At 46.4% G+C, this 143,736-nt stretch overlaps 5 protein-coding genes, 2 long non-coding RNA genes and 1 pseudogene across 38 annotated transcripts; 2 read left to right on the top strand and 6 right to left on the bottom strand.

Annotated features, from left to right (window-relative positions):
• Window positions 1–4,738: 4,738 nt before the first annotated feature.
• On the bottom strand, window positions 4,739–14,947 carry LOC120665976 (annotated as a pseudogene).
• A 22,294-nt stretch (window positions 14,948–37,241) lies between these two features.
• LOC120665972 lies at window positions 37,242–101,467 on the bottom strand. Of its 27 annotated transcripts, none has more exons than XM_039945716.1 (16): window positions 101,120–101,447; window positions 99,155–99,282; window positions 98,936–99,068; window positions 88,535–88,691; window positions 88,365–88,443; window positions 88,091–88,131; window positions 87,815–87,931; window positions 87,612–87,692; window positions 84,123–84,185; window positions 83,952–84,003; window positions 83,675–83,755; window positions 83,149–83,196; window positions 82,342–82,361; window positions 81,801–81,875; window positions 43,841–43,891; window positions 43,546–43,726 (listed from the first exon to the last, which is right to left on the bottom strand). In XM_039945716.1, exons 1-16 carry the CDS (start codon window positions 101,277–101,279, stop codon window positions 43,561–43,563), a joined length of 1,452 nt encoding a protein of 483 aa, XP_039801650.1. In that variant the 5' UTR covers window positions 101,280–101,447; the 3' UTR covers window positions 43,546–43,560. The 27 variants fall into 27 exon arrangements, 21 of the variants coding, with proteins under 21 accessions (XP_039801663.1, XP_039801666.1, XP_039801650.1 ...); XR_005671489.1 differs by lacking the exons at window positions 43,546–43,726; window positions 43,841–43,891 and adding exons at window positions 71,519–71,883; window positions 72,516–76,606 and having other exon boundaries at window positions 101,120–101,451; XM_039945729.1 differs by lacking the exons at window positions 43,546–43,726; window positions 43,841–43,891 and adding an exon at window positions 37,242–37,546 and having other exon boundaries at window positions 101,120–101,444.
• On the bottom strand, window positions 88,737–98,928 carry LOC120665975 (nascent polypeptide-associated complex subunit alpha, muscle-specific form-like). Its single transcript, XM_039945737.1, has 2 exons — window positions 98,073–98,928; window positions 88,737–92,121 (listed from the first exon to the last, which is right to left on the bottom strand). Exon 2 carries the CDS (start codon window positions 90,650–90,652, stop codon window positions 89,615–89,617), a length of 1,038 nt encoding a protein of 345 aa, XP_039801671.1. The 5' UTR covers window positions 90,653–92,121; window positions 98,073–98,928; the 3' UTR covers window positions 88,737–89,614.
• A 183-nt stretch (window positions 101,468–101,650) lies between the features above and the next one.
• LOC120665971 lies at window positions 101,651–103,890 on the top strand. 3 transcript variants are annotated; one of them, XR_005671488.1, is made up of 3 exons: window positions 101,655–102,638; window positions 102,706–103,006; window positions 103,430–103,890. It is a non-coding gene; the product is annotated as an uncharacterized LOC120665971 (long non-coding RNA). The 3 variants fall into 3 exon arrangements; XR_005671487.1 differs by having other exon boundaries at window positions 101,659–102,052; window positions 102,293–102,638; window positions 102,706–103,890; XR_005671486.1 differs by having other exon boundaries at window positions 101,651–102,638; window positions 102,706–103,890.
• Window positions 103,891–111,101: 7,211 nt separating this feature from the next.
• On the bottom strand, window positions 111,102–111,937 carry LOC120665970. The gene has a single exon (XM_039945713.1). It carries the CDS (start codon window positions 111,890–111,892, stop codon window positions 111,344–111,346), a length of 549 nt encoding a protein of 182 aa, XP_039801647.1. The 5' UTR covers window positions 111,893–111,937; the 3' UTR covers window positions 111,102–111,343.
• A 1,098-nt stretch (window positions 111,938–113,035) lies between these two features.
• LOC120667817 (COPII coat assembly protein sec16-like) lies at window positions 113,036–116,554 on the bottom strand. Its single transcript, XM_039947812.1, has 4 exons — window positions 116,524–116,554; window positions 115,821–116,381; window positions 115,158–115,216; window positions 113,036–113,334 (listed from the first exon to the last, which is right to left on the bottom strand). The coding sequence occupies exons 1-4, from the start codon at window positions 116,552–116,554 to the stop codon at window positions 113,284–113,286; spliced, it is 702 nt and encodes a 233-aa protein (XP_039803746.1). The 3' UTR covers window positions 113,036–113,283.
• Window positions 116,555–128,157: 11,603 nt separating this feature from the next.
• LOC120665969 lies at window positions 128,158–132,059 on the bottom strand. 4 transcript variants are annotated; one of them, XR_005671483.1, is made up of 7 exons: window positions 131,785–132,059; window positions 130,254–131,192; window positions 129,549–130,178; window positions 129,303–129,484; window positions 129,052–129,223; window positions 128,842–128,972; window positions 128,158–128,688 (listed from the first exon to the last, which is right to left on the bottom strand). It is a non-coding gene; the product is annotated as an uncharacterized LOC120665969 (long non-coding RNA). The 4 variants fall into 4 exon arrangements; XR_005671485.1 differs by having other exon boundaries at window positions 129,549–130,024; window positions 131,078–131,192; XR_005671482.1 differs by having other exon boundaries at window positions 130,254–132,059.
• A 4,150-nt stretch (window positions 132,060–136,209) lies between these two features.
• Window positions 136,210–139,144, top strand: LOC120663307 (receptor-like protein kinase ANXUR1). Its single transcript, XM_039942121.1, has one exon. It carries the CDS (start codon window positions 136,272–136,274, stop codon window positions 138,882–138,884), a length of 2,613 nt encoding a protein of 870 aa, XP_039798055.1. The 5' UTR covers window positions 136,210–136,271; the 3' UTR covers window positions 138,885–139,144.
• Window positions 139,145–143,736: the final 4,592 nt, after the last annotated feature.

The following is a 143,736-nucleotide window of genomic DNA, read 5'->3' as shown; positions in this document are numbered from 1 at the left end:
ACAGCCACAGAAACCTCAAAGAGGACTTTGTCAAAATCTGATTTCAATAATCAAATTATGGAAGGCAATAGTGTTGATTGAATAACTTAAATGTGTCCAGTGAAAAAACTCCTGTCATGATTCAATATCACAGGAGGGACTTAAAAACTTTCTATCATCAGTTTGGAAAACCTTCCATCTAAAAAATTTCTAGAGATGTATTGCATTATTGCAAATGAATCTGTTTAAAAAATGTTTTATTGTCAACATCAAAGACAATCTCATTTAACACCGTCACTACTGGACTTCCATTCTGTGCCGAGTGCCAGATACATTCGGCAAAGGTCTGTTTACACTCGGCAAAGGCCCCTGACGGCAAAGGAAGCTTTGTCGAGTGTCACTTTTCGAGCACTCGGCAAAGAGTTTGCCGAGTGCCTCGGCACTCGGCAAATCTGCCACTTGGGGTGACTGATGCCGGCGGTTTTGCCAAGTGCCTAACGGCAACTTTGCCGAGTGTCGGGCCTGGCACTCGGCAAAGCCGCCGCCCACAGTTGCCCCACGTGGCAGTTTTGCCGAGTGCCAGTTGTCAGCACTCGGCAAACTGTCAAGATTTTGCCGAGTGCCAGGGGTTTAGCACTCGGCAAAGTGACTTTTCTGCTAACCCTGTGAAAGCCACTTTGCCAAGTGTTTTTCCCTATGCACTCGGCAAAGTGGCCAATTTTTTATTGTTTTATTTTTTTTCTGTTTTTTGATACAAATACAACAAAAATATATCTAAATACATGGATATTACAGGCAGTTATTATAACAAATATATAATTAACAAATACGACAATAACACCGATACAAATACGACTGATTCTGCAAATAGAAACATATAAATTGAGTAAGAATAACAAAGATATAAATAGAAACACATAAACTAATTCTGCATACTCACAGGAGTGCTAGAAGGTCCTTGAGGAAGGTAAGGCTAAGCTCGAAGGGCGAAGGGAGAAGGCGGCATCGCATAGTTCAACGACGCGCCAAGTCCTTGCATCCAGGTGACTGCTCCTCTCTTAGCTTCCACTCCTCCTCCAGCTTCCTCTCCATCTCCAATCAGCACATCCTCTCCTCAGCCCACTTTGCCTCCATCTCGGTCTACAAGAATTTAACATCCATGTTACAATACGAAGAAAAGTTGCGTAAAAATCATAGAACGACAACTAAATCTGAACTAACATGTCTCTGGTACACGCTGGCCATAGAAGTCTCAGGCCGTGGGCATATGGGCGGGGTCGAGTCGGTGGTATTTGTCCTAAGCTGCGTGAGGCTAGGCGTACTCGCCATGTCGACCAAGCTGTTGGCGATCGAGTACCGCCCGTGCTTCCTCCCGCCTACCGCCCTCATGATGGCTTCTCCGGAGAGTGGCGCGGTCGCCGGATCCCAACTCTCCCCGTGGAGCGCCCTTCCCACCTCCGTGTACGCAGTGAGGCGCGCCGAGATGCTAGGGTTTGTGTAGGCCTCTGGTGGAGCCGCCGGGTTGTAGGCCACGTCCGACGTCGCCCTGTCCATGTGAGACATGGCGTACGCCGTGAAGTCGTTGCAAGGCTGGCCTGAATGAGACTCCAACTGCCAAGAAATCAACAAGATCATTAGTAAGAATTCAAAATATAGTTTTAGAAAGAATGAAGAAATTAGTGAACTTACCCAAGTTTCCTTGTACTCGGCAAGGCTACGGCTCCCGTGATGATGTGCCAGACCCGGCATCATCAAGCGGCGCTCCCGGCATAAGGCATGCTGGCGGGCCGAGTCCTCGCTGATCCACTTGTCCACCATCATGGACCAGCACTCGGCCTTATTTGCGCACCAGTTCGGAGGCACCTAAACGTAATGAAGTGCATGACATATTGTAATATGAAATACACAATAAATGAGTAGAGATGGCATTTATTTACCCTTAAGTACTGGTCTCGCGTGAGGAAGATGTCCCTTGCGGCTGGTTTCTTGACACTCCTCTTCTCGAACTCAGTGCAGTACACAACAACGGCCTGGACACGCGCCTCGTAGTGCATGTCCTTCACCAGCTTGTAGCAAGCCTGGTGAGCCAGCTCGTTCGCCCGGGCCTCATAGCCTTCCTCGCACCTGTAGAAATTCTGCATATATACCCACAAGATAATTGCAATCATCATTCCAAAAATTGAAACAGAATGCGATATTTCGACCATTTTAGTTCGAGAATGACTTACCCACAACTCCCCGACCACCCGCCTCGCTTTGGTGGTGAAGTTTCTTCCTTCGCGGTCTGTAGCGTCCGGGCTAGCCATGTAGTGGTCCCACGTGTATGCCGGCTCCAGGACCCCAGCATGCATCATGAGCCCGGAGAAGTGCTGCCTGCACAAAAGACCCAAGATATCATTGGGCTTCCTTTTGTGCTCACCGGGCTGCATAAAAAACCAACCCCTGCAAGAGTGTTTAAGGTAAAATTTTAGTTAGTATTGTGATTTGAAACAAAGTAATGCATAATAAAAAAGTACTAACATACTTACTTAGACTCTAGTGGCCGAATCATCGGGCGTCTCATTAATAAACCACCCTCATTCATTGATTTCGAAATTTCCACCCACTTCTAATTTTAAATTAACTTTGACCGATTATTCCCCGCAAACAAAATAATTAACAGAATATAGTAAACCAATCAATAAAAGTATTTTATGTTACTAGGGATTAAATTGTCAAATTTAAGTAGAGAAAAAAAAATTAAGGCCAAAAAAAACATTTTTAACCAAGTTTGCCAAGTGCTGGAGCCTAGGCACTCGGTGAAAAAAACTTTGCCGAGTGCCATCTGTACGCACTAGATGGAGGGATTACAATGTGAAAATAATTAACAAATTTTATATACTTGTAAAGGAAACTTCTATGCTCCAATTTCTAATCAAGGCTTTGTTGGGACTGAAGCATGCTAGCGAATACTTTTACACCTACCGCTGGATCCGCCCCTGCATACACACACGCTTGGCCTTCTTCTTCCTGAAGAATATCAAGTTACCAACTCATCAATTCTTCATATCCGTGCCGGTGAAATAAAAGTGTGTTAGAGGAGTCAAGGGATTATTGGGCCTTAGCCCATTAGAGTTAATTAGTCGCTTGCTTAGGGGTTAAGTAAACCTCTCTATATAAGGAGAGGAGATGTATCAATCTAATCAAGCAAGGGATTAGAAGGAAAACCCTTCCCTCTTGCCGGCCGTGGGCGAAGCCCCGCGGCCGGCGTTCCCGGCGCCCAAAACCCTAGCCGCCGCTCTCTCGCCTCCTCTTGTGAACAGTTCCCGTGGTACTGTAGTACCGCGGTACTGTAGCGCACCATCGCCGCTTCCTCACGATCTCAATTCCAATCGCATTCATAACAATCTGGTTTCAGAGATGCTAGGCGACGACAAGTTTAAGCCACCACCGCCGCCGCCAACCATGGAGGGTCTGGCCGCCCTGATGACCAAGCTGCTGAGAAGAATGGGCAACATGGAGGCGCGCATGGAGGCCCGCCTGACCTTGTTGGAGTCAAGGTTCGCGGCCGCCTTCCCATCGTTCACCGCCCCTAGCCCCGTGCCTCCAAAGCAGCACAGCGAGGGCATCTTCTACGGGGGCGTAGATGGCATCCAGGCAGCGGCGCCGCCGCTGCCGGTTGCAGCGTGCTGCTGGCGTCCAGTCGTCCCTGCAGCAGTAGCCTTGCCACAGCTCGGGAAGAAGAAGGCGTTTGCGTGGGAGGATGCCTGCCATGTGTTTGCAGCGGTGCGGCTGCAGGCTGCAGCACGCGGCCTCCTAGCGCGGCGTCGGCTGCAGGAGATACGCCGACAGATGCATGAGGCGACCTTGACGGCGGTCAACCTCGGCAAAGGGGGGGCGTATCCACGTCCCGTCAGACGGCCACCAGCAATCACGCCGGTTTGCTGCTATCTTCACACGCGAGCAAGGTGTTGTTTCCGAGGTCGGCGACCTCCAACTCTGCGGCAGCGGTGGTAGGGGAGGCGGTTTCATCTTTGTCATCGGCGGGGACGCAGTGCCTAGCGCCACCGCTTTACGCTACCAGCCAACGCGAGAACGTCTCCGCTGGTCGAAGTCCCGATTAATTCCAGGTGGCCGTACCCGCGCACCCCTCTCATTCCGATGGTCTCCATGGGATCCAGGCGGTGACATACGTGCAGATCCAGCACGCGGAGGGTGTCCGCCTTATCTTCAGGAGTCAAAAATAAAGAGTCGCATTTTATTTAAAATAAGCCGAGATGTAAAAGGCTTGTTCTTAAGTTTTCGGTTTGCGTAATTGTTAGGTTGCAGCTCGAGGACGAGCTGCATGTCCAGGTGGGGTGTAGTGTTAGAGGAGTCAGGGTCTATTGGGCCTTAGCCCATTAAGGTTAATTAGTCGCTTGCTTAGGAGTTAAGTAAATCTCTCTATATAAGGAGAGGAGATGTATCAATCTAATCAAGTAAGAGATTAGAAGGAAAACCCTTCCCTCTTGCCGGCCATGGGCGAAGCCCCGCGGCCGGCATTCCCGGCGCCCAAAACCCTAGCCGCCGCTCCCTCGCCTCCTCCTGTGAACAGTTCCCGCGGTACTGTAGCTCCGCGGGTACTGTAGCGCGCCACCACCGCTCCCTCACAATCTCAATTCCAATCGCGTTCATAACAAAGTGCCTTTGGAAGAATTATTCATTGGACGATAGTTTTTGAAATAGAGAAATATCCATGTTTGCACATGCATTTCTCTCTCATTCTCTTCGAATCCAGAAGAAAAGAAAAACAATAACATCTATCTCGTGTGCTTGTTCTTGTCCCTTCATTTATTGTTTGTGTACAACCGACATACATTTGAAAGCATAACTCTCGACTGCTAAATACACGACACAAATATGCTTACTATGATATATCGCCCTATTTGTGCCAACACGAATAAACAATGCTTCTAATTATGAAGTGGTTCCATTTTTCGGCATGGCCTTCCCCTGCAAGAAGTGCTGAAACAATATGAATGCCTGTCGCGGTCTGTGGAGAGGGACCTCATGCCCTGCACCACGAATGGTCACCAAGGTCAGGCCCTTGTACACTTGACTCCATCCGCCAACCTATTCAAAACCAACCAGAACAAAAGAAACATTAAACACAACGTCAGTTGTTGCCTTTTAGCAAATATACGAATATATATAGTTGAACGATCGATTTGGATAGGCAGTCTTCTAATTATACAGTTCAAAAAAGTCTGTCATGACTCATGAGGTTCACATGAGGAATGTGTTGACACATAATCGCGCCAACACACTCAAATACGCTAGAACGCGCGGATCGTCGACACGATCTTCACCAACGGGCTACCTGCGCACAGACCGATCAGACCGGTTCTACAGAGAACGCCGCGAAAACCTAAAACCTCGAGCTCGGGAGGGACCCTGTCGGAGCTCGTGGATCTAGGGTTGCTCTGAGGTCGGCAGGCCACTCAAAACATCCTCGAACGCCGTAGAGACGAGCGAAGAACAGCAGATGAGATTGGAAAAATTAGGGTTTGGAGGTAAAAAGTAAAGGATAAGTGTGTGAATCGATTGGGATTACCCTCAATCGGCCGTGGCCCTTCATATATATAGAGTGGGGAGGTCTGTACCCATTAGAAGTCAGAACCCTATCAAATCCCGTGTCAAAATATAACTCCTAACTCGGATTGGGCATTTCGGACCGGTCTGACCGGTCTCTGGACCGGTCTGACCGGGGTGCAGGTCTTCCGGGAGGCATAACTCCCTCATCCGGACTCCAAATTGGACGTTCTATATATGGATTTCGATCGTCTCAACGAGATCTACGTAATGGTGCAGTCCAATTTGCAATTTGACAAACTTGTCTAGACCGGTCTGACCGGTTTATAGGAGAGGTCTGACCGGTCTGTCCAGATTGCCCAGAAAACCTTCATCATGTCAAATTTGGGTGTCAACATATACCCCCCTGTTTCTTGGTAAAGCTTGCGTACCAAGAAACATTTCTCCATGCCCAAAAATATACTTGAACAACGAGAAGCACCTACGCACCAATCACGTATTGCATTCAAGGACGATATCACATATCGGTCATGTCATCTTGTGTAAGTGAGACAAGCCTGAGTATATACAACTTCGGCTGTGAATCATGTCCTTCAAAGGAACTGCTTCGGTCCATCTAGTAAAATAATATGTAGCAACTAACACAAAGCAATGTCTCTTTGAAGATGGATGATTAATTTAAACAATGAAATCTAATCCTCAACCTTGGAACGGCCATGATTTGATAATAGGATGTATCAACACAGCGAGCAACCCACTGACATTCTTCACACCACTTACACTGCTTGAAAGAATCAGACATCATGGCATGCTAGTACAAATCGGCTCTTTTAAACAACTACTTCATCTTGGGAGCCGATTGATGTGTACCACAAATGTCTTCATGAACGTTCCTCATGGCAACTTTGGTCTGGTCTGAGCTCGAACATTTAAGAAATAAATACTCGGCTATTCAAAGATAGAGCTTAGCGTCGACTAAAATATTTTTGAGTGTTATCCGCCGAATATCCCTTTCTGCACCGCGACCAAAATCTTTAGATAGGAGATTACAGGAACCCTCTAGTCCTGATCTTCGGCTTTAGTGATGAATCACCTTTCATAGCTGAATTGGTGTCTCCAGTAGTTTGGGCGGTCAGACCGGTCTAGGCGGTCAGACCGGTTGCATCGACCGGTCGGACCGGTTCGTCCAGAACCTGTAACTTGGCTTTTGCTTGCATCGGCTTTCGAATATGAAAATATTTCCTCACAATTATTTAGCCAGATGCTTGCTTAGCCAGAGCAATAGCCTGTCCATTCTCTTCTCTTGGTATATATCTTATAACGAATTCATCAAAAGAAAAAATAATATCGAGGCACTTGTCAAGATATGCATTAAATATCCATTATATCATTAGCATACTTTGAATACTTGCTGCACCACCAAAAGTGAATCACTAAAGGCTTCAACACGTTTCACGCCCACAGATTGCAGAAATTCCAAGCCAAATAAGAGCGCTTCATACTCAACTTGATTATTTGTGCAATCCTCTTTCGTTCGGTTTGAGAACTCAAAAAAGCACCATTCAGAGAAATAAGAGCAGCACTAATTCCTTGACCATCATCACAAACCGATCCATCGAAATATAATTTCCATGGCGTGCAAGTAACATAGCCGACTTCCAAACCATGCTTATCATTAATCCGATGCTCAACAATGAAATCCACTACAATTTGGCCTCTCATAAATTTCAAGGGTTCACAAGCCAAATCATACTCAACATATGCTTGAGCACATCGGTCTGACTTACTACTATGCTAGTACTAGATAGTAGATGATGCCTCAATTTGGTACAAGTATAATAGAGAGACAATATAACTTCTTAGTAAAAGTATACCTTGCCTTCGCATTAATAATTCATCGGCTTATATAAGTGATGACATACTCCTTGTCTTCGGTTTCTTGAGTCAAAATAGTCCCAATGACTTGTCTTCAACGGCCACATAAAGTCTAAAAGAAACCTTGATCTTTTCAATGGCCTCTTGCTATTTTGCTCCCCAAGTAAGTTAGTTTCATTCTTTAACCGAAGAATAGAAGAAAGAGCATCAATATGCCTCATTACAAACAGTTTGCCAATTTTCTAGCTCGAATTGAAAAACTTCTAATTCGACTTTTATCTGCTGATGTTGCAATTTTCAACCAGCTCAAGACCTCAAATACATAATCAAAGTCTTGAGAGCCCCTTGCAAACTGATCTGTTGCATAGAAACTTCATGAGGTAAATTATCATGTGCCAATATTTTGCCCCCCGAGCACTTAAATGTCGTTGAGCTCCATATTGCTGCGCCTTTGGTGTAGCCTCATGATCCACTAGCTCCTCATCGCCCTGTACCGAGAATGCTAGCGATGTTTCTCCATCGCAAGGAACCGAAACAGGTGTTGCCAATTCGGCTTTCTGTCCTGCCGCAACCTCAACCGGTCTAACCGGTTGCTCTGGGCGGTCAGACCGGTCGCTTGAGTTAGTTCAACCGGTCATACTGGCTGGTCAACTGCTTTGACGCTCCATACCTTGCCCTGAGGGACCACTGATCTGTAGTGATTGAATTGTTTGTCCCTCAGCCTCTTGAACTCCTGCTCCTTCTTTTCCTGAGCACGTAGGCGCTGCAACTTCCTTCTTTGAGTACGAGTCAACCCTGGAGGAGACCATCTAGGATGAAAGTACTTTGATGTTGAACTATTGCTGCTGACCTCATGATCATTAGCCACAATCGGCCTTTCGGTAGAAGGATTGACCTATTTACCAAAAACTATCGGTCTTGTACCCGCATCACTGGCAGCCACTTTGGTATTGCCGACCTGCACATCATCATCGGCTTTAGCTTTCTCTAGGTCAATAGTGAGTTGTACCTCTTCTTTCTTCCCCTTGACATGGTAAACCTGTCTTGGAGAATGAGCTTTGTCCGGCCTCTGATGAGACCGGTCTGACCGGTCAGTGGTGAACGGTCTGACCGGTGCAGGCTGTCGTCTCTAACCTGATCGGTGGGGTCCCAATCGGTCGTGCACTGGTCATGAAACCTTGCTGAACACAGGCCTTCTGTGATCGTCCTCCCTGTAGTGAGATGGTGGGCATAGCATCGGATAACAATACATCCAGATTCCTTCATGCCCCCATGTAGGACAAGAAAAACCCGATGACGGTGACGCCCATGATGTAGTAGCATACACCTTCTGAAGAGGGAACACTATAGTACCATCACCCCTACGCTTGCTGGATTCCCTCCTAGGAGCAGAATGCTTGCCTTGACGCGGAGGTGAACTTGGTTCTTTTTTTAGTGGCCGATCTTTTGGAACGCCCTTCGTGTACTTGTTTAGTAGCTGAGTAAAGGTGAGCTTCTTCTTTGTAAAACAATAATACACCTTTGACTCATTAACCTTACTAGTACCTCCTTCCGGGCGCTTAGGCTTGAAAGGTCTGGGCCGGCCTTTTGTCTGACCGGTCTGACCGGTTGAGGCGACCGGTCTGACCGGTCGTGCCTGAGTTGCAGGCCGACTCGTCTTTTGAGAGCAACTTTCTTGCCCCCCGGGTCTTGAAGTTTTGACAGTGATCTTCAATGACTCCTTTCCATCAGGAGTCTTCTCCATCGTCACTTCCCTAGCCTGAATCTTGTCATTGATATTTTTCGGCCTTGGCTCACCAATGATAACATTTTTTTCCTTTTGCTCCTTCGGCTTGTTCCGGCCGAATGAGTACCTTGACATCATCCAAATTAATCGTATGGACAGGGAATGACACCTTGTCATCTTTCACCTCATGCATTGCCAATCGTCCTTTATTAACGGCCGATTGGATTTTTCGACAAAAGATATTGCAATCATTAGTTGCATGAGAAAAAGTATAATGCCACTTGTAATATGCATGCCGTTTTAGTTCCTCAAGTGACGGTATGGCATGAGACAACTTGATATTCCCGCTTCTAAGCAATTCATCAAATATACGATCACACTTAGAAACATCAAATGTGAAACAAACTTGTTCTTGCCAATTCTTTGAAATCAGCTTAAGCGATGAACAAGAACATGGCTTAGCTTCTGATGGCCATATGAATTCAGCAACTTCCTTTTTCTCATCGTCTGAATCAGATTTACAATCGACATGTATGAACCGATGAGTATTATGAGCATCTTTTGCATTCTGGAGTCTAAATTCTAAACCCAAGACTTTTATGTGCAAATAATTAACAGTGTAGTACTCAAAGCCTTCGAGTTCTTTTTTCAAATAAGAACGCAAACCATCAAAATATAAATCAGCCAATTCCTTTTCAGAAACTGTTAAATTGAAGCATCGGTTTTTTATATCTTTAAACCTTCGGAAGTAATCCGAAGTAGGCTCATCTTGGCCTTGTCTAACCGATGCCAAATCCGACAGTTTAGGTTCATTGTCCCCATTATAAAAACGATCATGAAACTTACGTTCCAACTGATTCCAAGATTGAATAGAAATTGGGGCTATTGAAGAAAACCAAGAAAAAATGGTTCTACTCAAAGATAATGAAAATAAGCGAATACGCAAAGCTTCATGGAAACTAGCTTTTTCCAGTTGTAAGATATATTGGTCAACGTATTCCCAAGGTGCTCTATTATCATCACCACTTAATTTCACAAAATTAGGAACACACCAACCAGCAGGAAAAGAAACTAAATCAAATTCAGCAGGATATGGCTTTTGGTATAATGTAGAATTACCTATATCCACACCGAATTTAGTTTTCATCGCACTAGCCGGATCCTCTTTTAACCTAGCTGGATCGGCTTTGCATCTACCACTTGTGGATGCTTGTGCTATAGAAGTAAAATGATGTTCTATAGGATTATCTTGTACCATCATCTGATCCAAACTTATCGGTGCATGCCCCACAGAATTTCCATGTACACTATCAAAAATCGGTTCATGTGGAGAACCAGATTCTTGTGAAGGAGAAGGCTGCACACAATTTGTCATCTCATTGGTTCGGCTAAGGGTGGCCGAGCAAGGAGTAGACGTGTTTAGTGTAGATGTTACTGGGCTGACCGCTGATGCAACGGTCTGACCGGTCTGTTGGACTGGTCCGACTGGTCCTGCCATGTTTGGTTGTGATGCTCACGGTGGTAGTGTTTGCCCTTTATAGTAGTTCATCGGCATGGCATATGATGCTTCTTGGGCAGATGCTGGCGTAGCCGATGAATTAATAATTTGAAAAGCACAATTATCATCTACAGATTTGCCTTTTTTCATAATGTCTAATTGACCCTTTAAATCATTCATGGGCTTATATATACCAGCAATCTTTTGATCCATAATAGATGATAATTGGCAAAACAAGTCGGAAGATAAAGTGCATACATCGCTTATTACCTCGACTTGCTTATTCTTGAGCGTGAAGGAGGACATCACAAAGTCTTGAACCCTCGTGACCTGGCCTTGCTGATTTTTCTTGAATCCCTTCAAGAATTGTGCTTTGAAGTGCTCCCTGATCGCCAAGTACTCTTGGCGCTCCTCCACACTTAGTTCCTCGATAGATGTGGAGATGTTGCCTTCGTCGAGGTCGGTGTTTTCGCCCATCTATTCTAGGGAGTAGATTAGATCGGTTTTGAATAACCAGATTAATCGTTCCCCAGCGGAGTCGCCAAAAAGTGTGTTGACACAGAATCACGCCAACACACTCGAATGTGCTAGAACGCGCGGATCGTCGACACAATCTTCACCAACAGGCTCCCTGCGCACAGACCGGTCAGACCGGTTCTACAGAGAACGCCGCGAAAACCTAAAACCTCGAGCTCGGGAGGGACCCTGTCGGAACTCATGGATCTAGGGTTGCTCTGAGGTCGGCAGGACACTCAAAACATCTTCGAACGCCGTAGAGACGAGCGAAGAACAGCAGATGAGATTGGAAAAGTTAGGGTTTCGAGGTAAAAAGTAAAGGATAAGTGTGTGAATCGATTGGGATTACCCTCAATCGGCCGTGTCCTTTCATATATATAGAGTGGGGAGGTCTGTACCTGTTAGGAGTCGGAACCCTATCAAATCCCGTGTAAAAATACAACTCCTAACTCGAATTGGGCGTTTTAGACCAGTCTGACCGGTCTCTGGACCGGCCGGTCAGACCGGGGTGCAGGTTTTCCGGAAGGCATAACTCTCTCATCCGGACTCCAAATTGGATGTTCTATATATGGATTTCGATCGTCTCGACGAGATCTACGCAATGGTGCAGTTCAATTTACAATTTGACAAACTTGTTTAGACCGGTCTGGCCAGTTTATAGGAGAGGTCTGACCGGTCTGTCCAGATTGCCCAGAAAGCCTTCATTGTGCCAAATTTGGGTGTCAACAGAATGCAAGTTGAGTGGAATGAACCTGACCTGTTTGTGATCATACCACGGGACCAACTCGTGGCAGTTGGAAGGCCCAGAGCATCGATGGAGTATCTTGTTGATGTCAAGGGGATCACTGCGTCAGTATCTCCGCTGCGAAATAAATGGAGGACCAAATCATTCTCTTGGTTTTTGTAGCAAAAGGAGGCAAATGTAAATTCAGCATAATTGTGCCCTTTCGAGTGCAGATGATGACAGATCGTTACATTTTTCTGCCCACCCCTGTCGTTCCAAAATCAACATACATGCGAGTGTGCAATACCTACTGGACTAGAGCCTATCCACGCATCCAAGGGGAAAAGAATTGGTTCGAGTAGTTGAATTCAAAAGCAGTTCTGTTTCACTTTCGAACATGATTTTCTCGCCATAATCTTCTTGATGACAAGTTGACAGTGACGCTCAATTCAACCAGAGATGAGATGATGCCGAAATTTTCCGCATAGATGACAATAATGATTTCGCAAATGTGTCCACAACGGCGCGGACAAGGAGCCGTGCAGCAAAAAACAACGAGTGGTCCATTTGTGACCTCATGGTACTCAGGAAAACGAAGGGTCAACAATGGAATCTTCTGCGGATGACACAATGCACGAACTACATCACCTTCTAACGTGATTATTCGTTCCAATCATTCCTGCTGATGCATGATGGGCACAATCTATGCTGTTAAATATTCTGTCTGTTCTTACGTATATATGTTTATCTCACAAAAAGTAAAATATATGATGTTTATAACAAGCAAATTTGTTCAATTTGTTGTATGTCGTACACATCATATTTAAAGGTTGAGCTAGTGTATGCACGCAATTTATAACTATATATATAGAAAATTTTTAAATTTCGGTAAGGATTGCAAGAAAAAATTGATCCAAATCCAAACTTAGTATGCAAGCTCTAAATAAAATCTCGATAATAAACAGGAAATAGCGCAGCTACCTAGATTTAATCAAACCAAGTTGCAGGGAACTGACCTGAAGACCCATATCCTAAGGCCAGCTGCAATAAGCTCCTTGTAGATAGGAAGCATGGATCTTGGTGAATCTCCCCAGTGATCATACAAGGGGTCGCTGCGGATCATATGGAACAAGACGAATAAGCAGCGACCATACATGCATGAACCCAATGTGGCACTACTTAGGCCGCACATGTAACTTCCATGTCGATCAGAATAATCAAATCTATCACAATCTGGACTTAAACACTTTGCCCGGCCCGTCATGCATGTGTGCATTAACTTGGCCATCAAAGTAGGAACGAACCTGCAGGTGACCCAAGTGTAGTTTATGCCGGTGACGTTGGCGTGGCGGGCCCTTTGCACGTCCGGCCGGTTGTAGTAGACCGTTGAGTGGCTTTCGGTGCACGGGTCATAGGATCCCTTCATCCATGCCTGAAAGAGCACGCACCCGGCCGGCCACATCATATGCGTAGACGGTCAAGGTTGATCAGTGAACACGAAGGAAAGGGGGGAGAGGAACGACGAAAAATAAGCAACTCCAAGCGTTTGTTACAAATTTCAGACTGAAATACAACTTTTTGAGCATGGGAAGATCGATCGATCTCCTCGCGTTACTCACGTGTCGGCGCATCGGCCTCCGGCTCTAGCTCGCCGCCGCCACTGACGTCTGGTTGCACAGGGGCGTGTAGATGCTGTACACGTCGATGTCGCCCTGCTCTGGGGCGGCAGCATTCTGGGAGGCGTTGTACGCCGGCGAGGGGTGCATGAGGGAGTCGTTCAGGCAGGTGGCCCGGAGGAGTTGGTATGTGGCGTCGGAGATGAGCCCGTGGTTCCACCACGACTCGAACATGCTGGCGTAGTCGGTGTGGTCGTTGGTCACCGCATTCCCGACCTGCAAAGGATTTCATGTGGGTGTGGCTCGATCTTCTTCCAGACAGAAAGGCACGCGTCGGATTGATGAGGCGTTGAGGCCGGGCAAAGTACCATGAAGCCTTTGAAGTTTATGATGGGTTTCGCAATGCCGATGTTGTTCCGGTGCACAAGTTGGGACAGCTGCGAAGTGTAGTGCCCTGCCGATTTTATTCAATTCTTGCGATGATAGTTTCATGACTGAAAGTACTTGGTAGCAAAGCATACACGACACGACACAGGGTAGAATTAATGAAGAGAGCAAGCAACCTGCGTAGCTCTCCCCGGCGATGTAGAAATCCCGGTACTAATACTGCGGGAACCTCTCGAACCATTTCACCAGGAAAGCATAGGAATCATGAGCTGTGACGACATTTTCGCATAGTGAGCTGAAGGCTCAAGCCGCGGATCGAGCAACAGAATATTGTGGAAGTGAAGGCACCGTCAGGTGCGTGAAAGCGTACCTGTTCTGTTGTCGCCGGAGGTGGTGTTGGTGTACGAGAACCCCACGCCGGCCGGCGAGTCAAGGAACAGGATGTTCGCCGCTGCAGCCATTCACAGTTCAATCTCAGCACCGTCAGTTCATTACCTGTAAGGCAAGTTTAGTTTTCAGATGGCTGCAAGATAACAGACCTCTGTTCCATCGGTACTCGTTGTCTCGTTGAGGAAGAGCGTCGCGCCGTACGGCCGGATGCGGAACGCGCCGAGCTCCTCCGACGCGCCGTACGCCACCGACGAACACCCTGGCCCGCCGTTCAGCCACAGCACCAGCGGCGCCGGCTGGGCCTCAGGGGGCACCTCCTGCAGCCAATAGAACAGCGCCCGTCCGGCGACCTCATCGACCGTGACGTACCCCGAGTACATCGGGAAGTCCACGGCCGGTTGCCCGGGCAGCCGGTCGATGCGGTCGGCAGCCATACTGCTCGCCGCGGCCGCTCGCCATGCCGATGCCAGAAGCACGGCAAGGAGTACAGGAGTTACAGGGAAACTACGGGCCATAGGGGGCCCAGTATCGGATAAGAGACTAAGAATTTCTGAAGTGCAAATTTGTAACACTTCGCCGTAGTAGAAGTGTGGAAGTACAGTGAGTATAAATAGAGGAGCTTCATGTCATTGTTTGGTTTGGACCGCACGCTCTCTTCTGATGTTATCTTTTTTCCTACTACTAAATTTCAGTTTATTGGTCAAATTTGACTAGGACAAAAAAAAACTAAAGAGTAAGATTGCTACCTCTTGTATGTAGTAGTTACAGGATCGTCGTCAGAGAAATCCACCAAAGAAAAGAAAAAGAAATGTGTAGCGATGCTTGCCAAGTTGGAGACCTTGATATCCAGCTACTAGTTTTTCTGCAGCACTAGGCTAGTGTTAGGGGTCAAAAAAAGAGATCCTAGGCTTAAGTAAGTGTAAAGTAGAAGGTTCTCTGCTCCAAATCTTGAGCTGAATATGAACTTGTTTTTCTTGCAGGTGTTCTTCTCTCCGCAAAATCGTAGCACATAACTTTGACTAGGACAACAAAAAACTGAAGAGTGATCGAGATTGCGACCCCATGTAGTAGTTATAGCATCGTCGTCAGACAAATCCACCAAAGAACAGAAAAAGAAATGTGTAGCGATGCTTGGCAAGTTGGAAACCCTGTTATCCAGCTAGTTTTTCTGCAGCACCAGGCTAGTGTTAGGGGATCAAAAAGAGAACGTAGGCTTAAGTAAGTAGAAGGTTCTCTGCTCCAAATCTTGAGCAGAATATGAATGAACTTGTGTTTCTTGCAGGTGTTCTCTCCGCAAAATTCGTCGCACATAACTTTGTGAGGTCAGCCTGTATTCTACTTTCAGTAATTTCGCCCGTACCAAGTGCTTACAGATTACATTTTTTCCCTTTCTAGGACTTTAGTAAATAATACATTTTTTTCCTTCAGAGACTTTGTTTTCTTTCAATAGTTTTACAATTTACAATCTAATCATCACTTAATATATACACATGTGAGATGTGTATACCACATCGATAATATCAAGATACTTGAGAAAGACATACTGACATAGTACATGTTCTTGAGAAGGAAACAACAACCATGTGGGGATTTTCATGTTTTGATCTCAACGGTTGTAATTTGATCCAAAAAGATAGATGGTTATATCTTTTTATTTTTCTCTAATTAACTTGATAATTTCTTAAGTGTCTAATATTATTATAAAAATATAGACTATAATTTATTTATGCATCCAAGGATTTCATAAATTTAACAACCCTACAAAAGGGTACAATTTTTCCTATGAATTGTTAGCAGCTCATAGGGTAAAAAACAGGCTAGAAAGCGTGATATAGGCATGCAAATTCTAGCGAACATCCCCTTGTGCAGTTTTGAAACCATAATCTCTTTGCCCAAATATGGATCACACTCAATTGGTTGGTCAAATTTAGTTGTGTCTATCTTAGTATTGGTGCTAGTATATTTTTGTTAATTGTTCTTTAAGAAGGGGACACTGTCGGTGTTTACCGCCAAATCTGCTCAGGGATACCTTTAGCAGTAAGTTTTGTAGATAGGGATCGACTGCTCTGGAACTCGATGGTACAAGGAACACAAAGATTTAGACAGGTTCGAGCCGCGAGTTATGTAATACCCTACGTCCTGTGTGGTTGTTTGTATTGCCTTAGGTGTTGATTATGTTTTGAGGGGGTCCCTGCCCGCCCTTATATATCCGGGGGGACAGGGTTACATGGAAAGTCCTAACCGAATACAGTTGGAGTCCTATTACAACACAATCGGATAGTTTTCTTTGTACTGTAGCTAGTTCTATGTCTATTCGGGTAGTTTATAAGAGAGGTAAGGTACATCCATAAGCTATTTCTTAATCTAGAATATTCTATGCCTATAAACAGTCCCGCTATCCCGGGTCTGACAAGCCCCCGAGCTCTTCGTAGCCGAGTCCTGCAGGCGTTGAGTACTTGGCTGGGCGTATTCAAGTACTTCAAGTAGTCAGAACATCCTTCTGATAGCTTCTGGGTCTTCGTTCAAGTACGTCGAGTAGTCCTCCAAGTATTTCCGGTTGCTTTGAGACTGTGAGGTGCTCAAGCCCCGAAATCTTGATCATATACGGTGCACGAAGTACTCGCGCTCCATATGGAGTAGCCCCCGAGCCTTAGGTTGAATCGCAGAATCAGACTGAGGGTCACTTCAGTCTTTTTCTTTCATTATTTTCCAAAAATAATTGAAAAATAAATCTCTGATGCACATATCCCGCAGCCCCCGAGCCTTAAATCAAAATCCCTTAAACTGCGGGGAGCCCCCGAGCAAAGATTTGGAATTAAGGATTTAAGACGTGGCATCAGATTTTATTCTTCAGAATATCTGCAGGATTCATTAGATCCGGTATCCGAAAAGACCTCTTTTTCGGGTAAAAAATCCAAGAAAAATTATTCGATTGGATACGCCACACTGATTGCACCCGAAATATCCTCAGAAATAAAACCCGGGATGTATATCTCTTTCCTGTTTGCTCACGTGGGACTGTACTGTGTGGAGAATCTGTATTATTGTGACCGTGAATGCTGCCACTGTGGCTTCATGTGTTCTCCTCTAGCAGGATCCCTTTGTGGCTATAAAAGGTGGGTGAGAAGCTGTTGCCAGAAGCACCGTTGTTCAGAAGCTATGTCTTGCTTCTGGTGTTCTTGCGTAGTCCTTTCCAGCAAAAGATGCTAGAAGAGAACTTGGAGTGACAAGAGAAGTCCCTGCTACCTCATCCTGCAACCCCAATGCTCTCATCCATCGGATCCATTTTGGACATCATGTCCTTGCATATTCCAATGAGGCAGGTTCTTTGTGGATGGGTTGAGTCTTGTTGTGTCACATCCTTGGGGTTGCCTGTTTCCAGGGATTTAATCTTGTCACAACGTATTAAGGGAGAAGGAAAAATTTCACCACAAGATTGTAACGACCCGACCCGGGAAAACGGCTAAGATCTACTCTACATGTTGAGTAAACCACACCTGTTAAATAATTCTCTTGTGTTTTCGTCCTCGCTTCGCGCAAAAAGAGTTAACCCGGAGTTACTATCCTTCTGCCTCAGCATCGGTAACCGATATGGGACTAATCCTTGGGTGAACAGTGTTCCGCGCAGCTACAGTAACCAACATGGTGCAGTACCGACATTAGGACGGCCAATTCGGCTACAGTACCCGAGCTACAGTAATCTTGTCTACTACAGTACCGCAGCCCAACACTATTTATCTTGGCCCACTGAACAAGGCTGGGATGTCACAAAGATGCTACAAGAGATCTTGCGAGGCGATTACTATAATCTGCCTCCAAACTCTTGAAACTTTTCTCCCAGAATACAAGTATCATTATTCTATTAATGGGAATAACAAGTTTGTACTTTGTCATGGCCTCAGGCCGATCTAGCTGCAGCAGGCGTCGACTAGAAGCTCCAAGAGATCCAGGCATTTGTGCATGCAGATCCGAGGCATTGTAAAGTTAATAAAGAAGTACTCGAGTTGTAATATCGAGTAGTTGTACTGTGTCGAGTATTTTTCCTTGTACTGGAATGTATTCCTAGTTGAAGGAAGTAAAATCGAGTAGTTGTACTCTGTCGAGTACTTTTCCTTTATACTGGGATGTAATCTTAGAAAAAGGAAAGTATATCTCGGAAAATCCCGTGTTTTGCGCGATTGGCAATGGACTGTTGGCTTTTTGAGTGTTTTACCATGTTGCCACCGCCATTATAAAATGAAACGGTTACTAGGTTTTTACCCCACTTGCTGTCATTTGATGTTACTGTTTACATCTGTTCTTGTCTTGGAGCCCACAGATCTAAATCTTCCTGCTCTCTCTTGCTCCCCAATCCGCCTAGGGTTTAGCCAGTGTATGCGCGTGAAGCGCTCCGTTGATTTCCGGATGGCCCCCAAGAAGTCGAGCAAGAGCAAGGGAGAGGTTGTGGAACCAACCCACGAAGAGGGATGGATCGCAAGTAAGTGCTCTGAATCTGACCTAGAAATCTTAGTTTCTGCTGGTCTTTTGCTGGAGAAGTCAGTCATCCAATGGCGTCCTGCCTTGGGTGAGGATCATCTGTATGAGAATACAGACGAAATCATTGCTTCTCTGGGCTCCTACGCTATTACAGGATCTAGCTTTATCACTTAACCCCCAATTCGTTTGTTCATATTTCTATCTTCGTGCATTTGTGCGAAGCTTTTCTGGGCATCGAGCCCCATTTTGAGCTCTTTCGATTCCTTTTCAACCTTAAACCGCAGCCAGATTCCTACGTTTTAGATGTAGTAGGAGGTGCGGGTCTTCAGCTTAGACAGAGAAAGGATAGAGTTTATATCCCTTATAGTCTTAATAATAAAGTAATCGAATGGAAACCCAAGTGGTTCTATTCAGTGGCCCTTTGATTCAGTGGCCTGAGTGAAACATGAAACCAGTCGACGAGAGTCAAGTTCCTGAGCTACTCGAACGGATTGCCGATCTTAGGCAAAAGAATGTGAATGGAGAAGCTGTCATGTTCGACTAGATGAAAAGAAGGATTCAGCCGTTACAGACCCGAGAAACATTTGGTTTCCAATATCAGGGAACAACTGACTCATCAAGGTACTCGGAGGAAGAGATCTCGGATGAAGAAATTTTTAGTCGAGTCTAGCGACTGTTGAGGGATGTAAAGAAAATTCCCATTGTTCCTGATACTTTTTCTACTGCAAGTCCTCCGAAGCAGGTACTGATAAGAGTAGTCGAATTGTAGTTATCGAGTACTCTACCTTAGTATAATTCTAATAGAATTTGCTTTCTGTAGGAAGATGTGGAGCATTTTAAAAGTAGTCCTCCACTGCCAGGCACTTATTTGACCTTTTTACTTTTCCATGCACTCCTATGTTGTCAACAAAGTCATAGCATGTTCATATTTTTATATAAATAGTACTGATGTCGAACCTTGGTTGTGCAGATGAGGAAGCGGCTGGGAGAAGGAGTGACAGGGAGCCAAGCCCCACTCCAAGCGCAGATACCCAGACCGGGCATCCGAAGGGTGCGCGGTCAGTGGTGAGGAAGCGCTACAGCTCGCAAACTTCTAGTGACAGGTAAGTAGCTAATTATTTGCAATCGAGTACTTTCGTCTTCGATTTACTGGTTTTCATTTGATTTTTTGCTTTTTCAAGTCCGGCGGCTAAGATGCCTCGGACTTCAGCATCTGGGAATGATGCTATGGTGGGACAAACCGTCCCTTCCACCACAGCGGACCCATCAAAGGGAACTAGGACTACTCTACTGGCGAGTAGTTCCAATGTAGATAATGCCGGTGATGCGGGTAGGCCGTCATCATAAGGCCTACCCGGAAATTTGGCATCAAGACGCTTGCCTTCAAAAGGGCTCCTACGTAAGTTTCTTAAAAACTTGTAATTGTAGGATTATGTCTTTGTATCGAGTATTTTTCACCTGCTTTGTCTTGACAGAGACGCTCCCTTGGAAGCAAAAGGGCATACTGAAGACAACTCAGCCCCCAAGTCAATAGTGGGGAAGAAACTGAGTACTCTTGAGATGAGTGCTCGTGATGCAGAAGACATGGCCGATGCCATGCTTCTAGACTCTCCACTTCCTAATGCTGAGAGGAGCGATGAAGGGCTCCCTAGGGGCAATGGAAGCGACGAGCTTCTGGAGGAGGAGAAGGGCGAGAAGCTTCCTGAGGGAGATGGCTCGAAGCTGCCTGAAGACACTCCTACAGGTAAACTTATGAAGCCTCGTACTGATGGAGTACTTTTTCTTTGCTCTTAATTTGATTAAGTAGCTCTTTTTTCCTCTAGATTTCCAAAATCCAGGGAATACTGTGAGGACGATTGAAGATGCGCCGAAAAAGGCAATTTCTGAGGTACGGACGAGTACTTCCCAGATCTCATCGGGAAGTGTCTTGCCACAGGAGAAATTGAAGCTTGTGTTCAAGCTGCTGGGGGTAAGTAGTCGAATATTTCAAGTACTTAAGTAAAGATCGAGTGGTGCATACTGATCTTTTTATTATTTGCTTCATGGCAGGAAGTGTTGGAGGAGGAGGGTAGCCAGCCCAAGGACAATTCGGAGCTAAATGCTCTAAGAGAGCGAGTGAAAACACTCTCGTTCGAGAAGGCTGCCCTTCAGGAGAAGCTTAAGAAGCTCTCCAAGGCCAAGAAAGCTTAGTCTTTAGCATACACGATGTAGTCGACTAGATTATTCTGCTTACACAAAATCTTTAAAGAATGAGGAAAGCTTGGTACTGGATCTAAAGATTCTTATGTACCGAAACACAGATGAAACTGAAAAGCTCAAGAGGATCAAGGAAGACTCTGACCAGGAGATGGTGACAGTTCTTAAACAATTCAAGGACATGTCAGAGTCTCGAGACTCAATGCAACAAGAGCTTGTAGAGCTAAGGCAAGTGAGGGATGCCTCTCAAGAAGTGGCAGAGATTGTGGAGATCACGGAAGGGAATGAAGATGAACCGCTCACTTTGGCGGGGAAGCTTCAAAAAGTACCCGAAAATTTCGAAAGGTACGTCTCCACAACCACCCGACAGTACATGGGACATGTACTCGGGTTGGTAAAGTCCTACTGCCAAAACACTGATTGTACTGACACACAGTTCAATCAGTGTTTGCAAGAAACCTCCATGGTGGCTGACCAGATAGTGGAGTCCCTGAACAAGCCTGAGTCCCCTTGAACTTGTTTGTAGTTTAATTTGGAGTGTGGGCCTCAAGTACTTTGGAACAAATGTTGAATATTTGTATAATGTCAAGTACTTATTTTTATGGTTGGATTGTACAATCCTTTGTTGTGTCGAGTAAATGTACTCGAAGGTCATGAGTTTTGGCAGCATCGCGCCTACTCAATCGTGATAGTAGATACGAAGGGTTGTATCCGTAGGTGCCTTAGGAGGCAAAGTATTCTCGAATAGGATCGAGTTGTATGGTTCTGAATCAGAACTCTAGTGCTGACCGGTTAGGATTGAATCCCGCAGAATTAATCAAGTGGGAAAAGCACTAGAAGAGTATCGTAAGCCGTAGCTTAGTCCGAATTTCTTTGTGGAAAGAAATGTATTGTTAGAGCGGTGCTCTTGTGGGCTATATTGTCCTACAAAGGAAAAACTCTTTATCGAGTATTTGGAAAGTTAGGAGCTTAAGATGTTCTTAGATAGATAGGTGAATAGGAGGCTCTCGACAACTACTCAGATTACTAAGGGAAAACAAAACTGTTTTTGCATCTCGTGCAAGCGAGTAGCACCCGTCAAGTACTCGAGGCAAAAAAAAGCACCGTAGTTGGAACTCCCTTGGTAGTCTTAAGCAAGCAGGAGACACATCAACCTATTTTAGAGTATCAAGAACTTATTTCTGCTTCTTGGGGAATTTTCACAGTTGACCAGTTAGGATAGACCTCGATTGGTCACCTAGATAGCATACAACTTTTATGTAGATACCCCAGACTACTCAATTCAACTTGTAGCATGTCTTATACCAGTGCTGGATTGATTTCTAAAATAGAACTGTTAGGATGAACTCCGTCAAGTTAACCAAGACGTAAATATTTTAGAAATATCCCGAACGTACTCGAGCAAGGTGAATAAGGTGTCCTACCCAAGGACTGGAGTAGTTTAGTCGACAAGTCTGTTAGGGTGAACCTCGTCAGGTTACCCAAGATGAAAATGTCGAAAAAAACATCCAAAACCTACTCGAGCTAGCGAGTAGCGTGTCCTTAACCAAGGACTGGAGTAATCCTTAAGACAAGTCTGTTAAGTATGAACCCCGTCGGGTTATCCAAGACAAAAATGTCGAAAGGATATCCAAAACCTACTCAAGCTAGCGAGTAGGGTGTCCTACCCGAGGACTGGAGTAACTCTTAAGACAAGTCTGTTAGGTATGAACCCCGTCAGGTTATCCAAGACAAAAATGTCGAAAGAGTATCCAAAACCTACTCAATCCAGTGAGTAGGGTGTCCTTAAACCAAGGACTGGAGTAATCCTTATGACAAGTCTGTTAGGTATGAACCCCGTTGAGTTATCCAAGAAGAAAATGTCGAAAGGATATCCAAAATCTACTCGAGCTAGCGAGTAGGGTGTCCTTAAACCAAGGACTGGAGTAACTCTTAAGACAAGTCTGTTAGGTATGAACCCCGTTGGGTTATCCAAAACGAAAATGTCGAAATAGTATCCAAAACTTACTCGAGCGAGGCGAGTAAGGTGTCCTCAACCGAGGACGAGTAATTCTTAGGACAGGTCTGTTAGGATGAACCCCGTCGGGTTACCCAAGACGAAAATGTTGTAAGAACGCTCGAAGTAAACCATAAAACTACTCAATTGCTGCTGTAATGCTGAGCATAGCTTTTAGAGTGTCGTTTATGATGGGGTATTGATCAGATGAGCGAGAGCCAAGTAGTCGATTTGGGACTGAATCAACTTTATTGATAATTTGTCGAGATTACAGGGATTGTAAAATGACAGACTCTTACTCTTAAGACCTACCCCTTGCTCATAGACATGAGCAATGGTTTACATAACTGAATAAAATTCTTCAGGGGAAAAACTAGTCGGTACAACAGTCGACTAGATTATTGGTAAAGTCTCCTTTAGGAGTGGTGCCCAAAGGGCCTTGCGTAGTGAGTTGCACTCGAAGATCGTATGAGAGCTCTTTGTGTGCATGAAGCACTTGCGTAGGAGCGTCTTATTGATCTTGTCTCCGCCGAGAGATGTTTCTCCATGATGTGGGGTGCGTGGTTTACCCTGGGGACGGGTACTTGCCGGCTTGTGCTTCTTGAAGGCTGCGGAAGCCTTAGCTGGGATGCGGTAGTTGGAAGAAGGGTTGTAGGCCTCTATTTCCTCACGCTCCTTTCTCCTTGAGACGATGACATTGCGTGCATCGCGACCAATGTTGATCACGTTGCGGAGGTCGCAGTTGGAGTAGTCGTAGTTGTCGCCTTGCTGTTCCTGCTAGTTGTAGCCCTCTTCTGGTTAAGCAGGCGACGACGCTCGTAGAGATGTTCTGCTGGGTGTTGCTCTTCCAATTGCATAGTGACCGTCACTGCTGGAGGGGGTGCAGGAGGATCTTGCTTGGTAGTAGCTTGGGCTTCTGTGATCGTGGGGGGAGTAGTTTCCATGTGGTCGGAAAGATACTCGTCGAAATCATCAGAATTGTAGTCGTCGAGATTGAGACACTCCGTGGACTCATCCTTAGGTTTCTAGATCTCGAAGATGCGAACCATGGGGATTTCACGGCAAAGGTCTTGAATCTCTTGGTTTTTCTTGCTTGAGGACGGGTCTAGTGGAGTGCTCTGCTGGAAGGGTAGATCTGTTGGCTGAGAGCCGAAGGCGTTAGGATCTTGTGTCTCCTTCAGGTGCACTGTCCATCCTTGTGGTGTTGCATATATAACCAAGTTTGGGAGGGAGTCCTGGTCGGACTTGGAGTTCTTAGTTGAGTTGGACTCGACTTCCTTGCTGTACTGGATTAAGTCATCCAGTTCGTCCTCCGAGTTGGAAGACTACTCGGAGTCGGAATCGGTTAGTCCACCGATTTTAGAATATGTATGCTATGGGTGAACAAGAAGCGGGATGCCCATCTCCACGCGGAGGGCGTTCTCGTTCATCCAATGTAGCCAGGATTGAGTGGGAGTAAGCCCTTCAGGCTCCTTGATCCAGGGTTTGTCGAAAATCAACTTGCTGGATTGTTCTGGAGCTTTAGCTTTTCCCTTTTTTAGTTTGGCCAGTTCCCAAAGGGCGTCAGCATGCTGGGGTGGGTTGGCCATAGCGCTCATGAACAAGTCGACGTTGTCGGACCAGTCTTCGAGATCATCGAATGGTTCAAAGTTGTCGAGGCTGTTCATGAATTGATCAAAATCCTGATCGAACGGGGACTCGGCTGGTTCGGGAGTCCGAATGTGAGCAGGTTTCGGTGAAGGGTTCTGAGGTCTCCTGGAGAAAGACGGTCCCATCCGAACAAGCCGGGGGTTTGTCTTTCCGGATCCCCCCCGCAGATTCCTCCTCCCGATTTCTGCTTCGTATTTTGCAGAGTGCCTTCAGTCATCTTAATGCAGTCGGCGAGCTTTGAATCTACTAGATCGATCCCTGAGAGTATATCACCCGACCATTGCTGTGGTGGGTTCAATGCTTCTGGGTTCTGATGTACTTTAGATGAGCCAAGGGTGGATTCTGCAAGTTTGATGCATCCCTCTATTGATCGTGAAACTCGATCTACTCCGTCGAGTAGTTCTGAGTTGTTGATCTTTGGGCGTTTGATAGATTTGAGATAAGTCACGTATTTTTTGAGGGTTTCGGAAAAGTGAGGTTTTTCGAAATCAGAGTTTGCACCGAACTCCACTGACCCGAGAGTTCGGGTCGGAGATGACACATTTTCTGCATTGTCCGAACTGAGTTCGGGTAGAACTCTGTTTTCATCAAGATCCACGGTCTCGTGGATGTTGACGAGTTGGGTAGCTTTCGGTTCAGACGAGTTGGGCGTGACAAGGTGGCTAGAGAAGCCTCCCGATCCATCAGCCGTGCATGCCCAGGAACCAAAAACAAGGGTTGTGCCCTCAGGCACGTTGTTGGCGTCGCTTGATCCGGCCATCGAACTCGTCGAATCCACTACCTGGCACGCCAGCTGTCGGTGCTTACCACCAAGCCTGCTCAGGGATACCCTTAGCAGTAAGGTTTGTAGGTAGGGATCGACTGCTCTGGCACTCGATGGTACAAGGAACACAAAGATTTAGATAGGTTCGGGCCGCGAGTTGCGTAATACCCTACATCCTGTGTGGTTGTTTGTATTGCCTTAGGTGTTGATTATGTTTTGAGGGGATCCCTGCCCGCCCTTATATATCCGGGGGGACAGGGTTACATGGAAAGTCCTAGCCGAGTACAGTTGGAGTCCTACTACAACACAATCGGGTAGTTTTCTTTGTACTGCAGCTAGTTCTATGCCTATTCGGGTAGTTTACAAGAGAGGTAAGGTACATCCATAAGTTATCCCTTACTCTAGAATGTTCTATACCTATAAGCAGTCCCGCTACCCCGGGTCTGACAGACACCTAACGAGAGTTAGTCACACTCCATATCTATGTAGGGTCCTTCTAAATAATGAGAGTGAGAAGGAGTGAAAGGCCCTTGTTTGATTTTGGTAATTGAGTGACAACTTAAATGGACTAATAAGTATTTATGTTGAGATATTAGTCCACACAAAGACACTAGTATGAGCAACATGTATGTGTCATGGAGGAGAAATGGCTAACGGTTGATGCTATGTTCATATAGTGTGATGAAGAAACTTATTGCATATAAGACATGACATGGAGTCTTGTGGCTAGATGGAGAAGATCAAGACAAGATTTTTCATTGATGGACCGGTTGCAAGTGGAAAGGGCAAGTTGGAGGCTTTGAAGCGACAAACCGCATGTGGCGGGGAGCTTGAGCAAGGACTTGGCACCGATGGACAAGGCAACTGTGAAGAGCAAGTTAAGTTGAGATCGATGAAACAATAAGATCACATGATGATATGAAGTGGAACATATCATTCAAGAAAGATCAAGCCAAGTGTTGACTCATGATGATGATCAGAAGGTTTGATGGAGGTTGGTGCTTGTGTGGCATCAACATCAGAGAAAATAAAATGGAATTCACAAGGCAAAGGTATAACTTGTAGGGCATTTCATTCACCGGTCATAGGTGTGTGGAGAAGTACATGACTGGATTTATGATAGATGATCGTACTATCCAGAGGGGTGAACTTGTTTGCATATCATTCATGTAGTGACACTTGAGTGAGCTAACTTTGCTTACGTTGCTAGGATCGAGCGGCGTTGAAAGTTTTACAAAAATGATTTGAAAATGCTAATTAGGGTTTAAAGGTGTTGATCATCCCGTGGGAGATCATTTGGAGTTGGCATGCCTTGAAAAAATGATTTTTGTTTGCTCCTAACTATGGGTTAGATCTTGGAATGGATTTCTGGGTTGATCCATTTTATTTTTGATCCTTTATTCATTTGGGTTGTGCAGTCCTCTGAATAAGTTTTCCATAGAATCCAAGATCACTTAATTTGGTCGTGGAAATGGACCAGCGGACCGTCCTCTACTGGGGATAAACAGTCCGCTGGTTTCGTGTTTGAGCTTGAACAAATTGTTCTTGGCTCTGGATGGCGTTCCAAAATAAACTGCAGACTGTCTGGCCATGGAAAGCGGACAATTCGCCTCCTGACTCCGATTTCTGGACAGGAACAATATGGTTTATGTGTGTGCTCATATTTTGAACCGCGGACGGTCTGCCCTGAGGCGCGGACAGTCCGCCCGGGCTCTAACCATCGACTTTGACACACAATCTTTGCAGTTCTAGCCATTGGTTTGAAATGGCGAACGGTTCGGTCTTTGTGAGGCGGACAGTCCACGATAACTCTATTTTGACATGTTTTGACTGTAACGGCTAGTTTGGGATTTCCCTCTATAAATAGATGTGGTGGCTGGCCTTTTGAGAGGTTAAGCACCTTGGGGACTTGGTGTCCTTTTGTGAGAGTGCTTGAGAGCCCTCCAACTCACTTGTGATTAGAGCAAATCATAACCGCTAAGTGAGAGAGCAATTCTAGTGCGTTGCATTGAGAGATTGCAAAGGATTGGCACTAGGTGATCAAGTTGCAAGGCGGTGGTGCTTGTTACTCCTAGAGGTTGCCACCTCCTAGGCGGCTTGGTGATGTGTCTCCGCCGTGATGCCTGCAAGAAGATTGTGCAGTGATCCGAAGAAGTGATTGTGATGGGTATTGTGCTCACCCGCGAGAGCCGCCGAGAACAACTCTAGTTGAGCGAGACTCGAAGAGCAACAAGTGGTTCGGTCGGGTCAAGTGCTAGAGCACTCCACGTGGGAGAGTGTGACTTGAGAGTCACCACTAGCAAAATGACCGGCGACAACCTTGGAGCTTGTCTCAACGGGGACTGGCTTGGTGGCAACCACTCGGGATAAAATCATTGTGTCAACATTTGTCTTCCCGTTCCCCGATACACAAGTTTGTATTTATTTACTCATATATTGTGCTTGTGTAGTTGCTATTATAATTAGTTAGCTTGTGTAGTTTGCTAGTTTCCTTTCTTGCATGTATAGCATAGAAGTAGCTCTCTTGCATGACTAATTAGCTTGAGTAGCCTTATTAGTCACTTCGCTTAGTTTGTGTAGCTAAGTAATTTTGAGCTCTCTAGTTTAGCTTGTGTAGCCTTGCTCTTGAGAACTACTAGTTGTGCTTAGATTTTGTGTGTTTTGCATATTACTATGTTTAGGAGCTCCCCAGTTGTTGGAGTACTAGTTGCATAGGCTTGTGTGATCTTGCAAACTAGAATTATGTAGGTGAGCTCTACCTAGCCCGGCACCTTAGTTGCTCAATTAGGATCCTTTTGTAAGGTGCAAAATTTAGATAGAGGGATGTAGTCTTGGCTAGACTGATTAGTTTAATTATGTATTTGTTTTGGTTTGCCGGCAACGCTTTAAGTTTTAGAAAGGACTATTCACACCCTTTAGTCTGCCATCTCGATCCTACAAGGAGTCCAACGATGAATGTAGCGAGGGCCCGTGCATTTGTGTCATCATGGTGGAGACTGCGAGGCAGTCTGTGAGAGGTTCGGATCTGGTGGTATCACTCTATCGGGTGGAGTGTGATGATGCATCGGCACTGCGGCGAAGGGTCCCGTATAGCGGTGGCCTTCTTGGTGTGGTGCCATTTGTTCCTCTCAGTTCCCTATCTTTGCTGGTGGATGTTGCATTTGGGCGTAGATTTAGCTACCGTTGTCGAGTGGAGCAATGCGGCCGCGTTAATGTCCGACTCCAACCGGTCGGGTGTGGCTTTTTCAAGCAGAGTGTTGTCCCAATCCAATCAAGCGATTCCTTTTTGTTTTTATACTTTTCTTTTCCTGCCTATAGCCTCCCAGGGTCGTAGTTTTGTGTTTTCTGCTATATCAATAGAAACCCGCATTATTTTGTGCGATTCATTTTAAAACATATTACGCATGGGTATTCAATTTCAAATATTTAGACTCTGTTTGGTAGGGTTTCTACTTGGCTCTGGCTCCAGCTCATCCTCAGGAGTTTTACCAAATATTTTGTACAAAAAGTCTTTTTTTTGGTGAAAAATAGAAGAGTCCGAGCTGTTTTGGAGGCAGATTCCATAGGAGCCCTTCAGGAGTACTTTTTTTTCGAGAGGAAGGGTTGGATTTCATTATCACAGTACTTTTACATACATTCCCCTAAATGCACCCCTAACAAAACAAATAATTACACAAAACTCTAGAGCAGGAACACCCAGCGATCCTCACCGTCGCCGACTGTTGCTGCGCAGGCTGAGCCTTCTTCATCTCCCGCAATGAAGATGAACCTAGGATGAAACTCACGGTCGGAACCTGAATTGATGAAAAGATCTTCAAAGCCCATCATTAGTGCTAGAATCATGTCATTTATCCGTTAAATGTCCTGGGTGGTCCTTCCATTCACCAGGCGCAGATGTCGATCGCCTCACCAGCACGGTTGTGTGGGGAGTTCCAACAATTGGCATCAGAGCGTAGGTTCGTCATGGGATTCGTTCCCGTCGCCGGTGGCGCGCTGCTGTTGGCCGGCGTGATGGCGTTGGTGGAGGTGCGGCGGGCTGTGTGTCGGCCTGTGCGTGGTCGCCGGTGGAGGCGCTCGGCAGCGAATCGTGTGTCGATCTTGCCGGGCAAGATGTGATCAGCGGCGTGTGTGTCACGCCGGGGCCGAAGAATATGACGTATGTCTCTGGAGACGGAGACGATGGCGTGCTGCTCCGCGGAGTTTGTCGCCAGGGGTAGGGCGTTTGTCGCCCGAACCGTGCAATGGTCTGCAAGTCATGGTGCGTGGCTCCACCGCAAGAAATTGTGCGCCAATCACTACGTGATGAGGAGGCATCAGTCAATTCGCGTGGCTCCACCGCAAGAAATTGTGCGCCAATCACTACGTGATGAGGAGGCATCAGTCAATTCGCGTTCGTGTGCGACGGTGTCGCCGGCGTGCATGGAGCTTGGCATGTGTCGCTGAGGACGAAGATGGTGGTTGCAGCGCGTATGGCGCTGTCCATGGCCACAAGTCGCTGGAGAAGAAGCTCGGCGTGTGCCGCTGGAGCCGGTACGGAGGAGAAGCTACGCGGTTCACGTCGAATCTGGAGACCGTAGCGGCGGCTGTGGCGACGACGATGAGAGCAGCATCATCTACTCCTGCAGCGACAATCTGGCGGCGTTCACTTGGAGATGGGGCATGCTGCGGGGCCGCGTCTGGTCAGGAGGTCACACCGGTGTGGTGACGCGAGACGCGAGCTGCAGGAACTCTGGCAACGGATGTCATGATTAGGGGGAGTTTGTTAGGATAATTATAACTTGAGTTTGTTTCGAGTCAGTTGGATAGTTAGTGTGTGCGTGCGTTGCATGGTTTAGTCCGTAGATTAGTGCGTGTGTAGGCATGCAGCTAGCTGCGGTGTTTGCGTGAGGTATTTGCAAAGCGTCCAGGCATGCACTCACGATCAGTTTGGAGGGCGTCCAGGTCATGCAGTTGAAGCAGTGGCTCACGTACGAGAAGACTGGATCGCTAGGAGCCCTTCCATACGTGCGCATGCGTGATCGCAGGAGTTAGTTGCCAGGAGCTGCGGCTATAAAACAACCATGTATGCACTTCGTTCGGTTTGAGCCGAGCAGAGATGAGTGAATAATAGGCCAAGATACAAGCATTCGTTGCCGCGACATTCGTTGCCGCGGCATTCGTCGCCGGAAATCCTTGTGTGTGTTCCTCGTGTTCTTGTGATCGTTCGTCGATCCTTGGTTCCAACAATTGGTGTCATAGCTGCATCCGCAATCTCTTGTGCCCGTGCACACTCGAGTGGTGTAGGCCCGTGTGTGCTCATGTGTCGAGCCAGTCAGTGGTCGACCTGCAGGTATGAGGTCCGTATGTGCTCGTGTGTGGAGCCGGTCACTGGTGGACTGTGGTGTGGGCCCGGTCAGTGCTAAGGGACACCAATGTGTGACGAGAGAGATTGTTGGGATTAATCCCACATTGGTTGTGTGGGGGGAGAGTTGAACCAACATAAAAGTGGGGGAGTCTCTCACCTCTTGAGCTAGCTTTTGGGATATAGCAGGATTTCCTCCGGATGTGCGCCCGGTTGGGCCAACTCTCCTGGTTTTGGGCTGACAAGCACCACCCAGTCGACAAGCAGCAATCCCGCAAGGGGAACTGAAGAACACCAGCTCGAACACACGAGCAGGTGGAGAACAAACCTCACAAAGGAGTCATAGACGACAACGAGGCCATCTGAACGACTTCAGAGGGTCAAAACAATACCCCAACCTCTAGCAGCTATATCAGTGGTGGCAAGCTCGACAATACTGCACACACCTTGGACATATCCGACACAAATAAGCTCATGGTGGATTCGAGCACCGACTCAGAAGAAAACATCAAAGAAAGCATCATCAATGCTGAACCATCCACATAAAACACCTTCATACCCAAGAAGCCCCACATCCACCGCCAAACTTCGATCACCACCAACATAGACACCATAAAAAACATGGAGGAAATAAAAGATTCCCGACGATATCCGCACTGGGAAGAAATCCAACCCAAATCCTAGGGCAACTAACCTTGCGAACTTACCGAACGCCGTGGAAGATATCACAATAGGTAGAAACCAAACTATCCCTAAATCTACTCTACTAGGTAGTATATACAATCGGTAGTCGATTCCCCAGCTTCCCTTCATCTCCGACGCCGAAGGTCACCGGAGAAGAAGGAAACCGATGGAATCGGCCCCAGGCTCGAAATTGCTCTGAAGTCGCCGCTGTTCTTTCCTGTAGCAAAGGAACGGGATGCTTCTTCGCCCTTCAGGAGTACTGTCTAACAGCCTCCAACTCAGACCCCCAGTAACGGACGGAGCTTCTAAGAGCACCTCCAGTGTAGGGGAAAAAGCGAATCCTGAACAGCAAGCACCGAACCATACACACTACAGATAATGAACCAATGGTGTCAGATTCAAAAGCGGATGTTGCAGATGAGCCGCACCAAAGAGAATAAAATAATATATGTGCACAAACAGGAGTTGGGGAGGATGTCCGTCTGCTGGTGCGAGGGTGAGAGGGATAGATTTTTTTTATTTCACGTGGGGCCCACAAAGACCCACAAAACAGATGCCTACACTGCAGCAATCAAACCATACTTCCGACTCGCTGTCTCCGAACCATTCGGTGCGCTTGTACACTAGAGGTGCCCTAATGGGCTGAATAGGCCTTGCCAGGTACTCTCTACTGGGCTTTTTTTTATTTTTATATTTTTGGAAAACATTTTTTACAGAAATATATTTTCAATATCACAATTTACAGTTTTGTACCCCTACCGCCCGGCAGGGGGGGCGGCAGGGGTTCTGCCGCCCGTCAGGAGGGCGGCAGGGATTTATATGTAAATTAAAAAAATTTATTTGCGCGGAAGCCCTTGGCGGGAGCCTGCCGCCCGGCAGGGGGGCGGCAGGCTCCCCCATACTGTATAAAAGGTTTCTCTCCCCCCTCCCCCCTCATTTGCTTCCCACGACATCCAGAGAGCGGGAGGGAGAGAGGAGGGGTGAGGGAGGGAGTTGTAACGGCGAAGCCCTGCCGGATTTTGGATCCTAACCACAGGTAATAAATATTTCTCAACTTTCTCGATCTAAATTTTTTGTATGTTTAATTCTATAATTAGTGTATGCAGTAGTAATGATATTTTAGCGATTTAGGTAATATTTTTAATATAATTTAGGTAGAATTAAGATTAGTTTTTAGAAAAACCAATTAGGTTTACCAACAAATTTTGTGGTATTGAATAGTTGTTTAATACGAGAAAAAATTTCGAGAAATAGTCAAAAATTGTAGAAAATGTTAGAAAAGTATATGAAACATTCAGATAAATTGTAGAAAATGTAGAAAAATTTAGAAAATGTTAGAAGAATATATTTAAAAAAATATATTTAAAAAATTGTAGGAAATGCACGAAAATGTTAGAAAAGTTTATGAAAATTTAAGATAAATTGTAGAAAATGCAGAAAAAATTAGAAAATGTTAGAAAAATATATTTATAAAAATATATTGTACAAAAATTGTAGGAAATGCACGAAAATGTTAGAAAAGTTTATGAAAATTTAAGATAAATTGTAGAAAAATGCATAAAAATTGTAGAAAATGTAGAAAACTTATATTTTTTTGTGTTAGGTATGGCCGAAGATACGCCAGCTCTACTTGACGGAGTCATAGACTCGTCGCACCGGTCCTTCCTTGCAGTGGTTCAGCGCGTGAAACTTAACGTGTTGCGTCCACGTCCACCAGCGGAGTTTATTCCTGTTGACCCACGATGGGTGCCCAGGTGATATGTTTTTAAGATTACGTTTGTTTCGTATACGTTTCGTACATAATGTACTTACCTTTGATCGTTCTATTTTTCAGGTTGAGTGAGGCTGGTCTTCTTACTATAGGTCGTATTGCTGAGAGTGGTTCAGTACAGCTGGACAGGTCCCTACTGACGGCTCTGGTTGATAGATGGAGGCCTGAGACAAATACCTTCCACCTCCCTTGTGGGGAGATGACACCGACCCTACAGGACGTTGCGATGCTGCTGGGTCTTCCTATCAGTGGGGATGCCGTAGGGCCTCGTGTCGTCCCGCCTACGTGGTTGGACGATCTAGAAGAGCGTTTTGCAAATATTGACATCGCGATTGATGTAGAAGAGCACCCAAAAGCAACAGGCCCTGCCAAAGCATGGATCCTCCAGTTCCAGGTACATACCTTGTTTTGTTACGATTAATGTTAGAGTTATGCTTTTGACAAGTGCAGTTATGGTTTTATTTTATAATTGATCTCGTACTCATAAATGTTCATCTTTTCTATGCAGCCCGACAATTTGGCACATGATGCTGATGATGATAGCGTCACTCGATCCCTTGAGGCATACCTGTTGTGGTTGTTTGGATACATAATGTTCAACAACTCACACAGGGCCTATGTGGATATGGTGCTTGTGCCTTACGCACTGGAGATCGCAGAGGCAGCTGTGGAGGAAATACCTCAATACAGTTGGGGTGCAGCGGTACTTGCAGCCACGTACCGTGGCCTCTGCAAGGCATCGGTGCAAAATAAGCACAATGCAATTCTTACAGGATGTCCAATTCTGCTACAGCTTTGGTCGTACGAGAGGATAGCAATTGGTCGCCCGCTTGTCGACCACTCACCGTATGAGCTGGATATGTACGGTGACACCGAGGACGATAGGCCCACCATGGGGACTCTCTGGTACTCTCGTCAGGTACGGAAATGACTGCTACTCGTACTATTCTGTTGGCAATTCTGTTGCTTTGTTTTACCCTCTTTGTATTTCTTATTTGTACATATTATTATTAAATTTGTGCAGAAGAGGTGGGCCCACGTACAGTCTCGTCGAGCCTATCCTGAATTTGTGGCTGAGTTTGATCGGTTGACACCTGAAGACGTCGTGTGGGAGCCCTACTCCGAGTTGGCTATAAACACTCGTGCACCGATCGGGATATCTTCGGTTTGCTTTCAGGACCAGGCCTTTTGGATGACAACTATAGCAGTTGGTGTACGACGTTTACATTGAGGCTCACTGCCCGGACAGAGTCAGGAGACAGTTCGGTCAAAGGCAGTTGTATCCTGTGCCGTCAGCATTGGATCGGGTCGAACGCCATGACCACAGGTAACAATTCATATACTATTTCAGTGACTATGCATTGTATAGTTAACTAATCATATTTGACTAAATTGTTTTCAATATTTAGTTTATCGAGGACTGGGCAACCATTCTCCAACATGTGGGTGACAAGAGTGCAGCCTTGGGTCGATGGCTGGGACCAGCCAGAGGAGAACGTGGCGCTTGCGACCCCTGCACACACGGAGGATTCGTACAGGGCGTACCTGAGCTGGTACCAGCCTCAGACTCGTTGCCGCTTGATATATGCTGACATGCAACCACAGCCGCATGTTGCGACAGCACAGGATGGGTACGCACGACATAGGGATGAGGCATTAGCTGGGGCGGTGAGTTAAAGTTATCATCGCTTTTCAAATACTTTAGATTACAGTGTTAATGCCTTTCTTTTTCTTGCTTGCAGTTTGAAATGTGTAGGTTGATGGACTTAGATGCCAGGGCGAATTTGATGAGGATTCGAGGGGGATCTATGATGGATAGGAATGAGCAAGAGTCGGCCTGGACCCGAGTTTCACAAAGAGCCCATTCCATGCTTGAAGCCTTTGGTAGCCGGACATCGTACGATGACTCGTACGGTTCGTCTCAAGCCTCGACCTCGTTTCCTTGTGGTCCCACACAGTAGCAGTCTGCCCAAGCACCTTATTGGTCTCAGCAGCATTATCCAGATACGTGAGGATACTTACTAACTTTCTACTTTGAAGCCAACAATTAATTGTTAGTCTATACAGGTAATGCACACCCACCTTACCAACCTCACGGAGGGACTCAGTTTAGTACCATGACACCAGCTGCAGGGATGTCATTTCAACCAACACAGGCACCACCACGACCTTTCGGTAGACATATAGTCCATATCTTAATTTTAATTAATTGTGGTATGAAGTCTAATTCCTTTTGTATTTACATATAGGATCACAACAGTTATATGATGCTGGACCTTCTTCGTATTACCCTACGGCGACAGCAGAAGGAACGCAAGGTAAATACCTAATCTGTAGCCCGAATTTATCATGTGCTTCTTATTTCTATAAATATTTTAAATAATTCGAACGGTTTACAGGATCGCACCACCAGCTTCCTGATATGGGTCATTCCTCATATCCACCACCACCAGGTACGTATGATGAATATATACCAAAATATATGACTTATAAGACGATGATTAAGATATCTTAATTGCTACTGTATAGGGCCCACACAGGATACCTTTGAGGCGAACTTCGAAGATTGGAGTCGGTTATTTTCTACACCTAACCAGCAGGCCGATCCTACCTTCCAGACACCTATGGCCACCGGACGTCCAGGTAGAGACGTAGGGCCTCCAGAGCGGTACACCTACTCTACAGACCACGTCCACGCTCAGCGTAAAAGAGGTCGACATGGCCGGGGTGGCCGGGGTGGCTAGGAGGTGGTTCTAGCTGTTTCCGTATTTTTGTTATGGACATGTCGTCATGTTATACTTATTTCGTTCTCAGGCATCATCTATTTCGTTCTCATTTGCATATGTGTATGAATTGCTAACTTATACTTTTCATATTCATATACTTTACTAATGCTTTTTATTTCTATCCAAAATATCTAAAACCACATCTAATGGCCCAATTTGCGGGGAGCCTGCCGCCCCCTGCCGCCGAGTGGCGGCAGGGGCCTGCCGCCCGGCAGGGGGGCGGCAGTCTCCCGCCGAGGGTTTCCGCGCAAATAATTTTTTTTAATTTACATATAAGTCCCTGCCGCCCCCCTGCCGGGCGGCAGGGGTACAAAATGTAAAATGGGATATTGAAAATATATTTCTATAGAAAATGTTTTCCAAAAATATAAAAATAAAAAAGACGCCTCTCTACTGCGCTTCAGGCCTTCCTCCTATCCTGTTGGCCCACGATTCTCGAAACGATTCCCCAGCGACGGCCGGTCGCCAATAATATGTTGCACAGTTTCCCCCTCCATAGCAGAGCACTAACGGCCCTCTCGGGTGGGTCACTCGCTGATGCGACGAGGCGGATGAATGAACTTGGGTGGCGTCCGTCGTCGATGGTGGTTGGTTTGGTGACTGATTGCGTCGGGCACCGAGTGTTCGTCGTGGTGCTGACATGTGAACAGATCAATAAAAAATCTGGGACACGAACCAGAGGAATATAATTCAGTAAGAAAGAAGCCTACCCGTTTCAACTAAATTTCTTTGCGCAAATCTTCTCTCACGTGCTAATTTTGATTCCCATTTCCCAATATATTTAATCACTTCGATGTAAACCAAAAATGAAATTCTAGTCAATTGAGGAGGTCAACTTTTAACCAACAACTTTTGAACAGGTCGGATCCCTTACTCTGAACTCTGAACTTTGAAAGGTTAGGTGCTGGAGTGATCCCCTTACTTGCAGTGAGACACCATTCCAGTGGAGCAAACATATTCAAGCCTTAAAAAATCTTGGATTTATTTGGTACCATATTTCCCGCACCATCCGTTGGTGTTTGAATCTCCAGTCTTATTCAAACAAGGTAAACATATGTATGCATGTCTACAAATACAACCAATCTGTGGGGGTGTAAACTCTTTTCTTATCAGGAGGCTGCAGCTCTCATGCAGGATGTTTTCACAACGACGAGGGCAATAGACAGACCGAAACAAAAGCATGTTTACAAGATGTACTTCCATTTCATACAAATTTCAATCAGCCAAGGTTTCCTGAATTTTAAGAAGGAAGAATTACAATAGCCACTTTCGGCAAAAAAAAAATGCAATCAGTAAATTAATTTTAAAATTGTGGGCTGACCATAAACAGTCAATGCAATCCTTTAGTCCTAAAAAATCCAATATCTCAGCCCACAAACATAAAAACAACAAAATCCAATCCTTCTGTTTTTGAGCAATATCCAGTAATTAGGCAAAAGCCCAAAGCTCCCAAAAATTCTAGTGAATGAAAAAAAAAAGGTCAAGCCAGAGCACGGCACACAATAGTGCCAAGAGCAAAAAGGAAAAGAAAACTCAAGCCTTGAGAAGTATTGTCGATAGCAGAACGGGATGAGCTTTAAATATCTGAAGTTTTAGTGGACCTAATGCTTCCCTGACGACCTCTGAAAATCCACAAAGAAAATTTGCAATATATTAGGATTAGTCACCGAGAACATGTGATGTGGATGAACTGGAAGATGAGGAAATAAATTATGGTACTGAAGTACAGTTAAATGTATGGGTTTCTTACTAGTCAACCGCCTTACTACAACCAACTAAAAATGTAGGCTGAGAAATGGAAAGGACAATGTGAGATGAGGTGAGCCAGTAAAATAGATTAAAGTTGCAGTAATTGGTTCGTCAGCTGTCAACATATCCTGCAATAATCACCCATGTTGAAAAGCGTACTAAACTTTGTTCAAACATGTGCCATATTTTTTTCGAAAGTTTACATAGGTGCCATATGACTTTAGAAAATATTCTCATTACTAAATTGAAGGTGACTACCATGTCAGTTTCAAACCCCATAACAAAGGTTGGAATAACAGAACATCATATACGAATTATGAAGTGTGGCTAATGTTACTTGGCTTTAATTTGGATTTCTGGGAGCAGCATGACATTGAGAAAGCCATAACTGAATTTGGAAAGCTCTTGGCCTGGCAGGAAGACCCTAATCACCATGCTAGAGTCATTATTAAAGCTAGAGTTGTGGACTTAGCAGAATTCCCTTGGTTCATTGTCTGTTCAGAAGGAGAAAAATTTGAAGGTGACTCTTGGACATGTCAGTGCGAAATTTTGCAGGCCGATCTCTTGGGTGGAGGCCCTCCTGATGAATCTCCTCCCCCAAATGCACCAGATGACATTCAACCCAAATTTTTTGAGTTCTTTGGTTTTGGCCAGCCAGCTGGGCCACATGGTGGACCCAATGATAATGCAGATGTTCAGGCCCAAAATGATCAAGATGGATTTCAAACCCAAGGACAGGCCCAACATGCTCCCCAGCCCATGGAAAATGCCTGGGATCCCTGGCCAGATCAATTGCCCAATAACCCTGGTGGTAACAATGTGGTCAATAATGGTGGATTTGGTGCTTCCTAATCTGGGGAACAATAATTTAATAGAAGTGCCAGTTGTTCAGGCAATGCCTGCTATCCCTCAGTGAAAGTGATCGAGTGCTCTAGTTAGGGGGAAGGGGTGAATTAGGAAACTTAAAACCTTAACCTATGGCTCCAACTAGTTTGCACAAAACTTAAACTAAAACTTGCTATCTAAATGTGCAACTACGGTTCTTCTAGTGTAAACTCCCTCCCAAAAAGAGTTTAGCAACTTATGGCCAATCCTATCAAGATACCACTATATGAAAGTAAAGGCACACAAAGATTGCTAGTATGAAATGCGGAAACGTAAAGGCGGGATGAGAGGAAGCAAACTCTCGACACGAGGATTTATCCCATGGTTTGATTAGCCACAAATGCACACCTACATCCACGTTGTTGAAGCACTCACGAAGAGTATTGCTTCACGGCAATCAAGTCTCTTCCGTGAACACAATCACAGTCACCTTGATCCCGTTTTCCACTAAGGAGTTTCACCAAGAAGGGTGGGGGTCTCCATGTCCCCCGCACAAAGTTGTCGACGCCGCTCCACACCAAGTCGGAGGGTCGTTGACGTTGCCGACGAGCCAACAAGACTCCAAGGGGTCGGCGCACCAAGCTCTTCTTTTGGTTCACTCTAGAACCAGCTCACAAAACACAACACATTGCTATCTCACTCACTAAAGAGCTAACCTAGCACTAACACTCTCAAGTATGTGCTAAGGACTAAAGATATGATCACTAAGCTCTTGGATGGCTTGGATGTGTTTCTGGATGTGGGTGTGATGTTTCTGAACTACAGCAACCTTGAAATGCCCTAGGGAGCCCATATATATAGGCCACCAAGTCCATAGAACCATTTGTAGTCGTTGGACCTTATCTGCGTAGGGCTCCGGTTGAACCGGTGATAGGGCACCTGTGTAACGGGTCACTCACGGCTTTGAATTAGCCCTTGGCCTTCTGACACTGTACTCCAGAAGCCACCGGTTAGACTATGTGTTGCATCGCTGGTGCACCAGTTCAACTGGTCCTGAAGCATCTGCTCTCCCTTGCTTGACATCGTCTCTGAACAATACTATGGTGCTTGCACCGATGCATCTTTTGCACACTGTCGGTTCAACCGTTGCTACTTGGGCTTCTTCACCTAGCTTGGCATTGCATGGCCCATTGCACCGGTGCCCTTGCATCGGTTTATTCGAAGCCTACCGGTTAGACCGGTGCTTGGTCACTGGTTAAACCGATGCTACTGATTTTTGCAAGCCTTGTCCAAAACATCGATGCGGTCATTTGGACACTTCAAATATATTCTATCTCTGCTTTTTCACTATGCTTTGGCATCCTGATGGTGAGTTGGACATCTCAACAGTGAATTGGACGTCTTGGAGATGGTTTGGACATCATCCATGGGACCTAATAAATCCTACAAATATAATCTCACAAACTTGTTAGTCCCATTGATTGCGTTGTCATACAATCACCAAAATCACAAACAATGGCCTAATGGGGCCATGTTCCTTACACTCAGCCAGGAGAGGCTTGTTGACGCGAGATGATATGTGTTGACGCGAGATGATCACACACCAAGCCCGAGAGCCCCGTACGCCAAGCTCAGACTGCACTTGATTCAAACCAAAGTGTGCCAGTCAATTTGACCTATAAATTAACAAGGAAACAGCAAACTGTCAAATACAAGAGTGTATCGGCTGGATTTCCGAATCACCCTTACGCAGCGTATCGGCAAGGCTCTGCCGATACAGAAAATAACAGCAGATCGGGTATGAAGAACGTGTATTAAAAGCGATCTACATGGAATCGGCAAGGAGCTGCCCATACCGATATGCAACTAGACGGCTAGATCTAGAGCCGATACGTGCCAGGATAACAATGCACAAACCCACGAATGTATGGATCTGAACAAAGCTAAGCTTGTTACCGATCTAATCAGCTTTACAAGGTTTGTCGTGATAAACAAGAAGCTTACAGCCGATTAAATTGATTACTAAGCTGGGTAAATTGTGAATAGATCTAAACGAGAAAATAGTGATGCGCCCGAGATCAAAGCTTAGATAAATTCGATAAATTTTGAATAGATCTGAACGAAGCCATAGCAATACACCAGGAAGCTAAAGCTCAGATTTACTCGATAAACGAAAACTTACCAGCAAACCAAGTCGCTTGAATGTGAGTCATCCTTGAAGCTTGAAAGAACTCGCAAAAAAAAAAAAGATGGCGAAGCCGCCGACGAAAAAGTAAATTGCAAGTAGAGTAAAGTTTTGTTGTTGGATGTGTATCAATCTTTTACAATGGCCGGGGACTTATATTTATATCCCACGCTAATACAATCCTAGCCGATCACGGCAAAGCACGATTCTATTCTAGAAAATATAAACTAATTCTAAAACAAGATAACTCCTTCCAAACTGATGCCAAAATATCTGGTCAATTCCACCTCCTTCGGTCAATAGGATTTCCACCAGTGACGCACGATCACCCCTCCAAACCCACCGTTCGCGCTATACAGACCCTTTTCTCCTTTGCAACACTCTTCCTTGACACGTGTCAAAATCCGATGTCAGCAAGGCTTTCATTGAGATCAATGATATTTTGCAAAATCCTGGATTGGACATTGACCTGAATCAGACAGTGGATGAAGACCTAGGGGGCATAGGGACTTGATTCAAGCTGCACAGAACATGGAGGCTGAAGATAACCTGCTTGCTCAGCCTTTGGAAGATGTAGCACCTGCAGATATAATTGATGAAGGTTTGTTCATGGAGGAAGAACATGAACAAGTTAATATCCTTCATGTCATGGATAATTAGGTGGAAGTTTTCATCCGTAACTTTCAGGTGAATCCTGATGAAATACAGGAAGCTGACCTCATGGATGACCATCCTATCAAAGAAATGCAAGTAGAAGAGGTTCCTGTAGAAAATAATCATATTCAGCTTGGATTTGTTGAAATCCAGGAACCAGACTATGATCCTGTTTTTGTTGAGCGAAGCACACATTTCAGGAATAATGCTGATGTTGTTAGAATGTGGGCTCAATTTTTTGCACCTGGGACTTCAGACCCTACCGTCTCTGTCACCAATATCTGGGCTGATTTCTTCACATCTATGCTCATCAACGCCAATAGCTTTCCTTGGGCCAGGCAAATGCTCTCCTCTTTAGCATGGAAACTTTTCACTAAAAATGACTTTGACTGGGTTCATTTTGCTCTGCCTGATAAGTGCTCCAACATCACTGCCCCTTGCATGAAAAACCTACCCACTCCAGACAGTTTGATCAATGTTTTTTAGACTGAGGTCTTGAATCAGCAAACAGTGTCTCCCGACAAAAAGGGTAAGGGACTTGCCTCTGCCGAAAATAACTCACCTGGCACACCTCTTGAATGTTTGCAGGAAAAAGTCGATGCCTCTCCAGGACCTTGGTCCAAGACCCTATTGGAAAATGCAAAGAACTTTGGTGTCTCAGACCTGTTGAAAGACACATCTCTAAGAAGGAGTAAAAGAATGGAAAAGCAGAAAAATGGTTTTAAGGACAAGCATTGCTCCAGAAAAGACTGTCTTGGTTGCACAGTGGTGCCACCAACAATATCTCCTTCAGTTATCAATAACTTGGGCACTACTTTTTGTAATCTGGATGAAGACAGTCTCACTGTTCCTGCCCTTAGTAAGAAAAAGATGGCTATTGCACCTGTGGGTAAGAAGCCACCTAAGAAGAAACCTCCCACCAAAGATGATGCTGATGACAAACTTAGCAAGAAGAAGCCTAAGAAGTGATCACTTCTTTTCAGCACCATGTCTTTTTCAGCTCCCTTTCTCTTTTAACCTATCTCTTCTCTTAAGACTCCTTTTCTCTAGGGCTGTAATAATGTCAAAACTTGGTTTCCTTTATTTTGTATGATGCTCGGTGTCTGTGCATCTTGTCTTGATGTATCTATCTGGTTTGCTTTATGGATAGTAATTTAAACTCCAAATCATGGAAAGTGCTTTGTTGGAATGTGCATGGCATTAACTTTGCTTGAGTGGAACTTAAAGCCATTTTGGAGTAGAAACTGATTCCCTTCTAAAGCAGCAAAAGATCTATTGGAAGCAAAGAGGGACCATAAGATGGGTAACTAGGGGAGATGCAGGAACTAAATTCTTTCATGTTAATGCCACCATAAAGCATAGAAAGAATCTGATCACTTGTCTTGAGAACTCTGCAGGAGTCACTTTCACCTCCCATCAGGATAACGCTCAAATCCTTTTAGAAGCCTATAAAGAAAGATTAGGCTAGTCAGAAAGTATCTCTATGCAGTTAAATCTGGATGAAATTCTCTCTTCACATCCTGATCTGTCTTCCTTAGAAGAACCTTTCACATTTGAGGAGATAGATCAAGTGGTGGCATCTTTGCCAACAGACAAGTCACCTGGCCTAGATGGTTTTAATACAGATTTTATTAAGAAAGGCTGGCGTATCATTAAATACGATTTTTACGAGCTATGTCATGACTTTTATGATAGGAATATTTGCCTTCAAAGCTTGAATGGATCATATATTACTCTCATTCCTAAAGTGGATGGTCCAACCAAGGTAAATGAATTTAGGCCAATTTCACTTTTGAATATCTCCATGAAGATCATCACCAAATTATTGGCAAATAGACTACAAAAGTTAATCCAACAGATCATACACAAGAACCAATATGGCTTTATTCAAAGTAGAACAATACAGGACTATTTAGCTTGGGCCCTAGAATATTTACATATGTGCCACCACTCTAGAAAGGAACTTATTATTCTCAAAATGGATTTTGAAAAGGCTTTTGATTAAGTGGAACATCAGGCAATGTTATCCATCATGCAGCACAAGGGCTTTGGTGTCAAATGGTTATCCTGGATGAAACTCGTCTTTTCATCGGGAACATCATCAATCCTCTTAAATGGAGTTCCTGGAAAAGTCTTTCATTGAAAAAGAGGAGTAAGACAAGGAGACCCTTTATCCCCACTCCTGTATGTGTTAACCTCAGATCTGCTACAAAGTATGGTGAATCATGCTCGATCACAGAACCTGCTCTCACTCCCAATTCCACTACAATATAGTGATGATTTCCCAATCCTACAATATGCAGATGACACTCTTGTGATTATGGAAGCCTTCCCTTCACAAATTGCCGCTCTCAAAAATATCTTGCATGTTTTCTCCACATCAACAGGTCTAAAAGTAAATTATGCCAAGTCAATGTTAGTGCCAATTAATGTGGATGAAGCTAGAACAAATATGTTAGCTCAACTCTTTGGATGTGCAATAGGATCCCTGCCTTTTACATACTTGGGTTTACCTCTGGGCTTGACCAAGCCTAAAGCCATTGATTTCTTGCCTCTGGTAAACAAATGTGAAAGACGATTAGCCTACACATCAGCTTTTCTATCTCAGGCTGGTAGACTGGATGTGACAAATTCAATTTTCACTTCTTTTCCAATGTTTTTCATGAGCACTTTTAGTCTCCATAAAACAGTCATTAAACAAGTGGACAAATATAGGAAGCATAGCCTATGGAGACGTGCTGACATCACTAATAAAACACCATCAAAGGCTGCCTGGGAACTAGTATGTCTACCAAAGCATGAAGGTGGGCTTGGTGTACATAATCTTCAGACCCAAAATGATGCATTGCTGTTGAAAAATTTGCACAAATTTTTTAATAGACATGATATACCATGGGTCAACTTGATATGGGAAAGGCACTATAGCTTTGGAGGGTTGCCTTCAACAGATAAAAAAGTCGGATCCTTTTGGTGGAAGGACGTCATAAATTTTTTTTTATAGGAAAACTCCAAGGGAAGCCCTCGGAGCATAAAGGTGCGGCACCCATGATTTGAACCCTGGATGGGAGCACTCCAACCAGTGGCCTTTGCCACTGCGCTGTGAACCCCTTTGTCGGACGTCATAAAATTGCTAGACTCATACAAAGGGTTAGCTATGGTTCACATTCATGATGGTACATCCTGTCTCTTTTGGGATTATTTATGGTTAAATAAAGTGCCAAGGATCCACTACCCACAACTATTCTCTTTCGCTAAGACCAAAGCTATTTCTCTTTATGTGGTTATAAACACAGAAAGCTATGAGGATTTTTACAGCTTCCATTGTCTCCTATAGCTGCTGATCAGTTAATTGAAATTGCTCATAGCTTGACTACCTTGTGTTGACACAGAATTGCGCCAACACACTCGAGTGTGCCAGAACGCGTGAATGATCGTCAAAACGATCAACACCAGCGAGCCTCTAGGCGAACCGGTCTGACCAGTTGCGCCGACCGGTCTGACTGGTCTGGTGTAGAGAACCGAAACGTGAACTCAGGAGGGACCCTGTCGGAGCTAGCACTGCTAGGGTTGCTCTGAGATTGGCAGGCCACTCAGAACGCCTTCAAACGCCGCCGAGACGTAGGAAGAACATCAATTAGAGTTGGAAAAGGCTAGGGTTTGAGAGAACAAAAGTAGATGTAAATTATGTTGATTCGATTGGGAATAACCTCAATCGACCTTGGCCTTTATATTCATAGGCCGGGGAAGTCGTACCCCTTTCCAAGTCGATTTACAAAAGGATTCCAAACAAAAAACGAAATCTAATCGGATTACAAAGGACTGACCGGTCTGACCGGTCGGCCTCTGAGCCTGCCAAATTTGGCTGTCAATATATGCCCTCCTGCTTTTTGGTGAGTTTCACAAGCTAAAAATCAAGAACTAATCTGATATACATGTTTTACACAGAACATACCAGCCTAAAAATAAAGCTAAGGGCGATATCCAATACCGGCCATCTTCGTCTTCACGCACTTTGCCACACGCTTGGGTAGTATTTCTTCAAGTATCTCCCATTGATAGCTCTTGGTAGATGCTCACCTTGCACCATCTCCATCATATATGAATTCCTAGAGATAACCTTGATGATCTTGTACGGTCCTTCCCAACTTGGTGACCATTTGCCAAACTTGTTGCTTTTCATCCCAAGAGGCAAAATTGTCTTCCAAACCAGATCTCCAACCTGAAAAGATTTAATTTTTACCTTCTTGTTGTAAGCTCTGGTTACCCGAAGCTTCTCCTTCTCAATATCCTTTAAAGCCTTCAACCGCTTATCGGTCACCTCATCAATGTTCTCAATCATCAAGGCATGGTAATCAACAACGGAGATGTCATTTTGTCTTGCTAATCTATACGCGTCTAGATTTACCTCAACAGGTAAAATGGTTTCTTGACCACACACAAGCTCAAAAGGAGTAACCTCAGTAGCACAATACCGAGATATACGATGAGCCCATAATACTTCGGATAACACTTCATGGCACCTCCTAGGATTTTCTTCTATATTTTTCTTGACAAGTTTGATCAAAATCTTATTACTAGACTCGGCCTATCCTTTGGCCTGAGTATAGTACGGAGATGAATTGAGCACGCACTTCCTTTGATAAGAATGAAGAACCTTGATCCATTGTCAAAGTCTGTGGAATGCCGAATCTATGAATAATATCCTCAGTAACGAACTCAATTGCCTCCTTATGTGTCATATTTTTTAAAGGAATTGCTTCGGTCCACTTAGTGAAATAATCCGTAGCAACCAATACGAAGCGATGCCCCTTTGAAGATGGAGGATTAATTTGTCAAATGAAGTCCAACCCCCAACATCGAAACGGCCATGGTTTAATAATTGGATGTATCAATGCAGCAAGCACAAATTGCATATCACCAAACCGCTAACATTCTTCACACCCCTTATAATACTTGAAACAATCAGACATCATGGTAGGCCAATAGAAACCGGCTCGTCTAAGCAACCACTTCATCTTGGGAGCCGATTGATGAGTACCACAAATGCATTCATGAACCTCACTGTTGGCTGTCGATATCGGTGATTTTCGCCGCCAACGCTCCACCTGATTTCATGAAATAAAGTCCATAATCATGCCAAATTCACATATATTAACAAGTTCCACAAGTTACAAAACCAAGCCAATTCAACTTGATTTCACTCAAGATTCCTATCCTAAGATCGAAAGGATTGAGTCAAGGATAGACGGATCCACATGCAGAGATAATCTGATCTTCTAGTTGGATATCATCTTAAGGAATAACAAGCAACCGTCGATGGACGAGTCGGTGCAACGGAGGGCCGAGAGGGGACAAGCCCAGGCCGGCCGGCCTAGGACAGGCCGCCTAGCCCCCAACTACCTTGCTTCGGACCAATGCCACTGCAACTGACATCTTCAGAAGATCAGAGCCGTCAGCAAGGAAGGTGGTGACACGTGGATGGCAACCCCAGACCGGCCGGCTTAGGGGAGGCCGGCCGGCCTGGCCTTTTTGTGCCACGTGTGTAGCCTTCTAGAGTGAGTTACAACCGTCATATGTGCAGCCCACAAGTGGAAGTTACAACTGCCATGCATGCGTGAACAGCTTTGCTTTAAAGCCAAGCCCATGAATCGAATTTTTCCCTTGGAGAAGAGAAGAGTCCCAAGCAAGATGTAGTCCCACTTAGTAGAATAGGGAGAGTGTGAGGTGAGAGTCCTGGTGAAAGCCAAAGTAAAGGAGCGGTGCCGAGTTCTCTCGGCCTTACTCCACTTTTGTAAGCCACCTCAGAGGAATGAAGCATCTTCGGAGTGAAGTTCCTTGTCTCTCATCGGTATCTCGCTAGTCTTTCTCTTTACTTCAGTTAATTGTTTACTTTCTGTCTTTGATCTGCGGGATCCCTAGTCTGCGTAAGTAGCAAGTTCTACTTATTTGAGAGTGCTTTCTGTCTTGCCGGTAGGAAGGAGTACGTAACTCGATAGTGTTAGGCGTGGAGCCTAGACTTGGTTAGTTACATAGGGTTGTGTTCCACCCCACGGCACCGCAGTGGTAGGCGGCAGGTGGTGACAGCCCTGTCCGTCGTTTGTAGTCCACTACATTCGGGTGTTTTCATAGCAGTAGTTGCCAAAAGTATGTTGGGCCCCTTCTCACCCCTATCTGAGCCCTTCGCTTAAGGCCACCGAAGCAGATCAGGATAGTTTAGTTGCAAGTCTTCTGCGTAATAAGTTGGCTAACCAACGTTGGACCCTTTACCCACTTATCTCTCTTCCCCTGGTGGGTCCGGTTGAACTAGTTCTGGGTCTGGTCGCGCTTTATCGTTCCTCGTGGATTCGATACCCTGGAATACTCCAAGGTGAAAGCTACATCGGTCTCTGTGCGCTTGCGGAGTAATTCATTTAGGCTAAGGAGTGCCAACAAGCTTTCTGGCGCCGTTGCCGGGGAACAATAGCAACACCAGTCTAGAATTCGTTCAGTTGTACACCTTTCCACCCATCCACATGGAGTTCTACTCCTAGTTATCCAGCAGTTCCATCCCGCGAGTATTTGGAACGGCCACCATCCTATGGTTACGGGACCAGTCTAGCAACCATGGTTCGCGCATAGTCCTTCTCTATGAGAAAGGACTAGTATCCCTATCCTCACCTGCTAGAATTCAACCATACCCGGTTCGAACCAAAACACCCTACGGTGAAGCTCCCCCCGTTCTCTCTGATGGGCGAAGCAAAAGTTTGGTACGACCAGACGGCAGGGAGAGTCGGAGGAGATTGGATCAAGTTGAACGATGAAATTTTGCTTCCCTGCTACCAAAGTGCTTGCAGTTGGAACAGCGTGGGAAAGATCTTTGCTAATGGCAAAATCTGGGATACCTCATCGTATTCCGGAAGATGCTAAAGAAACATTTCATTGGTTTTTGGAGCCACTCTTCCACCCAAACCAACTGACCACTCTATCAGCTGCATCCTCTCACCTCCACCACACATAGTGGAAAGTACCGAACCAATCATGTCCGCAGATCATGAGCCACTCTTTGATGATATGCCAATGCTCATCACGATCTCGGCTATGTTTCTAACATGCCGAAGGAGCATAAGTGCATATGCTCAAGATCTGAGTCATTCATTTCAAATGCTACATCACATATTGAGGGTCTTACTATGATCACTAGCAAGGAATGGATAGAGGGAGCGGAATTTAATTCCTGAAAACTCCTCTGTGCTATGGGGATGCTGCACCACAAGATAACTTCTACGATCCGAAGGAACTCGTGTCCTCCTGTAAGCACCCGAAGTGGATCGACGGCCAGATGATGGAGACCAATAGGGCCACTTGTCAACTCTAGTGGATTCCAAGCTACTCTTCATAGCTCGAGGTTGACAAAGGATCCCGGTCAGTCTAGTCCATTCAGGCAATACAATTGCAAAAGGCTAGACCGGAGAAAGACCCAACGGAGAAGGCAATGAGCATCTCTGAAGAAGATGCCATACACTTCACCTAGGAAACAGATCTAGGCGGCCACCTCAAGCTCAACGAAGAACAAAATCCGCAACATCTTCTTCTTGAGCTGAAACCGCTGCCTCCTAGGATGAAGAACGCCTTCCTCTAACAACAACAGTAGCATGCCAGTCTTCATCAGTGACAAGCTGACAGAGAGTGAGACTCGGCGGCTCGTTGCAGTCCTAGAGAAAGTTCCGGTCCGTCATCGGGTATTCTCTCCATGACTAGAAAGGGGATCAGCCCTGACTTGTGCACCCATCGCATTTTTATGGAACCGGACCATAAGTCATCCTGAGAGCACTAGTGATGGCTGAACAATGCGATGAGGAAGCTAGTGAACCAAGAGATATTCAGACTACTGCACGCGGGCATCATCAACCCGGTGTAAGACGGTGTTTTGGTCAGCCTAGTTCAAGTGGTCCCAAAGAAGAGAGCACTCACCTTTGAGAGTAGAGATACCACACCTCAGAGGGAAGTCATCAAGGACATGTATCAATAGTCAACAAGACTATCCGAAATGACCACTATCCTCTCCGCTTCTTTGACGAGATGCTTAAACGGCTGGCTAAACACTCATTCTTACAATACCTTGATAGATATTCTGGTCATCACCAAGTTCGTATGACCAAGTAAGACTACCTTCACATGTCCCTTGGCACATTCGCCTACCGGTGAATGTTGTTGGTCTTTGCAACGCACCAGCTTTACTTCAGAGGTGTAAAATGGCGACTTTCTCTGACCAAATTGAGAGCATTCATGGATGATTTCTCAGTCTCTAGCAATTGCCAAGAAACACACCTTGACCTTAATTAGGACAAGTGTCACTTTATGGTCAGAGAAAATATTGTCCTCGGACATTGAGTGCCATGAGGCACTCGTTTCTTCACCCATCGTACATCCTCCCGATTGGAAATTTCCTTTCGAGGCCACGGTCGTTGCAAATGATTACGCCGTCGGAGCAGTGCCAGGTCAATGCAAGGACAAGCAGCATTATGCCAAATCCTATGCAAGTAAGATATTGACCTCATCTCAGATATGCAACAACGTAGAAGGAACTTCTGGCATGGGTATTTGCCTTAGGTTCAGCTCCTTCTTGGATGGTGCCAAGGTGATAGTATACACGGATCATGCTACACTAAAGCACCTATTGATCAAGGAGGAAGTCATGCCACGACTCATCCATTGGATCCTGCTCCAACAAGAATTCGAAATCAGAGATAGGGAAGGAGCAGAAAATTGTGTGGTTGCTCATCTCTCAGGGATTCAAGTAACCGATTGACTTCTCAACAGATGATACTCTTCTAGAGGTCACTATATCCAGGCCAAGGTATGAGTATTAAGTGAATTTTATGGAGACTGGATATATATCTCTAGACGAAGATAAGAAGAAGCTAAATTCACCTTAGCAAATACCACCCTTGGGAGAACCCCTATCCATTCAAAGTCGGTGTTACTGGTTTACTCCACCGCTGCATCCCGCTATGTTAGACCCGCAAGATTCTTGAGCATGCCACTCCTTACCATAAGGATGATACTATAAGTATTCCGAATCCATGCTTAGGTTTGGCAGAATGTACAATTCTAGCCAACCAAGTTTTGAGACGCTAAAGAATCTGTGCGGTTCCCAAGATGTCAGAAACACGGGAATTTCAATTCCCTGATGCTTTGCCACTGAAGAGCAACCTTCAGTTGGAAGTAATCGACATATGGGGAGTTCACTTCGCGAGTCTTTTCCTATGTCTGAGCAAGTACATTTTGGAGGCGATGGACTATTTGTCCAAATGGATGAAGCACTTCATGTGTTGCGGCCGACTCAAAGAATTCAAAGAAGATGGTTCAGGAAATCACATTTCCTTGCTTTGAATTTCCAAGAGTCGTGTCTGGTGGTGAAGGCACACACTTCACAAGACAAGACCAATACGAAGTGTCTCAGCGAGTTGAGAGTAAAACCACCGGGCTGCTACTCCATACCATCCCTAGACCAATGGCTAGGTAGAAACATCTAACAAGAAGATCAGAAACATTCTGTAGATGCCATGGCGAAATGATGGAATAGCATGATACCCAAGGCACTTTGGGCATATCGAACAGTCTTCAAGACACCGATAGGACAAACACCGCACCAGCTGATCTATGGCAAAACTTGTCGTATACCAGTTGATCTTGAGTTCAGATCCCATGGGGCAATAAAGAGGTGGAAAATAGATCTCCAATCAGCCGGGGTTAAAAGGAAAATCCAATGGGCTGAATTGGATGAATGGAGGAAGAAAGCCTTCCACAGCTCCAAGCTCTACAAGGAGCAAATGAAAAGATGACACGATAAGCAGGTCAAGATCAAGCATTTCAAGTTGGGGACTAAGGTACTACTCTTTAATTCCCACCTTTGTTTGTTTGGTCGTGGCAAGCTTAGAAGTAGGTGGAAAGAGCCTGGTTCAATAGACCCTCCAGGACAATGACGGGAATATCTTCAATCACTGGAATATATTCCTCGAGCCCGAACCACCAGAACTCAAAGAAATAGACGTCTATAAGTTATCTGAGCTAGAGCCCCGGTCTATGGTCATCGCCAGACCTTAAACGTTCCTTACCCTAGTCTAGGATAATGGGCGCAAGTTTATTCCTCAAGTTTTATTTCAACAGCGCCAAATATGTTTGAAAAAAACTAAATCAAAATAAAATAAAATAAAATGCTTCATGCTTGTTCTTTAGTCGGTTGGTACACATTCGTGTACCAACTAACCCCCCTATTCTAATATTTTCATCAAGTGAGCAGATGAACATCATGAACATCACTGAGATGAACTCCTTGGCGAAGTTGACCAAACTTTGATGTAACTCAGAGTCAGCCAGCCTAGACCCGTGCCTAGCCAAAAACATCGATATGACAACTTGTCACGGAGGTTTGCGATCCCATCTTTATTTTCCTACCTGAATTTTTGTTCAAATTAGTTCTAAATGAAACAAATTAAAATTTGAATGAAACTCATGGAAGAGATGAATTCACACATGGCTTCCAAAGGTGCTTAGGTATTATTTCTTATGTGAGTACTTGTTACCTTTGGAACTTGCATGATAGGATCACTTGAGCTTTTGTTTATTGACCCTCATGATATAATGAAATGAGAGACATGTTCTTTTTAATTCGAAGTCTTGGAGTTTTTCTTTAAAAAGCTAAAATGAGGCAACTCTCATTCACTTTCAACCATACAAAGTCCTATGCAGAGCCATACATGAATAGAATTGAACCCACATAGCTATCTTTTGACATTTTGAGCTTGATCAAACATCGTTGCCTTTCGAGAAATGTCATGATCATCGAGTACTTTGGTCATCCACTGTGCACGTTCATTAATAAAGTCCATCAAAAGTGGTTCACCAAAAGCTCTCCATCTCCCTGGAAAAAAAGAGTGAGCAACAATCTTACTCGTGTAAAAAAAAGACAAAAGGGAAAGATGGAGAAGCCAAAGTCAAACACCACTCAAAAGGACATTCATCCCTCACACACACATGCACATGACCAAGTTCTAAAGGTGACATGATCTCTCAAAGACAAGATATTTGATCTAGCAAAATAAATGAGGAAGATATTCAAGTTTATCCCTACCTTGAACTGCACAAAAGCCTTCTTAAACTTAGGAGAGGTTTTCTCTAAAAACCATAGTGAGGTTCAAACACAAACAGAGAGACTAAGAGTGAGTTGAAAGAAATGAGAGCATGCCTCCTGTTTTGAAAACCTTGCAAAAACCTCCAAGTACAGAGAAAAGGAAGTGAATCATGTTCTCCATCGAGTTGTTCTGGGGATTAATATTTGAAGGTGAAGGTGATAGCCACCCGGAATCCAAGGTATGAGGAAACCTTAGAAATAAATCCTATGCATTCTTTGAGTTCATGAAACCAGACTTCGCTCTTTTCGACCTTATTGCTCGGGGCGAGCAAAGTCTGGCTGTGGGAGTGTGTTGGCGGTCGATATCGGTGATTTTCGCTGCCAACGCTCCGCCTGATTTCATGAAATAAAGTCCATAATCATGCCAAATTCACTTATATTAACAAGTTCCACAAGTTTTGTTGAATATTTGAATGCGGGAACTCAATGTGCAAAAACTGGGGAAATTCCCAAGCGGACCGGCCTACCCAGTGTGGAGTCTCGTGTCCATCTTTAGCCAGTGTGTCTCAAATCACAAAATCAAGCCAATTCAACTTGATTTTAGCTCAAGATTCCTATCCTAAGATCGAAAGGCTTGAGTCAATGATTGACGGACCCACATGCAGAGAGAATTTGATCTTCTAGTTGAATAACATGCAACCGTCGATGGACGAGTCGGTGCAACAGAGGGCCGAGAGGGGACAAGCCTAGGCCGGCCGGCCTAGGCCAGGCCGCCAGGCCCCCAACTACCTCGCTTCGGACCAATGCCACTGCATCCGACATCTTCAGAAGATCAGAGCCGTCAGCATGGAAGGCAGTGACACGTGGATGGCAATCCCAGGCCGGCCGGCCTATGGGAGGCCGGCCGGCCTGGCCTTTTTGCGCCATGTGTGCAGCCTTCTAGAGGGAGTTACAACCGTCATATGTGCAGCCCACAAGTGGAAGTTACAACCGCCATGCATGCGTGAACAGCTTTGCTTTTAAGCCAAGCTAACCATAGCTTAGCCTACGAGCTAAGCAACCTTAGCCTTGCTTACAAGCTAAGCAACCCACATTGGAGGCCTATAAAAGGGAGCCCCCACCCCTCATTTCAGCACACACCACTTGGAGATGAGAAGAGTCCCAAGCAAGATGTAGTCCCACTTAGTAGAATAGGGAGAGTGTGAGGTGAGAGTCCTGGCGAAAGCCAAAGTAAAGGAGTGGTGCCGAGTTCTCTCGGCCTTACTCCACTTTTGTAAGCCACCTCAGAGGAATGAAGCATCTTTGGAGCAAAGTTCCTCGTCTCTTGTCGGTATCTTGCTAGTCTTTCTCTTTACTTCAGTTACTTGTTTACTTTCTGTCTTTGATCTGCGGGATCCCTAGTCTGCGTAAGTAGCAAGTTCTACTAATTTGAGAGTGCTTTCTGTCTTGCCGGTAGGCAGGAGTACGTAACTCGATAGTGTTAGGCGTGGTGCCTAGACTTGGTTAGTTACATAGGGTTGTGTTCCACCCCACAGCACCGCAGTGGTAGGAGGCAGGGCGACAGCCCTGTCCGTCGTTTGTAGTCCACCACGTTCGGGTGTTTTCATAGCAGTAGTTGCCGAAAGTATGTTGGGCCCCTTCTCACCCCTGTCTGAGCCCTTCGCTTAAGGCCGCCAAAGCAGATCAGGATAGTTTAGTTGCAAGTCTTCTGGGTAATAAGTTGGCTAACCAACATTGGACCCTCTACCCACTTACCTCTCTTCCCCTGGTGGAGGTTGAACTAGTTTTGGGTCTGGTCGCGCTTTATCGTTCCCCGTGGATTCGATACCCTGGAATACTCCAAGGTGAAAACTACATCGGTCTCTGTGCGCTTGCGGAGTAATTCATTTAGGCTAAGGAGTGCCAACACTCACCCATAGCAACTTTGGCCTGATCCGAGTTTAAACACTTGAGAAGCAAATCTTCGGCAGTTTGACGATAAAGCTCATCGTCAATCAAGGTATATTTGAAAGCCAAATGCCGAATATTTCTCTCTACACCACGACCAGGATCTCTTAAATAAGATATAAGAGGAATCCTCCAGTCCTAGTCTTCGGCCTCGACGATTAAATCATCTTTCTTGGATTAATTGGAAGCTTCAGTAGCGTCACCGGTCAGATCGGTCTCTGGACCGGTCAGATCGGTACCGGTGTCATTGACCGGTCGGACCGGTGCGTCCAGAACCAAAAACTCAGCTTTCGTTTGCATCGGCTTGCGAATGTTGAAATATTTTTTCGTAACATTATACCCAGATGCCTGCTGAGCCATTTGCCTTTCCATTTTCTTCCCTTACAATATATTTTATAATGAATTCATCGAAGAAAGAAATAATATCAAGGTATTTATCAATATATGCATTTAGAGAACCATTGTAGCATTGGCATACCTTGGATACTTGTTGCACCACCAGAAGAGAATCTCCAAAGGCTTCAACATGTTTCACGCCCATGGATTGCAAGAATTCCAAGCCAAATAGAAGTGATTCATACTCAACTTGGTTATTTGTGCATTCTTCTTCCAATCCGTTTGAAAACTCAAAAACGGCACCATTCGGGGAAATAAGAACAGCACCAATCCCTTGACCATCATTACAAACCGATCCATCAAAGTACAACTTTCATGGTGTGCAAGTAATATAGCCGACTTCTAAATTATGCTTGTCACTAATCCGATGCTCAACAATAAAGTCCGCTACAATTTGGCCTCTCATAGATTTCAAAGGTTCACAAGCCAAATCATATTCAACCAAAGTATAAGCCCACTTGCCAATTTGACCACTCAAAATCGGTTTTTGCAACATATGCTTGATCACATCGGTTTGACACACCACTATGCAAGTACTAGATAGTAGATAATACCTCAATTTGGTGCAAGTATAATAAAGAGACAAACACAACTTCTCAATGAAGGTATACCTTATCTCCGCATCAATAAGTCATCAGCTTAAGTAGGTAATAATATACTCCTTGCCTTCGGTTTCTTGAGTCAAAACAGCCCCAATAACTTTGTCTTCAGCAGCCACATAAAGTCTAAAAGGTACTCCCCTTCTAGGCGCCTTGAGCACAGGTGGTGAAGATAAATAAATCTTGATTTTCTCAAATGCTTCTTGCCGTTTTGCCCCCCAAGTAAATTCAGTTTCATCTTTTAACCGAAGAATAGGAGTAAAAGCATCGATCTTCCTGGACAAGTTAGATATAATTCTTCTCAAGAAATTTACCTTGCCCAAGAACTTCTGCAAGTCCTTCTTACATGTAGGAGCTTCAACTTTCTTCATGGCTTCAATTCTCTTAGAATCAATCTCTATACCCTTCTCATGAATAATGAAGCCAAGGAACTTCCCAGTCGATACACCAAAAGCACATTTGAGTGGATTCATCTTCAAACCATACCGGCGCATTCTTTCAAGAGCAAGTCTCAAATCGGACAAATGATAATCCAAACTAGTCGATTTAACGACAATATCATCAATGTACACTTCCAAGATGACACCAATCGAATCATGGAAGATCAAATTCATAGCTCTTTGATAAGTTGCACCCGCATTCTTTAAACCAAAAGTCATAACAACTCACTCAAACAAGACGACAAATCCAGGATACCTAAAGGCCGTTTTAGACGCATCTTCTTCGGCCATAAATATTTGATTGTAACCAGCGTTACCATCAAGAAAGCTAATAACATGATGTCCGGAAGCTTCATTAATTAACATATCGGCTATGGGCATAGGATATTCATCTTTGGGAGTAGCCTTATTAAGATCTCTAAAATCAATGCACACTCTAATCTTCCCCGAATCTTTTTTCTCAACGGCACCGAATAAATCCAGCATCAAGTAAACGATTAATCTCAGCTTTAATTCGGTCATACATAACGGGATTGAAACGCCTAGCCGGCTGTTTATAAGGTCTAAAATCATCCTTGATCAGTAAATGATGCTCAACAAGATCACGACTTAAACCAGACATTTGATGATACTCCCAAGCAAAGCAATCAACATATTCTTTCAATAAATTAATCAAATCGGTTTTATATTCAGTCGATAAATTCTTGTTTACAAATGTCGGCCTAGGAATAGATCCATCACCAATGTCTACCTTTTCTAAAGGATCGGCTGAAGTAAACCATTGGCCCAGCTTGTCCAGATCATCAAAATCTTCAATGGCTTCACACATATCGTTCGCACGCGTCCGATAGTGATCTAGCCTCTGCTGCAGCCATTATGAGTTGGACCGGTCTAACCGGTCGGGGTATCCGGTCTGATCGGTCGGCTCTGTGCGCCGGACTGGATTATACTAGTCTGACCGGTCGCTTCTGGAGTTTCTGTTGAACTCATCTGATTGACATTAAATGATTTAGCCGATTGTCCATCGGCTTCAGTATAGCAAAAACAAAACCATCCTTAGTGCAACTGATCAAATCATAATCGGATAGATCCACGCTCGATAAACACTTGACGTTGTCATTGACACTAATAGAATCAGAATCGGCCAAAGCAACAAAAGATGAAGTGTCTCCATGGACTACCTCAACCTCATCGCCGATCCACTGAACAAGAAACTGATGCAAGGTAGAGGGAACGCACTGATTTGCATGGATCCAATCCCTCCCAAGAATCAAATTGTAATTACCTTGCACCTCCAAGATGAAGAAGGCCGTAACAAGTGTCTTACTCCCAATGGTAAGCTCCATGGACGCAACTCCTTTAGCGCTAATGGGCTCGCTCCCACCAACACCACTGACCGTCATGTTCGTCTTGATCAAGTCTTCGTCTTGACCACCGAGCTTCTTGTACAAAAAGTAGGGCATAAGATTTACAATGGCCCCACCATCCACTAGCATGCGAGTCACTGGCTTCCCATTGTTGTGTCCCCTCATATAAAGAGCCTTTAGATGGTTGTCTTTCTCGCTTGGCTTCTGGATCACAGCTTCACGGGGCCCAAACTAGAGATGAGCCATATCCTCATCTGGAACCACAAAGTAATACGAAGACAAATGCACCACATTGATGTCCAAGTTAGTATGCTCCGAAGACGCTTCATATTCCACCAATTCCTCTTCTTCTGGTACCAGAGGAACTGCTGGGGCTTCATCCACAGAAGAAACCGAAACAGGCGCTGCTGATTCGGCTGATAGGCTCTGTACTGGGCTCGACCGGTCTGACCGGTTGGTCAGAGCGGTCAGACCGGTCTAGCTCACTGGTCTGACTGGTCGGAGGCGGCGGTCCGACCGGTCCTGCTGGCTGATCAGCTGTCTTGATTTGCCAAACCTTGCCTTGAGGGATCATGGGTCTGTACTTGTTGAATTGCTCATCCCTCATCTTCTCTGCCTGCTGTTCTTTGTTCTCCTTGTTACGAAGGTGCTGCAACTTCCTCTTTTGTGTATGAGTCAGGCCTGAGGGGCACCACCTAGGCTGATGGTACTTATCTACTGTGCTCATGCGGCTATCGGCTTCATGATCATTGGCCATGATCGGCTTTTGAACAGGAACATCAACCGATTTCTCAATGTCCATCGGCTCTTTGCACGCATCTTTTATGGGCACCTTGATTTCATTGATCTGAACAACAGCATCGGTTTTAAGCTTCTCTGGATCATTAACAGGATTTTGCTCCTCCTTCTTTTTAATGCGGTATTCGAACCTCGAAATAGGAGCTTTACCCGGCCTCTGATGAGACCGGTTTGACCAGTCAGTAAGGACCAGTCTGACCGGTGCAGCTTGCTGCACTGGACCCGATTGGTATGGCCCCAATCGGTCATGCACGGGTCCTCTGGAACTTTCCCCCTGATAATGTGGAGGATAAGGCATTGGGAAACATTGCATCCAAATCCCCTCATGCTCCCACGCCGGATTTGTAGCATTTGACGCCGGCGGCACCCATGACATGGTAGCGTACATCTTCTGGAGAGGAAACAATGTAACGACATCACCCCTACGCCTGCTGGATTCCCTTCTTGGGGATACTGGAGGATCTTGGTGCGGCGGTGAGCATGGTCTCTTTTTTAGCGGCTGATCCCTTTGAACGGCCTTTGTGTAATTGTTCAACAACTGGTTGAAGGTGGGCTTTTGATTAGCAGCTCTTCCATGCACCTTAACCTCGTTGGTCTTCCTAAGTACCCAGTTCTGGACGCTTCGGCTTGAAAGTCCGTGGACGGTCACCAAACCGGTCTGACCGGTTGGAGGGACCAGTCTGACCGGTCGGAGATACCGGTCTGACCGCAGACTAATTTTCTGGTGGAGAGCTTCCTTGCCCCATGAGTCTTGGATTTCTGATGGTGATCTTCAGAGTATCTTTCCCATCATCACTTTTCTTCTTGATAACCTCTCTGGCCAGAATCTTGTCACTAGCATTCATCAGCCTTGGATCACCAATGACAACATTCTTCCCCTTAGCTCCTTCAGCTTGATCCGGCCGAATGAGTACCTTTGAATTGTTCAATTCCAGCATATGCACAGGGAAAGGAGCTTTGTCAATTTGCATCTTAGAAAGTACCAATCGTCCTTCATTAATGGCCGATTGTACCTGTCGACGGAAAACATTACAATCATTAGTCGCATGAGATGTAGATTTATGCCACTTACAATATGTATGTCGTTTAAGCTCCTCCGGCGATGGTATAGCATGTGATAATCGGATGTTACCATTTTAAGCAATTAGTCAAAAATCCGATCATACTTAAAGACATCAAAGGTAAATTTCAGCTCCTCCTGCAGATTATTTTGAATCGGCTTGAGAGAAGGAACTGAACCGGGTTTGGCCTCTGATGGCCAAACAAATTCAGCAGCGTACACTTCTTTGCTCTCATCGTCCGAACCATCCGAATCATTATCAAGAATATGAGATTGGACCGATGAGGCTTGTAAGTGTCTTTAGCATTTTTAAACTTGAACTCCAAACCGATGACTTTAGTTTGCAAATAATTCACCGTATGATATTCAAAGCCCTCAAGTTTTTCTTTCAAATAAGAACGCAAGCCAATAAACATCAAATCCGCCAAATCTTCTCGAAAATTGTCAAACTAAAATATCGTTTTTTAATTTCTTTAAATCTCTTGAAATAATCAGAAGCAGGCTCATCACGGCCTTTCTTAATCCATGTCAAATCCAACAACTTCGCTTCAGTTTTCCAACTAAAGAAGTGATCATGAAATTTATGCTCCAACTGACTCCAATTGCGAATAGAATTTGGAGCAAGCGAGGAAAACCAAGAGAAAGTCATTCCAATCAAAGACAAAGAAAACAAATGTACACATAAAGCATCATTGAAACTACCTTCTCCCAATTGCAAAATATATTGACTCACATGTTCCCAAGTCGTACGAGAATCATCACTATTAAATTTAGTGAACTTGGGAACACGCCAACTAGTAGGAAAATAAATAAAATCAAACTCAAGAGGATAAGGCTTTTGATACAAACACGAAGTACCCATATCCAACCCAAGTTTACTCTTAATTACATTAGCCAGATCTTCTTTGAACTTAAGGAGATCGGCCTGATAGTGCTGGCTAGTATAAAACTTAGAAAATTGACGATGTGCACTAGAATTTCCATGTGTCATCATCTTTGTAGAAGTTGGGATCGGTCCTTGGCTAGGTCCAGATCCTCTTGATCCACCTGCTACAGCAGTAGTGCGAGGTGGTGTGTACATCGACAACTCATTGGTTCGGCCAGGGGCAGCCGAACTTGGAATCATCTCAAGGGGCGTCGGTGACGGCACCGTCCCCGAGTAACCAGTCTGACCGGCTGCATAACCGGTTTGACCGGTCGGTGAGACCGGTCCGGCTGGTGCTGTGTACACGGACGACGGTGGCGGGGTTTGCCCTGGAAATGAGTTCGTCGGCATACCATAGAATTGTTCAGACATGAACTCAGGAGTAGCCAAACTCGGATCCGATGAGTTAGGATCTATCATAGGTTTCTTCCCCTTAAGGTTGTTTCCAGCAGGCCCCCTATCAGCATTAGCATGCGGAAAATTCGCTTTCTTGGCAACTGTAGCGGCGTCCAGCAGACTGCGGGTGCGAGCGCGCAAGAAACGGATCGGTCCAGCGTGTACCCCATTTTCATTCATTCTCTCTCATCCCCATATCCAAGAAAATCAACTGCTTCCTTCCCCAGCCCGCGACTCTTCCGCCCGAGCCTTCCCAGCCCCGGACTCTTCCGCCTGAACACGAAGGTCGCCTCCCCCGACTACCACAAGCCTGGACCTGGAGTTGAAGGCCAGATCTCGGAGCACACAGCAGGGGGAAAGCAGAGAAGCAGGTCAAGAAAGGCAGAAGCAGGGACAACGCACGAAATCCCTAGGCTCCTCTTCACCTAGGAGTGCCAGTTCTTCATCGGCTCCGGCGACTACAGCTGATACAAGGTGAGTTCTTGGATCTCCCATGTTCTGGATTGGTGGTATAGGGCTCGATCTGGAGGTGGATGAAATGCATAGGCCGGTTTATTTTCCACCCGTGTCAGGAACGTGCAGGGATTTGGGGGCGCCGTGATATTTTCCACCTTGTGGGGAACGCGTACATCTAGGGATTTGGGTGCCGAGAAGAACATCTATTCCTACGTCGAGAAGGGTCAAAGGAGTTCGCGAGATTTCTTGATTTCTAGGTCACAAATGAATCTCCTTTCTTTTTGAAATCTTGGGTTTTGGTAGAGGCAGATTATCATGTAGGTTTGAATTAAGAGGTTGACACACTTTGCCTTCCAACGATTGCCATTGTGTAGCAGAAATTATAAAAAACATGAAGAACCTGTTAGACAAAACTTGATTTTATCCACCTTTGGCATGTGCTATGTGCTGATTATGTTGTGTATGCATGTATAATTGTTAAAGTTTATACGGTAACCTCTTTGTTTGTGCTCAAGTGATGGCAATAGTATGGTATTTTTATCCTCGGCTACGCTCTAGTCTTCACCATAGCGAATATTGCATATATGAAAGGGGATCAATGGAGAACGTGTGGCAAGGAATGGGTAATGCCTCTCAACCAATTGGCGAGGTTAATTACACCCCTAGCATCGACATAGGTGAAGCCTACATGCCCACTGAACAGCAACTTAACAACCTCCCTCCAGATGTATGGCATTGAAATTGTGTTTCCCTTTTCTTTTAGCAAAACATTATTTAATGTGTTAGCACTGACTATTTTCTTATATGCATTTAAAGGGGTCCGAGAACATGAACACTGCCGTGCCAGCTCAACCTAGCGCCCCCGAAGCACGCAGGAAAGGAACTTCCAAATGTTTGAAGAACTTCTCAACAAAGGAGGATGAATCCTTATGCTTAGCGTACATTAATGTGAGCAAGGATCCTATTGTGGGAACCAACCAGCCAATCCGTGTAACACCCGGTTTATAAAAGAACATAAACCGAGCAATCATATACGTGCCAGGATCAAGTCACACGTATATACAACAGAATGAACAGTATATCATAGCACATATCACGAATAAGATATAATAAATCGAAATACGAATGTTATTTATTACAATAATGACATAAATGTCTGATACAGCGGAAGCGAAGTACAAAATACGATAAAAGCTCTCCGAAGCTGAAGCAGGGCGCCACAGGGACGTCGACTGGGAGACGAAGCACCTAGAAGTCCTCGTAGTCCTGGTAGCGCTGGACGAACTCCCTCGTGTCGGCAGGAACTGAGCAGCAGTAGCGTAGCCAAGAGGAAAAAGTAGAGAAGAGGCAAGAGTGAGTACACAACTTGTACTCAACAAGTATAACACAAACTATGAGGCTCTAGGCTGGCTGACTCACTGCATTAGCTTTTAAGTGTTGGCAAGATTTTATTAAAGCTATTTACTACGAGTTGATGAATTACCATTGACCCAGTTATATAGTAATTAATCAGGTTTAATTATGATACTACTGAGAAACCAAACCAAAACCAAGCCACCAAGGTAAACCCCGAGAAGCACCTCCCTCGTCGGAAGGAGATAACTTCACTAATCAAAAGGAGGATCTGGGCCGCTCATAACCGTGAGCACGGCTAGTATACCAGTTTTACATTCTGCAGAGGTTGCACATCTTTACCCACAAGTCGTGAGCTACGCCAGTTGTTCATCACACTTCCTTAGGTGAGATGGCCAGCGACTCACTACGAGGCCTTTAAAAAGAATCTCGTTGGTAAGGCGTAACCGCGAGAGTTAGGTCGGCGACGATGGGGCCCACCTCCGGGAGTACAAGCACAGGAGCGCAATCCAAGCACAGACCAAGCCGGAGGAGCAGGGACCATTGAAGCTTACTACTCTTGCCCCACAGGTAAGTTACTCCAAACCAAAAAGGTCTAATTATTACGCCAAGTCTATCCCATTCTAGCCTTGTGGTAGCGCTGTTGTCCCAGGTTGTCGCTCTATGAACCGGTCCTTATGGAGAGTGGCCAACCAAGCACTAAGCACCGTGCTGGCCCCCTAAACCATGTTTCTAACAAAAGCCAATTTTAACGAGACGTGAGCCACTCAAGCCACACAGAGTGCCACTCTCAGAATTAAGTTCAAGTAAACCATTAATCAAATTAATTAAAAAAAAAGGACCAGAGTGTGTTATAGCGCAGCAACCTAGCGCAACTAACCTAAATGCGACCCAAGGATATACATAAAGGATATAAAGTGGCTAGGAAATCCTTAAAGGCATACAGTATTAAAATGCAGTATGAAATTGTAATTAAAGGTGATAGGTTGTTCATGTTATACTTGCCTTCCTCGTACTGCTCTGGCTGCTGCTCAAAGTGCTCGGAAGACGGCTGCTCCGGGTACTGGTACTGGGGCTCCTCAACTGGATCAGCGTCTACTCACGAACACATGGCCAAAACAATGCACAACAATAAGCATACAAGCAAACTCTAACAAAAAGCTAAAGAACAGTACATCAATACATAAAAACAGCGCACTAAACTACTCTAATACTGTTCTACGCGTTACAACGATCGTGTGGATATAAAGAACGCTAAAAACGGAGCTAAAACGCGTTTTCTAGGCTAAAAACAAGTTCTAGGGGCTTATTTGTAAGAAAACTGAAGTTCCAGGGACTTTTCTGCTAAAACCGAGGGCTAAAACATAATTAAACTAAAGATCTAGGGTCCAACGTGCAAAAAGGCAGGCCTGGACGGCGGGTTCTAATAGGGAAAAGCTCAGGGGCCAAAACGAATAAATCAGGGGCGGATTTGGAAACACTTTTGAACTACCAGGGACGGCGGGTTTATTCAGTGATAGTTGGAGGGCTCTTAAGCAAAAGGTACAGGCCGAAGGGGTACGTTTGATTTTCGGCCGTCGGATCTGGATCGAGTGGTTTGGATCTAACCGGGGGGGGTGATCTAATCTCGAGCGCCCGTTCCTGATCGGACGGCGCAGGGCAGTTGGGCGCGCGGGCGGCGGCGGGGCACGCCGGAGTTCAGTTTTCCGCGGCGGCGGCTCGCCGGAGACGCCCAATCCGGCGCTCCGGGGGTCAAAACCGAGCGGGCTTGGGTCGGGGAGGATCTACGCGTTATGCGTGATCCACCCGTGGCCCTTACTGGGCTCGGGGAGGTCTGTGGCGGAGGGCGCACCGGCGATGGCGGGTCAGCGCGGCGGAGGCTCGCCGGCGCGAGTGCGCTGGGCGACGCCAGGGGCTACAGGCTACGGCAAAAGGCGCAAAAGGGAGCAGGGGATCAAAACGTGCTCACCTAAGCCCGGGATTGAGCAGCGAAGGCGCGCAGAGGCATCGACGTCGGGGCTCGGCGGCGGCGATGGCGTGGTGGTCGCGGACGGGGTGGACGCGGGGGCGCTCCGGCTTCTGGGATCCACGGGCAGCTTCGGGGAGTTCCTGCGGGGGCCTCACGGGGGTCAAGGCGGTCGGGGAACCACTGGAGGCAGGGAAACGCCGCGGCGCAGAGGCTCACCGGCGGCGAGGTCGGATCGAAATCCCGGCGCAGGGCGTGGCGCAAACTCGGAGCTGAGGCTTCCAGGAGTGCCACGGGGTCTTGGCGATGCTGCGGCGCAGTTAGCAGGGGACCGGGGTATGGCGGGGCGGCGAGGCCACGGCGGAGCAGGGGCTCTGCACGGCGGAGCTGCGCGAGCGGGCGGAGCTAGGGCTTCGTGCGGCTGCGGCAGGGCGAGGTGGGGTGCGGGAGAGGGCCAGGGCGCGTTTAAGAAGGGTTGGCCGGGGATCTCGGCGTGCGCGCGGGGGAAAAAGATCCCCGGTGATCTCGCCGGCCGTTTCGGCGCGGTTGCGTGGAGCCGGGAAGGGAAGGAGAGAGGAGGTGCTGACGGGTGGGGCCGCTCGGTCAGTGGCGGGAGGCGACGCGCGGGGCGAGTCGCTGGGCTGGGCGAGTGGGGGTGACGCGGGCGCAGGCCGGGATGGAACCGGGCCGAGTGAGAGCGGGCGACGCGGGCCGTGCGGGGTGCGGGCTGAGCGCTGGGCCGCGCGCTTGGGCCGAGCGAACTGGGCCGCGGGGAAAGTGGGCCGGGGAGATGGTTGGACTGGGCTGAGGTGGGTTTGGGGTTTGCTGGGTTTGGGTTTGGGCTGGGTTAAGGGTTTGGGTTTTCTTTTTCCTACTCTTCTCCTTTCTAAATCTAATTCAAACAAAGTTTGAATTCAAATTTGAATTTGAATTCAAACCACACTCAAATAAAATTATGCACCAGCATGAATGCAACAAAAATTTAAACCTATGATAAATTTTAATTAATTAAGGAACAAAAATTAGATTAAATGCCAACTAAACACAATAAACCTTAGAAAATTTAACTAAAGCCAATTAATTTATTAATAAATACTGAAATTTAAAATTAGGGTGTTACAATCCGATCCTATTGGGGAAGGATAAAAGCTTACTTTGAAGAAGATAGTGAATGTACCAGGTCCCAGTCTTCCCTGCAGCATAGGTGGGCTGATATCCAGAAGGATACTTCAAGATTTTGTGGGTTTTACTCTAAGATTGAACGGAAAAACCAGAGTGGCAAGAGCGATGGTGACAAGGTAAGGAAACACTCATAGATAAAATAGAACTCTTGTCTGGAGTATAGAAGGGTTGAATCATTTAACTTCAGTCTATAAAACATCTCTTATTCCTTTTAGAATATAGTTGGACTAGCACAAAGGAAATTAGTAATTGAAGAACACTAAATCATATTCCTTTTAGATTATAGTTGGACTACCATTTAACTTCAGTCTGTAAAACATCTCTTATTCCTTTTAGAATATAGTTGGACTAGCACAAAGGAAATCAGTAATTGAAGAACAGTAAATCATATTCCTTTTAGATTATAGTTGGACTACCATTTAACTTCAGTCCATGGTTGTATGTGCAGGTGAAAGAAGCTCTCCATATGTATGAGGGAATTGTCGGTACCACTTTCAAGTTCATTCATTGTTGGTTTATATTACGCAATGAGATGAAGTGGAACGAGTGGCTCGTTACAGCCTCTGCAAGCAATGAGGAGCCGGCTGTCCAACCTGTGGAGGAAAATGTAGACCCAACGCTTCCTCCTCGAATTGATAGGCCAAATGGAAGAGACAAGGCCAAGAAGGCGCACAACAGCACCTCTTCCTCATCTTCAGCTTGCATGGAAGTCCTGCAAAAGATGTCCATTGATCGGAGCGCTTATGAAGAACAGGTTCAGGCTACAAGCGAAGAGGAGGCTAAAGAAATCGCTTCTCGCTCTGAACGCAAACTCGCTATACAGGAAGAGCAACTACAAATCCAGAAAGCCCAAGTGGAGGTACAAAAAGAGATACTCCAACTGCAGAAGGAAGATCGGGAAGAACGGATCATGACCATGGATGTCGAGAAGATGCAACCATGGGTCCGCGATTACTACATCAACAAACAGAAGAAGATATCTGCTATGAGCTTCAGAGATGATGGTTCCAATGGCCCTGGTGGGCAGTAGATGCGATTTTATCAGCTTCTTTATCGAATTATGTGTTGAACTATGCATGACCGGGATGTTCCCTGAACTAGTACAATTATGGAATTATGTGTTGAACTATGCATGACCTAAAGATCAGCCTAGCACTTAACTTCATTACATTAACTGTCCAAAATACACACAGCATGGTACACCATAGTATACATACTGGTTTTACAGAACATACACTGCATGGTGACTTCTACAGGTGCTAAACAAACCTAAAGATCAGCCTAGCACTTAACTTCATTCCATTAACTGTCCAAAATACACACAGCAGGCTACCCCATGGAACACCTTCCACTCCAAAGATCTCTGATGATGGTGGTCCTACACAAAAGATTTTAGTCATACATATAAGCGTTGATAAAAAATTTCAAACAAATATTAGAGAATAGGTTCATGCAATTCGATATTTCAAACTGACCTACTGAGCCCCGAACTTGTTCCAAACATGCTCCATCAGATCGGCTTTTAGCTGTTCATTAGCCGATCGGCTTTGGATTTGGCGGTGTCGTGCAATCAATCGATGAATTTCAGGAATGTTTCGATTAGGAGCTAACGTTGGCCTTGTCACGTCGTCATAATCTTCAATTCTCAATTCCTCCATTCCTTTCTCATATTCAATACCCATATTGTGTAGGATGATTACACAATCAACTATATACTTGAGTGCCACTGGACTGAACCTCCTAGCTGGTCCCTTCATGATTGCATACTTTGCTTGCAGCACACCAAATGCACGCTCCACATCCTTCCGGTACTCCGCTTGTTTAAGTGTAAAGTACTTGTGCTTATTGCTTTGAGGACTAGAGATGCCATTGATCAAAGTAGCCCAAGGAGGGTAGATACCATCAGCAAGATAATATCCCATATTGTAATCCCTCCCATTGACATTGAAATTCACTGCAGGTCCAATGCCTCTAGCAAGGTTGTCAAACACCGGAGATCGATGTAAGACATTAATATCATTGCAAGATCCTGGCATGCCAAAGAAGGCATGCCAAATCCTAAGATCATAACTTGCTACAGCCTCAAGGATAATTGTAGGTTTCTTGTAATGGCCCCTATATTGACCGTGCCAACTTGTAGGGCACTTCTCCCACTCCCAATGCATACAATTGATACTACCAATCATGCCGGGAAATCCTCTTTCTTCTGCTTTCCGAAGGAGCCTAGCAATATCTTTAGCATTGGGTGGTCTAAGATACGACTGTCCATAGAGATCAATCACAGTCCTAGTGAAGTGATCCAGGCTCTCAAGGATGGTGGTCTCCCCCAAACGAATGTACTCAACAAGGCGGTTCACACACCCTCCATATGCTAGCAAACGCAAGGCAACGGTTACCTTCTGTACCGTGGTGAACCCCGGCAGACCTGCGGCATTGGGTTTCCTCTTGAAGTAGTCATTCCGCGCCGCAACAGCATGACAAATGTCAATAAACATAGCTTTGCACATTCGAAAGCTGCACATAGACGTATATGTCATCCAATAGAGATTTTCACACTCAAGCTACAGAGAAAAATCCATGGATCGAAACTAACTGGTGACAGAAGTGATTATCGTCGAAGACTGGAGGATCGAGGAAATAATCTTGCATCAACCTCCAATAGCCGTTGAACCTGTCCCTGGGCACCATTTTCCTGCCAACTATAGAGCCGCGGCGAGGACGTTCTTCTTCTTCTTCAATAATTTGAACAATGGTTGTCATGGTCAGAAGCTCTTGGTGGGCGTGGAACTGCTGCAACTCGTGCTGGCGCTTTCTTGCCCTTCTCCAGGCCATCTTCAGCTACAACAATTAAGCAAAGATACAAAATTGCCCCTAAACATTTAAGGTTCTTGCTAAAACAGTATGTTCCTTTGAACAATCCGTCGATTTGAACAAGCGAACAAGTAATCAAATTGATTAGCAAATACATGGCTGATGTATTCCGTTGATTTGAACAAAGGAGCAAGCATTCAGATCGATTATGCAAATACATGGGGGTTGTACACCTATACCTCACTCTGATGCTCACTTGGTCTGTAATCCAACGTCCTCTGCCCGCTACCTCAATGCTTGGAGGACCGAAGGCCGTACCGCTGTGGACGCGTGAGGATGGACGTCGACCTTCAGCTCGCCGACCTCATCGCCGGTCGCCTCCGCTGGGCATGCGCTCTCTACCCCCCCCCCCCCCCCCCCCCCCCCCCCGCCTCGCCCTGCCTGCACGCACCTCCGGCCGCCGCCGCCACCGCCACCGGCTCCTTCTCCCGATGCGGGCAGTCGCCCGCGCCGCGTCGCCGTTGCGCTGCGCAGCCGGAGCCCGGCGTGGGGCCGAGCCTCGCCAAGGTCCGGATCCTCCCTCCGCTCCCGCTCGCCGTTTCTGGCGGGAAGAAACCGACTCTCGCGCCCGTAGGACTATTTTCGCGCCCGCATTCGCATTTTGCTGGAACGGAGTCCGTCTCCCGCGACGATAGTGCTGGGTCCGGTTGCGCATTGATGATGTTATCCTTATCCGCGACTGGAGTGCTGCTGGAAGTAGCCTAAGTGCATCAATATCACTACTCATCTTGGTTAAAACATCACCTGCAACAGTTTGTGCAGCAATATTTTTTTGATCCATCATGTGTGACATCTTATCAAACATATCAGAGGGAGAGAGGCTTACATTGGGAATCTCTTCAACCTTATCTTTGTTAAGCTTGAGAGACGACAGTACGATCTCCTCCACCCTCTTGCTGAGGCCACCACGATCCTTCTTGAAGCCTTTCAAGAATTGAGCCCTGACGTGTTACTCAACCAGAAGGTAGGCCTTGCGCTCCTCTTTGGTGAGCTCCTCCAGCGTAGTCGTGATGATGTTTTCATTTTTAATCTCCGCAGAGCTCATCTTCTTCGAGGACTAGATTAGATCGGTTTTAAAACCAGATTAATCTGATTCCCCAGCGGAGTCACCAAAAAATATATTGACACAGAATTGCGCCAACACACTTGAGTGCGCTAGAATGTGCGAACGATCGTCAAAACGATGAACACCAGTGAGCCTTTGGGTGAACCGGTCTGACCGGTTGTGCCGACCGATCTGACCGATCTGGTGCAGAGAACCGCGACGAACCTAGAAACGTGAACTCGGGAGGGACCCCATCGAAGCTCGCGTAGCTAGGGTTGCTCTGAGATCGGCAGGCCACTCAGAATGCCTTCAAACGCCGTCGAGACGTAGGAAGAACAGCAATTAGGGTTGGGAGAGGCTAGGGTTTGAGAGAACAAAAGTAGATTTAAATTATGTTGATTCGATTGGGAATAACCTCAATCGGCCTTGGCCTTCATATTTATAGGCCAGGGAAGTCGTACCCCTTTCCAAGTCGATTTATAAAAGGATTCCAAACTAAAAACAAAATCTACTCAGATTACACAGGACAGACCGGTCAAACCGGTCGGCCTCTGAGCCTGTCAAATTTGGCTGTCAACACCTTGCCAATAATAGAGGATGTAGATGTTTGGTCTTACATTTGGGGCTCTCCTTTCTTCTCCACATCTAAAGCCTATGCTCACCTAACTGGACATCATATCTTCAGATGACTTTGGAAGTCATCATGTCAAAACAAACACAAAGTCTTCTTTTGGCTGCTTCTTCACAATAGACTCAGTACCAGAGAAATCCTCCGATGATGACATATGATCTTACCCACATATGAATGTGTCTGTTGCCATCTGAGAATGGAAGAGACCCTTTCTCATCTCTTTTTCGATTGTCCTTTTGCTTTAGCCTACTAGTCCAAGTTAAACATTATGATCATAGGCAATTCAACTTGGCAAATTTTGGAGGCAGTCAAGGAACAAATCAACCTCCCTTTTTTCATGGAAATCATTGTCACTTTTTGCTAGAGCCTATGGATGCAAAGAAATGACTTCATTTTCAGAGGAATTCATCCATCGCCACAGCGATGTCTTCAGTCCTTCAAGAAAGATTTTGCTCTGGTTATTCTTAGAGAAAGGACACGGCATAAGGATCACATGTGAGAATGGCTAGAAGCCCTTGTGTAATCTGCTTGATTTTCTTTTTGACTTCCTTTGTCTCCAAACTCCAGAACTTTTTGTACTGCTTTGACCTTTTTTCCTTTTAATTTCTATATAATCAGTAGGGTATTTCCCCTCCTATTTCTTCAAAAAAAGGACTTACCTTGGTGGTAGAATGTGTTGCCCAATTGTATTCAAACTCCACATGAGGCAAACATTCTTCCCACACCTTTAAATTTTTTTTCAAAATAGCCCTCAACATGGTGCCCAATGCGCGGTTCACCACCTCTGTTTGTCCATCAGTTTGTGGGTGACATGTTGTAAAGAACAATAGCTTTGTCCCCAACTTGTTCCACAAAGTGCGCCAAAAGTGACTCAAGAATTTAGCATCGCTATTTGAAACAATAGTTGAAAGCATACCATGCAAACAATCTCTTTGAAAAAGAGGTCAGCAATATAAATAACATCATCACTCTTATGACATGGTATGAAGTGTGCCATCTTAGAAAAATGATCCACCACCACAAAAATGGTATCCCTCCCCCTTTTAGTCCGAGGCAATCCTAAAACAAAGTCCATCGAAATGTTTGTCCAAGGAATAGAAAGAATGGGAAGAGGCATGTATAAACCATGAGGATTCAAGCGTGATACATGTGGTGTAGCACGCCATGAAACGTTCAACATCTCTCCTCATCTTTGGCAAAAACAAATGTAAGGTAAAAACATCCTCCATCTTCTTAGCACCGAAATGTCCCATCAGCCCTCCTCCATGCGCTTCCTGTAACAAAGAGACAAACAGAACCAACTGGAATGCATAGGCGGTTAGCTCTAAACAATAACCCATCATTGATCACAAACTTGTTCCATGTACGTCCCTCTCTACAATTCAGCAACACATCTTTAAAATCAAGATCAAGCGCATATTGTTCTTTTATCGATTCAAGTCCAAAAATACGACAATCAAATTGGGACAGCAATGTATAGCGCCTAGACAAAGCATCCGCAATCACATTATCCTTTCCTTTCTTGTGTTTGATAACATAAGAGAAACATTCAATTAGCTCAACCCACTTAGCATGCCAACAGTTCAAATTATTTTGTGAGCGAAGATACCTAAGAGATTCATGATCGGAGTGGATAACAAACTCTTTGGGCCACAAATAATGACACCACATCTCTAAAGAACGTACAAGAGCATACAATTCCTTATCATACATGGAGTAATTTAAAATAGGACTATGCAGTTTTTCGCTAAAGTAAGCAATGGGTTTACCATCTTGCATTAAAACAACCCCAACGCCAACTCCGCTAGCATCTCATTCAAGCTCAAAAGTCTTACCCAAAGTTTGGAAGTTGTAGCAATGGTGTATGTGTAAGCTTGCCCATCAAAGCATCAAAGGACTCATCATGTGCCTTTCCCCAATGGAACACCACCCCTTTCTTTGTCAACTCATGCAAGGAAGCTGCAATGGTGCTGAAATCTTTGACGAAACGACGGTAGAATCCTACAAGACCAAGAAAACTACTCACCTGTGTGATGGTTTGGGGAATCGGCTAGCTCTTTATGGCATCAATCTTTGTCTCATCCACCTCAATTCCCTGTGGAGTAACAACATAGCCAAGAAAAGAGACTCGATCTGTGCAAAAGATGCACTTCTCAAGGTTACCAAACAAACGTGCATCACGTAAAGCATCAAAAACAGCACGCAAATGATTCATGTGTTCTTCCAAAGACTTGCTATAAATCAAGATATCATCAAAGTAAACTACCACAAGTCGTCCAATGAAAGCCCTCAAAACCTCATTCATCAAGCGAATGAAAGTGCTAGGTGCATTAGTCAAACCAAAATGCATTACTAACCACTCATACAATCCAAATTTGTTTTTAAAAGCTGTTTTCCATTCATCTCCAAGTTTCATTCTAATCTGGTGGTAGCCAGTTCACAAGTCAATCTTTGTGAAAATTATAGAACCACACAACTCATCAACCATATCATCAAGCCTAGGAAAAGGATGACGGTATTGAATGGTAATGTTATTGATGGCTCTACAATCAACACACATACGCCAAGTACCATCTTTCTTTGGAACCAAAAGCACAGGAACAGCATAAGGACTAAGGCTCTCACGTACATACCCGCGGTCCAAAAGTTCTTGGACTTGTCGCTGAATTTTCTTAGTTTCATCGGGGTTGGTTCGGTAGGCTGCTCGGTTGGGCAAAGTTGCTCCAGGAATCAAGTCGATTTGATGCTCTATCCCTCTCACAGGTGGCAGCCCCTGTGGTACCTCAGCTGGAAAAACATCCGCTTACTCCTGCAAAATGTTAGTGAAAGCAGGAGGTATCGAGCTAGCAATATCATCAAGTGAAAACAAGGCTTGTTTGCAAAGTAAGGATTAGTAGATTTCTTCTTCAGAAATTTCAGAAAGTTCACATTTTGTTGCAAGCATGACTCCACCCTTCAATTTAATGCCCTCGGCCTTAGAATTAGGTGCAGGTCTATCCTTTATATGTGGAAAAATAGATTTTGCTACTTGCTGATTTTCAGATTTTGTGTCATTCAAACTAGCAGCTCGCTCTTTCTCAGCTTGTACAATTTCAGCAAGGGTCAAAGGTAGCAAAGTATATTCCTTTCCTTTGTGCACAAAGGTGTATTTATTACTTATACCATGGTGTGTGGCATTATTATCATGTTCCCAAGGCCTACCCAACAAAAGTGAACAAGTTTGCATAGGTACCACATCACAATCAACCGAATCTGAATATGACCCAATGGAAAAAGAAACTATGCAAGTTTGTGTTACCTTAGCCATTCCCGAATCATTTAGCCACTGAATATGGTATGGATGTTGGTGTGGCCGTGTGGTCAAGCCAAGCTTCATGACCAACTCAGAACTTACCAAATTGTTGCAGCTACATCCATCAATAATGACTTGCACACGTCGGTTATTGATGACGAAGAAAATCTGAAATAGATTGTGACGTTGCAGCTGGTCGGGTTGTTGCACTTGTGTGTTGAGCACCCGCTGAACAATGGCGCTCATATAGGTCATTGTGTCCTCTCCGCCAAGGATCTCTTCTTCACCATCAACATTTTCTTTCTCTTCTTCATCTTCAATGTTAGAGGTGCTGATGTAGCCATCCTCTGTAGCAATGTATGCCCACTGACTTGGGCAGCCCTTCTGCACATGGCCAATCCCATGGCAACGGTGGCATTGGATGCCAGAGGTGCACCCCGTTGATGCAACAGATGATGAACTCTTTGCGGGTACCTGTGCAGAATTTTTACCTGAATTGAAGGACCGTGTGGGCGCTGCAGCAACTCCCGAAGCTGCTGGTCGCTTGCTAGCTGGTGGTGGTGGCATCCGAAAAGTTGTAGACTTGTTCAGCTACGTTGATGTCGTTGTACGTTGTGTGTAAGAGGTGGTGGACTTGCCCTTGCCTTGCTGCTCACGTCCCTGCAATTCCTTCTCTGCAAGCATAGCAAACTGAAACAACTGGTGGCAGTGTTACATTCCTTATAATCAACAATGTCCTGAATCTCACACCTTAGACCTGAATAAAAATGACAAATAGAATCCTCGGGTCCCTCCACAACACCACAATGCATCAAGCCCTTTTGGAGCTCCCCATAGTAATCTTTGGACAGATTTCTCTCCTTGCTCTAAGCGCATCAATTTCTTACGCATGTCTCTATGATAGGAAGGGGGAACAAAACCATCACGCATAGCTACCTTAAGTTGTTCCCAAGTGGTCGGTAAAGCATTCTCTGCAGCTAATCCACTCCACCAAATGATTGCAAAGTCCTTAATCTCACTAGAGGCTTGTCGAACTCTATACCTTTTAGGAACAAGGTGGGAATTAAATTTTTATTCTACAGTCATCTCCCAATCAAGATACCCCTCAGCATCATAATAACCCAAAAAAGGTGGAATTGTAAACTTGACCTTAGCATAAGGAGCATCGAAAGCATGATGGTGATTACCTTAATGTCGAGGACCTCACATACCTCTCTTGTTCTCGCGTAGACGACATCGTAGCCTCTCTACTCGGGTGGTTGCAGCATCTATGTTTCCATCATCATCAAAAACAACATCTTCATCAGTGTTGTTTCCTCCCATATCTTCCTCATTTGGTAGACGGTTTTCTAACTCTGTAACCTTTTCGGTTATAGTAGATATCCGCCTATCCAACCTCTCCATGCTGCTACCAAGCTTGGGATCAATCAGTGCATCGGTGACAGCCTTCCTGATTGCATCATTCATCCCCCTCTGGGATTCCTCCATGGCAGCTTGAAGTTGAGCTCTGCTAACACACTCATTGAAATCTGTGGGAGAGTTAACATGTTCATTCCCTACCATTGCAAACACCAAAAATAGAAGCAAACAGTGAAGGTTATCCCTAACAAATGACTACGCAGTTGTATTGGTGGCTCTCAATCATGCAAAATGGCAACTCCTCCACAAGCACTTGCAAAAATTCTTACCAATCACAAAACCAGAGTTGGTGCAATCGGCGGCTAGTTCATGATGCCTGTGAGAAGGTGACACCAAGATTGCAAGGGTCCTCTTTCTGTACTGATTTGAAGAAATATGTGGAGCTTGGAAAGGCATACAGATTAATATATATGTGGCACAAAAGTTAGTAACAGATAGCAATGTTGAATTATTGTCCCAAATTTCAAGATCCAAGATCACAAGATCAAATATACAAGACAGCACACGCTTCACAGCTCACTTCCCCTTCTCTATGTGCTCCTAAAGATATTGCTCCCTCTTTGCCCTTCTCCTTTTTTTCCTCTTTTTTATTGGGTTGTTGTTGTTTTCTTTTTTATATATATTTTTCCTTCACTTTGCAGTAGAAAAGGAAGTAACCACAGAAAGTATGAGCTCAAACAAGTGAAAGTCGTGGCAGAAGTGCAAAAGCGCACTCCAAGTTAGAGCACAAAACAGGAACAAAGTGCAGAAATTTGTAGGCGGTGGCTAGCGTTTGATGAAGAATGGTGGGAAAACACATGAACTGGTGGGGGAAACACACAACCGGACTCTAACACAACCTAACCAGCAACAAGACTTCAAACAAGGATACAAACTCAACACTACGAACTCTGAAACTAACAAATGCAGAGGCTATGGCGCGGAAGGTTCTAGGAAGCGGAAAAAACGGTATGGCTGTGGACTGTAGGATGAAAATAAACACTCGAACTAGGGGCATTCGATGCGAACCTGACGGTATACCTTTGCTCTGATACCACATGATAAGACTTGGATTCCCGATCTTCTGAAAGGTTCAAGATAATTATCGATTTGACGGATTCGAGACATACCGATCCGGCTTCAAATCCAAAGAAATGAACCCTGCAACCTTAGCACCACGAATCCTCTAGTTATCAACCTAGCTACTACTCAATTGACCTCGCCAAGAAGGCTTACTCTTGCATGCGAATCAAAGAATACAAGCAAGTGCACGGAGAAGCAACCAAATCACAGAAAGCAATTGATTCAACTCAGGAGTGGGGTTCCACAACTGAAGAACGACATCATGTTCTTGACAGAAATGAACTAAGCAAAACTCAAACCCTAGAGGAGGGGGTGGTGGCTGGATAAGTAGTCTAAGGGGCGGCCAAGACCCCCTAGGCGCAACCCTAATAGGCCTAAGCAAGATATATGGTCCAGAAGACTAAAAGGCAGTGGCACAACACTGAGACAGATTCTGGATGCCAACTTGTAGAATATTTTTCCCATTGACTCCGGAGGAACTTGGTCCTGGGACCAGCGCCATTTGAAAGGTTATCTTTTTAGCTTTCCATCCATATAAAGATCTCACAAATCTGAGTCCATATGTGACCTAGGCGGCCATTTTAGTGCAGACTACTCCTGGACCTCGAAACAGACCCGAGGCCAACTTGTTTTGGGCCTCCCTCTTGACTTGGTCGCCCTAGCTGGTCCTGCACGCCTCCAAGCCCATCTCCAAGCATTCCTTCACCTTCTCCATGGTTCCTAATCACAATATAATAATTAGGTAGCAATCTATCCTTATAATCATACAAAGAGGTGTTTAGGAACGAGCTCACCTCAAGATTCAATTGTCGTGCTCGAGCTCTAGTGATTGGACCTTGAATGTTGTTTGTATCCAAATGAGTGATGTCCTCATTAGATGGTAATTTCATATGATAGAGCAACCCATCAATGGAGGTTGGAACAGTGTACCCAAACATGGAGGAGTTCAAGCTGGCGGTGCGGCATTATATAATCAAAAAAAAAGTTTGATATAAAAGTAGAGAAGTCATGTAAGACGATATATAGGGCTTTTTGCAAGTCTGGTGATGAAGGTTGTCGTTGCCCTTGGAGGATAAATGGCAGGAAAATAAAAGGCACCCCAACTATGGAGGTAACCATTTTAGTTAATAAATATCAACTGTAGTTAATAAATTCATTCATTCTTCTTGTTGTGTACTAATGTTATTTTTTATTTTGCAGGTAACTGTTTTATTCGACAAACATGAATGTGTGTCTAGCATGAGGATGTCAACTACAACTCCAAGTTGCAAGTGGGTAGCTAGAAAGGTTGTGCCTATACTTAGAACTGAACCAAAAATTGGATGTAAGGAATTGCAACTACTGTTAGAGAAGGAACACAAGTGTCAAATTGCATATGACACTATATAGCTGGGTAAAGCAAGAGCTCTTGATGAGGTTTATGGAAAATGGTCTGATAGTTTTGAGTTGTTTAGGTGGAAGGCCGAGGTGATGAAGCGCAGCCCCGAAAGTGTCATTGAGATTGAGATTCTTGAAGTGGATGGTGAGATATATTTGCACTGTTTTTTCTGTGCACTTAAACCATGCATAGATGATTTTTCGAAGGTTGCAGGCCGCATTTAAGTGTAGATGCTACTACACTTAATAAAAGGTGGAATGGTCACTTGGCTGCAGCTATAGCAGTTGATGGACACAACTGGATGTATCTGGTCGCTTATGGCTTCATGGCTTCAGAAACAATAGACAACTGGACTTGGTTCTTGGAATAGTTAAAGAAGGTTATAGGTGATCCTCCACTCCTTGCTATTTGTTCTAACGCTTGCAAGGGCTTGGAGAATGCAGTAAAGAATGTATTCCCATATGCAGAGCAAATTAGGGAGTGCTTTTATCATATGGTAAAAACTTCCAGAAGAGATATAAAAGGTTTGGCGAGATATATCCTGCTGCAAGGGTTTACAAGAAGGAGATTTTCTATGAAAATATAGCAAAAATGGTAAGTAAATCACCAAAATCTGTGCAATGGTTACAAGCCAATCATAAGCTATTATGTTATAGGTGTGGTTTCATTCCAGAGATTAAGTGTGACTACATAACTAGTAACATTGCTGAGTCATTTAATAACAGGATTAGAGACATCAAGGACTTACCAGTTGCTGACCTAGCTAACAAGGTTAGAGAAATGATCATGGTACTGTGGAATAAGAGAAGAGCTATTGCATACAGGCTACCTGAAGGCAGGATACTCCCAGCTCTTATGGTTCAGCTAAGGACAAATACTACAGGTTTGGGACACATGAGACTATTACCATGTTCCAATTGGAGTGTGGAGGTATGGGACCATAGCGGCAGCATTTCTGTGAGGCATATCGTCAAGTTACACCAAAGGACATGTACTTGTCTTGAATGGTAGCACCAGTAAACCATGTCAACATGTACTGGCCTATGTAACCCGCCAAAGGGGCATTGCCCTAGAACAATTTGTGCATGAGTACTACTCGGTGAATAGGTTTAGGGCTGCATATGGAAGAGAAATTGAGCCGATGACAGATAAAACACAATGGGCACAAGTGGAACTACCATTATCAGTTAGTGCACCCCTAGCTAAATTACATGTTGGAAGACATAGGAAACTAAGAATGAATGGATGGGATGAAGGTGGACACAAGAAGAAAGGGAAAGGGAAAGAAGATGGTAAAGACGCCAATGTGGGTGAAGGTGAGAATGATACTGCTCCAACCGATGCCAAGGGAAAGAAAATGGTTAGAAGACCTATAACTTAGAGAAGATGTGGAGAAAAATGTCATAGACAAGCTAGTGCTAAGTGTCCACTTAATGCGACCGCAAAGAAGAGGTAACAACTTATTTACTTCATCAAGAAACTTGAATGAAAATGTCAATATTAATTTATTTGACCACTTGTAGGAAGCGTAGACAACCTAGGAAGAATGTGACAAAAATGCATCCAGAACCTAGCACTCCACAGAGGCCGACTCGAGAAGAAATCCTATGGGATAGTCTAGGAAGGGTCACTAGAAGGTGAGAATATGTTAAGTTCATAGAAACCTATTTTTCATTGTACACTGTGCTTCCATTGTAACTAGTGTATTTTCCATTTACAGCAATCTCGCGATGTTATTAGGAAAGGGTGCATCTTCACAAATTGACACCACTACTCACGTGAGGATGCCTACTGCAGCAGCACCAAGAAAGATGACTCCGAAGAGAAAGTTGCACATTTGATGTTATTTTTAAATTATGTGTGATGAGATGTAAACTCATGATTTATTTCATATGATTTGGATCTCGTTTGGAACTTAATTATGGTCTTATGAGATGAACTTGTAATTGCCAGAATGATGGTTTTATGAGATGAAATTGTTTGTGCTAAATTCAATGTTTTATCCATTGCTTGAATTACTATACATACACATTTCTAATATTTGTATTATTGTACATATACTATCAAGCATAGGCTAGTCATCCATGGCCAGCGGCGGCCAACCAGCTGGTACAGCCATCCATGGCCAGCTGCGGCCAGCAAGCCATGGACAGCGACCAAGCACCCAGCGAGCAGGCAATGGCCACGTCCAGCCAAGGGCCACGTCCAGCCCCTTTCGAATGAATAAGGGCAAAATTGTCATCTCAGGCCAAAATACATGTATTTAAGATTATCAAATGAATTAAAATGACCATAATATCATGTATTCCTAAATGCAAATATTTCGAATGTCATTTTAGCGAAGAGCACGTTAGGAATCCTATAATAGCGAAGCCAGTTGTTTGGGATCCTATAATAGCAATTTCTCTATATAGATCGGAGAAATCGTAGCCCTTCTAAGTTAGTTTACATAGGAATTCTAATTACATATCTAAACCTACTCGGACCACACAGACCCGCTTAGACCACACAGACCCAACCAGTCTGACCAGTCTTTGCCAATTTTAGCTATCAACGGTCTGCAGTCCCGTAGAGCAGAGTAGAGCAGTCGGGTAACAATTACCATCTTGTTGTTTGGGCCGTCTCGTCCTCCCCGCGAAACCAACTTCGAGTTTCTGGATGATGTTACTACTAACGTGCCGGCCCCCATTGGACCGTCACCTCTTGTTTCCTCTACAGGATCTCCCTCCGGCGCTGCCGTGTTTCCACACGTAGCCCCTGGCGCAGCCGCGTTGCCACACGCGGCCTCCAGCATTCCCGCGCTGCCACGCGCGGCCCACGGCGACCAGGCGACGTCCTCGGCAGGCACCCCAGCTCTCCCTCGACGGGCTGGGCCGTCGCCTGGCTCCCCCCCCCCCCACACCGACCGATGGACACTCTGGCGTCAGCTGCCGGCTCCAGTCGGCCTTCTCCATCGCCGACCTCTGCTCAACCCCAGCCGGCCGCTCCGTCACCACGCCCGCAGCCTGCTGGCCCGGCTCCTTTTCACCGATCGCCCTCCGCCTTCCAGCGCGTCTACGTCCGGCGACAACAGCCCCCTGCTGGTCCTCCTCCTCCCTTGCCCAAGGGAGCCGTACCCACTCCCCCCGTGGTGAACCAGCACGACATGACCACCAGGGCGAAGTCCGGCTTCCGCCAGCCGATGCTCTTCCATGCCGCTCCACTGTCTCCGATCCCGAAGATCTTCCACAGCGCCCTCGCCGATCCCAATTGGCGGTCTGCTATGGAAGACGAGCACGACGCTCTGCTGGCGAACAAGACTTGGGATCTTGTTCCTCGCCCGCCTCGCGCCAACGTCGTCACCGACAAGTGGATCTTCAAGCACAAGTTCCATGCTGATGGAACTCTGGAATGGTACAAGGCGCGCTGGGTCCTCCGCGACTTCACCCAGCGCCCAGGCGTGGACTTCGACGAGACCTTCAGTCCATTTGTCAAGCCGGCCACAATTCCCACCGTGCTCGCTCTAATACCATGTAAGCAATGTATATTGCGAAGAATGAATGGATTGAATTAATAGAGGTGCACAAGGGTGTACATATATAGACGGGATACCCTAGATGGTTTATAGAAACACCACCATCAAGGAGATCTCGTTGCCATCTACCAATCAGGAGGGGGCGGCACCCCCGCCAGGAAGGCTAGGCGCCGACCACCCAAGGCCCAACGAGCCAGCTACTCATAACTCTGCCTTGCTAACACCAAACAGCGTAAAGGAAACAGAAAACGTTACTGAAATTAACTAATACTAACAGCGCTATGCATTCCACTGTAACAGGTAGCAGTGGCAGCTGATTACATTACCATTACCGTTACCATAGCTGAACCAAACGACACCATAGATTCAAAGGGCAACTGCAAAACAAAATATGCACCCAAATTCGAAAACAGATTTATCTAAACTGGTACCCGAACAGATATAACCGGAATCAGAATCAGAACCAAATCAAATTCCACCAAAATATGAACTGAATCTAATTTCATGGATTGAATTCAACGATTTGTAGCCAAACGTTATGCTTATGTTTGCAAAGTTGAACAGCTCGAATGAGGGAGGCATGCTTTCAGTGGTTGCTATAGTACACTTTTCTGGTATAGAATTAGGCATTCATCAGTGGAAAACTGGCCAACTGGCCGTAACCATGTGCACGCAGTACATATTGCTCTCAGACTGGGAGCTACGTGTATGGATCACCAGAACCCTGCGATTATGATACAAGTATTGGTTACAAGACCGTTTGGGGCTTCTGATGCACCTGCACCGTCTAATTCATGACAGGCATCAATATTAAGGCAGGCCTCATAAGGGCTCTACGGTGGGCATGGCCGGCTCGACAACCGGTGGCACAGCATCCACCTTGTACCGGAGGCTCTGTCATGAGGCAAAATTAGATGAATCATCACTAGAATAGAGTGATATCATTACTAGTTTGAATGAGGAACCACAGTATCCATTAGTGTCAGTTCAATGTAGTCATGACATAAGAAACTGCAGTATCCATTGGTATTAGTTCAATGTGGCCATGATATAAGATACTTGAGTTTGTGCTCGTTAACAAGGAAATGCTCAAATTTGTGTATCAATTCAGGCGCAAACACTAGGAGCCTGGGAGATGAACCATCATAGGCAATTGAAAGTGTTCCCACAGTGTACAGGAATTATGTTCCACTGGAAAAGAGAAAGAGACTTTAAGCATGACATTAACTGCAATGGCCACATTTGTGACATACCTTTTTGAAGAATGATGAATATGAGTTGTCCCATACAAGTTTGTATGATCCCGCTGAAATAGTGCAAAAATTGCCCTGTGTAGAACAAACCAAATGCATGTGAAACATTAGAAGAAATGCAGGGCTGATCAAGCGTAATCTTCAGTAGAGATATTTTCACTTTAGGGGAACTTAAAACCATACAATTTGTTTGGAGTCACTGTCAACTAGTGCAGGCATCAATAATGAGATAAACGTACTCAACAGACCAAACATTTCAGAATTCCAATATGTAATATTATCTGTAGACAGCATCTGGTAGGTAGGTATAACAGCCTTCTAGTGATGAAAACGTTGATGCTCAGGATGTATCTACTCTTTGTCGAATCGCTTTTGGCTCAACCCCACCAATTTAAACATTTTCAGTTGAACCCATTTTGTCAATCCATGAATGTGAAACCTTATTTCTAAAACCTTTCCTGTACCTGACACTAGAAAAATGAAATATCTGAATCAAGAAAAGGAGCAACCAGGAAAGAAAATTACTTGGTCAGCTTCATACCGTCGGTAGGGAAGAATTAGCTGCAATATATAAAATTCTATTAGATGACAATTGACACAATATGAACAAATGAAATACTTTTTTGAGAATCAGCCATAAATAATAAAATATCATGCCATGTTGTGAACTGTAGATATAAAATAAAATGATAAATATAACATAGTTCTGTAGAACCAGAGGAAATAACACAGGACGGAGGGTAAACAAAATGTTGGTCCAAGTAAAACATACTCAATATAAGGCCCCCAATGAATTTGTGTAGAACAATATCAGGAATCCGTAGAAATTTAGTTTTGTTTTTTTCCCCACTAACAGATGGTCACTTTTAGCAGACGTTTTTATAGTGTAACTATTAGGAATTGTATAGGCATTCATTGTGGAGGGCCTGCGCGCCGCTGGGGTAGATTGGGTGAGAGACGAGAGGGATTAGGGAAAGATGCGCCATCGGGGATGGTGACGGGTGGCGGCGAGTGAGGGAGAGAGAGGGAGAGAGAAACCCTAGCTCTTATACCAATTGTTGGCCCAAAGGAATCAATTTATCATTAACCAAGGCCTAACGGCAGTTGGTACATATATATAGACTCCAAACTGCATATTCTTGGGAATATGCTACCAGACTCTTAATACTCCAAACCGCCGGTAGTGAATATGCTATAGCAGGACACAAAGACTTAAATGGTTTGCTTGTTATGAGGGGTCTCTGATACTCTTAAGACTCCTATCAATGTCCATGAACAGAGAAGTCCTCTTGATATTTCAGTTTCATTTATGAACAGAGTATCAGATCCTAGTGAACAAGAAACTTACAGTTTTCTCCCCTGAAGGACTAATGTACTCCACATGAAATCCAATGTCCTGCCAACATCAAATCTTTCTCATAAGGGATTATGAAGGAAAATGATTAACTACTAGAGCAATACAAAGGCTGCACAATCCTTATTAAAATTACAGGTGCTATTGCTTCTTTGACTCAAGAAACATGAAGCCAGCACTTCTATTTTGACAGTAGTATAAAATTTTTCTCTTTTTAAAAGTGGATAAAGACACTATCATTTATTATCGTAAGGATTATAATTAGGACAGCTATCACACTATCACAGTGAATGATATCAGCATTCTAGGCTTTAGCATTTCTTTTCATTTCAGCTGAATATCTCATCCCATCTTTTATTGAAGTAATATATTTCACCCAAAACCACAAATATGTCATCATACGTAATAAAAACCACTGAAGCCTTCTCAACTACAAAAATGTGGTTTGCATAGTTAGAAAAAATAGAATACACAATAAGAATCATCTTCTTTTCCATTGAGTGCAGAATCAGCGTAGTACCAATACCACGTTGAGGGCCCCTTGTTGCAAGGAGAAGTCCCATGCAATGTATGAGTTTACGGCTTCAACAGTCAAAATGACCTGAAAAATGTGAATGACAAAACTTAAGTAAATTGAGACAATCCATCAATAAAATATAAATTACTTAACAATCCAGATAACTACTCCATGACTTAATAATAGATTGAACAGGGAAATGCCAACAAGAGAGAAGAAGCAACAGGTATCTTATTTACCAATAAATAAAGCATATAACTGAGCTCAACTAGATATGTACCTCATGTGTCTTTCCAGCTTGAATAATAGTTTCTTTGTACTCGTCACTTTTCCTACCAAATGAGTAGGGGGGCAAGGTATTTCAGTTTGCAAAACCTCTCTTGTACTTCTTATTACTAAGCTAAAGTGCTTAGGGCCAAAATGCATGAGTACTGCAAAATTGAGAAATTACCTTGCATCCATGGCACCGGCATCCTCAGCGGATATAAAGAATGGTGCGTTCACAAAGACCTCGCTGCAGAGTGTTCACTCATTAGTTTGAAAAAAAATCATGAAAATAATAATTTATACACAATATATATTTAATGCTAAGCTGAATCTGCATCACAGACATGGTATGATATTTAAATGCAGGAACTCCATTTTTTTTATTCAGGTGTCATGTGGTTATTACACCAGGCGTGCTAAGAAGAACACGGAAGCGGCACCGTGAACGACGCGACGGGCGCGGCAGCACCGATGGCGTCGTACGTCTAGTTCAGTTTCGGTTTGTTAGCATTAAGGTGATTCTCTCGGTTTGTTAGCTTTGGTTTGTTAGCTTGGAGATTGGTTTGTTTGTTAGCTTGGATAATTGTGAGTAAGAATAGGAGATGGTTAGTTGCTCAGGGGAGCGACTAGTGCCTATATAAACCAGGTCGATGTGCTTTTCAAGGTTTAAGCAATGAATTGATTCTCCTCCTATTTTCTGTCTTCCTTCTCGCCCACCATAGATCCAAGGCGACGAGGTGAACAGCCTCGGCCAGTTACCAATCACAGCTATCAGCTTCGCAGCCTTGGGCTTCCTCCACCTACCGTCAACCCTACAGGCCCCAGCCATAACACCTTGGTATCAGGATCAGGCGTTCTTCATGTTGAGGCATCCAGCATGTCCGGCGATGACAAGCTCACGTCCGCGCTCGACACGCTCACCAATGGACTGAAGGACCTCAAGGCCTCGGTGACCTCCCTTGTGGACAAAACTGAGCAGAACGCTCAGGCCATCCAGCGCTTGGAGCTGCGCCAACCCGCACCACCGAACCCTGGTGACCTACGATCACCTGCCGGCGGTCAGCACGGGGATCGCTATCCGAGGAGCGGCAAGCATGACTTCCCCAAGTACTTGGGCAAGGAAGACCCCCTTCCGTTCCTGAACAGATGCGAATCCTATTTCCACCTGGCGCGGATCATGGAGGAGGAGAATGTTGTGGGCCTCCCTCAATCTCGAGGATGCCGCACAACTCTCGTATACGCGCCTTGCCAGGGAGGAGGGCAACCAGTCGTGGCGATGCTTCTCCGAGCTCCTCAACACGCGCTTCCGGCCCCCTCTCAGATCCCATCCACTCGGCGAGCTGTCCACATGCAGGCGCAACAGCGAGGTCACGGAGTACCAGGACCGCTTTCTAGGGCTCCTTGTGCGCGCGAGCACGCTCTCGGAGTTCCAGCAGGTACAACTATTCATAGTTGGCCTTGGTGAGCCCCTCAGCATCGACGTGCAGATGCAAAACCCACAAATTCCAGAGGTTGCTATGAGTTTGGCACGCTCGTTCGAGCAACGAGAGCTCGTCGTCGCACAGGCCACTCGACTGCAGCACCGGGGTATCCTGCCAACACCGACAACCCTAGCGCCGCCGGCCCCAAAACCCAGCGCGCTGGCCCAGATCGTCACCTCATCCTCGACATCAGTGGCGGCGAGCTCACGAACAGTAACAGTAGCGGGCTGGACCATCAAGCACATGTCCCCGGAGGAGATGGAGGCTGGACGCCGCGACGGGCTCTGCTTTAACTGTGATGAGAAGTACGTCCGCGGCCACAATAATGTGTGTGCACACCTGTTTCTCCTGGACCTCCATGATGACGAAGATGAGGAGCTAGAGGCGGTGGACACGGAGGAGCCTCTCATATCACTGCACACGATCGCGGGGGTGTGCACTGGCGACACGATGCAGGTGAGCGCCATCATGGGCGGCGCCACACTCCGCGCCCTCCTTGACTCAGGCTCCACGCATAATTTCATTTTCGAGGAAGCGGCGACGCACACCAACTTGCATTACCAACCCTACAGCCAGATGAAGGTCACGGTGGCAAATGGTGAGCGCGTGCCGTGCATGGGCGTGGTCCGGCACATGCCGTTCACCATCGACGAGGAGCATTTCGTCGGGGACTTCTTCACGCTCCCCCTGGCTGGCTACGATGTGGTCCTCGGCATGCAATGGCTCACGACGTTGGGGCTGATCCTATGGGATTTCGGGCGCCTCACGATGTCCTTCTGGCGGGGCGATCATCGCGTCCAGTGGCGGGGTGTGTCAGGTCCGGCAAGCCCGCAGCAGCACTCCTGCACGGGCCATGAGCTTCTGGAGGAGCTTCTCTCCGTGTTCGCCGCCGTCTTCGCCGAGCCGCATGGTCTTCCGCCCCAGCGCGCACGCAACCACCGCATCTAGGGGAATGACTGGTGCCTATATAAACCAGGTCAATGTACTTTTCAAGGTTTAAGCAATGAATTGATTCTCCTCCTATCTTCTATCTTCCTTCTCTCCCACCATAGCTCTAGGGCGACGAGGTGAACAGCCTCGGCCAGTTACCAATCACAGCTTTCACCTTCGTAGCCTTGGGCCTCCTCCACCTACCGTCAACCCTACGGGCCCCAGCCATAACATCAGGCCACATGAATGAATTACTTCATTGGAAAATTTAAGCACAGATTGACTTGTGCACTCCAGAACACATTCCAATGATTTGGCTAATATTTTGAGATCTACTTTGAGTTGTCAAACTAACAATTGGTTTTTATAATGAGGTATATTTTTTTCCACTACTTTGAGGTCTAATCTTCTATGATTGCAAAATGCACCTTCATGTAACATATTTTTATTGAAACAAAGTTCAAAAAATAAAGAAAATATAAAATGGTAATTTTAACGGTCATTTTGGAGAGTTCTGAAATTTTCTCAACAATATAATAATTTCATCATAGAGCAATTTGAGCAAATGTCCTCCATATTTAAATTTATGTTCATGTCCTCCATATTTAAAATTTATGTTCTTATGTCCTCCATATTTAAAATTTATGTTCATGTTTATGCAAGAAATGTACTTGTTTTACGACCCTTTTCTTTACCCTTTAAACAAAATCTACAAATTTATTATATGTACCTTGATAGTCATGGACATTCTATTGAGTTTTCTCAATTCTTTCAAGTCAAGTGGTTATGAAATAACAAACAACAACAACAACAACAACATAGCCTTTTTTCCCAAGCAAGTTGGGGTAGGCTAGAGATGAAACCCGAAAGAAATAAGTTCAGGGTTCAGGCACAATGATAGCTAGTCTCCAAGCGCTCATATCCAAAGCTATCTCTTTAGAAATATTCCAATCATTAAGGTCTCTGGTTATGAAATAACAAAGTGGTAAAGAAATAGATATTAGAAATATAGTGGAAAATGAGATAAGGGTGTTTTGCAACGGTACGGAGGGGAAGTACTACCAGGACAGAGCACAAGGGAGTGGCAAAAGAAATTTTATCGATAAGAATATATGATCTTACATATCTCTACCAGCTAAACATCAACACTGAAGTTTCAAATATATAATTTGTGAAGCTCTAGAGCATCGATGATGGCAACAATGCATATCAGTATGCTATGAATGTAGAACGGAAGTGTACATTTAATGCTGAGTAATTACCCTATGAATTCGGTGAACTTCCAAAACTCCTCGGTGTAGATAATTACAGCTTGCTGCAGCATAGCAATGTTATCCTGCTCTCTGTTCATTGTTAATGGCACAAAATTAGAATTAGAAAGATTATGTAGCAGCTAAAAAAGAGTGAAGTCCCTACAGTCTTCTCTAAAGCACTAAAAGAAACAGTCCAAATGAGAACTACTCACATTTTCCTTTGTTCATATCGTGCCAAAGAGACATGCAGATACAACCGAATAGCAAGCACCAGTTTTGTAAGGGTGTACAGTGCTGGGCCATAACGTTCTCTTTGCTCTTCCATAGGCCTAGAAAGAAATTTCAGATTGAAATGTAATGCAATTGTACCTTCAGCAGTTCAGCATTATGCATGCAGTTGCTTGATTGCTTCACATAAACCATTTTAGATATGTAGGGCATGATTGATATTAGTTTCAATTTTTCAATGAAAATATATGCATACATACCCATTATCATCATTTATTTGTCGAATAAAATCCAATAAAACCTGAGGTAGAAGAAACAAAATGTCAAATTATGTTGCTGTTTAACACAGAATGCTGAAAGGCATAGTAAATATATAACATTTTGGTAAAGATATCTTATTTTGGTAAATATATATTGAAATAAAGAAGTATGCTGCAATCCAAGTTATCCAACCTAATAAAAAAACAATCTTTAGAAAATAAACATAACATTTGCATGAAGGAGAATGGTGAACACAGCTCTAATTTCACTAACCTGCGGAACACCAACCAAATACCTAACAAGAGTCTTATATACACCTGTCGCGGAACCAAGTTGTGCTAATTGCACCCTCCTACAGATTAAATATTAAATTATAAAAAGGAAAATATCAAAATTTATTGATAACAAATGTATGTGGACAGTGGACTTAGCAGGTAGGCAACCTTTCCATTTGCTGTTTCCACAACAACGCATATCGATCGCGAATGCTTCCGCCAGCACTAACTAAAGTGTCTACCTCCGCTTGCTTATTCCTTTCTGAGCGTTCTCGTTGTTGCCTGATTAGTGTGCCTCGAAAATCGTGGGGCATGTATGTCATAACTGCATAAACATTATAAAAATGATTAAATATAGATTACTAAGAAGCTGTAATTGTACTCAAATGTAGAACTAAGTGATGAACTTTCTAAGTGTTTTTTTTTCTCGAGCACGCAGGAGAGCTGCGTATCTTTATATTAAGAGAGAAAGAATACTCCAAATACAAAGAAACATTCCACACCTTGGACTAGAGTGAGGAATGCAAAGATCAAGGATAAAAGACTAATACATAAAAACATGAAACATAGGACCAGACCACAACATGACCATCTTCTAGGCCTGCACCATACCCATCTCGGGGCTTAGGGCAGTAAGCTTTTTGGCCCCTAAGAATTGCCACAGGTGGGACTCCTCCTTGAAGGCTTGCACCGCCACCTGCAGGTTTGGAGAAGCTCCTTCGAACACACAAGCATTCCTATGCTTCCAAAGAATCCAGGCCCCAAGTATACACAAGGAGTTAAAACCCTTCCTGTGCTGTTAAGGAAGTCTCCTCTCAGAATGTTTCCACCAGTCAGCAAAATTATTCACACTCCTTGTGGGTGTCAACCGACTCAAGTTTATGGGCTGCAAGATGGCATACCAGAATTGCCTTGCAAAAACACATGAGATGAGAATGTGCTGAATGTTTTCATCCTCCTGATCGCAAAAAGGGCAACGCTCAGGATGAGGAAGACCTCTTTTTTGTAAACGATCTGCAGTCCAACAACGATTCTGGATAGCCAGCCACACAAATGTTTTGCATTTCCCAGGTGCCCAAGACTTCCATACTTTCTTCCAAGGTTCAATGGTGATTGAGCCGGTAAAAAAATTCCTATAGGCTGATCTTGTCAAAAATAAACCCGAGGCTTCAGGTTTCCACTTATGAGTGTCTTCATTGTCATTGAGAGAAACACTTGCCAACATGTCCCAAAGTTCAAGGTATTCAGTTAAGCCAAACCAACCGGGCGTGCTGGGCTAGAAACTAGGCGTGCTGGGCCTGCAGCATCTGGGCTTGCGCTTGCTGGGCCAGCATGGCCTGCTGCGGCTGCGGGCCGGGTCGAGGAGTGGACCCCTACTGGCCGGGCCACATATGAATGGACCCGGTGCAGGGGTTCAGCAGGGAGGGCCACGGCCCAAGTGCCGCTGGAGTCCCGGTGGAGGTGCAGAGGCCCCCATGCCGCCGCCGCCGCCGTTGGAAGAAGTGGCGCCGTCGGCGCCGCCGCCAGAGCCGTTGTCGCGCTTGCTGCGGCGGGACTTGGAGGAGCCGCCGGAGCCCCCAGATCCACCCCGAGAGCGGGAGCCCGACTTGGGCGCAGGGGCCGGCGCAGGAGGCCGGGAGGCTGTGGGCGCCGAGGCGACGAGGGCGGTGGAGGGCGCGGTGGCGCAGTTGGCGGCGGTGAACTCCAGAAGAAGATCGTTCCTGACCTCCAGGAAGGAGGGGAACGACCGGCCGCGGTGGAGATGCATCCCGAGAGCGGCATAGCGCTCGTTGAGGCCGCGCAGCACGTTGAGCACCAGCGTGCGGTCGGTGACGGGCTCGCCGAGCTCGCAAAGTTTGGCCGCCAACTATTTGAACTTCTTGCAGTGATCTGTAACAGAGAGATCACCTTGAACAAAGTTCCGGAATGCGGCATCGAGATGAAGGGCGCGTGTCTCACGATTCCCATGGAACTGGGTCTCGACGGCGAGCCACGCTGAGCGCGCAGTGGAGTTGCGCACGAGGACGGCGTCGGCAAGATCGTGGGAGATCGTGCCAGCGATCTAGGACCGGACGACGCAGTCCATGCGCGCCCAGTCGGGATTCCCGGGCGAGGCGACGTTGGAGAAGATGTGGTCCTGGAGGGAGTACTTGCCGACGGCAAGGACGAACTGTTCACGCCACTGCGCATAACTGCCGGAGATGACGTCATGGATGACGTGGACGATGCTCTTGATGTTGACGGCGACGGCTTGGGCGTGAAGGTTGAGAAGGGCCGCGGCTTCATTGGAGCAGCACGGCGTGGTCGAAGACGGCACGATCGGGATCGGAGACGGGCGTGGCGACGTCGCTGCTGTCGCGGGCGTCGTCGCTCGCGCGGGCGCCGTCTGGATCAGGAACGGCGGCTGCGGCCTTCTATCGAGCGGCGGCGCGCGTTCGAGTGGCGGTGGCGTCGTGCTCCTGCCCGGCGGCAGCCGCCTCCTGTTCCGCGGCTTCGGCTTCCTTCAGGGCGGCATCGCGCGCGGCCTTGGCGGCAGCAGCGTCAGTGGCGTCCTGATCGCAGGCGGCAGGAGGGAGGGTTCCAACCAAGGGCGCAGCCAAGGTGGCGGGCAGCTAGGGCAGCGGAAGGAGGAGAATAACAGGGGAAACCTGGACTCTTGATACCATGAAAGCGAATATGGCCGAGAAGATAATAGATTGATTAGGGTGCAAAGCACAGGTACAAGATATATAGGCAAGGATGTCCCAGGGTTTATAGAACAATACCAATTAGCGGAGATCCTTGCCTAATCTAGTCCTAATCACCCTAGGTTACCCAAAGTGAACACACGGTGACACGGCACAAGGCCCGTGCGGCACAACACCAAAGGCCCATGAGGCCGGCCTAATACAGCTGTCTAACAAATATTTCCAATAAGAAGGACCAGTCCACTGAATCGAAAGCCTTAGAAATATCCAGTTTTAAGAATAGGCTTGAGATCTTACGATGACGAAGTACTTTGATGCTCTGTTGTACTAACATGAAGTTGTCATGTATACACCTGCCCCTGATGAAAGCAATCTGATTGGTTGCGACCAAATTATTCAGCAGCGGGGCCAACTGATTAGCCAAAAGCTTGGTGACCAGCTTTGCAAAACTATGAACTAGACTGATAGGATGGTAGTCCTTTGCTTCTAGTGCCTCAGGTTTCTTTGGGATTAGAGCTAGATATGCTGAGTTTAACAACTCCAAATACCTCAAATCACCTTGATGTAGAGACACCAATGCTGCCATCAAATCACCTTTAATAATCCGCCAGCAAGATTTATAGAAACGGCCAGTGAAACCATCAGGACCCGGCGCCCGATCAGCAGGTAGGGCCTTTACAGTGGCCCAAACCTCATCCTCTGAAAAAGGTACATCCTGAACTGAAAGATCAATTCCTGCACGATGGAAAGTGGCTAATTCCAGCGTTATCGATCTTGTTCTTGTTGTTAAAGGTGTTGCAGTATATCAAAGGCCCATATACACTAAAGGCCCATATGGCCCATGTGGGTTCTATATAGAGACTCCTTCCCTAATGGCAGATTGTCTTCTCTAATCCCCAAGGTTAGTAACACTTGCCTGTCCATGATCTCCCTCAAAATGTTCCAGGAGGATCCGGTGCTTGTCCTCTTGAGTAGTGACTACCCTATCTTCCACCACAAGTTTTGGAATGAAGTTCTTACGCTATCGGAAGCCAGCTTGTTTATGAAAAAAGGATGTGTTTGCATCACCTGTTAGAAGCTCAATTCTAACTCTCATTGAGCTGAGAGGATGACAATGAACTTGGCGCAATTTTCTGGTTTTCTCATATTCACAAACTCAAAGCCATGCCAACCCAAGGGGCTGGGGATACATACTTATAGGCAGCCAGCCAAAGCTTGCTGCAGCAAAAGATGCTAAGATGCTAGTCAAAAGAACTAAAGCTAGATGCTGTCCTAGCAAACTGACTGTCCTAGCAAGATGCTGTCCTAGCAAACTGAAATATGCTAAAGGAATATATGCCCTGGTCCTTGCAAGGACTCTATGCCTTATCCATCCAGCACAAAGACTTATCCATCATTCTCCCCCTAAGTCTTGTGCGTCGTCTTGTGGGAGGATTGGACCATCCCGGTCCTGGAGCAGAGCTCAAGGAACTTGATCCTCCCAAGGGGCTTGGTGAGCAGGTCTGCAAGCTGGTCCTTGGTGTTGATGTAGCTTGCCTTGATGCTCCCGTCCTCCAAGCAGCCTCGGATGAAGTGGTACCTCACCCGGATGTGCTTGCTCCGTTCATGGAAAACGGGGTTCTTCGCCAAGGCCAGGGCGGACTTGCTGTCCACCCTGAGCTCCACCGCTCCAATGTCTCTGCCGAGTAGATCACCCAGCAGTCGAGCGAGCCAGAGCGCCTGAGTCGACGCAGTGGAGGCCGCTATGTACTCGGCCTCGCAGCTGGACAAGGCCACCACCTGCTGCTTGACCGACTGCCAGCTAACGAGGCACTCGCCAAGGAAGAAGAGGATCCCGCTCGTACTCTTGCTGGTGTCGATGTCGCCGGCGTGGTCGCTGTCGCTGTACCCGACGAAGTGTGCCGCCCCAGGGCACCTCGGGTAGTGGAGACCGTGGTCGAGAGTCCCCGCAACATAGCAGATGATCCTCTTCACGGCCTGCTGGTGCTCCGTCGTCGGTCGCTGCATGAACCGACTAACGTAGCCGACGGAGAACGCCAAGTCCGGCCGTGTGTGGGCGAGGTAGCGGAGGCTCCCCACAAGACGCCGGTACTGAGTAGCGTCCACCTCCTCCGCCGTGCTGTCACGGCTCAGCTTCAGCCTCTCCTCCATCGGAGTGAGAGCTGGGTTGCAGTCGGTGAGCCCAGCGAGCTCGACGACGCGCTTGGCGTAGGCGGTTTGTCGAAGTGTGATCCCGGAGTCGTCCTGGTGCACCTCGATCCCCAGGTAGAAGGAGAGAGGCCCCAGGTCGCTCATCTGGAAGGTGGCCTTCATCTCCTCCTTGAACGCCACCACCTCCGCATCCTTGGTGCCGGTGATCACCAAGTCGTCGACGTAGACACCCACCAGCAGGGCATTTCCGCCATTGCCCCGCCGGTAGATGGCCGCCTCGTGCGGGCTTTGCTCGAAGCCCATCCCCTTGAGCGTGGAGTCCAGCTTGGCGTTCCACGCCCTCGGGGCCTGCCGCAAGCCATAGAGGGCCTTGCGCAGACGTAGCACCTTACCCTCCTTGCCGGGGATCGCAAACCCCGGCGGCTGGTGCACGTAGACCTCCTCCTTCAAGTCGCCGTTGAGAAACGCCGACTTGACGTCCATGTGATGGACACGCCAGCCCTCCTGGGCAGCTAGCGCAAGGAGGAGTCGCACGGACTCCATCCGTGCCACGGGAGCGAAGGCATCGTCGAAGTCGACTCCCTCCTGCTGCACGAAACCTCGTGCCACCAGGCGAGCCTTGTGCTTGACAACGGTGCCGGCCTCATCCCTCTTCAGCTTGAACACCCACTTAAGGGTGATCGCGCGGTGACCGCGAGGGAGATCAGCAAGCTCCCAAGTGCGGTTCTTCTCAACCGCATCCATCTCCGACTGCATCGCGGCACGCCATGCCGCGTGTCCCTCGGCCTCTGCAAAAGACCGAGGCTCGCCGTCGTCGCACGCGAGGTGCAACTGCGCCTCCAGGTCGTGAGGCACCAGTCCCGGCACCGGCTGATCGCCGAGAAGGTCCTCCATCGTACGGTACCGCAGCGGCTCACCGTCGTGGTACGCGTCGATGCGCTCCTCGTCGTGAGAGAGCGGAGTAGCGAACTCCACCAGGCTGTGAGCAGGTGCTGGAGTAGGCGTGCCCGGAGGAGTGGCTGTCGGTGCTGGAGTGCGCGGCGTCGCCGGCTGTGGTGGTACAGCTGAGGAACTCGGCGCAGCCGGAGTCGTAGCTGAAGGGCGTGGTGCCGCCGGTGTGGCGGGCGCCGGAGTCGGTGGAGGCTCGGGGACCGGGGTAGGCATGCTCGGCGAAGAAGAGCTGCCTACTCCCCCAGCTCCCTCGAAGTGGACGTACTCGACGGTGAAGTCGTCGTACGTCGGAGTCGAGCCGTCGTCCACCGCCTTGTCCCACGCCCATCCTCGCCCTTCGTCGAACACAACGTCGCGCGCCGTGCGCACACGCTGTGTCTCCGGGTCGAGAATGCGGTAGGCCTTCGAACCCGCCGCGTAGCCGATGAACACTCCCGGAGTGCTCCTGTCGTCGAGCTTGCCGATGTGGCCAAGCTCCTTGGCGAACGCGAGGCAGCCGAAGACCCGCAGGTGGGAGACCGCCGGCTTGCGCCCATGCCAAGCCTCATACGGCGTCATGCCGTCGAGTGCCTTGGTGGGCGAGCGGTTGAGGATGTAGACGGCCGTCACCACCGCCTCTCCCCAGAAGACAGTCGGCATCCCCCTCTGCTTGAGGAGGGCCCGGGCCATCCCCACAACCGTCTGGTTGCGCCGCTCGACGACGCCGTTCTGCTGCGGGCTGTACGGCGCGGAGTAGTGGCGCTGGATGCCCTCATCCGCGCAGTACGCCGCGAACTCGGCCGCCGTGAACTCGCCGCCGTTGTCGGTGCGCAGCACGCGCAACTTGCTGCCGCTCTCCGCCTCCACAGCAGCCTGAGCACGCCTGATGGCGTCCGCAGCCTCTCCCTTGCTGCCGAGGATCATCACCCACATGAAGCGGGAGAGGTCGTCGACGAGCAGCAGGAAGTAGCGTCGTCCTCCCGGTGTGACCGGTGTCACCGGGCCACACAAGTCCCCGTGTACGAGCTCGAGCCGCTCCTTGGCTCGGAAGCTCGCCTGCTGGGGGAAGGAGTGCCGCCTCTGCTTCGTCAGCACGCAGACGTCGCAGAGCTGCTCCACGTGGTCGAGGCACGGGAGGCCTCGCACCATCTCCTTGGCGCCGAGCCGCTTCAGGGCCTCAAAGTGGAGGTGCCCAAAGCGCTCGTGCCACTGCCATGCCTCGTCGTCCCTGCGAGCTGCAAGACAAAGAGGCTGGGCCACCCCGACATGGAGGATGTAGAGGCGGTTCTTCCCTCGAACCACCCTGGCGAGAAGCTGGCGACGGTGGTCCCAGATGCGGAGGACCCCGCTGTCGATCACCACGCGGGAGCCGCTCTCATCGAGCTGCCCAAGGCTGATGATGGAGTTCCGCAGCGCCGGGATGTAGTAGACTCCGGTGAGCATCCGGTGCTCTCCGGACTTGGCGGTGAAGATCACGGAGCCCACGCCCTTGATCTCCACGGCGGAGGAGTCCCCGAACCTGACGGAGCCACCTACGTCGACGTCCAGGTCGGAGAAGAACTCCCGCCGCCCGGTCATGTGGTGCGTGGCGCCGGAGTCGAGGTACCAGCCATCGACCCTGTCGTCGTCGGAGCCGTTGCCGAGGAGAACTCGGGCACGCGGCTCGTCGAGGTGGAGTAGAGCGGTGACAGGCGGTGCCGCCGGCTGCGGCTCCATGTCCCCGTGGAGTAGGAACAGAGCCGGCTCGTCATCCGGCTGGGCCTCTGCGACGTGGGCTTGGCCCCCACGCCTCCGCTGCGGGCAGTCCCTGGCCCAGTGGCCGGGCCTGCCACAGTTGTGGCAGGCGTCGTCTCGTGCCGCCTTGGGCCTGTCAGCGGCGCCGCCCTGAGCATCTCCGCGGGCGCCACCCTCGGCGCGCCCTCGTGCCCTGGCTTGGGCACCTCCGCGCCCCTTTCGCGGCTTGCCGCGCTTGCGGCCACCAGTCGAGGAAGAGGGCTCCCCCCTCCTCCTGTCACCGCGCCGAGCCTCCCACTGCTCCTGAGTGAGGTGGAGCTTCCCACCGATGGAGATGCCTCCCGAGGGAGGCTGTGGCTCGTCGCTGTCGACGACCTTGAGGCGACCTATCGCCTCCTCGATGGTCATGGTGGAGAGGTCCAGCAGAGACTCGATCGAGCGAGCGGTCTGTCTGTACCTCTCGGGGACGCAGCGGAAGAGCTTCTCGACGGCTCTCTCCTCGTCGTAGGTGTCGTCGCCGAACTGCACCACCTTCTGCAGCAGAGTGTTGAGACGGAGGGCGAAGTCATCAACATCCTCACCTGGCTTGAAGGCCAGGTTCTCCCACTCCTTGCGAAGTGCCTGGAGAGTGGTCTTGCGGGCGCGGTCGCTGCCGATACGTGCCGCAGCGATGGAGTCCCAGGCCTCCTTGGCAGTTCGCTTCTTGGAAAGCGTGAACTGCATCTCGGACGGGGCTGCTGCGATGAGAGCATCTAGCGCCCGTCGATCCTCATCGTAGCCGACGTCGCCGTACCGGACTGCCTCCCACATGTGCCGCACCTGGAGCTTCACCTCCATGACTGCGGCCCACTCGACGTAGTTGGTCTTGGTGAGGGTGGGCCACCCACCGCCGGGACCGACGTCCCTGACCACCGCCTGGAGGCCGTGGTAGCCGGGGGCGCCGCCGCGCGCACCCCAACCAGGAGCGCCGCCACCGCCCTGCGCGCCGCCGCCAGGGGCGCGGCCGCCGCCGCCAGGGGCGCCGCCTCCGCCCTGCGCGCCGCCGCCAGGGGCGCGGCCTCCTCCGCCGGGTGCGCGGCCTATTGGACCGTCGCCGGGCGCACCGCCAGGCGCGCCGCCGTCCAGGCAGCCGCCGGGCGCGCGGGCCCCTGGACCGTCGCCGGGCGCGCCGCCGTCCAGGCCACCGCCGGGCGCGCGGGCCCCTGGACCGCCGCCGGGCGCGCCGCCGTCCAGGCCATCGCCGCCGGGGTGGGCTGCTGCCCACCGCGTGGTCCGCTCCCGCGCTCTCTCCCTCTCCAACTCCTCAAGGTCCTCGTCGGCGGTGGCGTCGCCGGCGATGGAGCCGCTGAGGCTGCCGCGCAAGGTCTCAACCTCGACCTCCGCCGCACGCGCCGCATCCTCCGCCTCCTCTGCTTCCACCTCCGCCCTGGCCGCTGCCAGCTCCGCTGCAGCTAGCCTGGCCGCCCTCGCCGCTGCTGCAGCGGCTTGAGCCGTCGCTCGCCTGCGCTCCTCTGCCGCGGCGAGCTCGGCGTCTCGCTGGCGCCGTGCGCTCGAGGCGACCGAGCGCTGAGACGGTGCGTCGGACATGGCGCGCCTCCAAGGGGCTGTTGCGTGGAGAGGGGGAAGGGAACGGGGAAGAAGCTGCTGGTGCAGCAGCTGCTGGTGCAGCTGCTGCTGCTGCTGCAGTTGCTGGAGCAGCTGCTGCTGCTGTTGCTAGTGCAGCTGCTGCTGCTGGTGCAGTTGCTGCTGCTGGTGCAGCTGCTACTGCTGCTGCGCTAGCTGCTGGTGGTGGTGGTTGGGCTGCTACAGAGGCTTGGGAAGGGGAGGAGCAAGAGATATCCAACCTACAGGAAAGTACGGCTCTGATACCAGATGTTAGAAGCTCAATTCTAACTCTCATTGAGCTGAGAGGATGACAATGAACTTGGCGCAATTTTCTGGTTTTCTCATATTCACAAACTCAAAGCCATGCCAACCCAAGGGGCTGGGGATACATACTTATAGGCAGCCAGCCAAAGCTTGCTGCAGCAAAAGATGCTAAGATGCTAGTCAAAAGAACTAAAGCTAGATGCTGTCCTAGCAAACTGACTGTCCTAGCAAGATGCTGTCCTAGCAAACTGAAATATGCTAAAGGAATATATGCCCTGGTCCTTGCAAGGACTCTATGCCTTATCCATCCAGCACAAAGACTTATCCATCATCACCTTCATTCAGATACTGTATTCTTGAGCGAAGGCGAGCAATGGTTCTATCTAAGGAGGCCAGAACCAAGCAATGCCTTTTCAGATTGTGTCTCAGCCAATTTTCCTCAAGAGACAGCTCTCGATTATCTTGGGCTAATTCAAGATTGTACAGAATGTGTTGAGCAAGTGCCAACTGAGCATTTATGTTGCCGACCTGTTTCTGACTCCATGATTGCAGTGCTTTTGTCAATCTTTTCTAAGTGTTATATTACGCAACTCCGGATATGGTTAGTTTAGGATTGATTATAATCCTGGGATAACCTTCCATATCTCTAGGAGAGACTACTTGCCCTGCAAGCCATGTAATCCTATATATTCACCCTAGAGGCTCAATGCAATACATCCTACGCATTATACCCAATCTTACACTAAGGTTAAGCAGAAACGTTGTTACTACCATCAAATTTTCAGTTCTGATAAAAAAAGTATCGAACACTTTCAAGTAATCAGCAAAAAGTGATGATCTACTCAGTATATAAAGATATCCAAATCATCTACTCCCTCCGTCCCAAATTAATAGTTGTTTTGGCTTCTCTAGATACATAGATTTTGTTATGCATCTAGACAAAACATATATCCAGATGCATAACAAAACCTATGCACCTAGAAGAGCCAAAACAACTAATATTTTGGAACGGAGGGGGTATACAAAACTGAAATGGTAAAGAGGCAAACAGCACAAAACCATCAACTGCTTAATTCTATAAATACCCAATGCCTAGTCAAAATATAAGAACTAAGACTCATTAATAAGTATTCACGTTTATTTTTCTATTAATGAAGTGCATCACAGGAAAAGAGAAAACAGTAACAAAAAAATCAACCTGTATTGAAAACATTGTCAGCATTTTTTATCTGAAATTGTTCTAACTTCTTCAACATGTCCTTCAATTTAGCTTCAATATCATCAAGTTTAGAAGCTATCTCAGCATCTTCTGGAGCGAACTTCTGTTGAAGCTGCTTACATGTAAATGACAATTGTTGACAACCAACAAAGCAAAGGCAGAACTCACACATAGATGTAGCTAAAAAGCTAAGCTTACTGCAACGGGACGACGGGATGTATTGAGCAAAAAAAGAATTTCTTCCATTTGTTCTCTGTTCTTCCACAAATTCTCATCAATTTTGTGAGCAGGTATGCCAGCTGCTTCTTGTTCCAAGAGTTCCTCATCTTTCACATGCAAGATGGATGAAAGAATTATATTACGAACATGTTTTTTTTTCAGAACAAGATGACAGAATATTTAATGGTCCAGAAAGCTGCCTTTAAAATCTTATGCTGCCAGGCAACTTTGCACTATCTAGAAATCTAACCTCATGAGTGTTCATGTAATTCCTGTACCCAGTACATGGTCTTCTTATTTTTCATGAAATGGTTATTTTAGTTCATCTTTTCTTGTCATGCTCCTTCATGCATTTTCATTTGTTTTGTTTGTCCAAAATTGAAAGGTATATGAGCACTTTTGAAGTGTCTCTTGTATCTTCTGGCAAACCCTATTTACCCATCAGTAAACTCTTGGTTGCATAAGAAATTGGGGCACACTATATTTCCCTGAATTTGCCTGTAGGACACTAAATATTTGTTTTTTCTGTAGGACTCATTTTTGGCTGACAAAAAAAAATTCTCAGTGTCCGACAGGTTAGTTTTATTTCGCATCCTGCAGACAAATTGCCCAAAATGCATACAGTTTGCAGCGGACCATCATAGCAGTTAATATCTCCACTCTGAATGGGTAAAACTGCAAGAACACTAACTAGTTGACTATTATTGTATAATTTATAATTATGTGATCCAGGCACATAAAATCATTTGGAGCCTAGTCACAATTCCACTATTCAAATAATTTCTAGGAAGTATAGAGTTTTAACCATGTGCAAACAACCCATGAGAACACCAAGTTTTTACAGAATTCAGCTATAGTGATAGCAAGCTAAAAATGGGCTATTAGAATACCATTTACCTACCAAATGCCATCAATGCGGGGTTCTCTCAATTTCTAAATTGAGTATTTAACTGGGAAGGCCACAAGCATTTAGTGGAAGCACAAGAAGCAGCTCTGCCAGCAACAGGTGGTAGCTAACGGCTGCAGGCATATAAGGGGTAACATCGAGTATGGCAATTAACATGTAAACTCATCCCTAAAGTCCAATAAATATAAGGAAGCCATTATAAGTTCATCATCCATTTGATAAAGGAAATATGGGAACAGTAGCATCCCATGATCAAAATCGACAAACATGATACACCCTCTTACATTGCGGAGGCCACATGTTCGGACCGGATAAGCGTGGGCTGAAACCACTGTCATAAGGAAACAGCTGCAATGGCAACCATGCAACCACAAGGATGCCACAACTTCATATGAAATTCAGCTTCAAAACAATGACAACAGACAGCAGCAAGAATAGTGTGATCAACCAAGCCACAACTTTACCCAAGCTAGTGGTCAGTTGTACATGTCTAGCAAGTAGCAACTGGTGGATCCAAAATAGCCGTATACCACAATGGATCAAATGGGGAGGAGTTGGTCATGCAAAGAATGAATTCACTAAACAGTAGTTAAACAGGATCAAGCTTGTTGACTATTTTAGCTTGAAAAACTGCTAATTTTCTAGTCATTCGTTCAGCAAGCCATTGAATCAAAGCTACAGCTTCGTTACGGGAGACTTTATTGTACAAAAAACACCTAAATAGAAAAAACAAAGAAACTCCTAAAACTAATGGAAGGACCTCTCCCACATCCTTAAGCTTCACCAAGAAGCAATCTTAAGCAGTTAAACTGCTTTCAGCAACCCGAGCAAGCAATTCCCTAATAGCCACCAGATTCCACAAAGTAAGGCCTGTAGAAGCAAATACTAAGCCTACCAACAACATCCCGTGCAGGAGAAGCTGAAACCCGTTGGAACAGTTGAAAAAAATGGCGAAGAGATCGAGATTATGCGCCACCTAGGGAAAGAGAGCAGCGGATCGCGGGTGAAGATAAGCGAGAGAGGGCGCAGCCGCTCACCGGAGGCGATGGGAGTGACGGCGGCGAGGTCGGCGGAGAGGGCGCGCAGCCGGGCGGCGAGGTCAGTGGCGGCATCGGGCAGCGGGGCCAGCGGGTACTTGTCGTAGTAGCGCGCGAGGTAGGCCCGTGTGATAGGCACGAGCCCCTCCGTCGTCGCCATCGCCGGCGCGGCGGGCGAGCTGGTCGGCTGGCGGCGGCGAACGGAGGTGGGAGGTGGCGTGGGGAAAAGGGAAGGCAGGGAAGGAGGGCCGAGGGGACAAGTGAAATGGACGTGCTGCTGCGGTTGGAGCGGAGAAAGGAGAACGGGGACGGTGCGGTCACCGGGAGGTGGGGCTTAATAGGGAGGAGGACGAAGCAAAGGAGGAGGTTTGGTGCATCGCGGTGGCGTGCTTGGCCGCCGCACCGACTGGTCGTTGCTCCCACGGACAGGGCGGGCAGGTGGAGAGTGTTTTTTTTAACAGTTGGAGAGTTTTCTTTTTTTTTAACAGGTGGAGAGTTTTCGACTATCTCTTCTCTATCTCTTCTCTTCTTCTCTATCTCTTCTCTACTAAAAAAAGAGAGCTAAAATCACTTTTTCATGGTTCGTCTACACCCTGTGCGATGCGAGCGCCTCCTCCTTTCGTCCGTCCTCCCGGAGCACGTGCGCACGGAGATCCTCATGTCGCGCAGGCTGAGGCACGTGATGAGCGCGGTTGCGTCCGTGCCCCGGTGCACGTCAAGGAGGGTAGCGCCCTCGATGCCAGCACGATGGGTGGGAGCCTCAGGAACGCCGTGGCGAGGCTGATGTCGCTCTTTGTGCCGGGCGCCGGCAAGGCCGCAGACACCACGGGGGCGTCGTCTGTCCGCCGCCGCGAGAACTCATTACGCGGAGCAGGGGCTGAAGAGAAGAGAAGCGTCTGATCGGCAAAGACAGTGCGGGAAGCCTCAAGCCAGGTGCCCAGCTTCAGCGCCATAGAGTGATTCTGTCCAAAACTTCTGATGATTCCATCGATTCTGTTCCAAAACTCTGACGATTCCATCAGTAGTCTGTTTCAGTAGCGATGCTTCTTCCAAGATTGGAGCATCATAGTGTAGGTTAATGGATGTGAGGGGCCATTTTGGTTGTATTATCTTATTGATTAGTCCTCTATGCTTCAAGATATTGTTGGGAATATTGACTTTATTTTTATTCAGAAACACTAACAATCTAGCCAAGTGCAAGGAGATCATCAGAGAATTCTTGAAGAACTATGCAGCCTGAAGGAAATTATGAAGCATGCTGCCAAAAATGCAAGATAGCCACATTTATGGCAGGAGGCAATGAGATGCATTGCAGGAACTATCACCGCAACCTTCTTCTATGGTGAGAAGCAAATTGTATAGGACGATGTCTATTTTTCTGAATTCATTTGTACACTCCAACAATATTGGTGGCAACTTATATCCTGATGGAAGGAGGCAGGAAGCCGAGCTGTCTATTTTTGCCGGTGCTGAGAGCAAACAGCGGCGGACTCACCGTCAAGTTCAACTCCCTACAAGGGTTCGTGCCCAACCCTCCCCATGCACTGGTGGTAGTAGTAATACTAAAATGTTTTCCACTATTTCAGCTCCATCCAGTGGTGAAAAAGGATATGAGAACCTATTGCTTGTTGAGATCCAAATACCGTCAGTTCGGAAATCATCAGTAAGTTTTGTTCTGCAGTGTTCATCTGTAGTGTATTCATCACCAAATATTATCATACTGTCTTAGGTGGTAACAAAATAGGCAAATGATTATCGATTATAGATTGATTGAATTTTATATTAAGGTGATATTTGCAAGGTTGCAGATGGGCTTAGCATCCAAGAAATATTGGAGAACTGGTTAAAACTGAATGAGTTCAATGAACTGAATGAATCCGGACAGAGGTAACTTTATTTTTTCTTGAATATAAATTTCTGATTCAACCTGATTCATCAATGAGCAACTGCAAAGATTAGAATGTAGACAAGCAAAATGAGTTCACCTCTTTGATATTTCATCCTCAAATTCTAAAACATATTGAACTCAGTCGTGCTCAAAAACTAGAGTGACTGAACACAGGCCCCATTCTCCCTTTCTAGCCTTTCCACTTCCTATGTGAGATTTCTCATATTTGTAAGATATTGCCTTTGGGTCTTAATGCAATGAAAACTAAGGAGGTATATTTTCTGCTGCTGGTATATTGTGTATTTTTCCTCATATTTATTTGGGCTTGCTTCCTAGAGTTGTGTTTTGCGTTGGTTGTGGGTGGTATCTTGTTGATTGCTGGTGGGATCTCTCGATTGTTTTGGTTCGTCACTTCATGTCAGATGCATGGACGATGGCAAAGATGGTGGCCATGGTGCAGATCCGGGATGCTTGTTGGATGCGCGAGCTTGCGTTGGATCTCATGGCTTCGCTGCTGGTGTGTCTGTTTTAAGAATCCCTTGCCTATCAGTAACATGCTTCCCTCCATGATTGAGCTCCCTCCATGTCCAACCATGGTGCTTTTGAGTCAGGATGTTAGGTTGGGACGGGCTAATGATGATTCTCACGGGTGTGATGGTATTCACCAAGTTAGAACAGCAATTTACGTTTTAAATAGTCCTCCAGTGAACCTCCGATCTGATCGACAGTGTAGGTTCATGACCAAGAACATTCGTGTACATGCTGTGACATTTCATTTTCATTGCTACTTCTAATATCACACAATGGAGCGTCCAAGCTTGAAATGCATTTGTATCACTGGCCTTCTCAGGGTACATGTTGCTTCCAAATTGGATGCTATTCACATACCACTTCTTATCTTATTCGTATCCCTACAACAATAACAACAATATACCTTTTTTTCCCAAGCAAGTTGGGGTAGCTTATCTTATCCGTAACCCTATCCAATTTTATTTGCTCAAGAGTGAAGGCGCAATGTTAAGCGACAACTCCCTCCATTGATCCGCAAAGAGATTGATTTACCTTAATATTGTTTCAGTTTATTCTTGTATGACCGGAAGGTGTTGGCATATTGTCATTTTTTGTTACACACCTTCCTTAGACATGTAGCCCGTATTATTTTCTCTATGAATAGTTTAGATGGTTCAATAGTTCCAGACTAACATATAGTTGTCTTGAATGTCTAGGAATATATTATAACATGAATGACTCTTCGATTTTTGTTCCAAATTCACATCACGAGTTTGAAGGTCAACTATGTTTTTTAATCAAGCATTTTGGATTGTTAGTATTCATATTGGATTCAATAAGTGCTATTGGTAATGCATTGATTTTTTTAAGCCCGCAGCAACGCACGGGCACGAACCTAGTTACATAATAATTTTTATAACTAAAAAGTACGAAGTTGAAAAAAACTATCGAATTTTTCTACTATTACATAATAATCTCTACAAATAAAAAGCACGAAGTTGAAAAAAAATATGCTGAATTTTTCTACTATTACATAATAATCTCCACAACTAACAAATACGAAGTTAAAAAAAATCTACCGATCGATGGTTCCGCCCTCCCACTGCGCACGCCCCCACGACTTCGCCCACCTCACCCCACGCCCTCACGACTTCGCCACGCTCCGTGTCCCGACCCTGCCGCACATCCCATGCCTCCGCCCCGCTCCGCTGTCCCTGCCGGCCCTCTGGTCCTGATGGGCCACCCACGCCCGGCCTCCCTCGCCTCTGCCCGCCGCGCCACCCTCGTCTCCATCCCGCTCCGCCGTCCCCGACGCGCCTCCCGTCGGCCCTATCGCCCCTACTGGACGACCCACGGCCAGCCTGTTCTCGCCTCCACCTAGCTCCGGCTTCACCGCCGACGTCCCGCAAGCCCAGCTCCGGCGTTCCCGCTGCGGCTCCGACGTCCCCGCCGGCCCTCACGCCGCCAGGCTCCCGGCTCTTCGCCACGCTTGCTAACGCCTCCTTCTCCAACTGCAACGAGCATCAGCACCGGATTCGACGTCGCCACGGCACTCTCCCCGTCGCCGGCCTCCTGCTACTGCGTCGAATCCCAGATTCGCAGGTCAGGTGAGTGTGAGTCCCTCTCGCTCGCCATGTGCTCGCTGAATACCTCTGTGTCATCGTGTGCTCGGCACGGACTTGCTTCAAGTTGGGACGTGGTATTCGGCAGCTTAGTAAAAATGCATAACCAGATTGATGCTGTCGAGCAGGATTTTTTTTTTGAAGTATGAGCAGGATAATTGCACCGGAACCTTTTCTCTCTGATTTTATGAACTGTCTGGTTCACTACTCGAAAACAGCCTATAGGCGGTTACTAAGGGGCTTAACCGGTATCTTGTTGCCGAGACTAAAGGTCACACTCATCAGCATCGGGTAAAAGCCTTTTCTCTCTGATTTTGTGAACTGTCTGGTTCACTACTCGAAAATGCCTACTAAGGGGCTTAACCGGTACCTGCTAGCCGAGACTAAAGGTCATGCTCATCATCACCGGGTTAAAGAACAGGTGCGTAAGGCTATATTTTTAGCAAAAATGATTGCCCAAGATTCGAACTCGGGATCTCTTGCCTCACATGTACCTTTCTTACCATCTCATCTACACATCACTTCTAATGGGAATATAAATATTTTTATTTTGAAGTAACCCATGAATGATCCTAAAGTACCGGTTGGTAACACCAACCGGTCTAAGGCTCTTAAGGTACCAGTTGGTGTTACCAATCAATATCTAAGGCTCATCCATAGGTACCGGTTGGTGGTACCACCCGGTAATAATGTAAAAGTTACCACTCGGTACCTATGGAGAGCCTTAGTTACCGGTTGTAAGTAATCCATGAATGAGCCTAAGGTACCGGTTGGTAACACCAACCGTCTAAGGCTCTTAAGGTAACAGTTGGTGTTACCAATCAGTACTTAAGGCTCATCCATAGGCACTGGTTGGTGGTACCACCCGGTACTAATGTAAAAGTTACCACACGGTACCTATGGAGAGCCTTAGGTACCTAAGGTTAATCCATAGATTCCGGTTCATCTTCATACCAGTACTTTTGAGGTGGACCTTTGGCGTGTTTTCTAGTAGTGGTTTCACATAAAAAGAAACTTGGCTTCACATATCAAGCTGTCTAAAACATGTGTTAGTAAATTTGAAAAAAGGGGGCTGACGTGGTTCAATTGTATGTCTTCTTTAAGAAAGACAAAATCCGCAGTCAAGCAATATAAAACCACTAACCATCACATTTTGATAAGGAGGTAGTAGCATTATGGCATGTCTTTTTTTTTAAGTGAAGACACAAGAGACTTGGGTATCATTATGTTAAAGAAGAAGAAAAGGGCCGGAATCTCTTACAAACACCCACTCGCACCAATGTTAGTTTATAGCAAGTCTTAGGAGGCAAACTTACTGGTAATCTCAATGAAAGCTCTGGGTCCGACTTTTGAAGATGATCTAACAGTGCACAAACTGCAAGCGAGTGTTCTGAACCATGCACTAACTTTGGTACAAGGGCAATCAAATCTTGCTGGAGTATCTTGGAGCTTTCTCTAGGACAAGTGCAACCTTCTGGACAGCCTGAGGGTGCCTCCGTGTGGTTCAGGGCATACATGTGGAACCGCGCTGTCTAATGCCCTCAATGAATTAACAATCAACCCTACCAGTTCCTCTAATTGCTCCAGCCATTTTGACTGAGATAAGGTTAAGATATATGAAACCTCAAATCATAACCTGGAAGCCTGCTTAGGGACTTCATTTGCTCGCAAATCAGTAGCAGATGTTTCCAGAGGAAAACAGGTAGATTATTTGGTCAGTCCTCGCAACTTCCTCGGCGGTGTAGAACAGCCACAATGGATCAGCTCCGAAACCGGCCCTCTCTCTCCTCTCCATTTTTACTTCTTTTCCGGCATCCCAATCCCGGGTTGCCGCCGGCCAGCTCATCAGCCAAAGGCCCTGTCTGCCATGGCTAGGAGCCCCGGCCCTCAAGCTTGGGAGTAAATCAGCAGCAGGACAAAACTTTTTTGCAATCCCCGTATAGTTTTTAACTCACTAGAACATTAGGCATCGCGCGCCCTACACTCTTCAGTTTCAGGCGAACACTCTTCGTTCCAGGCTGATGCCTTAAGGATGGAATGCAATCATGGTTCACACACTTTGTTTCAGGCACAATATCCAAAAACCATCTAGAAGAAAAAAACTTTATTTCAAAAAAGGTATATGTCGTTAACCACGATCATGCGGTGATGACACTGTCTTTCGGCGGGACACGGTGTGGTACAAGGACGCCACCAATCGGCTAGTCGCAGCACCAACATTTACGGTTGATACGAACACAGCACTTGGCACAGGCGGCGTGCTCGTTGATATGCTTTCAGTGCAACAACGGCCACGCTACCTGCGCCAAATGCTGCGTTCGCATTAACCGTAAGTGTTGGTGCTGTGACCAGCCGATTGGCGATGTCCTTATAGCGCATCGTGTCGCATATATGATGTAGGCTTTGAAAGGTAGTGTCATCACTGTTGGGTCAAGATTAACGACATATACTTGTTCCGAAATAAAGATTTTTGAGTAAAATGCACTGTGGGTCCTTAAACTAGTTCTCCTGTTCTGTTGAGCTCCATGAACTTTGAAAATGCATTTCTAGGTCCAGGATCTATTTAAGTGAGCCATTTGAGGTCCAAAACGCCCTTGACCTGCTCTGACCGTTCTATATATCTCAAATCATTGCATAAATCAAAGAAATCATGCTCATTCTCGCTATTTCTAAAAATCACAAATTTCTCTAACTATAGAGCATAAAACGAAGCTTGAATACAATAAATGAAGAGAGGATGAAGTTGCAAACCTTTTGCGCACTTAGATGAGTGCAAATCACACAAAATTTTGAAAAAATGGTGGCATCACTCTAATATGAAAGAAGAACCGAGCTCGAGCAAGCTCTGGTGAAATGGCTGGCTCGGCTCGGGGAAGAAGAAGGCCCCTGATATAGTCGGCGCATTAGTACCAGCTGGTGGCTCCAGCTGGTACTAAATGGTCCTTAGCCATTGTGGGCGGGTATTGATGGCGCACTTTAGTGCCGGCTGGTGCCTCCAGCCGGTACTAAATGACTCTCAGGGGCACTGTAGGTTTGGCCCGATACTAAATGGGCACGTTAGTACCGGCCGAAACTAAACCGGTACTATCAGCCGCGGATGAATGTAGAGTTTTCCAGCAGTGTGAGCAGATGGGGAACTGGTAAAACCCTTAACCAACCATGCCTCCCTAACTTCTCTGAATTAAGAGAGAGATCACATTTGTCTGACTATACTGTTGTTTAGACTCATTTTTTGCTTGAGGGCTCGCGAGATGATTATCCATCATGAGATTTATTGAAGCAGTATTTGTATAATTTAAATTTATTAATTTCACACGTCAAGGCTCTAAAGGAGTATTTAAAAGTGTATTGCCCTATATTGAACTTATTATGAGCACATTATGTGCTGGTTCAGAAGGTGGCACTTCTTGTAGGACGAATGATATCACAGTGGGAGATGAAATAAAAATGTTCACAGTCTAAATATTTTAACTTTCTTTCCCCTGAACTCTACTGGAATCCTACTTGTGATGATGGTGTTGCGATTGCAAATCATGTTTACAAGAAAATCATGCGTAAATTGCTAGGCTACTAGAGGCTAGCAAACATTTTGTTTACTAGGGGAGAATTGAAGTTGAGCATAACTCATGGTGAGGTATTATACGACAGACGCATGCAGGCTATATTTTGTCACGTGCACCTCATCGAGAGTTCCTTGCAGCACCTCCACGAGATCCGGTCAAACCGGTTTGGTAGGTCGGTCGAATCGGTTTCACCGGATAGCCCGACGAAAGTCCAATGAACACTTACCCGGGAGGGACCCCGTCAGGGCAAGCACACGCTAGATTGCCCTAGGCTCGGCAGGCCAGCTAGGGTGCCCCCTCAAGCCATGGAGATGAAAGACAAACATCTAAAAGTGATCGGGTGCTCGTAGCCTAAGAGGGGAAGGGGGTGAATTAGGCAGACTCAAAAACCAAAACCTCAAACTCCAACTAATTTGCACAAACATAAACTAGATCACGTTATTTTGATGTGCAACTATAGTTTAACTAGTGTGAAATCCTCATCCCAAAACAAGTTTTGCAACATATAGGTAATCCTAGCTTGATGCTACTCTAAGAAAGCAAAGGCAAACAAGATGCAAGTGTGAAATGCGAAAGCTTAAATTGGGATGAGATAGGCCACCAAATCTCTTTCGGGACTCTTCTTGTGTTGCCACCAAGGATTGCAAGTCACCACGGTCACCTTGGCCCCGGGTTTCACTAAGGAGCTCTCCACGAAGGATGGGGGGTCTCCACGTCCTCCGCACAAAGATGTCGACGCCGCTCCACACCAAGCCGGAGGGTCGTTGACGTTGCCGGCGAGTCACCAAGACTCCAAAGATGCCCGGCGCATCAAGATCACTCTAGAACCACGCACAAGGCAGCAACACCTTGCTCTCTCACTCAAGAACTAAGCTAGCACAAACACTCTCAAAGGTGTGATAAGCACTAAAGATTTGATCACTAAGCTCTTGGATGGCTTGGAGATGTTCTTTGATGTGGGTGTGATATCTTGGAACTCCAGCAAATCTAAAATGGTCGGAGTGATGCATATATATAGGTAAAATGCAACATGGTGCATTTTCTGTACAAATGCACCCACCTTGCAGTTGCAACCAATAGTGCAACAGGGTCAACAGATCAATTACAACTTGATGGAACTTATTGCAACTGGGCACGAACCAGTTGCAACTCAGACCGATCCGGTTGCAATTGGACACGAACTAGTTGAAATTGGATAAAATTCAGTGCAACAAAAATGGTCACAGTTGCAACTGAGAGAGTGGGTGCATTTTCTATACAAAATGTGGGTGAATTCTCTCTCTATATATATTCTCTCTAGTCCAACCGGCGACTGAAGGTGAATACTTGTAGCTAAGGTGGAAAAAAGATTACTCTCGGTGCGCAAAACTAGAAGTGCCTTTTTTTCTAACCAAGATGTAGATTATATTAATTCAGTGGAGACTTAGTACATCTTAGTTTTTGCAAAAACAACCTTGACAAAAACACACATTACAACCAAGTCCCTGCTAGTCATCATCCACCTCAAGATAGAGAAGCGCGAGTGCCTCCATGGCCTCCATGCGTCGCCCAAGATCTTGAAGCCTCCTATCAAACCGAAGCAATTCGAGAGATCGACACCAACCAGTTAACTGCTAGAGATTCGTGAGAAGAGGACATCAGCCATCGACCTCATCGATTTGACCCTCCATCCGCCGTCTTCCGCCTCAACCCGAGAACATTCGAAGCAACCCAGAAGAACATGAAGAACAACCACCACTTGCTCTGCCGTAGAGTCCAACCCCAAAAATGAGATCCATTTGCAAGGAAACAAAAGGACCCAACCCAATCTCACAGATGATTTGAAGCGAGATAATTCACTGGAAATCTTTTGGAGAAGCAAAATCCACCTTGCCGAAGCGTTGTCGCCGGCCATCAGCAAGAGGAAAACTAGTCACAACAGCTCAAAACCATCTCGGCCAACCAACCGCAAAAGGAATCAACGGATTGAGACCGCCGTCAAAACCTAGATCTGCACGGTGACATGCAACATCTAGGCCTAGATATGTAACTATCTAACCAATCTACAGCCGCATGGTGATTCTGCGGTACATTCCCCTCGCCGACGGCCGGCCGGCCATCGGAGAGGAATTAAGAAGACTGGCGTAATACCCACCGACAACGGCCTCCGCCTCGAAGTCACCCTCTTTTCGCCTCATAACACTGTTCGAGAGGATAAGGAGGCGAGGACAGTAGAATCCCAACGTTAACTAGAAGTGCTCTTTGGCATCACTCGCTGGAGTGTACTCCCAATTCACTTTCGTGGAGTGAAGGAATATTTAGGGACGGTTCACAAAGAGAATTAAAGATTAGTTATAGGAATTCATGCATGGCACTTGGAAATTAATAAAGAACAAAAGAAAAAAATTAAATGATCGATGCCAAACAAATGGAAAGGGGCCCTCTCTTCCTCATTTCATGACCTACTGAAGATTGCGGGTCGGAACATGGTAACGGACAAATACATAGAGTTAGTTAATAGATCGCTCAATGAATTAATCAAATTGATTATAATAAAATAAACCGAAAATCTGAAGTCCTTCACGCCCTTGCTTGTCTTTGCATGCGGGTGCATGCAATCTCACGCTGGGGGCACCAGCATGCCTAACTGCCTCCGCATGGCTCAGATCATGTTTGCAAGCGTCATACAGTTGTTGGCCATCTGGTTTAGCTCCTTATCGAACTTCCCCATGGGGTTGGGGACGCCGGCCTGAGTGAACGGCCGGTCGCACGAGTCGAAATCCTGGACGGCGAGCTGCAGCATGATCTTCGCGGTGCCCGTGTCCTTGAACGTGATTGCCCGCTGTGCTGCCCCGATGGTGTCCTGGGTGTTCATGTACATGGTGTCGCAAAATGTAAGGGCCTGCGCCTGCGCCGGTGGGATAGTGCGGGCCGACTTGGCGACGTGCTTTCGGGCCTGCGCGGTGCGCTTGGAGAACGCGTCTACCTGCATGTTGAGCACGGCCAGGTTGTCGATGACCGGATATTTGGTCGCATGCCGCCCGGCTGTGGACTTGCACACTTCCGGGAACGGGGTTTTAGAGCAGATGCCGGCGACCTGCGGGTTGACGGCACCACCACCACCTGCCTTCCCCAACGCCCGCGGGAGGAGGCCGGTGAACAGCAATGCCACGGCCGCGAAGAGGACGAGCCGTGCGCAGGCTGGCCCCATGGTTTATTCTGCTAGATAATTTGTCGGATATCTATTTGTGGAGCAGCGCTGGGAGTCAAGGAGAGGGTGGTGAAATAGACGAGGTGGGATGGGTTCTTATAGCAGGCCACTTTGGCCTTCGCAAACGGCGGTTGGCCTCTTGCTTTGGAGCTGATAATGTCCATTGCTTTTCGCTTAGTTATCTAGGTTCTCCACGCTTCTCGGATGTGGTAACATTTAGAACACATAAATTTGTGGAGTTGCTTGAAATAGCTGACCTCGTTTAAAACTATAATTTAATACTTTCTTAGCAAGTTGCTACAAGCACATTTGTAAATTTATGTATTAGACTTTATGACAGTAGAGAAGAATTACAGACATTTTTTATTTAAAAACATATAGGTGGAGATGCCACCGGTGCTTTTTGCTAAATTCCATTTGTGATGAATCAAGAATCACTGACAATTCTGATCAGTTTCGTAACTTCTCATGATTATGCGTCCACAAATACAGACTTTTCTTTGCTGCAAACTTGCCATATTGTTATATTTAATATCAAACTAGCAAAATGACCCACGCAAATAGCGCCGGTAGCAGCTAGTTTTTTTTTTGTCTATATGTTATCTTTTATGTGAAAATAGATGCAAATAATTTTTCTCGCATGGTGTTATTATAGTTGTTTTCCGGAAGTCCTAGACCAAGGTATGACCAATGTTTTTTTTTCATCATAGTTTGTTGAATATTTTTTTGAACACTGTGTAATATTTTTTGGAAAATAAATTTAGGAGAAACTACTATAAAAACAACTTGTAGCAACATCCCGGGCTTTTATCGGCAGCTCAAAATTTGAACCATTGCTACAAATGAACGGAATAACTATAGCAACCGATGCGCCCCTAAAATGTATTTTAGGGGCAGGTGAGTGGTGACCCATCCCTTAAAATACCATTTAGGCTTTGTTTGGCAGCAACGGGGAGATCAGCCCAGGGAAATCCCTCCCTGCGGGGTTTCCCTGCGCACCCCCGTCCCCGACGGGACTCCCCAGCCCCGTAGTCCATTTCCCCACCTCCGTTTGGGAAAGGCAGCGCTGCCCCCTCGAATAAAATACTAGAAAATAAAAAGTTGCTAAAAAATCAGAAGAATGCTTTAAAATTCTAGAAAAAATTGAAAAAATCTATAAAATTCTACACCACGAAACTAAATCGAACATACAAAATCAACATTAATTAAATCCTACATCACCATACTAAGTTGACTGGTGGCCATCAATCAGCTTCACCATCATATAATGGTCACTTCATAATACTCAAATGGTACATAACTACAGTAAAATAAAATTCAAGACAAGTGTTGTCGGATTCCTGAATCTACTACATTCAACTATCACAGCTCACACAAAACTACGTTGTCCATCAATACTTTAGGAAATCACTTGCATGCTTCAGCCTTCCTCTCTTCTTTAGCTGTCAACACAGCAGCAATTATCAGCATGTAACATGGACATAGTAAATGTCAAGTGACAGTGCAAAGGAGCCATGAACATAAAGCAGAAAGCTGAAACAGATAGCACATAAAAAGGAGCTATGAACATGAAGCAAGTCACTTATTCATATAGTTGAAGTTGATACCTTGGCTCAAAGTCGACAGCAACAGATTATATACATTTGTTGAGCGCAAAGCAAGGTGGTAAAATCAGTAGCACCACTATAAGATCTCTCACTAGGACAGCAGCATACCAGTGTTCCATGCATAGTAATCATGAACATAAACCAATCACGGAACATTCTCAAGGATCGCAAGACAGATATCCTAAAGATCTGAAACTATAACAAGCAAAAGGCAGTACAGGAACGGCATAATAGTAGCACAGGAAACAAGTGCATAACTTGAAAGAAACAGTACAGCTAATCCCACATAGCAAAATACAAATACAGTAAGATATATGTGTGAACCATGTCTGATTAAATAACAGCTCTAGTAAATTACTAGGACACGACATTACTGGAACACATTTATTCTAATACATATTTAATAAACAATATTAAACTAGTGTTGGCAAGTAGAAAGCAACATTTCTGGAATTCAGATTTATGCATACTAACATACTAAAATTCGTATGATCATTGTTTTCAACACCTGCGACAGTGGCCAAGAAAACATCCAAATGATAAAACAAAGAACAAGTGAAAGCTAAATCAAATGGGTCTATACCAAATTGAGCTGTCCATGCCAAGTTTTTGCCAGAAATATTAGGATCAGTTATCGGGAAGGAACAAAAATATAGTCATTGATCGTGCTGCTCCTCATTCTAGCAAGAACTAACAACATTCAGATTAGCTTTGATCACAAGCATGAAATTCTTGTAGAAGTGATTCATAGTACTACACGAGCATGAAAACCAGATCATGAATCACAAGGCTTATAATATAGAGAGCATAATGCATATATATATGCATATTTGAGAAACATATGCATATATGCCTTAAAACAATGTAATGCAATACTATTTGAAACTTGAACAATTCTTACTGTTAACACTACGGTAGATCAGTGATTCAACGATACTAACAAAATGCAAATTTCAGGGGGCAAGATCCCTTTATGCTCTCCAATCTGATCACATATATTACTGACCTAGCAGCCAAAACCTTGAAATAATATCTAAAATGCTGCAATACATTCAGCTATAATACTGTAACCATCCATTTAAAGGGTCACTGATTCAATACATTCAGCTATAGTACAGATAAGTCACTGCACTGTGTTTTCAGCAACTTCCAGAAAAATATAGTAGAGGTGATTAAATTCATCTGATCTAATGCCTTGCTAGTGTATGTCTGCTCTAGGGTATTCAAGTAGCTTAATGAAGGAAAATGGTAAAAAAGAGCAGCTGAGGTTTCAGACACCACATTAAGCAATTATTTATACAGGGCAAACATTTCAGCAAACAGATACACGTCTTCATATTTCACAATAGAAATACAATTATTTGCTGTCTTACATAAAATTCGCTAGACCGTGGGCTTCTCTTTAGCCAATTTATATGTACCATATTGCATACAAGATATAATTAAAATAAATAGGTAAGTGGCCACAGAAGAGAACCAGAGATCATAAGCTTTTCCCATTGGTACAGATGATAAGTTGATAACTAAAAAATGACTCAACTTGCTGCCTTTTCCTTTTGTTAGCTCGAAAGGAACTGCTGAAAATATGAACATGTTCCCACACTACGATAATTGTACTAGTATCATAGAAAAAGTCTGAAGATAACACGAGTTATTACCTTCTTTGATGACTTTGAGCTGAACCATTTGTTTGAAGGTGATTGTTCCTGAGGAAATCCTGCACGGACATAAAAGGTTTGTGTCAGATTTCTCGCAAGCATGAATTTCCTGTTAAATCGAGACATAATAGCTTAATCTGCACCCACAGCGCAAACACCCAATCCCCACAGTCAAATCGAGACGCCAACCGAACCCAATCCTCATGCTCATGTATGCGCAGAGAAGCATGCACATGTTCCCATTATCCCATACATGCTCTAACAATGTTGTCACATGTCATATATCCATATAGCAGAAAAACCTACACAACATGCAGGTGACGGCCTGATCAGAGCATGCAATGGCCTGAAGAAATCAGAGAATATCTACAAAAAGAAATAGTTGCAGTTCCATGCACATCCTGTTTCAGCAAGCATCTAAAAAAATGCATGTCCTGTTTCAGCAAGTATCTTTCATTTTCCTTTCTGCTGAAGGGACCTGCTGGGGAGGGGAGGGTGATTGGGTAGGTGCTGAAGGGACCTGCCGTGGTCACGCCACCTAGCGGATCCGAGCAGCGGCCGGCCGGAGAGCGGCGACGACCCTCGGGTTCAGCGAGCGAGGCGCGGTGCCCTCCCGGCGATGTCATGGTCAGCTCATGTATGCAAGAAAAATTGGAGGCTTACCTAGGCCAAGAATAACCGGCTGCAGATCGACCGGAACCTGGTCTGCGCAGGGCGGAGCGGTGGCGGCGGAAGCCGGAGGGCGGACGCCGGAGGCGGCGCTGCTCCGTTTCCCTCCCGTCGCGGCCATCGCGAAGCGGACATGTAAGCCGCGCCCAGGGAAGCCGCGGACAGGGAGACGGAGGGGCGGAGCGACGACGGCGCCTTCAACTCGAGGACTCGATGGGGAGGAGGAGGCGGAGGAGACTGAGGACGCGGCGGTGCGGCTTGGACGGGGAGGCGCAGGGGTGGATGCGAGCGGCGGTAGGGCTGAGCAGCGGTGCGGCTTGGACAGGGAGGCGCAGGGGCGGAGCGACGGCCGCCAGCGGAGGAGGCGGAGGCGCTCGCGAGCCGCACGAGGGAGCGGCACCCGGACGCCTAGGGTGGGGAGCGCCTGCCCCGGGGAAATCGATGGGAACGGGGAGCGTCCGCCCCGCGGCGTGGGCTTCCAAATGGCCGGAAATTTGGCCCGGGCCACAATTCCACGAGGGGAGCCCGTCCCGGGGAAAGGGCCGGGATTTCGGGCTCACAAGGCGGGTCACTCCCTCACCTACTCCAACAAATAATTTTCAATTTTATTTTAAAAATTTATATAATTCAAATAAATTATCAAAACACATCTAAAAAGGTAAATTTTTTAGCATAAGCCTAATGTGATTTATAGAACCTGAAACAAAATATGAAAAAGCATATTTCATCGTATAAAGTGATTATGGAGGTGGAAACCATTAAATTAGTTTTGAGTTGTATGAGATAGTAGAGTGAGTTATAAATTATGGTTTCACACTCTTAATACTACCTGAAAAACTGGCTAATGCGATCGGTTTTTATTGCAACGCATATTTTTTCGTTGCGAATACCCCACCTTGTTGTAACGATAAAAAATATCCGTTGTGCTATCTCCTACTTATCGCAACCAACAAAATTTTAATCACAACACTAAGATTTTAGTTGCAACAAGTCACCCTAACGCAACCAAAATTGCCTGCCGTTGCGCTATTTTTGATGATGTCACAACCAAAATGAAGCATTGCTATTACTATTCTCTACTGTTGCAATAGATCATTGTTATGGCAACACAAAACTTAGTCGTTGCAAATGGAAGCATAGCTATTGCGACGCATACCAGGTTGTTGGGAATGGAAACTTGGATATTGCGATGCAAACCAGAGGCGTTGCAATGTGGTAATTGTATTGCAACGATTTAATGGTCGTTGCAGCGAGGCTAAGAGATATGGCAACGAACCTAAGGGTCGTTGCAACATGGATTAGATATAGCAACAAAATAAGGAATCGTTGCAACAAGGCTAGGCTATAGCAACGACCAAAAAGAATTGGCCCACAGAAAACCCTGAGGCCCATACAAAACCGTGATGAGACTACGCAACACGTACGGCGGCAAGACCCCTGGTATTCTACGATCCCTGACGTGATGACGAATCTCTAGTGCTCGCTGCTTGAAGAATCGAGGCCCTGTACGATCCCCGAAGTCAACGCTAGCGCGCCTTAGGCCGGCAAGGAAATTGATCGACATGCCGACAAATCTCCAGTGCTCCCTGCTTGAAGAATCGATCTCATCTTGATCCCTCAATTTAAGGTATATATCCATCATGAAATGCGATCTTTTGTACTTATTCATGTATATTCACATATTTTATTCCTTTAATTAATACTTACTGCTAGCACACTTTTGCAAAGGTTACTTGCTTGTCTGGATTTTGCAATATGTAACACGAAGATTATAGTTGGATGCTTTTGCTTAACACAGATCCTGTTTGGCATGTTGGGTTTGAGAAATTTATTGAACATACCTTTGAACGAACATATCTAGGAGAGACAGCAGCATGTCCTTGTGGCTGTTGGCGGTCGATATCGATGATTTTCGCCGCCAATGCTATGCCTGATTTCATGAAACATAGGCCACAACCATGGCATAACCATTATATCTAATGAGTTCCACAAGTTTTGGTGCATATTTGATCTCAGTAACAACATATCCAAAGTTGACCCAAAACGGACACTGTTTGGACCGGAAGGCTCGAATCCGGCCGACCGGCATACTTTCTATGGAATCTTGGCCTGCGATTTTACCAGGATCATCCAGAGGGAGAAATCAAGCCATTCCAATGGGTAGTTTCCCAAAATGCACGAGATGGAATTGGAAGGCTTGAACCCTTAGGCAAAACAGAGGAATTCTGTGCTATGATCAGAGCACAAGATAACCACCCTTCCAGGACTGATCTCCAACCGTTGAGGAGCGCATCGGTGCAACAAAGGGCCGAAATCCCTCTAGAGCCAGGACGCCCGGCCCAAACTACGTCGGTTTGACGAACGGCCTTTTGCACTGACCTCTAGGGAGCATCAGGAGCGTCGAATCGAAGGCGGTGGACAGATGGCGTGACTCCTAGGCCGGCCGGCCTGACTTTGTCACGCCACGTGTCCACCCTTCGCGTGGAAGTTACGACGCCGACCTCCTTGCGTAAAGTGTAGGCGACCTCAGGATAACCACCTTGGAAGCACCATAAAAGGGAGCCTCCACCCCTCATTCTACACACACCATTTGGAGAAGAGAAGAGCTCAAGCAAGATGTAGTCCCACTTAGTAGTATAGGGAGAGTGTGAGGTGAGAGTCTTGGCGAAAGCCAAAGTAAAGGAGCGGTGCCAAGTTCTCTCGGCCTTACTCCACTTTTGTAAGCCACCTCAGAGGAATGAAGCATCTTCGGAGTGAAGTTCCTCGTCTCTCGTCGGTATCTCGCTAGTCTTCCTCTTTACTTCAGTTACTTGTTTACTTTCTATCTTTGATCTGCAGGATCTCTAGTCTGCATAAGTAGCAAGTTCTACTTATTTGAGAGTGCTTTCTGTCTTGCCGGTAGGCAGGAGTACGTAACTCGATAGTGTTAGGCGTGGTGCCTAGACTTGGTTAGTTACATAGGGTTGTGTTCCACCCCACGGTACCGCAGTGGTAGGCGGCAGGTGGTGTCAGCCCTGTCCGTCCTTTGTAGTCCACCACGTTCAGGTGTTTTCATAGCAGTAGGATTGCCAAAAGTATGTTGGGCCCCTTCCCACCCCTGTCTGAGCCCTTCGCTTAGGCCGCCGAAGCAGATCAAGATAGTTTAGTTGCAAGTCTTCTGGGTAATGAGTTGGCTAACCGACGTTAGACCGTCTGCCCACTTACCTCTCTTCCCCTGGTGGGTCCTGCTCAACTAGTTGTAGGTCTAGTCGCGTTTTATCGTTCCCCGTGGATTCGATACCCTGGAATACTCCAAGGTGAAAGCTACATCGGTCTCTGTGCGCTAGCGGAGTAATTTGTTTAGGCTAAGGAGTGCCAACCGTGGCACGTGTCGAGGTATATCATACATGTCCAGAGAAGAGGTTGAAGAACATGCGTTTCGTAGAGGGTTGGATAATGATTTCATAAAAAGCAAAACTACTGTTCGTGCTGCTGAACCTATGGATGACGATGCTTGCAATATCAGTGAAGGTAGTGATGAAGGTTCTATCAGGAATCTGCTTAACTCACTGATTAGTGGTACTTGCCATGGAGAAATAAATGAAGATGATCCAAATTTTGCGGCAAGGAAAATTTTCAAATTAATGGAAGAATGCATGAAGGAATTGTACCCCGGATGCAAGGAGGCTAGCCAAGTATCATTCATTGTCAGGCTATTTCAGATTAAGTGCATGTTCGGTATAAGCAACAGTGCAATGGTGCAAATACTTCACTTGATCTGCCATGTGCTCCCTGAAGGATACTGTGTCCCAAATACTATGGATAAAATTTGAAAGGTAGTTCGAGACCTTGGCCTCAGCTACGAAAAGATTCATGCCTGTTTCAATGACTGCGTGATATTTCATGGGGAGTACGAGAAGTTGGACAACTATCCATTATTTGAGGAGAGTAGGTGGGAACATACAAACTCTGAGGGGACTGATGATGTGGAAGATGGTGGAGTTAAAAAGAAGAAGGTTCCTCATAAATTTTTTTAGGTATTTTCCACTTATTCCCCGGCTGCAAAGATTATATATAAATGACACGACGTCGTCATATATGCGTTGGCACGCAGAAGAATTGGTTAAAGATGGTAAAGTGCGGCACCCAGCCAATTCTTTGGCTTGGAAGCACATAGATGACACGTATCAGCAATTTGCATTTGACCCACGTAATGTAAGGCTGGGACTTGCATCAGATGGCTTCAATCCATTTGGGATGTTGAACGTGACTTATACAACATGGCTGGTTATCCTAATTCCTTATAATCTGCCTCCTTGGTTGTGCTTGAAACAATCGTATTGGATGATGTCAATGCTGATTTCTGGGCCTAAATCTCCAGGAAATAACATCGATGTGTATTTGCAGCCTTTGATCAATGAGCTCAAAGAGCTCTGGGAGAAAGGAGTAGAAATATGGGATGCAATGGTGAAGAAGAATTTTACACTGCGTGCAGTTCTACTCTGGACAGTAAACGATTTTCCTGCTTACACGATGCTATCTGGATGGAGCACAAAAGGGAAGTTTGCTTGCCCTTATTGCCATAAGGATATTGATTACTTGTGGTTAAAATTTGGATCGAAGCATTGCTACATGGGGCATCACTGTTTTTTGCCATCAGACCACAGGTGGCGAAGGAACAAGGTCAGCTTCAATAACAAGGTTGAACACAGGGAGGCTCCAGTGCCGCTGAGTGGTGAACAAGTCTTGCAGCAGTACGAGAGTTTTGAGCAATTAACTTTTGGAAGGACTACTTGCAAGAAGAGGAAGCAGCCTGAGGAAGATAATAGATGGCACAACTGGAGGAAGAAGAGTATTTTTTTAATCTTCTGTACTGGTCTTCATTGCTTATACGCCATAATCTTGATGTGATGCATATTGAGAAGAATATATGTGAGGTCTTGCTAGGTACTTTGCTCGAGATAGCAGGTAAAACTAAGGACACTAAGAAGGCTCGACTTCCAGGCAAGAAACATGGAGAAGCATCTAACCACACAGAATACTGGTGTTGTCGTCCAGGGCGATGGCATGGAATGGTACGGTGTCATTAAGAAAATCATCGTCCTCGTTTTTTCCAAATGAAAAGGAAGTCATACTGTTTCAGTGTGACTGATTTGATGTTCCTCCAGCAACTAGTAAGAGTAAGAGCAAAAGAAGAGGGTACAGTAGAGATGAGTATGGGATTATTGATATTGACACCACCAAGTTCCGCTATGTAGATGAGCCATACATCATAGCGAATAAAGCAGAGAAAGTTTGTTATGTGAAATCTGCAAGGAAAAGTAATTGGTCTAGTGTCCTCAAAATGAAACCTAAGAACCTATTTGCCATGCCTAAAAGGGAGAACACACCAAATACTGTTGATGATACCGGAGAAGTGGACATGGTTGTCACAAGAGTGGAGCATATGAATATTTCAAATCAAATTCTCGATTTGACGAATTGGAGTAGGAATGATGTTGAAAATGCAACAGTTGATGCAAAAGTAATTGAAGAGGCTCGTCAGGCACCAACGTCTGAACCAAGTATTGCTAACATAGTAGAAGACGACGACGAGGATGATGATACCTACGTTGTAGATGGAGTCGTCGCACCAGCAGTGGTCAATTCCCATGGTGGAGGTGAAGCTGATTATTTTGTGAGAAGTTCATCTATTGTGTAGCGGACTAGTTAACCAATTGTGTGATTAACAAGTATGAGTCATGCTTATGTTATTGTTTCACATTGGCATATATGGTAATTGTTGTCGCCTAAACATATTAGTCATAACCAATAGACATTGTATAGTTACCAATTGATTTTATCAGGTAATCACCATACATTCAGATACAACTCAGATATGTAGTAAGCAATTGATTTTTTCAGGATCAGCAAACAATAGTTCTCCAGCCAGTGATTATATAACATGACCGCAATATCAGCCAGTTTCATCCATATACTTGTTCCTTACATCACCAAACAAAAGACGATTCATATTACAATCAAAAGATGTCCTCAAGGCAGCTCTGTCTAGTTATTTGCCCCGTCTGCCAACTTAGTCGAGGATTTCGATGACAAGCTTGTTTTGGGGAATTTTGGGCCTTGAGGCCTCGCCGCCTGCACTGTGCCCCTCCCTCTTGGCTGGCGTCCTGGCCTTGCTGCCAGTGCTGTGGATCTCCTTCATCTTGCGTTTGATAGCAAGCCGAAGCTCCTCAGCCTTAGCATGGATCTGATGGTTTTGAAGAGAATTGCATAGGCAATGGAAATGATGAGGGATGGATTGCAATGGATATGACAAATACCTCTTTGGTGCGCAGAACCTTGACATGGTCCTCATCGTCATTGTCCTCTGAGAATTGCATTGTGAGTTGGATTTTTCCCACTTTGTACACATGCATCGCTCCATCGTTCAGTTTTACATGCATGCACAAGACATATATGTCAGTGTGAATATCTCGAATATGGAGATGTGTTCATCATCTGACTCACCTCAAATAGATGCGACGATGTCACTCCCTTTTCCTTCACCATGGCCCTCGCGGCGGCCGGCAGCGGCACTACACGGGTCCTCTGTTCATACAACTATGTGATTCAAAATGGTGCTATTGTGAGTTTGTGACTGCGCCTTCTATTTTTGGCAAGATGCATGCACTTATATTATAGACATGAACTTAAAATGTGTCAGACCCAGGGCAGCAGGACTACTCATAGACATAGAATGTTCTAGAGTAAGGAATAGCGCATGGATGTACCTTACCTCTTTTGTAACTACCCGAATAGGCGTAGAACTAGCTGTGGTACAAGGAAACTACCCGACCAGGTTGTAGTAGGTTTCCAACTGTACTCGGCTAGAACTTTCCATGTAACCCTGTCCCCCTAGAGTATATAAGGGCGGGCAGGGACCCCCTCAAAACACATCAACATCTAGGCAATACAAGTAACCACACACTGTCTAAATCCTTGTGTTCCTTGCACCATCGAGTTCTAGAGCTAGTCGATCCCTTGCCTATAATCCTACTGCTAAGGGTATCTCGGAGCAGGCTTGGCGACTAAACACCCACAGCTGGCGCGCCAGGTAGGGGAGTCGGCGAGTTCACCGGCGAATTCGATGGCCGAATCAAGCGACGCCAACACTGTGCCTGAAGGCACAACTCTCGTTTTTGGTTCCTAGGCTTGTACGGCTGATGGATCGGGAGGCTTCTCTGGTTGTATGATCACGCCCAAAGCTCTAGAAGCAAAACTCGACAACCAATCTGTCGAAATAGACGATGCTACATTACTCGGCGGGAATCAAGTTCCACCCAAGATCAATTCGAAAAACCTAGGGAACATGTCGACTCCAACTCGTATTGACGAGTCAGCCAAGCCCAACACCATCCAAAATTCCGAAAATTTCCAAAATTTTCAAACCATGGGAAAATACGTCGCATATCTAAACGTCCCAAGATCGTTTACTCAGAACTACTCGATAGAGTAGACCGATTCTCATGATCGATCGAAGGATGCATCAAGCTTGCAGAATCCACCCTCAGCTCCTCTAAGATTCAGCAGAACCCAGAAACATTGAACCCACGGTGCCCCGGGATAGGTGACATGTTCCCTGAGATCGATCGAGTTGACTGCTCGCTCATCGACTGCATTAAAATAGCTGAGAATACTCTGCAACAGGACGTGACAGGAAAAACCTATGAGGAACCCAAAAAGGCAAACCCCCGGCTTGAACGGATGGGACCACCTCTCTCAGGGAAACCCCAAGATCCCTCACCAAAACCTGTTCACAAGTGGACTCCTGAACCAACCGACATCTCTGATCCCCTATTCGATCAGGATTTCAACTAGTTCATGAAAAGTCTCGACAACCTCGAACCATATGACGATCTTGAGGACTGGTCAGACAACGTCGACTTGTTCATGGATGCCATGTCCCACTCACCACACATGGCAGACATCCTCTAGGAGGAAGTCAAGCTCAAGAAGCAAAAAGGAACTTCCAAAACACCAGAAAAATCCAGCGAGTCGATTTTTGACAAGTCATGGACTAAAGAGCCAGAAGGATTAACTCCTACCCAATCTTGGCTACATTGGATGAACGAGAACGCCCTTTGAGTAGAGATGGGCATTCCGCTTCTTGCTCACCTAAAGCACACATACTCAAAAATTGGTGGTCTAACCAATTCTGACTCCGAATACTCCTATGATATGGAAGACGAGCTGAACAACCTAATCCAGTACAGCAAAGAAGCCGAGTCCCACTCGGCTAAGAACTACAAGCCCGATCAGGTTTCCTTGCCCAACTTAGTCATATACGCGACACCGGAAGGGCGGACGGCATGCCTGGAAGAGTCGGAGCTCAATAATCGATCTGTTGAGACCTTTGGCCCTTAGATTGACGAGCTCTGATTCCAGAGAGGCTCCCCCTTAGACCCACAGGAAAGCAAAAATGACCAAGAAGTCGAGGATCTCTGTCACGAAATCCTCATGGTTCGCATCTCCAAGCTCCACAAATAAGATGATGATTCGATGGAGCGCCTCAACCTCGACGGCTACAACTCCGATGACTATGACGAGTACCTTTCCGACAACATGGAAGCCACTCCCACGGCAATCACCAAAGTCAAGACTACTATCACTACTACAAAATAGGATTAACCGAGGCACTTTGAAAATGCCTCAGAGGTGGACATAAGACCTAAACACCCCTGTTAATACCTAGGATTAACAGAGGCAGTCATATTTTATTTACAGTGACGGTTAAGAAAAAATGGCTTAGTTAATCGATTAATTGAGGCGGACATTTTAAAATAAACGCCTCTGTTAATAAAGATTAACCGAGGCAGTTGTTTTAAGTCGTCCGCCTCAGTTAATCGATTAACTGAGGCAATTACGGTATAAAGCCCTCCTCAGAAAAAATAGGCCCAGCCCGTTGGCCCAAAAAGCCCGATTGCAAGCACATATATATAGATAGGGTTAGGGTTTGGACTCATTTCTCTCTCTCCCTCTCCCTCTTCCTCTCCACCACACATAGCCGCTGGTGCCCGCATCCGAGGCAGCACAGCGCGGCAGCGGCGACGGCCTCCGAGGTGGGCCAGTGGCGGACCCCGAGCGGACCCTGAGCGGCGGCCCCTGAGCGACGGCCTCCACGGCGGGCCCCAGCGGACCCCGAGCGGCCTCCGAGCGGCGGACCCCAAGCGGCGGCCCCTGAGCGACGGCCTCCAAGGTGGACCTCGAGTGGCCTCTGAGCGGCTGCGGCCCGAACAGCGGCGCAGCGCGACTGGCGAGCGGCGGAAGGCCCGAGCGGCGGCGGCCTCCAAAGAGCGGAGGGCGGCGCGGATCAAAGGTTGGGCGAGCGGTGGACCCGCAGATCGGGCTGCCGGCGGCGCATCCCGGAACGGCAGCACGGCGCGGCTGGCGAGCGGCAACGGGCCTGATCGGCGGGCACAAAAAAACGCCTCTGAAAATGTTGTATTTACAGTGATGTTGACGGTCCTTAAGTCAGAAATAAAGCCGTCAACTCCTGCATCTTTTCATAACATTCAAACACCAAATGTAGTTATAGGGCTTATTACTAACCATTTCCACAAGTTTTGGTGATTCTTGGTTTGCAGGGACACAAGTCGGGAATAACATGAAAACATGCAGAAGACACAATAGCAATACACAGAATATCGCTTCCTGCGTTACACATCCAAAAGAGGCCCATTTGACAGAGCAAACGGACCAACCAAGGCCGGACACCGCGAATCCTGAACAAGGAGCCCACAAGGAGTGCACTGGCAAAAGATGGGCCCAAACCGCCTCAGTCAGGGTTTGGCCGAACCCATGGATGGGCCGACCCCCTTATGAGGCGGTTCAGGCTCATCTTTGGCGAGAAGATCCCTCTTATCATCTAAAAGGCCGTTATCAGCGTTCCCACCCTTATCTCACCCAGGAACCGACCAATTAGGACTATAAAAGGGGCCTCCCTCACCCCTCTCAAACCATTCACCATTCCATTCACATTCACTTGTTGGAGAAGTAGTGGTAGGAATTCCACTTGTATCTTTAGAGTAGGGAGTGTGCGAGGAGGAGGATCGGAGAAGAGCCGGACTTGTCGGCCTCTCTTCATCTTGTACCTCAACGAGTACGAATCACTTGAGTAAGTATCCAGAGTTCATCTTCTGTTAAGTTCCTAGTTCAGTATTCTTAAGTTATTCTTTCATTTACGGGTTCATCGTCCATTCTCGTAACGGATATTCTAGCAGAGGGCCCCAGATAAAGACGGGTAACCCTATACGCCGCTAGAGTAGTAATCGAAGAATTAGACGTGATGTCTAGGCCCTAGATTGCCTTTGTTTGCCTCGTACTCCACAGTATTGCGGGGTAGACCGCAGGTGGTGATAGCCCTGTCGGTCCGCTATGAAGCTGCTTCGTGGTTAGTGCACTCCCTCATGTCCGAGTACGGCGTAGAGCCACAAGCCGGAGGTCCCTAACAGTACCTGGGTCAGGCCGGTGCCCGAAGTAAATGAGTGAAAGCCTAAGTCTACCTTACCTTGATCCTTATCTTTAGATAAACCACACTACCCAGAGCTCTCCTACCTCATGTTCTCCTGGGTTAAACTAGCCAGAAGATCGTTACACCTCCGTTCCCTGTGAAATTACGATACCCTGAATACTCTCCGAGTGAAGTGCTATAACTGTATTTTCCGTGCGCTTGCGGATCTTATCTGTGACCGTTAAGAAATACCAACAACTGACTATAGCTCTGAGGCATTTCCAAAAAACGCCTCTGAAAATAAAAAATGCACTCCTCTGAAAAGATTTGTGTAGTAGTGTATCAAGCAAAACCCGCCCTTAGCTCCACCAGCCATGACAGTTACCGTCCAACCGAAAGACAAGCATGTGGCGGAGGATCTCTACGAGCGCCGCCGTGATGCTGACCGTCGTCAAGAATAGTAGGGCGACAACTATGACTACTCCAACAACGATATCTGCAACGTGATCAACATTGGGCGCGATCTCAAGAAAAAAGGAGCATGAGGAAATAGAGGCTTATAGCCCTTCCTCCATCTACCGCATCCCAGCTCATGTCTCAGGATCCTTCAAGAAGCGCAAGCATGTGAGTACTGATCCTTAGGGCAAGACCCGTGGTCAGCACCGTGCAGATGTGCCTATTGGAGGAGACAAGATCAATAAGACGCTCCAACGCAAGTGCTTCATGCACCCAAAAAGCTCCCACACAATCTTCGTGTGCAACTCACTTCACAAAGCTCTCGGAGCACCTTTGCTGAACGAAACTTTGACAAAATCTAGTCGACTACCTTGTTGATTAGAATTATCTCTAAATATTTCATATTTAGTTATGTAAACCATTGCTCAAGTATTTATTACTATGGGCAAGGGGTAGGTCTTATGAGTCAGAATCTGTCATTTTACAATTTCTGTATTCACGACAGTTATAAATAAAGTTGATTTTCATCTAAATCAACTACGTGGCTCTCTCTCAATCATGACCTACACCCTCCTCCAGAACTACTTCAAGATCCTTGTCATCCCTTAAGACATGGGACAACTATCGAGTAGTTCTTAGGCAACGGCCTAGCTTAGGAGTGCATCCAAAGTTAGTCCCACTTGGGTAACCAGATGGGGTTAATCCTAATCGGTCAACTTTCGAGGTTACTCCAGTCCTCAAGTAGGACACCCTACTCGCTAGATCAAGTAGGTTTTGGATATCTCCAAAGTTAGTCCCACTTGTGTAACCCGACGGGGTTAATCCTAATCGGTCAGCTTTTCGAGGTTACTCCAGTTCTCAAGTAGGACACCCTACTCGCTAGTTCGAGTAGGTTTTGGATATCTTTAAAGTAAGTCCCACTTGGGTAACCTGACGAGGTTAATCCTAAATGGTCAACTTTGGAGGTTACTCCAGTCCTCAAGTAGGACATCCTACTCGCTAGATCGAGTAGGTTTTTTGGATATTTTCAAGGTTATTCCCACTTGGATAACCTGACAAGCTTAATCCTAAACAGTCAACTTTGAAAGTTACTCCAATCCTTAAATAGGACACTCTACTCGTTGCTTCGAGTAGATCTTAATCAGCTGACTATTTTTCTAGTGCTTTTCCCACTTGGTAAATCTTATGAGATTCAATCCTAACCGGTCAACACTTGGAAGCTTCTCTAGTTCTCATGAAGAACAATTTACTCGATGAACTTTCGAGCAAAACTAAAAACTTTGGCCCCATCCTTACCTAAGGGATGAGTCATTGTACACTACAGGACAGATATCATACTTTTTTCACTAAGTCGAGTAGGCACTCTGCTGCCAAACTTAAAGTACTCGCCCAGAGACACACAAGTACTACTCGATCACCAAGGATTCGTTACTCCTTCTGGTATCAACAAATACTCAGTGCAAATCAAATTTAAATATTTGCACAGACACAAGAGTATTTAGGGTTCCAGAAGCCCATTACATCATCTTTCAAATGAATAAAAGCTCAAAAGATCAGGCATTCTCCAGGCTGCTCACAATCCTATCAGCTATCGGTGAGACTACAAGAAGGTATTGCTCGAACTGCCTTTCATCGCAGTCGGATTTCATGCCCTCGCCTAGCGGATCTAGGGGGGTGTGTGTGGCCAGTAGGACTTCACCAACCAGAATACATGGGATACGTACTGTCAGGTGGTCGCCCAAAGCTTCTCTGCCAGGGAGAGAGGCGCCTCTGCATTGTCCTCGGGGATGTCCACCATAGCCTGGGCCGCAACCTTCTACTCATCGAGTTCTTGTTGCAACGCAGTGTCGGAGTCCGACAAATACTTCACTTGTTGTAATGCTTCAAGCATTTCCTTGTCGGATTCCGCCTTGATCATCTGAAGCTTTCCAATTTCATCTGCGTTATGGTACATAAGAATCTTTAAATCAAGTACCATGCTCTCTTGAATCTTTAACGATTTCCGGAGTGCTACGTATTTGGTTAAACAAAATTCTTACAAATACCAGATGCATAAAAGTAGTCGACTGTTTTATAAAGGCAGGCACTAACCTCTTTTTTCTTTGGAGATTTTCTTGTTCTTCTCCACAAGAACAATCTTTTCAGCTGTGAGCTTGGACACCTATCAGAGCAAGTAGCTCTGAGTTGTCTTGGGGCTTGCTGCTCCCCTGCTCTGCCAGCTCCTAAATACATAAAAGCAAAAGATCAGTATCTAACTACATGATCTACAAAAATTAAGTACTCGACCAAATGACTACTTACCGCCAAAAGCTTCTGCACAAGGTTCTTGTTCTCTTGTGCAAGCTTTATCCTCTCCACCAGTGACTGGGCACCTCCCGATGAGGCAACAGAGGTATTCACCCCACCACAAGTGACACCTCCACATGCGGCGTATCTCCAACTTCCCCCCTAGGATCCTCTTGATTGTGAGGACCTAGGGAAAAATTCTTTGAGTAAAAAGCCGAACAAACGGGAGAAATTCGAATTTGGAGGAAGGGACATAACAGACTTACCTGTAGGGATATCTTCCGCTTGCTTCCGCTCCTCCTCCGTCTCAGGAATTGGCGAATCCCGTAGTGTGTAATCCGCCATCTCCTCTGCAGCACGGGCATCCACATCAGTGACACCCGCAGGATCTTCGTTTGAAGGCTTGGGGGCTGCGGAAGTACTCCCACCAGATCCCAGAATCACGTCACTACAAAAAATGATAGGGTTGAAGTACTCGACATAAAACCAAAAACAAGTATCAAAATACTTACGCGGATGCTCTCTTCATGGAGTGCTTCCTCGGCGCTATCAACTTTGGGAGAGGCCTAACAATTAGTGCCCTGCCAACTCCAGCACCCTTCTCCCCTTGAGTGGCGCCACCTTGCTTGGAGCTACCCACCGGCACAGTCTTCTGCAGCGGGATAGCTTTGGTCCCCTTTGACAGGTCCACTGGGGTGGAAGGGACTGTTGATCCCACCCTAGTATCATCCCCTGATGCTGCAGTCCATGGCACCTTGTCCGCCGGACTTAAAAAAGCAAAACAGCTTGAGAAAAGCAAACTTGATGAAACTCAAAAAAAGTACTCGATCGCAACATAAGCTGGCTTATCTTTTGTCACTAGGCAAAGACGAAACCCGATGCTTTCGTGCAGCTGATCGAGGGCCTTTAGGGTGATCAGCCACTACATTGTCGCTCGGGCAGGGGCTCTGTCCCCAACACTCCTCCTCTCCAGCTGCTTCTCTAGCCTCTGCATTATCAGATTTATCGTCAAAACCAAACCCTTCGATTCCTGAAGAGTCTTCAGAATCCGGCACAGGCGGCGCATGAGCACTAGGAAGAAGGAAAAAGGGGCAATATATGCCTGGCAAAGGAGGGTTGCTCCTATATACATTCACGTCATCCTGAAACAAGAAAGGGAAAGACATGTTACAAAAAGACAAAGTACTCCAATAGCAAATCGACTACTTTACACATACCTCTTTCGAACGATTCAATGCTGAAAACGTATCGAGTAGGTGAGGCACATGTTCCACCTTCTCGAATAGTCGCTGTACCCGACGCAGAGCTTCTCCGTTGGAGATCTCCTTGTTCGAATACTGCGATGGATCACTTGTTCATTGATACTCAAAGCCAAAGGTTGCACGAGCTTGGAGAGGCTGGATTCTATGCTTCATCTAATCAAATGCTACAGCCTCTTCGGTTATCTGATTTTGCTTCAGATTTACAATTAACTTGAGCAAATCTGAAGTTTGGCTGGTATCTAAGGGCTTCTTCTTCCACTCGGGCCTTATAACTGGGGGCCCTAGAGTAATCATTGGAAGAGTATTACCATGGTTTTCGATGTAAAACCACTATGGCTTCCAATCGATCACCTTACCCGATAGTTTGTAGGGGATGTAAACTTTATCTATCCCCTGCCTAAGCTGAATGCCCGCACCACCAACTACATCTAGCTTGGTAGAGTTAGGCTGGGGCTCGAGGTGGAAGAGATGGCGGAAAAGCTCAACATGGGGCTCGATGGCCAGAAAAGCTTCGCACAAGTGTACAAAGATGGAAAGATGAACAAAGAAATTGGGAGTAAGATGATGAAGCTGGATCCCGTAATAATATAGAAGACCAGAAAAGAAATTAGAACAAGAAAGCCCCAATCCTCGTTTAAAATAAGGAGCAAAAGCAACAATTTCGGCCGTATTCTCATACGGACGGTCGTGGCCCAAGGCAGGATGCCACTGGATCACAGATCTAAAAGGCAAAAGACCCTCACCAACAAGAGATTCCAAGTCAGATTCTGAACACTTACTTGGCAACCACCCCTCGTCGCGGGTAGGCCTGATCTCCACCTCTTTTCCCTTCGTCGACTTCTTAGGAGCCATGTGGAATGTCACTGGACGCTTCACGCGCATACAATGGCTATCCTACTCAAGAATCGGGAATGAAGAAAGTGCAAGGGAATGTCAAGATCTAGAAGTGGAAGAGAAAGTAAGAACAGATCTAATCTGGTGAAAAGAGGAAAATGGCGGCCGGTGGGGTAAAACCTAATTTACCGCTCTCTTAAATAGAAGTGGTGTTTGCGGTAAAAATGGAATTTTTTTTCTGAGATTACATTTCGGAAAGAAGAAAACACACAAATCCCATAACAACTACTCGACATGACTTTTCCTTTTATGGGATTACATTCCAGATAAAAGAAACATACCAACATATCATAAAACTACTCGATATTGCAAATCGAATACTTATTATATGCTTTACATCGGTTTGAACCTGCATGCGTACCTCCTAGACCTCCTGGACGAGGAGGACTGCAGCTACATCGGCATAAAGCCATTAGAAAGTATAAAACTTGTTATTCCCACTAAGGGAATAATGATACTCGTATTCTGGGAGAAAAATTTCAAGAGCAAGGAGGCAGATTATAGTAAGCGCCTCGCAAGTCCTCTTCTTGCATCTTGCAAAGAAATTTCTCCTTCTCTCTAAATATGCTGTGACAACATTAAGCCTGCTCACCAGAGATGCCATTTCTTGGGAACTTCCATCTTGAAAATCCTAAGAGTATGACATAACTAGATGCAACCCGTCCACAGAGAACCTCCCTCCAGGGTAGTTGCAGGGAGAAGATTTCCAAAATGGACCAGATGAGAGCAGTGGGGTTGCAGGGTTAGGCAGCAGAGACTTCTATTGTCACTCACAAGTACCCTTCTAGCATCTTTTGTTGGAGGAAATTTACAAATATCAGGAAGGCGAGAGCTTTCTAACAGAGAACACCAACTGAGAGCCATGCTTTCAGGGCTTGGGTGCTTCTCGAGTGCACTGATGCACGCCTTTTATAGCCACGTGCGGATCACTGAGAAACAACCCGTGACGCTACAAGACGTAGTGATCATGGGTAGAATACACCAAATTCTCATACAATGAATCTTCACGTGAGTCAATAGTAAAGATACGGATATCCCGGGTTTTATTCTTGTGGATATCACGGGTGCAATCAGTGTGGTATATCTGATCGTTTCATTTTTATGGGATATCACCCGAAAAAGAGATATTTTAGGTATCGGATCTGATTAAACTTGCTGATATTCTAAGAATAAAATTAGATGCCACAAATTAGATTCTTAATTCCAAATCTTGGCTCAGGGGCTACCCACAAGATACAGGATTTTGATTTAAGGCTGGGGGCTGCGGTGTATGAGGCATCAATGATTTATTTTTAAAATTTCTTGGAAACTAAAGGAAGGAAAAGACTGAAGTTACTCTCAGTCTGATTCTACGATTCAACCTAAGGCTCGGGGGCTACTCCATATGGGGTGCGAGTACTTCGCGCACCATATATGATCAAGATTTCGGGGCTTGAGCACCTCACAGCCTCGGAGCAACCAGAAGTAGTTGGAATACTACTCGAAGTATTCGGAGGAAGGCCCAGAAGCAACCAAAAGTACTAATGACGAGTTTTCTAGGAGTGACCATATCAACTATGATGAAGCAAACACCACTACACAAAGCATTTGTAGGTGTGGGTAAAAACAGATTTTTAGGGGCGGGTGCAGTGCCGACCCCTAGTTTTCACTGCTAAAAATTTTATTATTAGGGGCGGGTAACTCACCCGCCCCTAAAAATAATTTTTAGGGGCGGGTCATTGTGTGACCAGCCCCTACAGATTGAATAAAAAATTTAAAAAAAAGTAGCGCAGCAGCTGCTCCAAGGTGATGCTCCCGCGACGCTGCGCCGGCGGATGCTGCTCCCCCATGAGGCACTGCTACGCTGCCGCATCGCCTCCCACCATCTGCTGCAGCTCCCCCGCTGGAATGGAGCTCCGGGTGGTCGGGAGGCGGTTCAACGGGCCTGGTAGCTCTGTCGGCCATTCTCGAGCGCGACCGAATCGTCGACGTCAGGCTGTGCTCCGGTGCGGCCGGCGGTGTCCGGCAGCCGGTGTTTATGCAACTGTGCCAGGAGCGCATGGTGTCCAAGCCGGAGAAGGTGGTGGCAATGCCACTACCACAGAGCGAGTACCCCGACCGTTGGTGTTCCACGACGGCCGCCTCGTTCGCCGGCTCGAGCCGCTCGCATCCCTCGCCGTCTTCCTATGGCTCCCGCTCGTCGTTGTCATATTTGTGACCCTCCTCCTCCACGGCTTCCTCCCCTAGGCACGCGATTCCTCCTGCTCGGTTTCCTGTCCGCCGGTAAGGCTGTGGACATGATGGGGTCGGCAGGGATCCGGGCCCCGATGCTATTTCTGCGGTCGACCGTGAGCAGCCTTCCTCACGGTCGACGACCGCACGTGGGTGACCCAATAATTCACCAGTCTTCCTCCTTCATTCCTCCCGTGCTCTTGCCTCCTTTCTCCTCTTATATTTCTTCCTCCCGGTCCCCTTCCATTTCCTATCTTCTGAGCGTCGCCGCCTCCCCGCCGCCACAGCCGTACGCCGTCGCCTCCCCGCCGCCACAACCACGCGCCGCCGCCTCTCCCTTCCTCCTTTGAAGCCGCGCTCCCTCCCCTACTGAGCGCCGCCGCCTCCAGGATCGCCGCCGCCGCCGGATCCGAGCTCCCCGCCGCCGCGCGCCGCTGGATCCACCACTGCCGCCGGATCCGCGCTCCACCGCCGCGCGTGCCACCGGATCCGGATCCGCGCGCCGCGTGCCGCAGGATCCGCGCTCCGGCGGCGCCGCCCCGGATCCGCCTCCCTGGATGCGGCGGCCGCCGCTTCCCTGGGCCGCACACTCCCCCGCCGGTGAGGAGGACGACGGGACGACGTTTTTATTTTATTTTATTTTTCATTTTTTACGTGAGATTTTTTATTTTTTATGTAAATTTTTTCTCTTTTGTAATTTTTTCTCTTGATTTTTTTGAATTTATTTCGTACAATTTTTTTTGAAAATTTTTCTGCTCTTCATTTTTTTCTTTGATTTTCTTCTAAATTTTTTTTCTCTCTCCAATTTTTCTTTGAAAATTTTGCTGCTGCTCCAAATTTTTTCTTTAATTTGTTTTCTAAATTTTTTCATCAAAAAATGACAAAAAACTATAAATGGCAAAAAAAAATAATGTCTGAAAATCGACCGTATGGACCGTAAATTAGCGACCCTCGATCCGGGCTGCCGTGCGCTGCGGCAAGTGATTCGGGGAGAAGATAAGGGAAAGAGAGGTGGGCAGGCGATCTGCGTGATCATTTTGCAGCCAAACGCGTGGGAGAGAGGATATGGTGCGGATTAATGTTTGCAGCAAATCGCATGGGAGAGATAATAAGGTACAGATTGATGACGTGGACCACGGACGGACCATCCGCCATACACAGGCGAATAATCCGCCGTAGGCAACCGAAAGGTCCGCTAAAAATTCTGAAAAATCGCTTAATTCGTTAAAAATAGAAAACACTTTAAAAAATGTGGAATTTTTCCATAAACTTATTGCGACCTGTATAATTTAGGAAAAATACTGAAATTCAATTTGATTGTCCATATGAATTCATGGTGTGGAAACGATAATGTATAGCTCCCACACTAACTTATATCATACAAGTTAAGGCTAACTTTATATTTTAAATATTTAATTATTAGATACATACTTTTTCTTAATTTTGTAGATTAGAATAGTATTATTGTACAAATTTCATATTTTTCAAGATAGTTTGCTATTTATTTTAAATTAAACATTTTTCTGAAAATTTGGAAACATATTTGTAGGGGCCGGTGGGGGCTCACCCGCCCCTACTAATGCCCCGCCCTCCCAATAAATTTTCAATTTATTTTGAAAAATTATTTAATTCATTAAAAATAGCAAAACGCTTCAAAAAAATATTAACTTTTTGTCATAAACCTATTATGACATGTAGAATTTAACAAAAATATCAAAACTATATTCAGAGTATATAATGGTTACGAGTGTGAAACAATAATATATGACTCATTAACTCTACTCTCTCGTACCACTTATGACTTACTTTGTAGTTTCTACACTCATAATCACTATGTACAGTGAAATATACTTTTAATATTTTTTTCTAATTCTATTGATTACAATAGGCATATAGTACAAATTTGACTTTTTATGTGTTTGCTATTTTTTGAATTAAACGGATTTTTGCAATAAATTTGAAAATTATTTGTAGAGGCGAATGAGGGGTTGACTCATCCCGAAAAATGACATTTCTTAGGCGCGGACCACCCCTACAAATGAATTTCAATTTTATTCCAGATATTTAGTCAATTAAAAAAATAGTACCGTGGACAGTCCGGCCATATCTGGTGGACGATCTGCAGGTTTGGACAACCGAACTTCAGTGCCTTCTACAATGTAAAGACGTTCGGACATCTGAACCTTGTGAAGTGAGATTTATATGTTCAAACCAGCATTCGGTCAGCCGTGAGTAAGTAAATTTTTGAATAAAATGGAAAATCATTTGTTGGGGCGGGCCGGTGAGGGGTGACCCTCCCCTAAAAATGTATTTTTTAGCGGGTGGGTCTTTTGCTACAGTAATTCCGCTCCATTTGTAGCAACAGGTCAAATTTTTGATTCGCCTCTAAAAAAATTCGCAGCATTGCTACAAATTATTTATTATTTTTGTAGCAGTGAAAGGTGCAAAACGACCAAAATACACTGGTCATCTTAGGTAGGCGTGGCAACGGCCGCAGAGGTTCTATAGTATAAACCTAGAAACCTAATTTTAGTTTCCTAAGCATGAGCTGAGCCACCCATTCCGCCGGGGACTCGAGCACCAAATGAATGAAGAAACCACAGCCGTTGCCGGCAAACGCTCATGCGCGCCCGTCTTCAACGGCCACTAGCTAGCCCGTGGGTTAAGCTCTCCCTACCCCTTATTCCCCCAAACAAACATCCCCTTGGAGGAGGAGAATGCAGAGGCGTAGACACCTCTGTTCTTCTCCCTCCTCTCGTGTCTAGCTTCCTCCTGAATCGATCCGCTCAACACCGCATGGCCTAATCAAAGCACTCTTCTCCGGCGAAATAATCAAGCTGCCGTGACGTGCTGGTCCGTGTGGCAGACATGGCAGCCCGTCATGGTGTTCTGCTCGCCTTCATCATTGCGGTCAAGGTGGTCGTTTTCGCAGCGGCGGACAAGTACAAGGCACCGGAGTCCATACTGGTGAACTGCGGTTCGGCGAAGGAGGGCCAGGACGCCGACGGGAGGAAATGGGTGACCGACAAGGACAGCAAGTGGCTCAATGATGGCGGCAAGTCGTCCATCATGGCGGACGCGGACGTCCAGGACCCGTCCCTTCCTTCACCCGTGCCGTACATGTCGGCACGGGTGTTCACCAAGGAGACCGCGTACAACTTCTCCGTGGACGAGCAGGACAGGCACTGGCTGCGCCTCCACTTCTACCCAGCGGCCTACCATGGCCTCCCGGCGGAACAGTTCTTCTTCTCGGTGTCCACCTCCACCGGCATCACGCTGCTCCGCAACTTCAGCGTCTACATCACCGCCAAGGCGCTCAGCCAGGCGTACATCATCAGGGAGTTCACGCTGCCGCCGGTCACCGGCGGCGCGCTGTCGCTCACCTTCACGCCGACCGCTATAAACAACGCGTCCTACGCATTCGTCAACGGCATAGAGATCGTCTCCATGCCCAACATCTTCGCCCAATCAGCCACGATGGTGGGCTTCGCCGACCAGACCATCGACACCGCTGCGGCCAGCCTGCAGACCATGTACAGGCTCAACGTCGGCGGGTCGTACATTGCCCCAGTCAACGACTCCGGGCTATCGCGAGATTGGTACGACGACACGCCTTACCTCTTTGGAGCCGCTGTCGGTGTGACATTCCATGCCAACGAGACGGACAAGATCAAGTTCCCAAGCCCAGAGGCGGAGTACGCAGCACCAGCGAGCCTCTACCTCAACAGCCGCTCCATGGGGCCTAACCCAAAGGTGAACCAGAACTACAACCTCACGTGGGTGTTCGAGGTGGACAGCAACTTCACGTACATCGTTCGGCTCCACTTCTGCGAGCTGCTGCTCACCAAGGTCAACCAACGGGTGTTCGACATCTACATCAACAACAAGACAGCGCAGGCAGACGCTGACGTCATCGGGTGGACGACGGAGAAGGATGTGCCTGTCTTCAAGGACTACGCGACGTTCATGCCTGGCGGTTCGGGCGACAAAGTCCTCTGGGTCGCGCTGCACCCTTCCACGTCGATGAAGCCAGAGTTCTACGATGCCGTCCTCAATGGTCTCGAGGTATTCAAGATGAGCGACAGCTCCGGCAACCTTGCCGGCCCAAATCCCGACCCGTCCAAGATGCTCGAGGAAGCAGAGATGGAGCTGACACAGGGGAAGTTCAAGGACAAGCCCAGCCACCTCAGGGCCGCTGTAATTGGCGGCGCGGCCGGCGGCGCAGCGGCCTTTGGGATCGTCGCTGCCATCTGCGTCGTGGCGTATCAGTCCAAGAAGAGGCGGGCCCTGGGCACCAGCGTCTCGCATTCCTCGGGATGGCTTCCGGTGTACGGCGGCAACTCGCACACGAGTACCAGCAAATCCTCCGGCGGCAAGAGTGCGGCACTACTCAACCCCAACATCACCGCCATGTGCCGGCACTTCTCCTTTCAGGAGATCAAGGCGGCGACCAAGAGCTTCGACGAGTCCCTGGTGATCGGTGTGGGCGGGTTCGGCAAGGTGTACAGGGGCGTCGTCGACGGAGACACCAAGGTAGCCATCAAGCGGAGTAACCCGTCGTCGGAGCAAGGCGTTCTGGAGTTCCAGACCGAGATCGAGATGCTCTCCAAGCTCCGGCACAAGCACCTCGTCTCGCTCATCGGCTGCTGCGAGGACGATGGCGAGATGATCCTTGTGTACGACTACATGGCGCACGGCACGCTCCGGGAGCACCTGTACAAGACTGGCAAGCCGGCGCTCTCGTGGCGGCAGCGCCTCGAGATCACCATCGGCGCCGCGCGGGGCCTGCACTATCTCCACACCGGCGCCAAGTACACCATCATCCACCGCGACGTCAAGACGACCAATATTCTGGTGGACGAGAACTGGGTGGCTAAGGTCTCTGACTTCGGTCTATCCAAGACTGGCCCCACGACAGCCATGCAGACGCACGTCAGCACCATGGTGAAGGGAAGCTTCGGCTACCTCGACCCGGAGTACTTCCGACGGCAGCAGCTGACGGAGAAGTCCGACGTCTACTCCTTCGGCGTCGTGCTCTTCGAGGTGCTCTGCGCGCGGCCTGCGCTGAACCCGAGCCTGCCACGGGAGCAGGTCAGCCTCGCGGACCACGCCATGAGCTGCCAGAGGAAGGGGACACTCCAGGACATCATTGACCCGCTACTCAAGGGAAAGATAGCGCCGGACTGTCTGAAAAAGTACGCCGACACGGCGGAGAAGTGCCTGGCAGACCACGGCGTCGACCGGCCGTCCATGGGCGACGTGCTATGGAACCTCGAGTTCGCGCTGCAGATGCAGGACACCTTCGAGAACGGTGGCAAGCCAGAGGGCGGAGGCAGTGTGAGCTGCAGCAGCACCGTGTCGGCTGCGGACAGCATGGCTGCCTCTGCCGCGGCGCTTGAGCTCATCAGCGAAGACATGGACGAGGAGGACATCGCCAACAGTGTGGTGTTCTCGCAGCTCGTCCACCCAACCGGCCGGTGAGGAGGTACAACTTATATATGGCGTGGATCGCACATGCCTCGTTGTCGTTTGGGATTTGGGATTCACAAGGTGTCCACATGTAACTCATCAGATCATAATGTGCGTATCTGTGTTTCGTTGGTTGATTCTTGAACTTGGTTTTAGTTGCTGCATACTGCTGGTGGGCCATGCATGCAAAGGAGTGGAATTATATCCGTTGTGAAGAATATAGGGACTTATGTAAAATCAAAGGGAGATGCTATTTTACCAATGACTGGAAATTTAGCTTTTACTGTATACGTGAACTCACAACGACATTAAGATGAGAATCCGAGGCACACAACCTCTAAGGGAGCGGATATGCATCACCTAGGCTGAAAAAATGATGCAGCCTACTGGCAAAAATAAAACACCCCCCCCCCACCGTGTAGATGTAGGCGTAGCATGCATGCATAGCAAAGGTAGAATATTGTACTACTACAAAAATAATTTCTAGCAACGCCTCGTGTTTTTTCTAGAAGCAAATCAAAATATAACGACATGTTCCTATAAATAAAAGTGGCAGAGGGTACTGTCGCAGTTGACCTGCCCCTAAAAATCCATTTAGGGGGGGTGACCCATCACTCGTCCCTGAAAATGAGCTCCCGCCCCTATAAATGATCTTCATTTTCATAGGCGGGTGATAGAGTCAACCACCTCAACAAAAAAAATAGTGCCGGCCGGCAGCTCTTCCTCTACAAAGACAGTAGCCTGGCACATGTACAAACCCTCCCTCTCTTCCTTATCTCCTTGGTATCTCCCACATCACTTCCTCTCTCCTCCCCTCCACTCCCATGCCCCAGCCACCTCCCCTTCCTTCCCATCCCATGCCGCAACCACCTCTCGTCCCCGGGTTTCCCTGCACGGCGCTATTGCTCGACGCAGGCTACGGCCCATGGCGGAGGCGCGGACATGAAGGCTCGACGCGGGGAGGAGCTGCTGCTCAGTGTGGGGGAGCAGCTCCGGCGCGGCAGCCGGCAGCGGAGCAGTGGCTGCTCAACGCGAGGATAGAGCCGCGAGGGCGCGATAGCGGCTGCTTGACGTGTGGGAGGAGCGGTGGTGGCATGGCGCACAACACAGGGAGGCCCAGACCGCACACTAGCAGCGCGGCGCGCGGTGGAGCAGCGGCCGCTCGACGCGGCGGTGGTGGTCCACTGGCGACTACGACCACCACCTCTAGACCTCGCATGCCTTGGCACACCCGTCCACCTTTGACACACTTCACCGCACGTTGGGACCACTACGCACGCATCAGCCGCGCTAGAAGTGAGTGCACCTGCTCCACGACTCACGTCGGCGATGATGGCTGCGAAGACACCAACGCCCACCTTGACCTCGACCCGATAAGCAGCCTCATGGCTGAGCACTACAAGAAATTATTTAATCTATAACAAATTTTTGGTGACATTTACGAAAATCATCATAAACAGTCAGGATCTATGACAATTTATGAATTTCATCACGGATTTGTAAATAATGCATACGAGCTCTAATTTAGGCCCAATTTTCGTGACAAACCTCTAAAACCATCATAGAATGAAAATAAAAATAGTCACGGACACAACATCGTGTGGCACAATTTTTTTGAAGTGAAAATAAACAAAAAAGAACCAAAATAAAAAGAAAATCTGGCGCACATAGGACTTGAACAATTTTTTTGAAGTGAAAATACAAAAAAGAAACAAAATAAAAAGCAAATCAGGTGCAAACAAAACTGACCTGACTTGAACATGCATCCATGCTTACCAGCGAGCTAACGTTCACTTGTGTGACGAAGTCCGGTATTTCATATTTATAGTTAGTGGGGCCATCTCCCAAAATTGACTTAGGGTAGAGCGCACTACCACCAGGCCACTTGCAAGTGTATGTTGAACATTATATAGTACATTCAATATTATTATTGGTTTTTCTATTCAGTTAACGTAAATGACAATGCTATATAATTTCTCTGACCACATTATTGAATCAAAGTTTGAAGTTACTATATATTTAACGAAACCTAGTAAACAGTAAAAGAACAAACCAGAGATTTTCATTACAAAAATATTGAAACATATTCAATATTTTATATAAACTAATATCCTATTTGGTGGATGTAAATGTTGTGTTAACAACTAACATCTTATAGCATTCGCAAAAAAAAGTAAAATGCACCTGAGGTCCATCAACTTGTAAGGGTGTGTCACATAGATTAGTCAACTCTATAAGTGTATTTTTGAGTCCATAAACTATTTAAGTCATTCACTGAGGACCATACCCATCCATGTGGGCAGCTAGCGTTGATGTGGCATGGTGACTAGGCGCCACTCTTTCCTCCCTCTTCATCTTCTTTTCTCTCCCATGGTCTCTCCCTGGCCCATTTAATCAAGCAGGCGAGACAACCTTTGTCATGTCCGCCGCTGATGGAGCTCAAGCCAATGGCACAAGGGCCACACTCCTTGGCCTTGTGCATTTTACTATGGAGTTCCCGTAAAATTTTGGTCACTGCGGGCCGACACTTCTACACCCCAGGGGTGGCGGCTACACCACGGACGACGAGGGTGGCGGCAGCCTCGCCGGGCATCGAGGTCATCCCGGATGGGCTGTAGCTGGACGACCCACCACCGGTCAGTTTCGGCGTTACTAACACCCAGATGTCGTTCATCGCCGCCGTAGCGCCCGCCGACATGCAGTTCTTCACAGCCATCCGCCTGCAGCCTCATGGCTCATGAGCTACCTCCAGTTCCATAAGCTCCTCGTGAGGGAGGTCATCCCCTTCAAAGGCACGCACCACCATAACCATACGCCCATACGGCCATACGTAGCTTGATACCGTCTTCCATTCATTAAATTCATGACAAAAAATGGGCACGCGTTCAGGGGCGGATCCAGGAGATCAAGAAAGGGGGGCTCAATCTCCCCTTCTTCCTCTTTTCCTTCTTTCTCTTCTTCTTCCTCCTCTTCATCTAGGTTTAGAAATTGTTGGGGGGCCTTCAGGGGGGCTCCAAAGGATCTATGGGGGTAGGGGGGCTCCAGCCCCTCCTGCCCCCCACGTTGGATCCGCCCCTGCACGCGTTGTTGTGAAGAAAACGTGAAGACAACGAGTAAACAACTATAATGGGGTCAGGGACGATCTCAGCATCATTATCAGTGCTTTTGGTTTTCTTCCATAGCTTGAAGCTAATGGGGATGTTCTCCCTAACATAACATCTGCACTGATTGACCACTATCGTCTTAACCCCCTTGGGAGACTTTGGTTCACCATCCGGGTGCAACGAGGTGATTGTGGTATGCCTCTCCATCTTTTTCTTCGAGCCTCGTTTACGTTTCGACCTCTTCGATCCTGAAGCTTGGAAATATATATATTACTACACATTTCACATGCATAGGAAATTAATATCATGTTTAGACATATGTGCCAAAATTCCATATACCTCGGCTCCAACATCTTCCACAGCCATTTCTTCCTAAATTGTTGCATCACCATCACAGGTATCATTGAGATACTAGCTGCCATCAACCTAGGGTGCATCCTCTTGGAAACACCCTTCGCCCTGGGTGCCTTCTTAGATCATGTTTTGGATGATGAACTCGTATTCGAAATCACGCTGAAAGGGATCCATCTCGATCCCTATGCAAACATGTATAATACGTGGAGTTACCTGTGATACGCGGAATTATATACGATCGGAGTTTTGTATGCAATTATGTATCATGATTTATGCCCGTAAGGTTGTACATATAATAAATAATTGACATCACATGATTAACATCATATATAAAAAATTCTCATACAATCAACAAATAAATATAACAAATTTGAGATATGATTGACAAATCAACATCATAAATATCAAAATTGACATATAATAAATAAATTTACAAGTTAAATACATCATAAATTGACCCATAATGCAACAATAACAAAATTAAACAACTCATATATATAATAATAATTTTTTACAATAACTACATGGAATTGTACTGCATATGTACTCACACCAATTTTCCACAATTCTCCAACTACTTACTTTAATTTTTCAACTATTTTCTACAATTTTCTACGATTTTCTACAATTTTATATGATTTTTCCAACAATTTTCCAACTATTTTCTATAATTTTTAAACTGCTTTCCACAATCTTCTACTATTTTTCTAACTGTTTTCTACAATTTTCTAACAATTTTCTACAGTTTTGTTACTATTTTCTACAATTTTCTAACTATTTTCTCCAATTGTTTTAATTTCCTACAATTTTATAAGATTTTCTAACAATATTAAAAAATGCTGATGTTAGCACATAGTAGTGCTGACGTGAGCAAAGGGCTTCCGTCAGCCCTCCTTCTCAGGCGGGTGCGTGACCGGCGAGCTAGCTAGTGGGTAGCGCCGGCGCTCGGGTCGCGCGCAGGGGTCGGTGAGGCAGCTGTCGAGGGGGGCGGCTGTAACACCCTAATTTTAAATTTCAGTATTTATTAATAAATTAAATTGGCTTTATTTAATTTTCTAAGGTTTATTGTGTTTAGTTGGCATTTAATCTAATTTTTGTTCCTTAATTAATTAAAATTTATCATAGGTTTAAATTTTTGTTGCATTCATGCTGGAGCATCTTTTCTTTTGTTGTGTGGTTAGGTTTTGAATTCAAATTAGTTTGAATTCAATTAGTTGTTTTTGTTTGAATTAGAAATAGAAAAGAAAAAGAAATAGAAAGGAAAAACCCAAAACAAAACCCAACCCGCAGCCCACCTCTCTCCCCAGTCCGGCCCAAACCCACTCCTCCCCGGGCCGCTTCCCTTCCCCCGGAACCAGCCCAAAACCCACCCCTCTGCGGCCCAGCTCCTCCCTGCTCCCACGCGC

The sequence above is a fragment of the Panicum virgatum genome, chromosome 3N (assembly GCF_016808335.1).
Source record: "Panicum virgatum strain AP13 chromosome 3N, P.virgatum_v5, whole genome shotgun sequence".
Taxonomy (NCBI): domain Eukaryota; kingdom Viridiplantae; phylum Streptophyta; class Magnoliopsida; order Poales; family Poaceae; genus Panicum; species Panicum virgatum.
Note: the sequence above shows the minus strand (reverse complement) of the source record. Positions and strands in the feature narration are given on the sequence as shown.

Excerpts from the sequence above, each read along its gene's own strand:
- LOC120667817 (XM_039947812.1), bottom strand. The coding sequence starts at position 116,554 with ATGAAATATGCTTTTTCATATTTTGTTTCAG. Across the intron at positions 116,382-116,523 it reads TTTTTCATATTTTGTTTCAG|CCCGAAATCCCGGCCCTTTC; the intron begins GTTCTATAAATC and ends CCGCCTTGTGAG. Across the intron at positions 115,217-115,820 it reads GCCGGTTATTCTTGGCCTAG|GATTTCCTCAGGAACAATCA; the intron begins GTAAGCCTCCAA and ends ATGTCCGTGCAG.
- LOC120665975 (XM_039945737.1), bottom strand. The coding sequence starts at position 90,652 with ATGAAGCCGCGGCCCTTCTCAACCTTCACGCCCAAGCCGTCGCCGTCA.
- LOC120665970 (XM_039945713.1), bottom strand. The coding sequence starts at position 111,892 with ATGGGGCCAGCCTGCGCACGGCTCGTCCTCTTCGCGGCCGTGGCATTG.
- LOC120663307 (XM_039942121.1), top strand. The coding sequence starts at position 136,272 with ATGGCAGCCCGTCATGGTGTTCTGCTCGCCTTCATCATTGCGGTCAAG.
- LOC120665972 (XM_039945714.1), bottom strand. The coding sequence starts at position 101,279 with ATGGCGACGACGGAGGGGCTCGTGCCTATCACACGGGCCTACCTCGCG. Across the intron at positions 88,692-98,935 it reads TGACAATGTTTTCAATACAG|TTATGACATACATGCCCCAC; the intron begins GTTGATTTTTTT and ends ATGTTTATGCAG. Across the intron at positions 83,756-83,951 it reads AAGCTGGAAAGACACATGAG|GTCATTTTGACTGTTGAAGC; the intron begins GTACATATCTAG and ends CACATTTTTCAG.